We start from the raw sequence: 144,179 nt of genomic DNA on the forward strand, positions 1-144,179 counted from the left end.
CTAGGAGAAGGCTCTAAACTTGGTGGCGAGAGACCACAAAGTCTTCGAGATCGTCTTGGAGATCGGTCAGCCACTTTCAATTTTTTGTTATGATCTAACTAAAGACTCAAAAAATTGAAAGCTAGGCCAACTAGGAGCACAGAGCACACAATATAAAGTCCCTAAAGATACAGCCAGTCAAACAACTTCCAAGTATTTCCGCTCCAGGTGATTAAGACTGGACACCAAAATACGAGAAATTGAAATAAGGGGTCTTCCGAAGATAGTCTGGGATGATGAGGGCCCAGTCCTATCAGCGAAGGTATCAGAGGAAGTTACGCTGACCTCCTAACAACAGCTTGCGCCAGTGCAAGCCCCCAAGCTTTGCAAGGGTGCCCTCCAGTAGTACTGTCGAGAGTGATACAACGTCAACCTCAGGTGCCACGGGATTTCCCTCTGCAGCCACCTGTGTAGTTCCCTAGGAGGAGAAACTATGGATACCAACTCGTCGCAGAAGCTAGGCGGAACAGTCGTGAGGTAAGTTCGGACAAGTAGGAGAGGGGGTATCTCTCTTCCCTGTCTTCACAGACCCTCATGCTTAACTCCCAAATCCGGAGCTTTCCTGGTCTTCCTAACACTATTGGATTTTCTCTCGTTATTCAGACTCCTACGTTTGACGTTTATATGGCCTTGGAGAGTTAACTCTCCACTCGCCTAACCCAAGGCCCTAAAATCCTAATCTTGTTGGTGTAACTGACTAAAACAAAAAGTTCTAGTGAATTTTAGTTAGCGCTTGATTTTATTAGGCTGTTCTTTAAGTCACAAGGTAACGGAAGTGAAACTAGTGGTGTTTTTTGACGCAAAAGAAATTAATAAAAACTTAACCACATGCGCATGCACTTTTTCGTTTTTCGATGAAGAGCAATTTCTATAGGGTTCAGAGGTACTTCTAATAAAACAAATTTTTCTTTTCTTTTCGTTAATGCACACTTCACACTCACAAAAGTTAACAAAGCTATGTATGCCTAAAAGGGGATGCAAATCTATCCTAATGCAACAACTATATGTGGATGCAAGATTCAAAACTACTCTAAAAACAAAAATGAAAGTTGCTTGCTTATCAAACTTTATCTTGCCACTTACAATGCCTAGATGGAATATGAAATGTTACCATTCATTTCGTCTAAACACTAAAAACAAGTTCTAAGACAAACATAAAGCACTTTCACTTCACTAAAAGGAAATCAAATGAAAAGCAAGTTCAAGAAAGCAAAACTAAGATTCTCAAAAGATTTTCTTCAAAGCAACAAACAAAAAGTCTTTTCAAAAAATGCTCTCAACAACACTGAAACTTGTGATTGAAGAATAGGCAATTAAACACTTTTGCGAATCAACACCACTTAATGGATGAAAACCCAACAAAAATAAATGTGTTTGAAATCGCTCTTAACAATCAAAAGCAGCAATGAAAGCCTTGGCAATGAAAACCAAAAAGATCAAAAAGACAAATTCCAAGAAAGTGTCAAACAACAACTTTCATGAAACAAAGAAGCAGATGGTCACAAAAAGCGATTTTGCCAAGCAAACAAAAAGTCACCAAAAGCAAGATTAACACAAAGATTGAATACAATCTTCCTACCCTGATGAAACAGAGCAGCCAAGATTCCTAGCAAGAAATCTTGCGTGCTTTAGCCAAGAACGATGACGCTTGCAATCAACAAAAAACAAGACCAACACTCCTTATACTCAGAGAGAATTCAGAACGAGATGCTTGCTGTAAAACAAATAACTGATACTGGAAAATGACTGTTTCAGACTGACTCAAACCACCAGAAAAACCTTCAGAGGCCAAAAAGATTTACAAATCTTGAAAATTAGAATATATACGTGACTGTATTGTAGTACAGATTGCGTGTATACGCGACTGTGTTTGAGGAAACCTGCGTATACGCGGGTTCACTCAAAGAAACAAGCGTATATACGCCTCTGTATCTAAGAAAAACAGCGTATATGAAAAGCTTCAAGAAAAATAAAAATACAAACTGAAGAAACTGGCAAAGCTTAAAGTTCAAGAACAGACCAGACAGTAACAACAAGCAGACAAGGCAGCTGAGCCCTGATTGGCTTGAAAAACACCCAAACTAGGAACAACAAGAGTGTTGTCCCCAGCGGAGTCGCCAATTCTGGTAGAGGGAATTACTCCCCTAGGGCTTTTTGGGTGAAACCCTAGCAGACTGAAAGTTGTCTATTCAAAGAAACATGCATTCATACAGCCATTATGCTATTATAAGCAAATACTGTGATAAGGGTACGTACCTTCAGTCCTACATTCGAGAAGGCCTTTAGGGTCCAAACCCTTCTTGGAGTTCCCTTCTTCTCTTTTGTCCTGCAAAACCAACAATTTAAAGAACACAGCAGTACATGGACAAAAACTTATAAAGAAACCATCTTCATGTTATAAAGAAAGGGAGTTAGTTATGAAATCCAAACAACCATTTACACATGAATTCAAAACATGAATATCATTAACATAAAGAAGATTCAATTCAGGAACCAAGACATGTGTTTCTTTTTATTATAGACAAATAAAGTACATAAAAAGGAATATGTTCACCTGAGTCACCTTCAGCAGGCTCCAAGCAAAGCTTCCTTCCGGATCCGTTCCAGCCTCAAGCCTCTAACAAAACTCCTTCCATGACTCTCTCCATGATGTCATAAATGGTGGATGAACATCAACACACAAGGAAACAAAGGTTTCCTGTACAAAATGGGGGAAGTGCAGAAGGCACAAGGGACTTCAGACCTGGTCAAGGGGAAAATCTCAGCATAATAACCTTTCTCTCTATTCTCTCCTCCCTTAGGCCTTCCCTTTGAGGTCTTTTTATACCATCTCCAAAGTAGTTTTTTAGTTAGGAGTTGGTTGGGAACAGTTGGGCCACGGGCACTAACAGGTTATCAACAGGTAAAACCCGCGATCTCCGCCCGAAAAGAAGGAATTTTATATTTTTTTAAGTATTTTAATACATACACGCAGGTTGGATATACACAAACCCGCGTATACACGCGTTTAACTCAGGGCAATGTCGCGTATAAGGAATAAAACACTGTTTTTTAAATTTTAGGACCAAGTCTGGAAGGAGGGGTTGCCCTAGGCCATGAGTACAGCATCACAAACCATAAGAGTGAGATTAGGAGCTATAACAATAGTAGCCTTTTGTCGCATGTTTACCCTAGTTGGCTGGTTACTTGGGTAGATATGTGAGAGGGGTGTTACATGTAGCCATTCACCCCTGATGCATACAGATAAGAATATTCATATGATGAGGACTTCAAGGAGGTGTTTTAACAGTTGTAGATTCATGTATATGATGGCAATAGCATCATTGACTACCATCTCCAGGATGAGTTAATCTACAAGCTAGATAAGCTATGTGTTCCTAAAGGTAATTGATTGTAGTTGATTAGAGAAGATCACACCTCCAAGGTAGCAAGGAAATTTGGTGCAGGGAAGACCGTGGCAAACTGGCAGAGGTATGTGTATTGGCCCAAGATGAAAGATCAAGTACCTAGGTTCATAAGGGGATGCATGCTTTTCTGTACCAGGAAGCCTAGAAATAGAAAAAAATGTCTATATCATCCCTTACATGTACCTTCTCATCCTTGGAAAAGCACTTCCATAGGATTTGTGGGATATTTACAAACAACTAGGAAGGGACATGACTACATGTTCATGGTAGTTGAAAGGTTAAGCAAGATGTGTATTATGATGCCCTATAAAAAGACTATCAGTGGAAAAGAAGCAGCAATTTTTTTATTTAGACAGGGTTGGGTGCACTTTTGGATACCAAGGAGGATTGTTTTAGACATGGATACAATATTTCTCAGTACATTTTGGACTAAATTGTGGGAGAATATGGACATGAAGTTGAAGAGATCTACAACATTCCATCAATAGAAATATGGATAGACAAAAGTAGTCAACAGGACTTTGGTGTGGCTTCTGAGGGGATACAACTAGAAGCATCTGAATACCTGGGATGAAAATTTGGTACATGTACAACATTATTACAATGGATCAGTCCACACTTTTATAGGAAAGTTCCCATTTGAAAATTGTTTTGGATATTTGGTGCATTCACCTTTGGACATTGCATATGGGCAACGAGGAGTGAGCAAAAATATTACAAGAGATTCCTTGAGGGCTAAAAAAATTATAGAGAATATCAGGCATATCCATTTATAGCTACAAGAGACACTACCGAAGTCATAGGAGAAGTATAAGGCCAGGCGTGATCAATGTTGAATAGAGAAATCGTTCAAGGTGGGAGACAGAGTATGGTTATAGTTGAACAAGGAGAGTTTGTAGGGGCTTGGTACGAAAATGAAGGATCTAAGGTATGGTCTCATTAAGATACTAGAAAAGGTGGTTGATAATTCCTATCAACTTAGTTTACCACCATATATGTGCATTTACTCAGTTGTGAATGTAGAGAATTTGAAACTCTATGAGACTTCCATGCTAGATTAGGAAGAGGAATAGGTCCTACCTTCTATGCAGGATTTGGAACCAGATACTCAAGAAGAGATGACAGAATATATAGTTTTTCGTAAGAGGTACAAAACTATAATACAGGGGCAACATGACCTTTAGCAGGTTGGGTTGAAAGGACAACTTCTATGCAAAGCTAAATGATATACCACAGAGAAGGTGGAGGAAAAATTTCCTCACCTCATTTAGTAGAAGATTTTTGGGTCCAAAAGCCTCCAAAAATGGTTAGGTATGATCTATATTGGATCATTATGTTGTTTGTCTTCCATAATTAAGCATTCAGAGTGTAAAAATTGGAGGAATTAGCTCATAGGACCATTTTTACCAATGTGACTCAGTTTGGAAAAATAAGGTTAGAAACCTTCCAGGAGCGTTTTGAGGAATCAAATGACATTTTTTGGGGGTAAAACTTGGTTGATTTAGTGTAGCACCTTTTCATCCTATTATACACACATATACATTTCCAAGAACATAATAATTGTGTCAATCAGAGTCTATATGCGAAAGTTATGCCACTCAAATGTTGACCCTCCTATTTTCCCACCCATAATTTGGGAGGATGTCATGTCAGCCCCATTATTCAAGAAAAGGGGCTAGCCACGTGATTATGATGTAAAAGACTCTGGAAGATTATATATTGTAACTTTGTTTAAGAGTTGAGGTATTCATACTTAACCACTAATAGGATATTAGTTTGTGTTATAACTAGGCCACTAGGAAAAAAAGGTATTTAATTCTTTCGAGTGAGTTTGTTCCATAACTGAGAAACAATAGCCAAGAGGGATAGGAGGTAGAGAAAACAAAGAGGATTTGTGCACTGTAACATCCCACAGGCCATAGGCCATACTTCTTTGTACTTGCATCCATATTTCCAGACAGAGAAAGAGAGCGAAGCGGCCTCAACTTCTAGCTGGGTTTTCTCTCGAAAGGGTTTCCGAGAGCATATCATGTGTCTTATGTGTGTGTGATTTTATTTTAATGTTCTCTATTTTCTGCATAAATTTCATTTGCATGCATGCACTATTAATGATTCGTAAACAACTATGGGTATTCCACTAGACAGTTCATCACAACCTATCTGATAATAATATATTAGTTTACTGAAATTTTACACTATTACATTTTTATTTAAAATTATAGATTTGTAGATTTAACTATAATTAGTGCATGCACGTGAATGGAAATTATGCAGAAAAGTAGAGAATGAAAAAATAATCTCACACACACACACAAGACACAATATATGCTCTCTGGGAAACTCTTTTGGGAGAAAATCCCAACTGGAAGGTGAGGTCGCTTCGCTCTCTTTCTTTATCTGGAAAATAAGGCTGCAGGTAGAAAGAAATAATTCTTGTGGCCCATGGGCTACTACAGTGCATAGATCCTCTCTGTGTGCTCTACCTCCTATCTCTCCTAGCAATATTTTCTAAGCTATGGAACAAAATTCTCTTGAAAGAATGGAATGCCTCTTCGTCCTAGTGTCCCGATTATAACACAGCCTAATAGCCTGCTAGCGGTTAATTTTGACTACATCAACTCTTAGCTAGAGTTACAATATAGACTCTTATAGAGTCTCTTACATCATAAAATGTGGCTATCCCCTTTTCCATGAATAATGGGGGTTGACGCGACTTCCTCCCGAACTATAGGTGTGAAAATAGGAAGATCGATTTCTATGTTGCATAAGTTTTGAATATGGACCCCGATTGATGCGCTTCTTGCATTGTTGGAAACATATATGTGTGTAGAACAACATGAAATAGTGATACACTAAATTTGCAAAATTTTACCCCCAAAAAAATTCATTTGATGCCTCAAAACGCTCCCTGAAGGTTTTAGACCTTGTTTTACCAAACTGGTTCCCACCGGTAAAAACGGTCCTGTGAGCTGATTCCTCCACTTTTTTCCACTCCAAATGCATCAAGATGGATGAAAATAAATATACTGATCTAATCCATATCACACCTCCTCATTTTGGGAGTATTTGTGTCCCCGAAATATTTTACTAAATGAGGTGAGGAAATTTTTCCTTCACCTTCTCTTTGGTGTACTACTTATATTTGCTTCGAAGTTTCCCTTCAATCCAATCTACCAAAGTTCATGCTACCCTTGTCTTGTAGTTTTAGATCTCTTATGAAAAAATTTATCTTATGTCAACTCTGCCTGAGCTTATGGTGTCAAATCATCCTCAGAAGGTAGGACTTGTTCCTCTTCCTGACCTAGCATGGAAGGCTCATAGAGTTTCAAATTCTCTACATTGACAACTAAGTAAATGTGCATATATGGTGGTAAATATAGTCAATAGGAATTACCACCCACCTTTTCCAGTATCTCAAAGGGACCATGCCTCAGAGCCTTTATTTTCTTTCCAGGCACCTGCAGCCTCTCCTTGTTCAACTGTAACCATACTCTATCTCCCACCTTGAATGAATTATCCATTCTGTGTTGATCGTTCATGGCCTTATACTTCTCCTACTACTTCTGTAGTGTTTCTTGTACCTATAAATGGATATGCCTGATGTTCTCTATAAAATTTTCAGCCCTCAAAGAATCTCCTGTAATATCTTCCCTCACTCCTCCTTGTTGCCCATATGCAATATCCAAAGGTGAATATGGAAAATATCCAAAACAAGTTTCAAATGGGGACTTTCCTGTAGAAGTGTGGACTGCTCTATTGTAAGAATGTTGTATATATACCAGATTTTCATCTTAGGTCTTCGGATGCTTATGGTTGTATCCCCTCAGAAGTTGCAGCAAAGTATTGTTGACTACCTTTGTCTGTGGATGGAACGTTGTAGATCTATTCAACTTTGTGTCCATCTTCTTCCACAATGTAGTCCAGAATGCACTAATAAATATTGTATCCCTATTTGAAACAATGCTCCTTGGTATCCCAAAGTGTACCTAGACTTGTGCAAAGAACAAGCTTTCTTCTTATTTCCCGCTTATGTTCTTTTTATAGGGCATTACAACACACATCTTGTCTAACCTATCAACTATCATAAACAATAAAGCATGTTCCTTCCTCGTTGTCAGTAAACCTCCCACAAATTCCATGGAAATGATTTCCCAAGGATGAGTAGGTATAGATAAGGAATAATATAGACCTTGTTTCATGTTACTAGGCTTGCTAGTACAACAAATCATGCATCCTCTTATGAACCTAGCTACATTGTCTTGCATCTTGGGCCAATATTCATAGCTCTGCAAGTTAGCAATGGTCTTCCCTAAACCAAAGAGCCCTGTAACCTTGGAGGTGTGAGCCTCTCTAATTAGTTGTAATCGCTCACCTTTAGGAACACATAGCTTATCCAACATGTAGAATAACTCGTCCTGGAGATGGTAGTGAACGATTTTTTCACCATTGTGCACATGACTCTGACTCTACAACTATTGATACACCTCGTTCAAGTCCTCATCCTCTAAATATGCCTCTCTGTATGCATCATTAGAGAATGGCCCCATGTGCATACGAGTCCCCCAAAGTTGTAATCTTTGATGTGGGTGGTGTTAGAGTCAGTATTTTCATACTGCCATTAGTGATCAAAAATCCTCTTTTCATATCATATTAGGGTCCCATTCTGAAATTTTTGTCATTACACTAGGTCGTCATGCAAAAATTTGGTCACTAAAGGTTGAATTAGGGTTTCCTTTACTATTTTAGAAATTTACCCCTTGCTGGCTCATTTCAACCTTGTTGGGTATCCATTAACCATGAAGGCTCATTTCATCATATTTTATATCAGTCAAATCCACCTAAAATTCAGTCATTTGGGGTTCATTAGGTCACCTAGGTTTTATTTTCCCAAGGTCCAAAAAATCATCATCTCACTGCAAAAGGTTAGCAAAATATGAGAGTCAATCAAATAATATCTTTTTTAGCTAAATAAAGCTTTCCAAAGCATGCAACCATGGTTACTGAAAGCCCTAAATTTGATTTCAAGAAGGGAATTTACTCCAGTTTGTAAATTTTAACTTCAAAACAGATGTAATAATTTTCATTTTTGTTTATGTAATTTTATGTCTATTATATGTAATAAGTTACTTTTCAGCTACATACTCAATTCCATTGCCAAAAGCATCCAAGCAAAAGTCAAAAATCAATATTTCCAAAGCATCATCCACCTGTCAAGAGAAAAAAAGGTCAGAAAGTCAAAAAGCATTAATATGAAAATTTGGAAATGATAAGAAACATTAGAAAGTGGGTGTGCAACTCATAAATTAAATTCCATCCAAGTGTAAAGGCTCTCAAGACACCCATAAAACTTCATTTTCACTCTAGCACTCTTAAAACTCCTCAGCAAAAGAAATTTGTCGATTTAAGGCGAGATTAGGCAAAACAAAGCAAGAGGGTGCGTTTAGTAGGGTCACTGTGCATTTGACTGGGTTGTTACGCGTTTTCCAGAGATTCCAGTGTAAATTACAATGGCGATGCGCTCCTATAGCTGAAGGGCGTGTTTTCCTAGGTCGTTGCACCTTTGCCTGCGTTGTTGCGCGTTTTCCTCGAAGGAGAAAAAACATGCTAGAACTTCCTCCATTACCACCAAGTTTCCAAATTGGTCATCATATACTTCAGCAAATGAGGTTGGTTGAAAAATTATTCACTCCTTCCCTCTATTGTTCATCTACATAGGGTTTATAGCTATTCGTTGTCATTCCTAAGATCAAACCCTAGTAATACATTCCCACCATCTCAAATCACATTTCCTAGCTCTCATTACCACTCCCCTCACTTAAAAACTATCCCCTATCACCTCCCTCATTCCACACATCCTCATCCCTTCCTCATCATCTCTCCTCACATCATTTCATATTTCCCACACCCACAATCCATTCTACCATCTCCCTAGGGTTTTGACATAAATAAATCATGGCAGAAGAAGAACACAAAAGTCAGAGTGAGGAAAAAAAACAAAAGAGGAGGAAATATAAGAAAGGAGGGAGTATGATCATATATGATCCAACCAACACCAAAGAGCTCATGGAATCTCCCATCACTGTCACAAGCTTCAAACATATGGGTTTTTTGAGTTTTGTGAGAAGGTGGAAAGGACCCAACATCATTCTGAATTGACTAAACAATTCATCATCAACCTCTATGACAACCAAGCAACCCTTGTTGGTGTCACATTTACTATATCTTCTGCTATCATACCAACTGCTATTGGGATCCCAAATGTTGGGGAAAAATGGTTTGAACAGGGAGAATTGGATTATTGCTACTATGAGCCATATCTTAAACCTAGCCACAAGAATAAAAGAAGGAGGATTTTTCATTTCTCTTACCTCCTAGACAGATATGTTCCTATAATGAAAATCATCATGAAGTACTTCACATGTGAGGGTAGGTTTTCTAGGCTCTATTCCTATCATATTTGGTTACTCATGCATTTTACAAGAGTCAAAATGCCCAATCTTCCCTACTATATTTACCAGGATATCGACAAGATTTCATACATTGCTCGAAGGAAAGATCATGATCATCAAATGCATAACATATTTCACCATTCTCTCATCAAGATGATAGTCCTACACCAACTTAATCAGCTTAACATTGCATGGGACACTTTCAATCCAATGGGATTTTCACAGTCCCACCTATTCAACCTGGCCAAGAGGCACCTTCATCTTCTCATCCATCCACCTCCATTCCTCCACCTCAGCCCATACATCATTCATCTTCATCTAATGATTCAGCCACACTATCACCTTCATCATCACCATTTCATAAGCCTATTCATTCACCTGGCTGAGATGAAGGAAATAGGCAGGAGCATATTGATCATGGTGAGAGAAGCAAGCCCAAAAGGGTTGGTTTAGGTACCTTGGCACGTACCTATCAGAGAGGGAATAGGGAAGTGTGTGCCCCACTGATTGTGGGAGGGGCCTTGCCTTCTTCATCAAAAAATCAGGTACAGAAGGGTAGGGAAAAAGTTGTGGAGGTAGAGATCTAACAGCAGGAGGAAGACCTCCATGAGATAAAGCATGATTTTCAATTAGTTGACTTAGATGAGAATGATGACAGTGAAAGCACGACTATTATTATCAAGGAGAAGAATGCACTCATAGCAGCGCTCCAAGTCAACTTGCAAAGGGCCAAATGGATTATTTCCTACTATAAGTAGGAGAACAAGAAGTTTGAGGTCAAACATGAGCTCATGGAGATTTAGCTTAGAAAGGCAAAGAGAGAGGTTGAAAAGGATAAGGCCTTACTTGATGAGGCATATGGGTAGTATCGTGAGAAACTTGAAGAAGCCAGTCACTTTGATACACAAGATCATATTTAGCATACAGTAGCTTCCTCTTTGCTTGTAGATGAAGGAATTTTGCATCTTGATAGTCAAAAGGAATCACATGAAATGAATCAGCAGTCTGATGAAAATTTATATACTCCTTTGCTTGAAATTAATGAAGATATTCAACATCCTTGTCAAACTTTAGGAGGGAAAGAAGACAATTGTTGTTTTGTCCAAAGAAAACAAAGAGTACTTCCTCCTTTGACTGAAGAAGAAATAAATCATATTCTTAATTTGCAAATCCATATTCCATCCATTAAGAATGATGATGTTATTGTACAGTCTTTCCAATTTCCAAGTGACTATGAAGAGGAGAACAGTGATAAAGAAGAAGTTGTTTTAGAGCCCCTTGCATATACAAATCTTCCTCAAGGTTCATAAAATGAAATTTTTGTTGATGAAAAGGAGTTTGCCCCAGATCCTATAGATATGGACACTTATGCTGTTGAAAATATTATGGAGGATCCCTTTGCTAATTTGTTACAGCCATATGGAAATAATGCTTATTCTTCTCCTTTTATTGATTCACAAAAGGTAATGCTTCATAATTTTCAAGATCCCTTGGACAGTCTTTTGCAAGAATTAGAGAACATGAATGTTGTTTTGTTTATCAGCATAAATCTTGGTTTCAGATTTCATTGTGAGTTTCCTAAATTTACATCATTCTGCCTTCTCAAGGTAAGTGAGAGCAGAATTTCAATAACCAACCATCTACTAGATTGGTTACACTGGAAGGATCATTTCACCCAATCAACAATGGAGGAAGAAGGGAAAAAATATGAGGAACATGCCAATGTGTTGCCTCTGGCTCATGAAGAGGAAACAATTCAACTTGACAGTTGTTCTGATCTTTCTGTTGATCATCAAGATCTGTCCTTTGCACATGCTTTTCAAGATCCTTTTACCAGTTGGCTGCAGTCATCAGATCATGATGGTTATCTTGTTTTGAATCATAGTTTTTAGCTTCAGTTGTATGTTGAGTTTCCAATCTTCAAGATTTTTGTAGATAGTGTAAATAGAGGACAACCAGGTATCCAGTTGCTTGATTGGCTTCATTGGCATTTTTCCTTTACCTGATTTAGCAGTCATTTTCAGCAGTTAGAATAGAATAGGGTGTGGATTTTGTTTCAACAGCAACTTTCTTTCAAGTTCAGTTTTCAGCAAGTGACGACAGAATTCATCAAGGTTTGAAGCCCGAGGAGAAGGCCCTAAGGCTCTGATGATCTGATAGTTTGGATTGAAGTTTTCAGTGTTCAGTTTGGTTCTTAGTTTTTGACCGTATTGGCCCATATGGTTAGGCACTTGGTCTACGGTGTTCTTGACACCTCCTAGGAGCTTCCATCCCCAAATAAGGCCGATGTTAGAGTCAGTATTTTCATACTACCATCAGTGATCAAAAATCCTCTTTTCATATCATATTAGTATCCCATTCTGAAATTTTTGTCATTCCACTAGGTCGTCATGCAAAAATTTGGTCACTAAAGGTTGAATTAGGGTTTCCTTTACTCCATTTAGAAATTTACCCCTTTTTGGCTCATTTCAACCTTGTTGGGTATCCATTGACCATGAAGGATCATTTCATCATATTTTATATCAGTCAAATCCACCTAAAATTCAGTCATTTGAGGTTCCGTTAGGTCACCTAGGTTTTATTTTCCCAAGGTCCAATAAATCACCATCTCACTGCATAAGGTTAGAAACATATGAGAGTCAAGAAAATAATATCTTTTTCAGTTAAATAAAGCTTTCCAAAGCATGCAACCATGGTTACTGAAAGCCCAAAGTTTGATTTCAAGAAGGGAATTTATTCCAATTTGTAAATTTTAACTTCAAAACAGATGTAATAGTTTTCATTTTTGTTTATGTAATTTTATGTCTATTATATGTAATAAGTTACTTTTTAGTTGCATACTCAATTCCATTGCCAAAAGCATCCAAGCAAAAGTCAAAAATCAAGATTGCCAAAGCATCATCCACCTGTCAAGAGAAAAAAGGTCAGAAAGTCAAAAAGCATTAATATGGAAATTTGGAAATGACAAGAAACATTAGAAAGTGGGTGTGCAACTCATAAATTAAATTCCATCCAAGTATAAAGGCTCTCAAGGCACCCATAAAACTTCATTTGCACTCTAGCACTCTCAAAACTCCTCAGCAAAAGAAATTTTTTGATTTTAAGGCGAGATTGGGCAAAACAGAGCAAGAGGGCATGTTTAGCAGGGTCGTTGTGTGTTTGACTGGGTCGTTGTGTGTTTGCCAGAGATTCCAGTGTAAATTACAATGGCATTGCGCTCCTGTAGCTGAAGGGCGCGTTTGCCTGGGTCGTTGTGCGTTCACCTGGAAGGAGCAAAAATATGCTAGAACCTCCTCCATCACCACCAAGATTCCAAATTGGTCATCATATACTTCAGCAAATGAAGTTGGTGGAAAAATTATTCACTCCTTCCCTCTATTGTTCATCTACATAGGGTTTAAAGTTGTTTGTTGTCATTCCTAAGATCAAACCCTAGTAATACATTCCCACCATCTCAAATCACATTTCCTAGCTCTCATTACCACTCCCCTCACTTAAAAACTATCCCCTATCACCTCCCTCATTCCACACATCCTCATCCCTTCCTCATCATCTCCCCTCACATCATTTCATATTTCCCACACCCATAGTCCATTCTACCATCTCCCTAGGGTTTTGACAGAAATAAATCATGGCAAAAGAAGAACACAAAAGTCAGAGTGAGGAAGAAAAACAAGAGAGGAGGAAATATAAGAAAGGAGGGAGAATCATTAGATATGAGCCAACCAACACCAGAGAGCTCATGGCATCTCCCATCACTGTCACAAGCTTCAAACATATGGGTTGTTTTGAGTTTTGTGAGAAGGTGGAAAGGACCCAACATCATTTTGAATTGACCAGACAATTCATCATCAACCTCCATGACAACCAAGCAACCCTTGCTAGTGTCACCTTTACTATATCTTCTGCTATCATATCAGCTGCTACTGGGATCCCAAATGTTGGGGAAAAATGGTTTAAATAGGGAGAATTGGATTATTGCTACTATGAGCCATATCTTAAACCTAGCCACAAGAATGAAAGAAGGAGGATTTTCCCTTTCTCTTACCTCCTAGACAGATATGTTCCTATAATGAAAATCATCATGAAGTACTTCACATGTGAGGGTAGGTTTTCTAGGCTCTATTCCTATCATATTCGGTTACTCATGCATTTTACAAGAGTCAAAATGCTCAATCTGCCCTACTATCTTTACCGAGATATTGACAAGATGTCATACATTGCCCGAAGGAAAGATCATGATCATCAAATGCATAGCATATTTCACCATTCTCTCATCAAGATGATAGTCCTACACCACCTTGATCAACTTAACATTGCATGGGACACTTTCATATCCAATGAGATTTTCACAGTCCCACCTATTCAGCATGGCCAAGAGGCACCTTCATCTTCTCATCCATCCACCTCCATTCCTCCACCTCAGCCCATACATCATTCATCTTCATCTGATGAGTCAGCCACACCATCACCTCCATCATCACCATTTCATGAGCCTATTCATTCACCTGGCAGAGATGAAGGCAGTAGGCAGGAGCATATTGATCATGGTGAGAGCAGCAAGCCCAAAAGGGTTGGTTTAGGTACCTTGGCACATACCTATCAGAGAGGGCATAGGCAAGTGTTTGCCCCACTGATTTTGGGAGGGGCCTTGCCTTCTTCATCGACAAAGCAGGTACAGAAGGGTAAGGAAAAAGTTGTAGAGGCAAAGATCCAGCAGCAGGAGGAAGACCTCCATGAGATAGAGCATGATTTCAGTTAGTTGACTCAGATGAGTGTTAGGCCTCCAAAATGTCCTCAAAATGACATCCACTTTCACCTTTATCACCACCATTTCACTCACATGTCACAACTCCATAACGATATAACCTTTCATTAGCCACCATTTTCATAAATATATGGGTTAGGATCCTTATTTACCAAAGTTATTTATTTTATGTGTTTAAAGTGAATTTATGATTAAAAACTAGGAAATTAACATGGTTTCATGTATCTATATATGTGGCTTGAGTTTCATGACATGTGTAGGTCATTTGGAAGCTTCCAAGGCACCTTTATGTGGCCTCCAATGCTCAAATTCGAATTCCCTTCAAAGGAGATTTGGATAAAGGTCAAAGAAGGATATGTGTCCTATTTGGATTGTAACTCTATGAGGTGTCTCATCATTTCTTATTTGGATTAGAACTCTATGAGACACTTAGGGGATATGTGTCTCATTATGAGCTATTTGGTTGTAACTATATGAGATTTTAGTGGATCTTCATTAAATAGGGTAGCTTCTTATGTTTTTGTATAAATAGGAGAGCCTTCTTCTTTGAAAGACATGTGTAAAGTTGGAGAAATGCTCATGTTTTTAATAGAGAATTTGGAGCTTATACTTGGAGATTTGAAGATTTAGTTTTGCTTGCATATGGAGCTTCTTCACTTGCCATCCTCATACACCATTAGAATGACCATCTAATGATTGTGAGATTTAATTTCTTTTATAGATTAAAGTTTATTTGCTTTCTTAGTATTAGTTTTAGAATGACTATGTAATCTTTGCTTTTCTAAAAACATTTCAATAGGGAAGATTTATGTATTTTCTAATTGGATTAAGTTTGAGGCAAGGGCTCATAGTTATTTAGTTTCCTTTCATGTTCTGTTATTTACTTTCTTAGATTAAACCATCAATTCATTGTATAATTGAATAAAGGATCAGGCCAAGAAGGTGACTTCAAATTGGGTGATTGAATGTTCAACCTATGCAATCATTGAGATTTACTTTTTCGTGCTTTTATATTTGCTTTTAAGATCCTCATTTAATTGCATTAACTGATATTCCTAAAGATCATTCTAAGAAATTGATTTAATCATATTTCAAGATTGAATGGTTGAATATTTGATACATGCAATTAATGAATTATTTTCTGCACACTTTACTTGCTTTTCTAGGACATTAGAAGTTAAAGTATAAATAGTTGCTTACACATCATCTCAAGAAGGTAACACTTCATAATTGAATGTTGGAGTAACTAAGCATACATTAGTTGTTTTTGATTTCACAGGTTAGTTGAACTTCATTTTCATTATTTTATTTCATAGATTAGATGAATTGGTTTTTGTTATTTTGTAGTTAGATTGATCTAAACTGAAAGACAATTTCTAGCACATACAGTGCACGCATGCTTCACAAGTTTACGAAACCCCCGGGTTGAAAAATTAAATGACAAGAAATCACTTTGCCCCAACAATAAGCATGATGACAATGAAATCACAACTATTGTTATCAAGGAGAAGAATGCACTCATAGCAGCGCTCCAGGTCAACTTACAAAGGGCCAAATGGATCATTTCCTACTATAAGCAGGAGAACAGGCAGTTTGAGGTCAAACATGAGCTCATGGAGATTCAGCTCAGAAAGGAAAAGAGAGAGGTTGAAAAGGCTAAGGCCTTACTTGATGAGGCATATGGGTAGTATGGTGAGAAACTTGATGAACAGGTGCCAAGAAGAAGGCCAAGGACTAGAGTCCTAAAGAGAGCTTTGGAGAAAGAAAGGAAAAGGGAGGCAGAACTAGCCAATGAGCTCACCTTGAATGAGCAATTCACCAAGATGGTAAATGAAAACTGAGAACATTGTCTTGAAAGGGTAAATGGTCATCAGGAGAGCCTTTTAGACAAGGCCAAGAAGGATAATTATATTCAAAGAAGGATGGCAAAATACTATGCCATGAGAAACAAAATTGCAAGGGCTAAGCTCAAAAGAGCTCATGAAAAAATTGAGGCCTTGACCAAGCAAGAGGAGAAAAAGAGGTTGGATATCCTTTCTGAGGCATCACTCCATGACTCAAACATATATCTCGCTATAATCCCACCAATTTTGACAATTTTTTAACAAATTTGGCAAGTTATAATTTGTTGTGTTTTTTGAGGAATTTTTGGCACAATCAGCATGTAAAACACGCAGCACCTAGGACGTTGTGCTCTTTTTGGAGCATCCAATGAGAAAATGGTTAGCATTTTTGGATTTAGAATGATGAGGACATGCACCCTATACTTTTTCTAAGAATTTGGAGCAAAACGGGTCAGCGAAAAGGGTCAAAAACTACCAAAAAATCACCTTTCTACCTCTTTTTTGCCCTGGTTGCTGCGTGTTTACCAGTGTTGGGAGATTGGCATTTTGATAAGGAAAATGACCTCCAAATTGAAAAATAAAGGTATATCTAGAAAGTATACTCGAAGGGCTTTCCAACAAGCTATCTTGGAGAAAAATTGGACACCGGGAAGGCCACCAAAAGAGCATGTTTAACCAGGTCGCTGCACGTTTGATAGTGTTCTGCTATTTTCACTGTTTCACTCCAAGTTGACTTTTACCTATGGGAAATTCAATTTTTACTCATGTAATTGATCTAAATGATGTAATTATTATGATTTTACTTTTATCTAGGGTAGATACATCAGTTAAATGGCCTATATGGCATGTAATGAATCAGTTTTCTAGAGTGAGGGATGAGTCACTTTAACCACCCTACACTCCAACTATCAGTTCAGCATTTCTAGCAACTACTCCTCCTCTCATGGATTCCACCCCTGAGCCTAAGATGAGTTGGTTTTAGGCCTATATTATGTATTTTCTTAGTCATTTTATAGGTTGGAATCAGTTGGATGTTTGGCTATTGATCAGAGACACTAGTGTAAACAGTATTTGGCAGAAATGAATGAATGAGTTGCAGCTATTTTGGCGGAATACCTATGGTATGGAATTTTGACATAGTTTCTTCTTATGTTGCATATGTCTTAATGTTTTGTACTCCCATATTTCATTTCACTTCTATGATATGTTGATTTTCAAGTTGATGAGCAAAATACATCTTATATGCTCTGTTTTGGGGAAATCTTCATAGTTTGTCCATTTTCTTCAGTTTAGAAAGAATACATGCTTGCCTTGCTCTTTCTAGCAACTCACCAGTCTTATCCATCTCACTTCATAGTCTTAAAGTGTTTGATGCCTACCTACCTTGCTCCATCAGATGTCTACAATCATACCCTTATTTGCCCTAACCTAGTCTCTTTGACCTAATCCTCTTCCAACAACCCCACCAAATCAAAGAAAACAACCTCTGCACATCATATCTAGCCTAAAACCCTAATCCATCTAGCCCTCTTGGCTATGATCCTTTGGAGAGAGCCCTCTCCGACTTGGTAGGGCTAGCTACCAAGTCAAAAGATTGGTTTGTGGTTACCTCAGCTAGACTCTTCCTCAGCCTTGGAGATCCGGAGGATTGATAACATACTGGCGTTGTTGCCAAGGAAAGAAAGCTCTATCTTCCCTGGGAAATAACGACAACAACTTAGATCCAGTTGTTGATGGTGGATAGTAGTCGGACACAAGAAGGTTGAATCATCTGCCTAGCGACTCCATTGTTCAAGATCCCGAGCTTCAAAGTTCAGAGCAACTTCACTACCAAAGAATCCAGATTTCAGAGCATTGATGGTAATCACCGATGACAGGGTATGTGGCAAATCCTTTATCTAGGGAAATATTACTAACTTTAAGGAATGAGTTAGCAGAATTTCAGATTGATCAGAATTTCTCAACATCAATATTTCGTTGTTTGAAATCCAGTCGACTCACACCTAAAGGTAAAATTGTTTTCTTGGTTTAGTTGCTGAAAGATTAGAAAATGAAATTGAACTATTGGATGTTCAAATTGAATCATATGATTTCCAAGATCCTAAACAGTTCTTGGAAACTCTCCCTCCTCCCAAAGAAGAAAAGGTAAGGCTACCCTTGGATGGTTGGATTGACGGATGTTTTGATTTACAGCAGGGATGTGGCAATCTCCAGCCGAGAGAATATGTTAATGAGTTGGGGCAGCAGATAGAATTTGGTTTTTATGATCCTATAGCAGCATATATGGAATATTTTCTTAAGTTGAATGACAAACCAAATTTCCTTTTACAGAGCCAGAGGTATTATGTGTATATATTGCTGGTAGAATTTCCAATTATGTTTTGGTTCAAGCATCGTCAAACAACCTCATCATTACAATAGCTACTTAATTGGTTGATTTGGCACTTTAGTATCACTTGATTAAGTGATTTTGCAGTATATTTGATGCAAGAGCATGAGGCTTGGAGACAAAAGACTTCGAATTTTATTCCAAAGATACAAAAAAAGTTTACAAGTAAGGAGTGGGATCCTTTAGTTGTCACTTTACAAAGATTTCTAGATAGGATTTGAGATAGAATTCAGGGATTTGAATTATCTTGTAATTAATTCAAGTATTTAGGCTTAGTTGAGATTCTTGAGGAGAATATCATGCAAACTAGATATTATCTAGGATTAGGAAAATTCGATCCATTGATTTAGGATCTGATTGTTGTATGAACAGGTATTTATGTAAGTTTTGAATTAGTAGGATGGGATTTTGGTGGAGGAGGATTGGAATGTAAAATTTGGAATCTCTCTGTATCTCCATGAGTACTGTGCATGAATGGTTGAATCCCAGAGGTTTTAATTTCCTTCAAAATATTTCTGAGTTTTGTTGATTTCCAGTTTGATCCCTTTAGAATTAGATTTTGTATAATCTTGTGGATTCGCATCTAAATATTCACTCACTGTGCATTGAAATAATTTGGATGTATTTCGAAATCACAGAGTTAGTCAGCGATATCTTGAATCTGATAGATGAGAAATAAACTTGGCAGAAGTGCTAAGTATAGTGGAACGAGGAAACCTGACAAATTCGCGAGAAACCCTGAAGAAAATCAGAATCGTCTAATCCAACAAATCCAACAGATCTAATGGTCATTGCATTCCAACAAGCGCAAACGTTAATTCCAAAATCGGTCATGATAATTTATAAAACTGGGTTAATAGCTCAGTTAATCGTGACCATCTGCTTGAAGGGGTCAGATCTAACGGTGATTGCATCGGAAGATGCATGTGAGTTAATTTAAATTTCGAATGCGATAATTTATGAAACTGAGTTAATAGATCAGTTAATCGTGACTGTCTTCTTGAAGGGGTTAGATCTGACGATGATTGCGTCAAAAGACGCATGTGAGTTAATTTAAATTTTGGACACGATAAGGTTATGAACTGGGGTTTTAGTTCCTTTTGGTCGCATGGAAAATTTGAAGTTTTTCAATATACAGGGAAATTAAATAAGTCTGCTATTTTAGCAGAAGAGCTAAATTTGGAGGTTGATGACTGATACTCCAAAGGAAAACCGAAAAGAAGTTCCACCCAAACTTGAAGTAATAGTTTCTCATTTCGAACAATTATCCTTAACGCCTGCAACCAGCCCACCATTAGTGGTATCAGAGTAGCTTATTGACACTGAGCAGGATCTCAAAGATCAGAAAAAGAAATCCAACATGGCTTTCAGAGTTGGAGGAAGACGTGGTGGTGGTCAAAGAAGAGGAAGACTAGTTGCAAATGTTGAAGTGTTGGAAGCTATGCAACATATGCAAGCTAGATTAGAAGCAGTGGAAATGGGAAATCAAAGAGATGCAAGTGTTGGAGATGTTAGTGAGCCTGAAGTTGAAGCTGCAGAAGAAGAGGAACCTGCAGAAGTTACTCCTGAAATGAGATTCTTTAAATCAGTGTTGGGATCCACATCTAAACCCAGACTTGAGGTTTCAGTTTATACAGGAGGTTTAAACCCTAAGGAGTTGATATACTAGATTAATGACATGAGTAAATTCTTTGATTATGAAGAAATGGAAGAAGGAAAGAGAGTGAAATTTGTTGTCACAAAATTGAAAGGACATGCAGCACTTTGGTGGGATGGAGTGTAGGAAGAAAGAAGGAGACTTGGTAAGCAGCCAATTAAAAATTGGAACATGATGGTGGCAAAGTTGAGAGGTAAGTTTTTTCCAGGTGATTATCAACAGTCATTATTTAGACAGATCCAGAATCTTAGATAGAGGTCTCTGACAGTGAAAGAATACACAGAGGAATTTTACAAAGTGAGCATAAGAGCTGGACAAATTCAAGATACAGATGAGAAGGTTTCAAGATATATAAATGGTGTTAGAATGGAGATCCAAGATGAGATAAGTGTGTTGTCTCCTAAAACAGTAGAAGAGGCTTATCAGATGGTATTGAAGGCTGAAGAAAAACTCATGAGGAAGCAATCTGCTAGAAGTAGAGGTACTTTCCGAGGAAGAGGAAGTCAAGGTGGTAGAGGAAGATCTACAACACCTAGAGATGGAGCTAGTAGCAGCTCGAATCAGCATACACCCACAGAAGGTGATGCAACTAGTAGGAGTTTTTCCAGAGGAAGAGGAGGCAGAGGCAGAGGAAGAGAAATCAGATGTTACAGATGTAACAAGTTGGGACACAGAGCCTATGAGTGCCTAGAAAACGTAGGGACAAATCAAAGAAATGTAATTGTTTCTCAGACTAAAGAGGAAGCAGCAAAGGTGCCAGAAGAAGAAAATGTACCAGAGAAAGGGGAATCTTTGGTAGTTAACAAAGTTTTGTTAAAGCCAGCAAAGGAAGTTGTTGAACTAGCGCAGAGAAAGACTTTGTTCAGGACTGTGTGCAAGGTTCAAGGAAAATGTTGTCAAATGGTAATTGATAGTGGCAACACCGATAATTTGGTCTCTACAGAAGTGGTAGAAAAGTTGAAATTAAAGACAAAGAAACATCCAACACCTTACAAGGTGTCATGGCTTCAAAAAGGACATCAGTTGTTAGTGAAAGAACAATGTGAAGTGGAGTTGCAGTTGGGCAGCTACAAAGACAAAATTATGTGTGATGTGATGCCTATGGATGTGTGTCACATATTGCTGGGAAGACCTTGGCAGTATGACAGAGGAGCTATGCATGATGGGAAAAAGAACACATACAAATTTGGTAAAGATGGTGTTAATCATACATTGCTTCCTATGGAAGAAGAGGATGCATTAAGAAAATCTGATCCAAAGACTCTATTGCTGAGTGGAAAAGAATACTTGCAGTAGATTGAAGAGAATGAGGTAAATTTTGCATTGATTTGCAAACCCAAGGTAATAACTACTCCTAAAATTTCTGATTGTCCAATTGAAATTCAAGAGATGCTGGAAAATTATTGTGATATCATTGTATATAATTTTCCTAATGATTTACCACCCATTAGAAAAATTAGTCATCATATAGATTTGATTCCAGGGGCGAATCTGCCAAATAAAATAGCTTACAGGATGACTCCCACAAAAAATGAAGAAATCAGAAAACAGGTTCAGGAATTGTTAGATAAAGGACTGATTAGAGAGAGCTTGAGTCCTTGTGCAATGCCAATAGTGTTGAGTCCAAAGAAAGATGGAGGCTGGAGAATGTGCACTGATTCAAGAGAAATCAACAAAATAACAATCAAGTACAGATTTCCTTTACCTAGAATTGAAGATTTGATGGATTGTTTAAGTGGAGCAAGATATTTTACAAAGCTGGATTTAAAAAGTGGGTATCATCAAATAAGGATTAGAGAAGGAGATGAATGGAAAACTGCTTTTAAAACAAATGAAGGATTGTATGAATGGATGGTAATTCCTTTTGGGTTATCAAATGCTCCTAGTACATTTATGAGGCTTATGAATGAAGTGTTGAAAGAATTTATTGGTAAATTTGTAATAGTATATCTGGATGATATATTAGTTTATAGCAGATCTAAAGAGGAACATATGAGACATCTGAATTATGTCTTACAGAAGCTGTAGCAAGAAAAGTTACTACTAAATTTAAATAAATGTTCATTCATGAAGGAAGAGTTGGGCTGATGGATTAAATATGGATCCAGAGAAGATAAAGGCAATCATAGGGTGGCCTTCACCAAAAAGTGTTTTTGAGGTAAGAAGTTTTCATGATCTTGCTAGTTTTTATAGAAAATTCATAAGGAATTTTAGTAAGATCAATGCTTCTATTATTGACACTATAAAGAAGGATAAGCAACCATTTAAATGGACTATAGACGCAAAAAAGAACTTCCAGCTGTTGAAAAGAAAGATCACCGAAAAACCTATTTTAATTTTTCCTGATTTTAATAAACCTTTTCAAGTGAAGTGTGATTCTAGTGGAGAAGCTATTGGCGTTGTTTTAAGTCAGGAGGACAAACTTGTAACTTATTTCAGTGAAAAACTAAATGAATCGAAGAAGAAATATTCTTCTTATGATAAGGAATTTTATGCATTTGTGCAGTCATTGAAAAAGTGGAGACATTACTTGATGTCTAAAGAGTTTATAATTTATTCAAACAATCATGCATTGCAGTACATTATGCAACAGCCAAAGCTTAGTCATAAACATGAAAAATGGGTAGAATATCTTCAAAGTTTTAATTTTGTATTAAAACATATAAATGGCCAATCAAACAAAGTAGCAGATGCCTTAAGCAGAAAGAGTATCCTAGTTCAGGAAAGTCAAATTCAAGTGTTGGGTTTTGATTTTCTTAAAGAATTATATGAGAAAGATTTATATTTTAAAGAAGCATTTGAAGCTTGTAAAAATCCTATTCTATTAGACAGAAGTAAGTGGCTGGATTTTTTCTTGCAAGAAGGATTGTTATTTAAAAGAAATCAACTGTGCATACCAAATTTCTCTATGAGGGAAAATTTAATTAAGGAGAAACATAGTGGTGGATTTGGAGGACATTTTGGTGCAGACAAGACTTATGAATATTGAATCGGTTTTATTTCTGGCCGAAGATGAGATCTAAAGTGGAAAAGTATGTAAAAAAATTTAAAATTTGTCAGTATGCAAAGGGAAGGAGCCAAAACACAAGTTTGTATATTCCATTACCTATTACAGATAGACCTTGGGATATGGTAAGTATGGACTTTGTTTTGGGTTTACCAAAAACTCAAAACTCAAAGAGGAAATGATTCAATTTATGTTGTGGTTGACAGATTTTCTAAAATGGCACATTTTATTCCATGTTATAAAACCAATGATGCTACTCGCGTTGCTAATCTACTTTTTAAGGATATTGTAAGGTTGCATGGGTTACCTAAGAGCATTGTTTCAGACAGAGACACCAGATTTGTTGGTCATTTCTGGAGGACCTTCTGGAAAAACTTGGTACTAAACTGAGTTTCAGTTCAATTTATCATCCCCAGACTGATGGACAGACTGAAGTTGTAAACAGAAGCTTGGGTAATCTTCTAAGAAGTCTTGTAGGTGAACATCCAAAATAGTGGGATCAAATTTTGGCACAGGCTGAATATGCTTATAATGATTCTCCTAGCAGGAGTACAGGGCAGAGTCAATTCCATATAGTTTATGGAATGCACCCGAGAGGAGTGTCTGAATTAAGAGACTTGGGAAAAGCTTAAATGAGAAGTGCTAAAGGAGAAGATTTTGCTTCAGATATTCAAGCAATACATGAACAGGTAAAACAGCAGTTACAAGATAGTAACATAAAGTACAAGAGAAGAGCAGATTTGAAGAAGAGAGAAGTTAATTTTGAGGTTGGAGATTTGGTTTTAGCACACCTGAGGAAGGAAATATTTCCAAAAAGGGAGTATAACAAGTTAAAATTTAAGAAAATTGGACCATGCAGAGTCTTGAGGAAATTTTTTGCAAATGCTTATGAAATTGAATTACCCCCTGACATTGGAATATCTCCAATTTTCAATGTTGTTGATTTGTACAGGTATGAAAATAGAAATGCAGATGATACAACAGAAGATAAAGAAGAACAAGAGGTTGACAGGGTAAAATAGTTACCTACATCAAAGGCATTGCAGTTAGAAAATATTTTAGATAAGAGATTGTTTAAAAAGATAAGAGGACAAGAGTATTTTCATTATTTGATAAAGTGGAAGGATCAACCAATTGCTGATGCTACCTGGATGACATATGCCATGCTACAGAAGTTGGGCAGTTCTATAGAAAAGATCATGGACAGGAGCAATGAAAAATTTTGTCCTCAGGAGTCTGATGCAGGATCATGAGGCTTGAAGATAGAAGACTTCGAATTTTATTCCAAAAATACAAAAAAAGTTTACAAGCAAAGGAGTGGGACCCTTAAGCTATCACTTTACAAAGCTTTCTAGATAGGATTTGAGCTAGAATTCAGGGATTTGAATTATCTTGTAATTAATTCAAGTATTTAGGCTTAGTTGAGATTCTTGAGGAGAATATCATGCAGACTAGATATTATCTATGATTAGGAAAATTTGATCCATTGATTTAGGATCTGATTGTTGTATGTACAGGTATTTATGTAAGTTTTGAATTAGTAGACTGGGATTTTGGCGGAGGAGGATTGGAATGTAAAATTTGGAATCTCTTTGTATCTCCATGAGTACTGTGCATGAATGGTCGAATCCTGGAGGTTTTAATTTCCTTCGAAATATTTCTGAGTTTTGTTGATTTCCAGTTTGAGCCCTTTAGAATTAGATTTTGTATAATCTTGTGTTGTCGCATCTAAATCGTCACTCACTGTGCATTGAAATAATCTGGATGTATTTCAAAATCACAAAGTTAGTTAGTGATATCTTGAACCTGATAGATGAGAAATAAACTTGGCGGAAGTGTTAAGTATGGCGGAACGAGGAAACCTGACAAATTCGTGAGAAACCCTGAAGAAAATCAAAATCGTCTGATCGAACAGATATAATGGTCATCGTGTGCCAACAAGCGCAAACGTAAATTCCAAAATCAGACGCGATAATTTATAAAACTGAGTTAATAGCTCAGTTAATCATGACCGTATGCTTGAAGGGGTCAGATCTGACGGTGATTGCATCGGAAGATGCACGTGAGTTAATTTAAATTTCAGACGCGATAAGGTTATGAACTGGGGTTTTAATTCCTTTTGGTTCCGTGGAAAATTTGAAGTTTTTACATTTACCGGGTAAATTGAATAAGTATGTTATTTTAGCAGAAGAGCTAAATTTGGAGGTTGATGACTGATGCTCCAAAGGAAAACTGAGAAGAAGTTCCACCCGAACTTGAAGTAATAGTTTCTCATTTTGAATGATTATCCTTAACACCTGCAACCAGCCCACCAATATTAGTGTAGGATAAGTGTGCAATAATCTTGTTGGACAAGCATCCTTCAGCATCTAACTTACAGTTTGCAGTGTGTGTGTTTTCAGTGTTCAGTTTGGTTGTAAGTTTTTGACCATATTGGCCCACATGGTTAGGCACTTGGTCTACGGTGTTCTTGACACCTCCAAGGATCTGCCATCCCCAATAAGGTTGATGTTAGTGTCAGTATTTGCATACTACCATCAGTGATCAAAACTCCTCTTTTCATATTCATATTATGGTCTCGCTCAGAAATTTTTGTCATTCCACCTAGGTCCTCATTCAAAAATTTACTCACTGATGGTAGCCCTAGTCAAAAAATATCACTCACCTACACTCCATATACCTCCCTTGACCTTTTCCCATGCACTCTTGGTTATGTTACCCTCCATTCCCCAACTACCATGTCATCTCCCACATCCACGTCATTCATCTATCTCATGATCAGTTGAAACTATGCTTTTTCCTACATGCGATATTGATTTCAAACATGGTTTCCAAACCAATGAGGATGAATTTTGAGAAACTCGAAGAGTTTTTTCCTGCCAACATACTTTTGTACAAAAACCTCTCTCAGTTTTCTAACAGCTATTATTGTTTGGGATATACAGATGAAGCTTTGTAGACATATTTTACCAAATTTTCCTATTTAGACATACTTTTGCAGAACATATTGTGGCCAATAAGAGATGAATATTGAGAAATTGGAGGAGGTTTGTGTTCCTACGATTCCAAGTTACAATAACCTACTTCAACGTTTACACAGCTATTATAAAATGAGAGATACATGTACATCTTTATAGCCTATTTTTCGGACTGTGTAAAGTCATGTTTCAGTCACCTTTTTGCAGAGAATATTGGGAACAAATGGAGCTGAATTTATTGAAAATGAGAGGTTCAACTCAAGAATATATTTATCTACAATAACCTCTCTCACTTTTTACATATATATCTCGGATTGAGATATACAAATGGATGATTGGATCCTATTTTGTAGGATTTCGAGAGGAAAATGTTCAAAGACAGTTAGCCACCTCATCAAATAAGAGTTGCAATCAAATTCAAATTTCTCTTCCTTGTCAACAAAGATCCATAATGATAGTTCCAAGTATATACATTAGTTTTCAATGTCCTACATTTCATTTCTATTTGTGTAAAACAGTTTTGGATATTTGTAAAAAGATCTTGAGATTTTTATCAAGATATTTTAGTTTAGAATTTGTATAAATACTTCATCATTTGAAGTAAGAAAGATTTGGATTCAGTGGGATGATATACTAGTGATCAGAGACTATTGTATTAGATTTTGGCTAGTTTCAATAGATGAGTTGCAGCTATTTTTCTGGGATACATGTTGTATGAATGTTTAGCATTGTTTCTTCTTTGTGATCATTTGTATGAATGTTTTATCAGTTCATAAACCATTTCATGTCTGTTATATGGTAATTTTCAAGTTGATAGGTAGAATACATGCTTGCTCATGCTTTGTTTTGGGAAATTTATCATACTTTGTTCACTTTTCTTCAGTTTAGGAAGAATACATCTCTTATGCTCTTCCTAACTCCTCATCAGTCTTAAACCATCTCATCAAATCACCTTTTAAGTGTTAAGATTCATACCTACCTTGCCCCTTTGAATGTCTGCAATCATATCTCGTTTGCCCTGACCTAGTCCCTCTGACCTAAATCACTCATCCTTGCGACTACCCAACCAAATCAAATCAAACAACCCTCTGCACTATACATCTAGCCTAAAACCCTAAACTATCCAGCCCTCTTGGTTGTGACCCTTTGGAGAGAGCCCTCTCCGACTTGGTAGGGCTAGCTACCAAGCTAAAAGACTAGTTTGTGGTTACCTCAGCCAGACTCTTCCTTAGCCTTAAAGATACCAAGGGGTTATAACAGGTGGTATTTAAAGCATGTCAGCCCACTTTTTTTTGCTTCCCTTCTTATACTTGATCACCAAATAAAAATGTTGTAAAAACCCCATCCACTTGTAAGGCTTGGTCTGTTGTAGCCTACTCTGGGCCTGCAAGTACTATAACGGCTAGTGATTTGTGTGGATTACTCTCTTCTTTCCCATTAGATAGTTCTTCCACTTATTCATAGATTGCACCATGGCATAGAGCTCCTTCTCGTAGGTAGGGCCATTAATAACTACCCCATGAAATACATTAGAATGGTAGAATATAGGCCTTCCTCCTTGCATCAAGGCAACTCCCATAGAATACCCACTTGCATTTGTCTCCACTTCAAAGGGTAATTGCAGGTTTGGTGATGCAAGAAATGGTGCTTAGTTGATCTTCTTCTTTAGCTCTTCAAAATCCCTTTGCTTACCTTGTCCCTACTAGAAACTCTTGCCACTTGCTATTATGGCATGGAGCGATGCTGCTACCTCTGAAAACAAGGCTATGAATTTCCCTAGGTATTGTACTACCCTAATGAAACTCTTGACCTCAGAAACATTAGTAGGCATTGGCCATTTCATGATGGCCTCCATCTTGGAAGGATCTATCTTCAGCTCTCCTCCACCAATCACATACCCCAGATACACCAAAGACTGTTGCGCAAATTCACACTTCTTAATATTTTCTAGCAGTTGGTGCTTCTTCAATGTTTCTAGCACCTACGTCAAATGTGACATATGCTCCTCCCAGGTAGCATTGTATACTAGTATATCATCAAAATAGAAAATGAATCTATATAAGGGTGTAGTACATCATTTGTTAATCTCATAAACATAGCTGGTGCATTACATATATGAAATGGCATGACTAAACACTCATAAAAACCTTGTCTATTTTTAAAGGCGGTTTTCCAAGTATCTTCTTCGTTGACTCGAACCTAGTGTTATCTAGACTTCAAGTCCAGCTTGGTCAAGTATTTTTCTTTTTGCAACTGATCCAACAAACCATTTATCCTAGGTAGGGGGTATATGTTCTCGAGTGTGATTTTGTTCAATGCCCTATTATTTATACACATCTGCCAATTCCCATCCTTATTCGGCATAATGATGATGGGTGACCCACATGGTGATGTACTCGGTCGAATGACACCCTGTTCCAGCAGCTACTCGAAATATTTCTTCACCTCACTTTGTTCTATAACAAACAGCCTATACAACCCAATATTTGGCAATGGGGAGTCTGGCAATAGTTGGATCGCATGCTCCACTTATCTCTTAGGTTGTAACCCTTTAGGCTCTCTAAACACATCCTTGTATGCAACAACTCCTCCAAAAAAAAATTCTATTTCTTAGTACACCCCTCTAGGGATGCCTTTCCTCTTAATGAATCCTTTGAAAACTAACTTCTTAAAAATAATAAAACATACTTCTTGCTGGAACTGATTAATTTATTGCCTTGGTTGTCACTTACCAATGAATTTTTTTAACTTTCCTTTGTGCGCGTTGCTAATGAATGATTTTCCATCCTTGACGAGCCAATATCGGTTAGCTCTCCTCATGAATATTACATCACACATGTACATTTATAGACTCCCAAACACGACTCTACATACATCAAGGGGAACCACATCTAGATCTACTTCATCAATAAAACCAGCACTGATAGAAAATCTAATTTTACAATGTTTTGTGACCTTCAGCTCTGCATCCTTATTTACCCATCCTAATGGATATGGGTTTGGATGATCACAAACTTCCAACTCCAACTTCTTGACCATATTTGCTGCAATGAGATTCTTCTGCGACCCTGAGTCAAATAGAGCATTAATATTTGTCTTCTTGGCCTATATCTTTAGATGGAAGAGTTTGGTCATTTTTTTCTCTCTTCTTCTGCAAAAATCTACTCAAATTCACCTCCTTCTACACTGACATACAAACAATATTATCATCCACATATGAGTTGCTTTCAACTTGGTTGCTCGAATCTGTGGCCATGAGATTCTTCTTCTTGTTTTCTTTCTTCTTGTTCTTCGGGTTTAGCTTTGGATGCAACTTCTGCTCTCCTCTATATGGCCATTAATGTTGCAATAGTTGCTGAGATCTTTACATTGGTGCATTGTGGTTGCCATATTTTTATCTTTCCACCCTTTTTCTTCTTCTTCCCCTCCTTAGAAGCATCTTGTTTCTCCTTTTGCTTCGATCCACTTGATTACACTCTACTTAGGCCTATGTTTTCCAAGTAGTGCGGCTGTACACAAGCCTCATCCACTTATTTGGGCTTGAACAACATCAATTGCTCACGCAGATGGTGGTGAACACCCCCCAAATACTTGAGGAGTACATATGGATTATTTGGAGATATATCCAACATTATAGTCATCTTTCTGAATTTCGTGGTGTACTCGTGCACGCTTTGGCCCGAATTTTGCCTGAAGTAAAACCATCAGATCCATTGGTCCCCCATGTATGTAATGGGATAAAACTGTGACTTAATGAGGGTTTTGAAATACTCCCACTTATTCATTGGAGGTTCTCCCTCCAACCTTAGGATTTTCGTGTGGCTGTCCCACCAAGTCAATGGATGGCACGGGGGCTTCACTATGGGAGAAATATCATAACACATGGGTTCATATTGGGGGATATTTATGGAGGAAAAAATGACATAATATATTGGGGGATATATTGGTGGTAAAGGGTTTTTATATTGGAAGGTATAAAAAATGGAGCTCAAAGTTAATGAAAAAATATAAAGGGGTATACAAAATGTTAATGGAAAAATGGATACCTACAATATCTAGGGAAAGTAGGGGTTTTTTAATTGGGAACGTGTATTGGGTTTGTATTGGTAGGGGGTTAAATAATGTGATTTTTAGAGTTATTTTCCAATATGTAGTCAAATTAGGGGTATTTCTTAGTATGTCACAAACGCATGTGATATGCCATAAGTTCATTAAGTGAAGCCCCTGTGGTGCATGGCCCTCTAATTTCATTCGTGTGAATGAGATCTTTTGTCCTTCCTCAATTTGATGGACACTGAAATAAACTTCCAGCTACTACAACCAGTGGTTCAGATTTAGAGTGTTGATCTCTCCATGGTACAACTTGATATTGAATTTTGCTTCCATTTTAAACAAGGATTGCGATTGGTTCATGACACTCAAACTGGGTTGATCTTTTTCAAGTCCTTTCTTCGATTGGTTCTTTGTTTCTCCCCAATCTTCTGAACCCTATTCTGATTTGTCCTCTACATTCGAACCACCATCTTCGCCAAGTATTACCAACTTTCTACTCAAGGCCACCATCAGGAGGTTTACATTGTGGTTGATATCTACGACTTGTTGTTCCAACCACGTAAACCTCACCTCTGCAGGATCATGAGGTTTGTTTACAAATCCTTCAGCCATGATTAGGGTTTTACAATTTTCGGCCCCGTTGATCTAGATCTCTACAATCTCCACAAAATACCCAAAGAAACTTGCTCTGATACCAAATTATCTGTAAACATATGTGGATATTCCACTAGATAGTTCGTCACAACAAATCTGATAATAATATATGAAAATACTAAATTTTACATTATTATAGTTTTATTTAAAATTCTAGATTTGTAGATTTAATTGTAATTAGTGCATGCATGTGACTGGAAATTATGAAGAAAAGTAGAGAATGGAAAAATAAGCTCATGTGCCCACATAAGACACAATATATGCTCTATGTGAAACTCTTTTGGGAGAAAAACCCAGCTGGATGGTGAGGCTGATTTGCTCTCTTTCATTGCCTGGAAAATAAGGTTGTAGGTACAAACAAGTAATGGCTATGGCCTGTGGGTTTCTACAGTGCACAAATCCTCTCTATGTGCTCTACCTTCTATCTTTCTTGGATATCTTTTCTCAGCTATGGAACAAAATTCTCTCGAAAGAATGGAATGCCTCTTCCTCCTAGTGGCCCGGTTATAACACAACCCGATAGCCTACTAGTGGTTAATTTTGACTACATTAGCTCTTAAATAGAGTTACAATATAAAATCTTCTAGAGTCTTTTACATCATAAACACGTGGCTAGCCCCTTTTCCATGAATAATTGGGGTTGACGCAACACCCTCCCGCAATATAGATGTGAAAACAGGAAGGTCAACTTCTGAGTGGCATAACTTTTGCATACGGACTATGATTGACATCCTTCTTGCATTGTTGGAAATATCTTTGTGTGTAAAACAACATGAAATGATGTTGCACTAAAGAGATAAATTTTTACCCCCAAAAATGGTGTTTGATGCCTCAAAATACTCCTAGAAGGTTTCACACCCCATTTTGCCAAACTAGGTCTCGTCGGTAAAATGGTCTCATGAGCTTATTCCTCCACTTTTTTCCACTCCAAATGCATCGAGATGGATGAAAAATAGTATAATGACCAAACCTGGATCAATTAACAATAAATCTATGGATCCAGAAATCTAATAAAATTGTAATAAGGTAGAATTTCATATTTTTAATATAATATTATCATATATGTTGTGACAAACTATCTAGTGGAATATCCACGGTACTTTATGAATCAGATTGGTGTCAGAGCAGGTTCCTTTGGTATGTTGTGGATATTTGCAGGGGATCTAGATCAGCGGGGCAAAAAATCGTAAAACCCCAATCATGGCTGACGAATCTCTGAATGACCCTTGTGATCCTACAGAGGTGAGTTTTTCATGGCTAAAACAAGAAGTCACAGATATAAATTGTATTGAAACCTCCTCATGGTGGCCCTAAGCAATAAGCTTGGGATATTTGCAGAATGTGTGGGTTCAAATGTAGAGTATAAATCAGAAGGGGAATCAAGAGATCGGGAAGAAATAGAGAACCAGCTAAAGAAAGAACCCAGAAAAGATCAACCTAGTTCAAGTACTATGAAACAATCACAGTCCCTATTTAAAATGTAAGAAAATTTTGATATCAAGTCGCAACATGGTGATATTGATGCTCTGAAGTTGAATTACTTGTTTCAGTAAGTAGAAGTTTATTTCAGTGTCCATCAAATTGAGGAAGGACAGAAGATTCCATTTGTGTAGATGAAATTAGAGGGCTATGCACTAACTTGGTGGGAGTGCCACATGGAGACCCTGAGGTTGGAGGGTGAGACTCCAGTGACTAAGTGGGAGGACTTCAAAACCCTCATTAAGTCATAGTTTTACCGTATTGGGTACATAGAGGACCAGTGGATCCGGTGGCACTAGTTTAGGCAAAAGTTGGTCCAAAGCATGTAGAAGTACACCACAGAGTTCAGAAATATGGCCATAATTTTGGGTATTTCCCCAAATAACCCATATGTACTCCTCAATTATTTGAGGGGTCAACACCACCATATATGGGAGAAAGTGATGTTGTTCAAGCCCAAATCAGTGATCAAGGCTTATGTGTAGGCATGGTACCTAGAGAACATAGGCCTGAAGAGAGCACAATCTAGTCGATTGAAGCAAAAGGAGCAATGAGACACCTATAGGGAAGGGAAGAAGAAGCAAAAAGGAGGAAAAGATAAAAATATGACAACCACATCACACCAATCGAGAAGAAGTTTTGGAAGTTGCATACAGATTTGAACCTGAAGAACAAAAAGAAAGATAATAAGAAGAAGAATCACATGGCCACATATTCAAGGAACCAAGTTGAAAGCAACTCAGATGTGGATGAGAAGATCGTTTGTACATCAGTGAAAAAATCAAGTGAATATGAGTAGCCTTCAGCAACAGGAAGAGAAATAAATGACCAAACTCTTCCATATAAACATATAGGTCAAGAATACAAATATTAATGCTCTATTTGGCTTAGGATCGCAAGAAAATCTCATTACAACAGAGCTGGTCAAGAATTTGGGGCTGGAATTTTGTGATCATCCAAACCCATATCCACTAGGATGGGTAAATAAGGATGTAGAGTTGAAGGTAACAAGATAGTGCAAAATTATATTTCTTATTATTGTTGATTTTATTTATGAATTCAATCTAGATGTGGTTCCCCTTGATGTATATGGAGTGGTGTTTGGTAGTCCCTACATGTACATGTGAGATGTAATATTCATGTGAAAAGTCAACTGAGTACCATCTCATCAAGGATGGAAAATAATTCACCATTAATACGCACAAAGGAAAGTCAAAAATTTCACTAATAAGTGTCATCCAAGCCAAGAAATTAATCATTTCCAGCATGAAAATTTATTTTTTAAGAGAAATTCAGTCTGTGGAGGATTTAGTAATAGGAAAGGCATCCCTGGATGGGAGTACTAAGTAAAATAAATAGCAACTAGAGGATTTTTTGCAAGCATACAAGGATGTTTCCAAGATCCTAAAGGGTTACCACCTAAGATGGAAGTAGAGCATGAGATCCAGCTATTGTTAGACTCCCCATTGCCAAACATTAGGTTGTATAGTCAGTTTGTTATAGAAGCAAGTGAGGTGAAGAAATAGTTGTAGGAACTACTAGAACAGGGTGTCATTCAACCAAGTACATCACCATGTGGGACACCCATCTTCATTATGCCAAATAAGGATAAGACTTGGCGGATGTGTATAGATTATAGTGCATTGAATAAAACCACGCTCAAGAATATATACCCCCTACCTAGGATAGATGATATGTTGGATCAATTGCAACTGTAAGAAAAGTACTTCACTAAGATGGACTTAAAGTCTGGATATCACCAAGTTCGATTCAAAGAAGAAGATACATGGAAGACCTCCTTTAAAACAAGGAAAGGTTTGTATGAGTGGCTAGTCATGTCATTTTGCCAATTCAATGCACCAACTATGCTTATGAGACTAATGAATGATGTACTATGCCATTTTATAGATATATTTGTTATTGTCTATTTGGATGATATATTGGTATACAGTGCTACCTAGGAGGAGCACGTCTCGCATTTGACACGGGTGATGTAAACATTAAAGAAGCACTAGTTGCTAGCAAATCTCAAGAAGTGTGAGTTTGCAGAGTAGTGTTTGGTGTATCTAGGGTATGTGATAGGTATAGGAGTGTTGATGATATATCCTTCCAAGATGGAGGCCATCATGAAATGGTCGGTGCCTACTAATTTTTATGAGATTGGAATTTCCATTGGGGTAGAATAGTACCTCAGTAAATTCATAGCCTCATTTTTAGTGTTAGCAGCACTGCTCCACACCCTAACAACAAGTGGTGAGGTTCAAGTAGAGAAAGACTCAACAGAGGGCTTTCAAGGAGGTAAATAACAAGATCATTCAAGCACCAATTCTTGAATTACCAAACTTGCAGCGACCCTTTGAAGTGGAGATAGATGCGAGTGGGTATGTTATGGGAGTTTTCTTGATGCGGGAGGAAGGCTTGTATGCTACCATCCTAAAGTATTTCATGGGGCGGTTCTTAACTACCCCGCCTATGATAAGGATCTCTATGCCATGGTGCAAGATGTGAACGAATGGAAGCACTATCTAATAGGTAAGGAAGCAATAATTCACACAGATCACTAGCTATTACAGTACTTGCAACCCCAGAGTAACATACAACAGACCAGGCATTACAAGTGGATGTGGTTTTTATAGCACTTTCATTTAATGATCAAGTATAAGAAGGGCAGCACAAACAATTTGGCTGACATGTTTTCAAGGCCACCCACATTAAAGATCACAGGTTTTGGGACTCTTATGCACATGGATCCATTCACCCATGATGGATATAGAGAAGCATATTTAGAGGATGGGTACTTCAAGGAGGTGTTTTATTAGTTGCAGAGTCAGATTCATGTGCACGTTGGTGATAGCACCATTGACTACCATCTCCAAGATGGGTTACTCTATAGACTGGATAAGTTATGTGTTCCTAAAGGTGTGCAATTGTAGCTAATTAGAGAGGCCTGAACTTCCAAGATTGTAGGGAACTTTGGTGTATGGAATATCGTGTCCAAATTGCAGAGGTATGTGTATTGGCCCAAGATGCAAGAGCAGGTAGCCAGGTTCATAAGGGGATGCATGCTTTCTTGTACCAGTAAGCCTAGAAATGGGAAATAGGTTCTATATCATCACTTACTTTGACCCACTCATCCTTGGAAAATATTTTCCATGGACTTTGCGGGAGGATTACCAACAACTAGGAAGCGACGTGATTACCTATTCGTGGTAATAGATAGGTTCAGCAAGGTGTTTTTTCTGATGCCCTGTAAAAACGCTATCAGTGGGAAATAAGTAGCAATTTTTTTCTCTAGACAAGTCAGGGTGCACTTTGGCATACTTAGGAGCATCGTTTCAGACAAGGATACAATATTTCTTAGTGCATTTTGGACTACACTATGGGAGAAGATGGACACAAAATTAAAGAGATCTATAGCATAAGATGGACAGACAGAAGTAGTCAACAAGGTTTTGGTGTGGCTTCTAAGGGGATACAACCAGAAGCATCTGAAGACCAAGGATGAAAATTTGGTATTATATAACATTCTTCCAATAGATCACTCGACAATTCTAAAAGAAAGTCCCCATTTGGAACATGTTTTGGATATTTTTTTCCTTCACCTTTGGACATTTCATATGGGAAGCAAGGAGGAATGAGGGAAAATATTATAAGAGATGCCTTGAGGGCTAAAAAAATTATACAGAAGATCAGGTAGATCCATCTACAAGTACAAGAGACACTGGAGAATTCATAGGAGAAGTATAAGGCCAAGCATGATCAACATAGAATAAAGAAACAATTCTTGGTGGGAGACAGGGTATGGCTACTATTAAACAAGGACAAGTTACAGGGGCCTAGTAAGGAAATCAAGGCTCTGAGGTACAGTCTCTTTAATATACTAGAAAAGGTGGGTGATAATGCCTATCGACTTAGTTTACCACCATATATGCGCATTTACTTAGATGTGAATGTAGAGACTTTGAAATTGTATGAGTCTTCCATGCTAGATCATGAAGAGGAATAGATCTACCTTCTATGGAGGATTTGGCACCAGATGCTTAGGAAGAGTTGACAAAATATACAGTTTTGTAGAAGAGGTATAGAAATACAAGACATGGGTAGCATGACCTTTGGTAGACCGGGTTGAAAGGACAACTTCTAGGCAAAGCTAAACGGTACACCAGAGAGATGGCAGAGGAAAAATTTCCTCACCTCATTTTGTAGAATATTTTTGGGACCAAAAGCCTCCCAAAATGGGGAGGTGTGCTCTAGATTTGATCATTATATTTTTTTTCATCCATCTCGATTCATTCGAAGTGGAAAACATTTTGAAGTGGAAAACATGGAGGATTTGTGCATTGTAGCAGTCCACGAGCCACAGGTTATACTTCTTAGTATTTGCAGCCATATTTTCATACAAATAAAGAGTGTGGAGCGGCCTCACCTTCCAACTAGGTTTTCTCTCGAAAGGGTTTCCCAATGCATATCTTGTGTCTTATGTGTATGTGATATTTTATTTTGTTGTTTTCTAGTTTCTACATAATTTTTATTCGCATGCATGCACTATTAACAGTAAATTTATAAATCCAAAAATCTGATAAAATTGTAATAGTGTATAATTTCACATTTTTAGTATAATATTATCATATCTGTTGTGACATATTGTCAAGTGGAATATCCAAGAAATTTTATGAATTAGATGAAGAACAGTTGAGAGATTACAAACAACTAGATAATAACAAGAATTTGAATGGTGAAGTAAAGGAGTCTTCAGAATTAGAGTGAGGAGGAGGATGAGGAGAAAAAATACGTGGTCGATGACCAATTGGATGGGATGGGCCAAGGGCCTCTTTCTCTTTTGGGAAATCTTCATCGCTTGCTAAAGAACCTAGAAAAATTTCTTACGAAGTATGATCTAGATAAGAAAGAAAAGGTCGAAGATCATATTGATGACTTCTACTTGCATCTAAGGATGTTAGAGGTACGTTTTGATGATGTTGCTTTTATATTATTTGTGTACACTCTATAAGGTAGAGCACCAGTTTGGTATCTTAGGCTTCCACCTAATTCAATCCATAATTGGAGGGAGTTTAAACAATTCTTCTTAGAAAAGTTTGTTGATAATAAAACTCCAACCATGTTACTTAAATAAATTAGAAACATTAATATGGGGAATAAATAAAAGGTTAAATATTGTAATCAAGTATTTACATGTATTTTGAATAAGTTCCCCATTGATGTGCAACCTCACAATTCACAATTCAATCACTAAGGATTATTATATTGTTGTCGTGCCTACTAACATTTCCATTTTTGTTAAGCGTGTTGTGAAGGATACTTTGGCTCTTAATTTTGCATAATCGATCATTGTTGAAAAGGACTTAAGGTCTATTAGTATCATTACTGATTAGGAGGATTCAATGGACTCCAAGGGCACTAGTAAAAAGTCACAAGCCTCTTCCGCTAAAATTAAAGAGAGATTTTTTGACATGGTGTTGACAGTGATAGAAATCTGTCAACCAAGGGGGTCTCCCCGATGTGAATTGCAAATTAGACCTCACACCATTTGAAATAGGAGCCCCATCTGGTTTATCAGCCCAGTTGCCATATATTCTTATCTATTTCCCTTAGCTACAAAGTTCAGCACAAGAGAGTAATGCACAGGTACTTTTGGATCAACAAGTATGTATGCCTTGTGAAATATTTAGCTGTGGAAAGTATCAAGGTCCTTTTACCAAAAGGGGAGAGAAAAGTGGGCCCTTTAAAGACAAGTAATAGTACTAATCTGGAAAAGGCACATGAGCATATACATCTGAATGAATCGTTGACCAACCAGCAAAATAATTCACAAGGAAGCAACGATTGTTAAAGAAAATACAATATGCCTTCAACAAAATAAGTACCAAAGCCACCGAAATAGTTCAATTCCCTTAGTACCGATGAAAACAACATACATAAAAAACATTTAAATAATATTATTACAATATTCACAACATTTCCATGAAAGCGTGTTGGCTCAACGAGCTTCTGAATTAAGTAAAATTTCCAAGTTACATCAAAACAGTGAACACCACTAGAATCAATAGTGGGGAATAGCAATCACTTTCTCCTCCAAAACAACCATCTTCCTCTCTAATGCTTGGTAAGAGGAGCCAAGGTGAAAATTCCTTTAATTGGGAAATGAAGGTTTATATATAAAAAATGGGGTGACCATCCACCTCCCTTGTGACTCTTGGACTATCCTCATGATTGTTTGACATCTTAATGACCTTTCAACTTCTTATGTGACTTTTTGTATTACATGGATGACGCTTGGATTTCCACTTTACATTACATTTCTCAAATATTGAATTTACATAATCCACAAATGATGTGGAAAATAATGACTCATTGTCTGACATGACATGAGACTGATGACATGGATTGCATGATGACATGGAAATTTCAAGTCACTTTTTGTTGTTGTTGTCTTTAGTCTTCTTGAGAGATACCGCATGTTCTTCTTCTTCCTCCTCCTCATAAATTGAAGATAAGTAGTATTCAATGTGATCCTGATATTTTGTCTTCTATTGTAATCTTTTGTTCCTCCATCCTCTCGCATGATGATCATATGATATTTTCATCTCCATAGGTGTCTTCTAGCATGTTCCCCCTCTACTTTTCATCCATCATCATCATGTCATGATGAGATAGAGTACTTGAAACTGAAATTCATTCATGACAAGATGACATCTGTCCCATAACATGTTTCATGGAATCACTTGTTAAGGCTAGAACTGGTGACTGGATGAGTGACTAACTTAGGGATTGCACAGTTCCAAAGGTCAAGGTCTAGAATGAGGCTTAAAACTTGAGGTTTCCCAATGCACAATTCTAGAAGGAGAACAAGCTGGAAGATTGGACAGTTGAGGGGTTCAAGGGCTTAGGCTTGAGGATTTAATTTGACCAATGTGCAATTTTGGATGGAGAACAGTATAATGGATTACGCAATTGTGTAGGTCAAAGTGTCAGACTAGAAGCTTGAGGCTTGACACTGTGTAGTGCGTAGTTAAGGATGACTGGGAGGTAGAAATTGCGCAGTTCTAGAGCTCAAGGGTCAAGGCTAGGAACTGTGACTGTGTAATGCACAGTTCCAAGAGTCAAGGGCAGGGCTTGAGGGTTAATACTATGCAATGTGTAGTTCAGGAAGGTTGGGTGAGGTCAATTTGCCTGGGAGTCAAATTTTTTGGATGAGGCTAAGTCTAGAATCAATGAGACCAAAATGAAGGAAAAAACCTGAACATGATCACACACTTAGAAAAGTGGAAGACGTAACTTTGATCAGACCAAATAGATGAAAATCATACTTTCCCCAATGCGATGACATTGTGATGGATTTCCCCAAGTGTGAAACTAAAGGTACACTTTGTGACGAGAGTGATGACACTTGTGCGACATGGCATAAAAATTTGGGAATGAGTGTAAAACATATCTACGTGACTAGAGGGACTCATCAACACAAAATTTACCCTTTGAAACAAGCCAAAACTCCACTTTACATGATAAGCAACACTTCCCATGCCAAAAGACAATATTTTCTATATGAAGAGAAAAGGGTGAACGCCACTTGCGATATGCGAATGACGATGAAAGCGACACATGCCAGAGTGAAGATGACATGAAAATGACACTAATTAAAGTGAAAGAAAGAAAAACAGACTATCAAAAACATGAAAATGACATTTGTGAAAGAAAAGGTGCGCAAAAGTGATAGTTTGAAAAACTCACCAAAATAGAACTACAAATGCAGTGAGAGGTGAGAAATTGTCAATGGTAATCCACACTGACTATTGACATGAATTGAACATTGCAAAAGCACTTGTCTTGGCGGATTGTTCTAGGCATGTTCAATCTTGCATGAAGGAATGCACTCATGAAGTCATTATAGTTTGAACATGTATGAACAGGTAACTTTGACACTTACAATCTAAGCAGGGAGCTCAAAGACTTAATATAGTATCAACCAACCAAGAAGTGACTACGGAATGACCGATCGCAAGATCCACAGTAGGCTCCAAAATTCAAGTATATGAAAAATTTTAGAGCGTGTTTGTCTCAACGACAACACATGGATAGATTAACTAAATCCTTGTATTTTTTTAACTAATGAAGTATCTGAACTTAAAAGGAAGTTGAGGCTTCTACTAATAACATGTCTTTTAAGTTGTTTCTTAAGAATAACTTCAATCGACCAGTTAAGTCTGCACAAATTTCTAATGTTGTATTCTATGTTCATAACCTGGGCATGAATAACCACTGTACTTTTCATCAAGAAACACATTCAAAGAAAACATTACCTCAACGAAAAACCAATGTGAATGTTGTGGTTGCTAATGTTAAGAGACTGATGAAATAGCCTTGACAAAAGAAAACGCAAGTGTTGTTGATTCAATTTTCACTTTTGGTATTATATTGAATTTTGATCGACAAGGTGATAGTGTTCCCCTAGTAGGTGATGCTCCTCCTCAACAACCTGCTAAGAAATATAATTTTAGGAGAAAATAATTAGTGCTTAAGTAAGATGTGAGAAAGAAACTATTGAGAAAAACTTTTCCTCCTAGTAATCATGCTCAGAGCACCCATAACAAGTCTAGAAGTGCACAGCCTCAGAAGAATGATTTTAGAAATAATAAGAATAGGTCCATCACTCCTAAGGTATCGAAAAAAGTCACACCACCTACCACTTTATCACACCCTTCCCAAGATGAAGATATAAACTACAATTTTCTTGAAGACATGAAGAAAGCCCATGCTAATATTCCATATTTGAGCTAGAAAGTTGGTAGGGAAATGAGAGTTTACCATTCAAGCATTTTCATCTCAGCCTCCATCAGGTAGAATGTGTTGGCATTATGACATAGGTTTGGCGCTATGACACAGGGGTTGTCCTTCATGGAAACTCACTCAAATGACAGATCATAGTTCAGGCTCTCAGAATGAAGGAAAAAGAGATATACGCAGGTTCCTCTTGATCAAGCCGCGTATACACGCGGGATCTCCGATCAAAAGGCGTGTATATGTATGCACACACTTTCATGCAAGGAAAAGTGTGTACATGTGGGGAAACTTATTTTTTGGTCCATGGTATTTAGTCCTTGGTATTTGGACCTATGTTTTTGTACCATGGTATCTCGTCCGAAGTGTTGAACCCAGGTATTGAGTCCATGGTATTGATTCTCTATGGTTTTGGACCATGGTATTGAGTAAGGCCTAGAATATAAAAGGGGAAGGAGATCATTAGGCAAAATCATTCACTGAAGTATTGAATATCTGATGAAGAGCAAGATCTAGAATACTGGTCTTTGGGTTATGGTGCATAGCTAGATCTGAATCAAGGAGGAACTTGAGCGCAAGGAGAAGGATAAGTTCTATTGATGGGCCAAGATCTTAAGGCTTGAAGAGAAGTATCTTTGTGTGATTTTGATCTGTTATATTTGGCGCATGACTTGATCTATAAATATAATGATCTGGGTATTACTAATGTCTGAATAACTGAAAAGGATAAGATTATCTTTTATAGATTTGTACGCAGGTTCAGCGAAGCAAAAGCACGTATACACGCTAGTTAGGTAATTCAAAATAGCGTATACGCAGGTTGGCTTTAATACAATGGTGTATGCACATAGGTTCTACATATTGAAGTAGCGTACATCTCATGAAATATGTTTTAGCTACTTCTGTTTATTGCTGCAGTGTTCTGGGTTCAGGATTGGTTTCTGGTTACTGTTATTGTATTCTAATTACAGCCTACAGAGAAGTAATTATTTTATTTAGTTTTGATTGGAGCAAAGGAGAATAGTTTATGCATATGTATTTGATGTTTGATTATTATTATTGATGGATCCAGTCTGAAAATTTATGAAACGTGGTCCCTGGAAGAAAAGAGAAGGTTGTGGCCTTCTGTAGGTCAGCACCTATGTACTAGTACATCAGCTAGTACAAGAGCTAAGGGGGTTGTAGCTCCCTTCCAGAAGAAGCTGGAGAACGAGAGAAGGTTGTAGCCTTCTGCAGGTAGAAGCATGCGTACTGGTATAAGACTGCACTAGTACAGAAACATTGTAAAAAGAAGTTTCTAATTGAAAGAAGATAGAGACAAATTGCAGCAGGTGGTTTTCACCCACATTGGGTTTCCACCTTATATCTTGTGTTCTTGTGTGTGACTGTCTGTTCTATTTTACTGTTCCTGGTTACTATTTATATGGTTCTGACACACAGATTAATGATCAACATCTGAAGAATAATTTAAATTATAAGTCTGCAAGTTATACGCAAGTTTCCTTGACTGCAGTTGCGTATATACGTTGTTTTCACTAACTGAAGTAGCGTATACAAATTTGATTATGAAATAAAAATAATTGACTTGATAATACTGATTCACCCCCCCCCCTAGTATTATTTCCAACAATTGGTATCAGAGCAGGTCCTTCAGAAGAAGCTTGATCGCTTGAAGGAAGATCTATCATCATGAGCAACTACGAAAAAGAGGCATCTATCAGGCCACCAATAATTGATGGGAGAAACTTCGTCTATTGAAAGGTAAGAATCACAACCTATCTTCAATCTCTTGGTACAGAAGTTTGGGACATCGTGGAAGGAGGATACACATTTCCTTCAGCAACTCCTACAGATACGGCTGGTAAGAAGCAGTATGAAACAAATGCAAAGGTTGTCAATACTCTATTATGGAGTTTATCTCAATCAAAATTCGTCAAGGTTATGTAGCTCAAAACTGCAAAAGAAATATGGCACAAGATTGTTCTGAGCTATGAAGGAGACGATCAGGTAAAACATGCAAAACTACAATCTCTCAGAATTCAATATGAAACTCTCAGAATGCATAATGATGAAAGTGTAGCTAATTATTTCTTACGTATAGATGAGATTGTTAATCATATGAAAAACTTGGGTGAAGAGATAAAAGAAGTTACTTTGGTTGAAAAGGTCCTAAGATCCTTGTCTTATAAGTTTGAATCAAAAGTTTCTTCGATAGAAGAAAAGCAGAATCTGCAAAGTATTACCATGTCACAGCTGCATAGAATCCTAACTACTTTTGAAATGAGAAAAGGGGGACCATCATACAGGAGAGACGCCGCATTCAAAGCTTTAGGAAAAGGAGAATACAATGAGTCATGGCATACATTAGAAGGAGAGGAAGAATCAAACTTTGTCAAGAATCTTCAACGGGGTTCTGGAAGATTCAGAGGTAAGCTACCTTTAAAATGCTTTTCTTGTGGAAGAGTCGGTCACTATGCAGCCAAATGTCCTCATAAAGATAAGCTTGATAAAGGTAAGGAACCAGTTAAATGGAACAGAAAACAGAACGTAAGTAAGAAGAGCTATTATACACTTGAAGATAGCGATGGACTTTCAAATAGTGATGAAGATGAACATGATAATGATTATAGACTTTTGATGGCTTTTGAAAATGATGATTTCTTAGATGCTATAGATGAAGATATGAAGAAATTTCTAAACTTAAAATCTGTTTAGAAGAAAAGAGTATGATCATAGATACTTTAACATTCCAACTTGCTGAAAGGGAAAACATAATGAAAAGTTAGAATGTGAAATCGTGGGACTTAGAAAAGATATTGAGAAAACAAAAGCTCTTAATCTTAGATTTGCTAAAGGATCTGAAACTTTAGATGAGATTATCAAAGTGCAGCATTCTCCTGTAATCAAGACAGGTCTTGGATATACTGAAGAAGCACCTCAAGCACAGAAGCCATCCACCTCCAAAAGTTATCTTGATGCAGCAAGGAGAAGTGAACAGGTAGACAATCGTCAGCAAAGTCATAAACCAGATAACCAGGTAAATCAGGGTCAATCTACTTCTAGGATGAACAGAAGCTACAACCAACTGCAGGTAAATCATTCTCAATTTGCCTCAAGAATGGATGTCAATGGAAACTACAATCATTTGGTCGGTAGGTTTGATAATTGCATGAATTTCTTCAATGGCCAATGTTTCTCTTGTCATAACTTTGGACACAAAGCTGCTCAACGTGTTGCCTACAAGACCATCATGACTAGAGAAGCACAAAAACAAACGAGTATGACTGGGATCATGAAAAGGACCTACAATAACTTTTCTGCTCTTGAAAATGAAATAGAATGTTCTATTTGTAAGAACTTTGGTCATGAAAATTCTGAATGCAGGAGTAGGTTTCGGCAAACAATTCAGAAGGATCAAGCCTCCTTAAGTCCCAAAACATGGAGAAAGAAAGAACCGCAACCAGAAAGATGTGGCATAGCCTTATATGTGGAAGGATAGGAAAATCAGTGCTACATCGACAGTGGATGCTCGAAACATATGACAGGTGATAAAGAAAAACTTCAGTCATATAGTGCCTTAGAAAAGGAAAGGAAGGTCTCATTTGGAAATGACACTCCTGCACTCATAAAAGGTAAAGGTTCTATTATTTTGAAAGAAAAAGTCAAAGCTGTAAATGTTATGTATGTTGATGGCTTAAAGCATAATCTATTGAGTGTTAGCCAAATGTGTGATCAAGGAAATGAGGTAATATTTCGATCAAATGGATGTATTGTTCATGAGCTTGATACAGGAGAAACAGTCATCAAAGGCATAAGAACTCCAAATAATTTATACATACTCAAGGGAGGACAACAACAATGCTATCTAAGCAAGAATGATGAACACTAGCTATGGCACAGAAGATTGGGGCATCTAAGCTTCTCTCATATTAGGAAAGCATGCAAATATCAGGCGGTTCATGATCTCCCTGACATCAGAATTCCAAACAATACAATATGTAAATCATGTCAGTTTGGTAAGCAAACCAGAACTAATTTCCCTGAGAAGGAAGGATCAGCTAGTAAGCCACTTGAACTTGTCCATACTGATTTATGTGGTCCATCAAGGAAAAAGTCACCTCGAGGAGAAAAATACTTCATATTGTTCATTGACAACTTTTCCAGGATGTGTTGGATAGGACTTCTGAAGCATAAAGACGAAGCTTTCGAAAATTTCAAAGCTTTCAAAGCCTTGGTTGAAAATGAATCAGATCGCAGAATCAAATGCCTCAGGTCTGATCGAGGAGGGGAATTTACCTCAGATGAATTTTTTGATTTTTGTGAAGAACATGGAATAAGAAGGGAATTCTCTACTACAAGGACTCCTCAGCAAAATGTAGTAGAAAGGATGAACAGAATGGTTCAAAAAATGGCTCGTGCTATGCTTGATTAGTCTGGAACTCCTGCAACCTTCTAGGGTGAAGCTGCATTTGCTGTCGTTACTATTATAAACAAAACAAACGTCCGAGTAAACAACACTCAAACTCCTCATGAACTTTGGTATGGTAAGACTCCTACGGTAAAATACTTCAAAATTTTTGGAAGCAAATGTTACATCAAAAGGACTGATGAAAACCTTGGCAAGTTTGAACCTAGAGTGACAAGTTTGAACCTAGAGCAGATGAAGGCATTCTCCTTGGTTACTCTTCCCGAAGCAAAGGATATAAGTGTTACAATAAAAGACTTGGAAAAATTGTTGAAAGTATTCATGTAGTGGTTGATGAAGTTGGAAACAATCCAAGGCAGGTAAAATCAGAAGATTTTGAAGATGATGAGGACTATCCTTCAACATCAAATCAGACTAATGATGAAGAAGAAACCTATGAGGCACCAGAAGAACAGATAAGGGTAGAAGAAAAGACTCCATCCAAGTATGTCCAGAAGAATCATCCAGAAACTCAATTTTTTGGGCAGAAAGAAGCAGGTGTACAAACAAGAAGAACTATTTATGAAGCTTCAAGCTATCTAGCATTGCTCTCCTCCATTGAACCACAAAATGTAAGTGAAGCATGCAAAGATGAATGTTGGGTCAAGGCCATGAATGAAGAACTTGAGCAGATTGAAAAGAATAACACTTGGGAGTTGGTTCCTAGAAAAAATGATAAGAATTTCATAGGGACAAAATGGATATTCAAAAACAAGTTGAATGAAAATGGAGATGTTATTAGAAACAAGGCCAGACTTTTTTGTAAAGGGTATGCTCAACAAGAAGGCATAGACTTTGAAGAAACTTTTGCACCAGTTGCTAGACTTGATGCCATAAGAATGTTCCTTACTCTTTCTAGCTTTCAAGAGTTCAAAGTATATCAAATGGATGTGAAATCTACTTTTCTAAATGGAGACTTAGAAGAAGAAGTGTACATTGAGCAACCAGATGGATTCATCCTTGGGAATGATCCAAAACTTGTATGTAGACTCAAAAAGGCTCTCTATGGCCTTAAACAAGCTCCAAGGGCTTGGTATTATCATTTGGATAAGTACCTTCATCGACAAGGTTTTTCAAAAGGATCTACAGATAGAAATCTATATATATATAAATTGACAATGATAAGTTGTTAATACTTGTTGTGTATGTTGATGATATCATCTTTGGTAGCAATGAAGAAGCCATGAGTCAAAACTTTGCCTTGGTGATGCAAAGAGAATTTGAAATGTCCCTAGTTGGTGAGCTCACATACTTTCTTGGTTTACAAATCCAGCAAAACAAAGACAGTATCTTTCTATTACAAACCAAGTACCTCAAGCAGATCTTGAAGAAATATGACATGGAAGAGTCGAAACCAGCATGTACCCTTATGGTAACAGGATGCAGCCTCAGCGCAAATGATGAGTTAGCAACAGTACATCAACCAACCTATAGTTCCATGATTGGTAGTCTGCTCTATCTAACAGGTACCCGACCAGACATCATGCATGCAGTGGGAATAGTCGGAATATTTCAGGCAAATCCAAAGGAAACTCATCTTCAGGAAATTAAAAGAATTTTCAAGTATCTTCAAGGAACTCAAAACTATGGCTTATGGTATCCTAGAGATACTGATCTCACACTTCATGCATATACAGATGCAGATTGGGCAGGAAGCGTGGATGACAGAAAAAGCACTAGTGATGGTGCATTCTTTATGGGATCCAGATTAGTGTCTTGGTTCTGCAAGAAATAAAGTTCAATTGCTTTATCTACAGCTGAAGCAGAATATGTGGTTGCTGCATCTTGCTGCACACAAATCCTTTGGATGATACAAACATTGCAAGACATTCAAATCACTTGTACTCCATCTATCTCTATTTTTTGTGATAATACAAGTGCAATCAGTATTTCAAAGAATCCAGTCATGCATTCGAAGACCAAGCACATACCTATCAAATATCATTTTCTCCGAGAACAAGTGCTTGAACAAAAGGTCAACTTGGAGTATGTCCCCTCCAAGGAACAAGTTGCTGATATATTCACCAAAACACTGCCCAAGGAAACATTCGAATACCTTAGACAGAAGTTGGGAGTAGTTGATGCATCATCTTGCTGTTGAAATTATCTGTTTCAGAGAACAGTGGTTGTACGCGAGTTTCATGAAGTGTATCCGCATACATACGCAGGTGTCTATGGACACAGTCGTGTATATTATGGTTTGAAGACAAACAGTGGGGCCAGACTCAGGATGAAAAGAGTCTAATATGGGTCTGACAGAGACCATCTGGCACAGGCTCAGGGGGAGCATATAATTCTAATAATGCATTGTTGGCATTATCTTAGAATATCTTGGTTCAATTTCACAGTTGTTTTTGTTTCAGGTGGAACAGGTGCAGAGGGAGATTATGGTTGCCGGTCTGAATGATGATTGACAAATGCTGCTGATGTTAGTTGTTGATGACTATCATAGTCTTGTCTTAGATATTTAGTTTCTATGTCATGTATTTCTTTTATTATCAAGGTCATGTAACGGCCTATGTTGGTTTCCCCACTATGCCTAGGATGGATGATGTAATTCATGTGTAAACTTTTGGTGTATCCCCACTTTGTTGGGCGGATGAGTGAATCCCCACTTGGTTGGGAGATGGATGTATGTATGAGTCTTTGGTGATAGGAAGGTCATTTATGATGTATAGAGTCATGTTCTTTCTTATAGAACATCTTTTTGCAGACCTTGCCTACAGTCAGGGGGAGCATGGATAGCACAACAGAGCAGAGATTTCAGCATGTACTCAGGGGGAGCATAACCCTTTGCACTTGATGACAAAGGGGGAGAATGACTTTGAGTGACTTGGGGTTGCCATCAAGTCCAAAGGGGGAGATTGTTGGCATTATGACACAGGTTTGGTGCTATGACACAGGTGTTGTCCTTGATGGCAACTCACTCAAATGACAGATCACAGTTCAGGCTCTCAGAATGAAGGAAAAAGAGATATACGCAGGTTCCTCTTAATCAAGCCGCGTATACACGTGAGATCTCCAATCAAAAGGCACGTATACGTATGCATGCACTTTGATGAAAGGAAAAGCGCGTACATGTGGGAAAAATTATTTTTTGGTCCATGGTATTTAGTCCTTAGTATTTGGACCTATGGTTTTGGACCATGGTATCTCGTCCGAAGTGTTGAACCCAGGTATTGAGTCCATGGTATTGATTCTCTATGGTTTTGGACCATGGTATTGAGTAAGGCCTAGACTATAAAAGGGGAAGGAGATCATTAGGCAAAAGCATTCACTAAAGTATTTAATATCTGATGAATAGCAAGATCTAGAATACTGGTCTTTGGGTTATGGTGCATAGCTGGATCTGAATCAAGGAGGAACTTGAGCGCAAGGAGAAGGATAAGTTCTATTGATGGGTCAAGATCTTAAGGCTTGAAGAGAAGTATCTTTGTGTGATTTTGATTTGTTATATTTGGCGCATGACTTGATCTATAAATCTAATGATCTGGGTATTACTAATGTCTGAATAACTGAAAAGGGTAAGATTATCTTTTATAGATCTGTACGCAAGTTCAGCGAAGCAAAGGCGCATATACACACCAGTTAGGTAATTCAAAATAGCGTATACGCAGGTTGGCTTTAATACAGCAGCGTATGCACGTAGTATCTACATATTGAAGTAGTGTACGTCTCATGAAATATTTTTTAGCTACTTCTGTTTACTGTTGCAGTGTTCTGGGTTCAGGATTGGTTTCTAGTTACTGTTACTGTATTCTGATTATAGCCTACAGAGAAGTAATTGTTTGATTCAGTTTTTATTGGAGCAAAGGAGAATGGTTGATGCAAATGTATTTGATGTTTGATTATTGTTATTGATGGATCCAGTTTGAAAATTTATGAAACGTGGTCCCTAGAAGAAAAGAGAAGGTTGTAGCCTTCTGTAGGTCAGCACCTACGTACTAGTACATCAGCTAGTACAAGAGCTAATGGGATTGTAGCTCCCTTACAGAAGAAGCTCGAGAACGAGAGAAGGTTGTAGCCTTCTGCAGGTAGAAGCCTGTGTACTGGTATAAGACTGCACCAGTACAGAAACATTGTAAAAAGAAGTTTCTAATTGAAAGAAGATAGAGACGAATTGCAGCAGGTGTTTTTCACCCACATTGGGTTTCCACCTTATATCTTGTGTTCTTGTGTGTGACTGTCTATTCTATTTTACTGTTCATGGTTACCATTTATATGGTTCTGACACACATATTAATGATCAACATCTGAAGAATAATTTAAATTATAAGTCTGCAAGTTATACGCAAGATTCCCTGACTGCAGTTGCGTATATACGTCGTTTTCACTAACTGAAGTAGCATATACAAATCTGATTATGAAATAAAAATAATTGACTTGATAATACTAATTCACCCCCCCCCCCCTCTCAGTATTATTTCCAACATAATGGTTTCTTCTTCTCAAGCCTCATTCGATAAGTCTCCTACTATTCTTGAATCGATCATTAATGTAGCTAACATAAATTCTAGATCCACTTGTCCCACTTTTCTTTTAACCTTTGGTATTTCTAATTATAATTTCCATAATTGCGAAGTTGATTCTGGTGCATCTACAAATATCATGATTTTATTTGTTGCAAAGAAAATCAATGTTAAATGGGAAAATACTAACACAAGAATCATACAGTTAGATAGATATTTATTACAGGAAATTGGTGAGCTTAACAATGTTATAATTCATTTATCATATTATCATAGAGTTTGCCAATGTATTGATATTGTCATTGTGGACATTCCGGCCGCTTATGGCTTTCCTTTAGGCAGAGAATGATATAGAAAGTTGCAAGGATACTTTGCTACCAAATAGTCACATTTTTGGCTTCCTTATAAGGGCAAGAATAATAAGATCTGAGTAGAGAATGAACCTTTCATGAAGCATACAGTCAGGGTGCTTGAAGCCCCTAATGAGACTATTGGTTATGTGTAAGTAATTTTCATAAATTGTATTTTAGAATTTGATCATGGATGTTATCTTGTGCAGCCATCCCCTGTACCAACAGATACACAGTTGGAACTCCTTCCTTGCAATCCAACTAGTGCTAATAATTCTGTAATATAGATGTAAATAGTATTAGTGTTGGAGATAACCCTATTGATACTAACATTTGGAGTTTATATTTTGATGGTTCGAAAACACAGGAGGGTTCTGAAGCTAGGTGTATTTTGATCGACCTGCGAAAGAACAAGTATCTGATCTCGTGATGGTTGGAATTTGACTGCACATATAACATTATTGAATATGAAGCACTCATTATGTGTTTAAAGAAATCCATAAAACAAAGTGGAAGCACGTAAGGTAATAGGTGACTCATATACTTTCACATGTCAGGTACTCAATACTATTCATTGTGTGTCACCTAATATTAGAAACTACCAGCAGGAGGTATAGTGCGTTATTTCTTTCTTCCTATCTTTTAATATCAATTTTGTTCCTAAAATTCATAATGCATCCGCAAACACATTAGCTAACATTGTTGTTAGGTTATAACCACTTAGAGATGGTTTTTCTATTGAGATTGTTTATAAGCCATTTGTGCCCAATAATGTCACCATTTTTCATGTTTTCAATGATGACCCGCATATACTGGATTTTATGGCCAATGCTAATGTGATTAAATATGTGGTGATATATGAAGATGAGAACGAGAAGGCTTTGTAGGAATCATCTTAGGTACATAAAAGGAATCCCATGTCCAATAGTGTGGTAACTTTAGAGAGGCTTTATAACCTGCAGAATCGCTTTAAGGGTCCAAACAATGCTAAGAGTCGTAGTTCTACACTATCACATGAACAACTAATATTGGGTACCAAAGAAGATCCAAAATATGTGAATCTCTTTATGTGTTGTTCTCCCCAAGAGAAATAAGCCTTTTTTTGTCTTTTTAAACAATACCGAGATGTTTTCGCATGTAAATATGATTATTTGAAGACCTATGATACGTGAATTATACAGCATGTAATACCCATTAAAGAAAGGGCAAATCCATTTCACCAAAATTTAATAAAATTTCATCCTATGCTTGAACCCCTCATTCAGAAAGAACTAAGGAAATTGTTGGATGCTCAAATCATATTCAAAGTCTTTCATTCTACCTAGGTCTCTAACTTGGTTCATGTTAGAAAGAAGTCTAGAGAGATACACTTATGTGTTGATTTCTGCAACCTGAACTGGGCTTCAGATAAATATAATTATCCTATGCCATCTATGGAGTAGATACTTCAGACAGTATTTGGGCCAGAGATTCTCTCACTACTAGATAGATTTTCTAGATATAACCAAGTTCTAGTACTAGAACCTAACAGTTTTAAAACTACTTTCAGGACTAAATGGGGTACATTCATATTTCAGTGAATGCCTTTTGGACTCATCAATGTTAGTGTCACGTTTTAGCAAGCCATGGACATCACATTATGTGGTTTTATTGGACAAAATGTGGTTGTGTACTTGGATGTTGTTAAAGTATTTTCTAAGAAAAGATCTGATCACTTTCATCATCTATGGAAAATATTTGAGCGGTATTGAAGATATTGTATATCTTTAAATCCAAAGAAGAGAATATTTAGAGTTTCTTAGGGAAACCTCTTTGGATACATCATAGCTAAGAGCAGATTTAAAGTAGACCCAGAGTGGGTCAAGACTATTGCTCAGATTTCCTTTCTTGTGAATAAGAAATCCATGCAATCCTTCTTGGGGAAAATTAATTTTCTCTTAAAGTTCATCTCAGATTATGCATAGTTTCTTAAGCCATTACAAGGGATGATCAAGAAGGATGAAATGTACAAGTGGGACCAAAGGGAGAAAGATGCCTTCGCTCAGATTAAACAAGCAATTATCGATGCCCCAACATTATGTAGTTTTGATTTTAACAACGATTTATTGTTTATACTTTTGCTTCTGACACATCTATTGTAGTCATTCTTGCTCAGAAGGTTAATCATGTGATCCAGGTGGCTCCAGACATGCTCAGAATTTAGCATTGGCCATGGAAAAACTCAAAAATCAAAGTCATTGGATTGATGTGAAACCAAGATGATATATTAGTGCTCTTCGTCCTGATTCCAACATTGTGAACGACACTCACATCCGAGTTTGTATGCTCAAGTTATAGCTGGTCAAAGTTCTGGTCAAACTAAGCCAAGTGGCGGCCACTAATGAGGCAACAATTTGGCAAAGTCCCAGCACCTAGAAAACGAAAGTCAAAAAGGGTGAATTTATCGCCTACTTAATTTTCCCAATAATGCTTAATTTCCAGCGGAATGTTTTTGAATAGTTGGCCTTTATATTATCTATATATATATATATATATATATATATATATATATATATATATATATACATATACATATAAGGTCGGTTGGCTGACATTCAAACCCAACAAACCAAACCCAACAAAAATGTTATATTGAATATTAAAACGAAACATGTTGGGTTGGCGTTGCGGGTGACACGAACCCTACCCACGACCATATGCCAACCATCAAAATGGAACCATGTGGAAGGGAGTCGGTGGGAGTTGAACCCACCCAACCCATGTAGGTTGGCCCCCAATGAGCGGCCCCAAATTATAACGTTGACCGCCATACTCAATATGTGCCAACATAGCCACGCATTAAATGCCAAACCATATTTTATGTACAGCGGTTATGCCACCAGCACCCATACCACAAAACGCCACCTCCAATAGTCAACAATCCAAACGCCTCCAAAACTTATGCCACAGTTAACAAAATTTAGATGCAGCCAGATTTGGATCGTCGACCCCACTCAAACCAAACACCAAACTTAACCACTGGGCCAATGGCTCATTCGTTGGTTATTCCGCCCAAGTAATTATATTTAAACCGACATTTTTTATTCATCCGTTGAAGAACAGAGGAGCGTCGAACCTTGACACGGAGGGCGAGTGTGTTAGTGGGAAAATTCTTGGAAGGTGTACCAAAAATACTTCACTTAAGTCGCTAGGTAACAAGTAACCCTAACAACAAGTTGATGGTTGTTGTCGTCTTAGATCTGAAACACAAATAGAAAACCTGCAGTAAAAGAAGATATAACCCAAAAAAAAAACAACAATATAAAGTATCAAGTATAATAACCCAATTGGAAAGACATTTTTAAATGAATTAATATTTTATTGATAACACCTGGTGAAGGAGATCTACATATTGGTCTATAAGTCCCCCTCCATGGGATGGGTCCTTTGATATCCTTGACACTTCAGAAAATTTATCTTCTCTCTCAATGTGAAAAACCCAAACAAAAGTGAAGAACTCAAAATGGGAGCTCAAGAAAAATGACAATAATGTTGACAATGATTATTATCATGGTGAAGAATGAATGAAAAACTCTCCTTTATATAGAAAAGTATGGATTTAATCTCGAAAATGGAGAATAATAAAATATTATTAACCAAATTCAAATATAACTACTTGGAATACTTTATTATATTTATTTCAGAGCGAAAAGGAATTTAAATTGGTTAAATACCTTTATTTAGAAATAATTAACAAATAAAATGATTTATTATTTATTTCGTGAGAAACAAGAAAGGTGTAAAATCAAAATAATTATTAAATAGTGATTTAACAATTATTCTAATAAATGAAATAAGGAAATTTAAATAAATAATGATTTATTTAAATATTACTAAGAGATTTTGTCAAATGTGACAAGGAATATTTATTAAATAATGATTTAATAATCATTCCTAGAGAATATTAAATAAATAATGATTTATCTAATTATCCTCATGGGGTTTTTTTATTTAAATCATAAAATAATTTAATAAAAGTGGTTTACTAAACTATTTTCCACGGTGAAAGTGATTTTACTATGGTAAAATTAAACCTACATGGTGTGTTTCGATCCACCTAGTTAGAAATGGCTAGGTGATCATTTTTTGGTAATAACAGATTGCCCCCACACGTATGAGTGTTAGGAGCAAATCATATGACCGAAATAAGTTGTAAATTACACTTCCACGAGACACCAAAAGGGGAGTCAGAGAGAGAGAGAAAGAGAGATCTGAAGCAAGTCAAGAATCGACAAACAATGGAGGGGGTGAGACCTACAATACTGAGAGAAGTCTCCTTTTTATGTGGGAGTACATGATCTCAAATGAGGCGGGAGAGGCATACACATACCCGTCGATATAACTGAGTACAAAGAATAATAGTGAGCCCAACAATGTGGGACTGAGTTGTAAAGTACATGATACATGATACACTGGCATCAATGGGCCAGAAAATAATACAATGGATCTCATATACATAATGCACCTGGAAAAACATAGGCCAGGACTGAATACAATAACATCTAAGTACATGAGATATAATGCCCCTCAAGCTGACATGGGGAGGGGGGATCACAACCAAGGAAGCCCTGCTGAACAGGAAAGGGCTCTGAAGATCTAAATGAATCATCTGAAGGAGATGTGCATGTTATAGGCACTACAAGCAATGCAAACTGAACCCATCAAATATATGAAACTGTATCGGAGGTTGGATCAACATCTGTGGTCATCCGGGCATGTGGGGGGCTACCTGAAGGGCCACCCCCTCATGAGGTTTGAAACATCTCACACACACCTGGGAATCACTAGGACAATCGTCTGGATCACGAAACCGTCAAGTATACGAATCTCTATCATGCGATAAGGGGTTAATGTCGAGCACGTGAGAATCAACAAGATCAAAGGGAAATAATGAGTCCCTTTTCCTAATCCGAGGCACCGAACAAGGATGGAAGATGGAACTAAGGTACACTGCCCTCTAGACTACTCTTCTGGAATAAATGTGTTGAGGTCGACAAAAGAGAGCCCACCAGAGTTAAGGCAATGAGGAATCCTCAACAAAGGCATGAGGGAATATAATAGAGTGACCCGTAGACTGACAATAGGGATAATGATGGATGGAAGACTAATGACTTCCCTTGTCATAGAATAATAAAATTGGTTGACCTGGCAATGACTGACTCGCTTCCAGAGGGGATGGTCGATGACTCAAATAGGGGTTTGACAAAGACAGAGTAGAAGGACTGGAGCATGGAAAATTTTAAGAACCACCATAAATATATATATGTATAATAAATGGGTGAATCCCCATGATACATAGGAAAAATGGGAGGTGATTTTATCACTAATATAATATGTATATATATATATATATATATATATATATATATATATTTATATATTTTTTTATTTTTTTTTGGCGAATCTCTCACCAGATTATATTATCTTGTAAAGTCATGGCGAATCCTTCACTGAATTATAAAATCTTGTAAGATCTTGAAAAATATTTCACTGAATAATAAAACATTGTGAAGTCTTGGCAAATGTTTTGTTAAAGTATGAAACCATATATGATAATAATAAAACATATTCATTAAACTGTAATATACTAACATACATGTTTGGAAAAAAGAAACATAATTTTCACTTCCTACAAACAATGTTGCAAGTTTTAGTGGCCATGTTTGTCATGGTAGGAGAGATTAATGTTTTCTCTACCACTTTTCTCAAGCTACCACTTTTGCCAAGCTATCAAATTTCTTTCTTATTCCATAGAGTCCAACTGCGAGATAAAAAATAAAATAAAAACACATCAAGTTTGTTTACCCCAACACGCCAACAAGTAGCAAGCCCCAACTATATAATATAATGAAGTAGTAGGTGTACCAAAGGCCTAAAGGGGATCTAATGGAAAGAAGTGACCATTGTCAGAAGCCTTCCAATCAATATATAAATATATAAATGTATATTTATTATTATTTTAATTGGAAATCTTCAATTAAATAATAAAATTTAATTATGTCTCTCCCAATCTAAATTTCTTATTAGCATAATTCACTACCTTCATACCATTTTTAACAGCGTTGTAACATGTGGATTAATTTCCTTTTTGGTGCACAATCTCCACCTTTTAGGAAAATATGGTGTAGTGACCCAACCCCTACAGATCATTACGACAAACTAAGAATAGCAGAGAAGATGAAAGGTTGTACAAACCAACATATTTTTCAAACAACTAATCCAAGATCAGTACCTTAACTTTTTCATGAAGATATCATATTGAGAATGTTTGAAAAATGGTGGGAAATCTGGGCAACGACTATCTCTCTTCTGCGAGGGTGATGCGGAAAGAGTTAAGATTTCATTGTTTTGAATTTTTTTTTGTTAAATTAGAAAAACCAATATTAATGGAGATATCGGTATTTTTTACTAAATTTTGTGAAGTGACTAAATGTAGCTTTAACCATTCACCTTAAGATTTTTTTTACAATATAATTTCTTAAGTCTATTTAATATATTCATTATCATAAAAACCAACCTATATCCATCTTAACTCCACATCTACCACTCTTAGAGGATGAAATCTATTTATCCCTCCCAACACTTGGTAGACCCGGAATTAAGATGGATCTAAGTTGATAGAATTTCCCCTTTAAATAGTCTATGCTCACATAAATACCATGGTATTACCATGGGTCGATACCGTGGGTTATCATAAACCTCGAGCTTAAAAACTACTATTAGTAATTTATAAAAATTAATAAAATTAATAATTGATTTTTATTTTATTTTTTTATTTTAACCAAGTTAAAATGTTTAAGTGACATTAAATTACAAGATCCATTTTTACTCTTGATCTACCAAGCCCTGAGAGGGATCAAATATTTATTCACTCTATGTTAGTTTGCATGTCACGATATTTGATCCAAAGTAAAGATGGATCTATGCTAGTTTAATTCCCCCCTTTAAATAGGTTGCATTCCATGTGAATACCATGGGTCAATACCATGTGCCATCTTTATTTTTATTAATACTAATATTAGGGTTAATAATTTTTTTTTGCATGGTATTAATAATAATTTGGCCCATGGTATTTGGCCCATAGGCTTCACCTAAATATAACACATTTTTGGAGTGTTCGTAAATATAAATATAAGGTGGATTATGGAGTAAATATAAAAAATGTTTTATTTATTTACCATACCTCTAGTTTATTTATATTTTTATTAATTTACCATACCTCTTTTATAAATACGGTATTTGGCCCATAGGATTCAATTAAATAAAACCTCTTTTTTTAGCCTTCTTAAATAGAAAGAGGGTTATGGGCTAAATATAGAAAGAGGTTTTATTTATTCACCATACCTATAGTTTATTTATATTTTTATTTATTTACCATACCTTTGAAGTATAAAAAGAACTTTATTTATTTACCATACCTCCACTGTATTTATATTTTTATTTATAACTATCATAAATACATTTTCTTGAAAATGAGGGCGAATGGAAGATTGTAACTCCTAATTTCAAGGGCTAAATTTACTTTTTTTACCCTCTCCCTTAAAATAAGGTGGGCTAACCTCCATACCTAATTTTTTCATAAAATAAATTTGAGGTGATTTGTAACAATGTACTATGATACAAAATATTCACCCAATAAAAATATAAAACCCCTTAATTTAGCTCAAGGGCGAAAATTCGCCCCTAAAATTTTCCATGGATTAGAGGAAAAATATGAATAAAATGGAAGAAATGTGGCATGATGATGAATGAAACACTGTAACGAGATGCAATGGGGACTCACAACATACTCCATAAGTACAAGGGTGACACATCTCGGATGCTTTGAACAAGGTTGACTCGATGATGCTACCATGTGGGAGAGGCCCAGGGGGACCATGAAAACATGAGTAACTGATGGTTACTCATGATGAAAATCGACACATGAGTCAACCAATGAAAAGGTAAAGTGGTACCAGAGTATGGATGGCTTAGATGAAGAGATTCGGTTTTAAGAGGCAGCAAAGTGAGACCTCATGGAAAAAATGGCTTCCGGGTGAAGTTTCAAATTACCAAAAACAAAGGGAGACCCATTATAAAACTCGATGAGACCTTTCCAACGGTGTTGATGGTTCATCAAACAGAGCTACTATTTGGTCATAATGGGTGACGAAAAACACTTGGGTTTTACCTATAAAAGGGATTTTTTGCCTCCAAATCCAATTCATTTTCATAGGGAGCTGTGGAGAATTTGGAGAGGAGGATAAGGCCCTAAATCTTGTGGAGATCGTAGTAGAGAAACTGACCATCAGAATCAAGATCTGCAAGTTAGAGATAGGTGGCCTAACCATACTCATCAATTTCAGTGGTTTAGATTTTCAAATTAGGGCCTCATCTTTTTCTGGGAGGCCCTGGACCATCCTCGCAGTTGCAACGCACTTTTTGGGGCCTAATCTACACTCTAGAGCGCAAAAATGGGGCTCAAAATTGCATTCAACGCAGTTTTGAAGCAAAAAATATGCTCTGGACTGAGAAGGTGGGCAATACTAGTGGTCTGCTGGAAGCTAAGGCTAAGTTCATCCCATGACTATCTTTTGTACTCTTGACTGAAAAAAGATAATGGTGTCTGACAGGTATGGCAGAGTTAAAGATATTATGGCGAGAACGAGATTTTGAGGCCCTTTATGCTGAGATTCAAGGGGATCAAGCAATGAGATGGATACTGGCACGATGTGGCATGCTAAAGTTCTTAGAGAACCCTTTGATGAGGGTTGGTGAGCCCTTGTTGTCGAGGATAGTGAGTTACTGGGACCCAGACCAGGAGGCCTTTGTAGTACAAGGTCACAGGATTGAGCTCATGATCCAAGACATATACTTTCTGACAGGATTTCCCCCCTTGGGGGTGGTAGGGGAGATACATCCAGTGTTGCCTCGTGGGAGGCATATCGATGAGTTTGTTGAGCATCATTGTGTACGGGGTAGTCGTGCAAAGGGCACGACCATCCAGGTTCATGACTTGGAGAGGCTTGAGACACGAGCTATAGCCGCAGATCTGTGGTAGCCATGCCTTCCACCATATCATTGGAGGGCAGATGATGCTGGTGGAGGGTGTTTTGGGAGGGACCTACTATGGGTGGGCTAAGATGTTGTTGTCGTCGGTTAAATGAAATTTGACATTATGCAGGCGGGGGACCAATGATATGTTCATTTGGGGTAGTCTTATGCTCACTCTTCTTTGAGAAGATCCCCACTATACTACCTCATGTTCAGATCTGTGATGGGGGGCCACAGGAGCCCAGGATGCGTCGTTGGGGGAAACTACTGAGAGGAGGAGGTGGAGGGGGATTGAGGCAAGTGTTCTGACCTGATTTTTTTTCTCATTAGGACCAGATGATGTTATACATAGATGACTATCCATACACTGGCATGAACTATCAGGGGGATCCTGACTTACCACTTCCACCAGGATGAGCATGGGACCCATATGGTAAGTGAAAGTTACTATGTAATTGGTGCATTTATAGTTTAAGAAATATGTGTATGTGGTACTGATTTATAAACTTTGTTGTATGCAGATATAGCATCAGTGAGGCCGGCAAGATACGTCGTATGAGCCGCAACTCCTGGGGCTACAAATCAAGTGGGAACCTCATCATGAAAAAGACCAGATGATGGTGCTCTACTAGAGGATCTCTGATGTAGATGTGACATATTACTGACCGGGGTGACAAAGAGTGGATGGCATAAGCTAGAAGATCTATATATAGATGAGTGTATGTGTCTTCCCCTGGAGTGGCAAGGAACCATGCGACACATGGCAATGGTCGGTCAGGGCATACGAGATCTACGGGTTGGGGGGATGGTGTCATTGGATCAGGAATCTCCATACGATAGTCATTAGGCATAGGGACATGTGGGTCCCCATTTTTGTTTTATGACAACATACTAGTGGGCATGTCAGATGTATTTAGAGTAGTGGACTCAAAACATAGTATGATGATACATACATACATACATACATATATACATACATACATACATACATACATACATATATATATATATAGATAGATATATATATATAGATAGATAGATAGATAGATAGATATATATATATATATATATATATATATATATATATATATATATATATATATATATATATATATATATATATATATATATATATATATATATATGCGGTCGAGTTCCTTTGGAAGCGTAATTGATGCAGAGCTTGGGATTTCAAGTAAAAAACTTGAAATAAAGAAATGGTAGGCGATAGCGGGCTATTGACTTTAGTCAGGTTCATATATATATATATATATATATATATATATATATATATATGTATATATATAATTATGCATCTTTTTGTTTGCGATGATTGTAGTTCACCATTTGTTTTATGGATGTCTTCTTACATATGATAAACGCCAATTTAGAATGTTATTAGAAATGGTATCTACATAGTGATTTTGGGTTGTGTGCACATGATTGAATGCAATGGATTCAAATTCACGAATCAAAAAGCTTCACTCTTAGATATTTTCTAAATAGGACAGGATTATGCACATGATAAATGCCATTCAATTGCATGACAAGTAGCAAGGAATCTAGACAAACATGAAGGTGAAGGATGTGACAGTCAAGGGCATCAGCTAACAAACCTATCACAGCATCATATTCGACCTAATTATTGGTGGCAGATCCAATGCAAACGTCATTGGAGTGGACTAATGAATGCAAGGGGGTGAAAATGGCCCAAGCTATCGAGGCAAGATTCCTAGTGAAGCGACTTGCACCATTGACAAAACTGATATATGGTGTGGATGATGGATCCATCTAAAAGACGCAAGAAGAAAATGTGTAAGAATGTGGGGGATGCAAACTACATAAATGCAAGAAGAAATAAATATATACACGCATTTCAATGGGAAATGTTATGGGTAAAATTTCTTGAGGTAGAGTGCATTTCGAGGATTAGGAAGGATTTCTCCTTCCGGATCCTCTAATAGGTATGCCCCCTTACCCAAACACTATGAATGATATAAGGCCCTAACCATAATGATTAAAAAAAAATTCACCCTAGGACATCATGAGCTTGGTCATATACGAGAACAAGGTCACCTTCATGGAAGGTACGAGGATGGACTCTGTGGTCACACTGAGCCTTGATGTGTTTCTTAGCCGCTTTGGTGGTTTTCCACGCAACATGGCGGTCTTCAGAAGCATGCAAAAGCATGATGAGTCGTTGTTCTAAGGGTTGGGTGTCCAGGAGGAGTTCGATGGCAAGGTGAAGTGAATGGATTTCACACTCAATTGATAAAAGTACCTCCTCTCCAAAAACAAGGTGGAAATGAGTGAACCCGGTGGCGGTCTTGAAAGAAGTTCTATAGGCCCATAACACGGGGAAGAACATTAAATTCCAGTTGGTCTTATGTTTATTCACTGTGCGTTGAAGCATAGTCTTAAGGATCTTGTTGACAACTTCAACTTGGCCATTGCCTTGGGAATAATAAGAGGACGAATATTTATGTTCAAAACCCAACAGAGAGGATAGTTCACGCCATATCTCATATTCAAAGTGTCAGCCATGGTCTGAGACCAGTTGTTTTGGAACCCCAAATCGAGCGATGACATGGTTAAAAAAAAGAGGGTTGCAGTAGTCACAGTATTAGTGAACATTGGCATGGCTTCAACCCATTTGGTAAAATAGTCGACATCCATGATAATATACTTGTGGTTATTAGCAGATGGGGATCGACACTCCATAAAGTCAATAGCCCATTTACAAAAAGGACCAGCTGCAATGAGTAGATGGAGGGGAGAAGGTGGATCTCGCACCTCAGGGGCATATAACTAGCAATTGGGATAGTGTTTGACTGACGCAATACAATTACTGAAGAGAGAAGGCCATAAGTACCCAGAACGCATGATTTTCTGGGCAGTGGCCATACCGGAGAGGTGGCCACCAAAGTGCTACCTTGGCAAGCATTGAGCACTTTCTCAGCTTCAACATGGGTGAGACAATGACGAAGGACAATATCGGCACCGTGACAATAGAGATCATCACCGATGAGGATTTAGCGAGGGGATTGATGTTGAATCCGTCGTCGATCATCACGAGTGAGATGGGGGGTGAATTTTTGGGTTCGCAGATATGTGAGGATGTCACCATACCATGGATCATCAGAGGTGAAGGCGAACAAGTGTTTGTCCATGAGATCGTCATTAACTGGCAGATCATGCACACCAGTGGGTAGTTCGCAAATAAGTTTGGCAAGCGCCAAAACTTTCTCACTTTTGGGGGTGAAAAAATCGAGATCGTATTCTTACAACATATGGGGACTTTCCAGGTAATGATTACATGAATGACGACAGGTGGAGAATAGGAGCAGAACTATCTGTCATCTCGACATCAGGGGGAGGGATTACAATCGGTGTTGTAGAGACCTCATGTTCTGGTGTAGAAATGGGACCAAAATATGTAGGTAAAGGAGAGAGAACTCATTATGATCTGCCTCTAATTCACAAAGCACTTGAAGTGTATCACAAAAATATTCGAGATGGGGACAGTGATGGGAATAGTGGCCATAGTTATCACACAAAGCGCAAGGGTGGTTTATGCGTAACGATTGGATCTTCTTAGTTGACTTAGGTAAGGTGACATGGACCTCGGGAATGTTACAATCGAGGAAGGTATCAATTACCACATCCTTAACATGAGGGAGTTCAAGATATTTATTGGTGGCATGGCCGACAACATCACACAAATCATAAGGAGGAATAGGCTTCGCTAGCTTAGAAGGAGCTGGAGTTGCAGGGGGAGCCTTGTCTTGGTTTCCCTTCTTTCGGGCTTTCCCCCCTCACCATATGCTTTCACAACGAGAGTAGGCTTGTTAGTGTTGGTATCTTCATCCCTCCATCAGTGATCAAATTCTCTTGTTGCATTGCATGTTAGGTGTCTCACTCGATCAGCTGCATTCCATTAGGGTCATGGATCATCTGATGGTAGCGGTATATTATACATTTTCCCTCATGTCCTTTACCTGCTAGCCCATTTTCATACATCTAGATCATCTGCAGTCAATTTTTGTCTTTAAAATTATAAAAGTAATTGTTAGGGTTTTAGGTCTCATTAGGTCTAGGGTTTCGTCAATAAGGTCTTCAAAACGCTCAATAACGGTTAGCAAGCGCATGAGGAGGTCAAATAAATTTTCAGCAACAATAATTTCCATAATCACATGCTCAGTGATTGATTTTTCCTCAAAACCCTGTTTTGAGGAAAAACAGAGTTTTTTATCTTTTCATGTACAAATTTGATGTAATTTCATTTGTTCCATATGTAATAACTTCAAAGGCAGCCCTGGTCACCTTGCCAAGCCTCTGCAACTTCACCACCTGCAAAACAAAACAAAAAGTCAAAGCATTCAGTCCATCAAAGGCAAAAATAAAGCAAACTGCCCAAAACAAAGTTTTAAAGCAAGTTAAAAGCAAACATTAGAAGAGTGGGTTTTTGTAAATGAAAAATAAAGAATATATGTATATAAACTATTTTTCATGTTTAAAAAGTTCATTTGTGTCCTCAAGAGAAAGAGAGCAAGTGTATTGGTCTTCCAAGAGCCAAGAGAGTGAGTTTTGTGCCAAAACAACAGAAAACCCAGGCGCGGCGCACTAGGGCTTGGGCGCAGCGCACTCAACCAGCGTGACGCATTGGGCAACAGTTGGCAGTGCAAATTTATAACGGGCACAACACACTCAAAGGGTGCGGTACACCTATGAGGTGGCGGAGCGCATAGGGGTACAAGGCCCAAAATCACTCCCAATCTCTTCCAAACTCACAAATTTGCTAAATTCCTCACTATCCAAGTAAGTTGTCACTCCTTCATGGCCAATGAATGAGTTTATCTTGGTGCTTATGGTGATTTAATGGGAAAAAATTGAAACCCTACCTCTTTGCATTTTTTGTCAAAAACAATTGCATAAGGTTTATAAATTGGATTTCTTGCCGCTAATTCCACTCCTAAGCATTTCTCACTCCCTCACTGCTTCATTCCCTCATTCATTTTCTCCCTCTCTTTACATTCTCATCTACCCATTCCCTCAACCCCATATCCCTAAATCACTAACCCTAAATCCCTAATCCCATTATCCCAACCCTAATTGTTATTCCCAAACTCTAAAAATCATCCCCTAAACCCTTCTATTCCTAAAAAAAAAAACATGTCAGCAACATTCCAAAATCCCTCATACACACTCCCTCCACAGTCCCTCATACATTCATATCCTTGGCAGCAAAAACCTAAAGACACCATAAAATCTCTTCATACTCATCTAAGAAAACTCAAACATTGGCAAACATGGAGTCAAATTCTTCCTATGACAGAGATGAGGAGACAGTCAGTGATTCTTCTAGAGAAATGCATGCACCAAGGAGGCCTCACAAGGGTGGAAAACATAACTAGGAGGAGCCTACTTCACTTGCCGAGCTGTTGGCCTGTCCTCTTGCTGTCACATGCTTTCAACACCAATCTTGTTATCAGTTCTGTGAGATGGTGGAGAGAGTCAAGTATCACCTTGAGCTGGCCAGATTGTTTGTGCTCCATCTTCATAATGGCCAAGTCACTTTGGCAGGTGTGACATTCACCTTGACACCTGAGACTATTGCTCAAGCAACCGGCATTCCAAATGTAGGTGAGCAATGGTATAAGAGGCAACTAATAGACAGAGATCATTATGAGCCTTACATCAAGGCTAGTTTTTAGAGACATATCAGTAGAGTTTTTCCTTTCAAGTATCTTCAGGACACATATGATCCCTTGATGAAACTCATAATTAAATATTTCAGTTGTGAGGGCAGATTTTCTCATCTGTATGCCTATCATATCAGATTGTTGATGCACTTTACTAGGGTGAGGATGATGAACCTCCCTTATTTCATTTGTCGGAACATTGAGAAGATGACCACCTTAGTGCAAAAGAAGCCTCCTCAGCAGCAGTATAACAACATATATCATCTTGCACTAATCAAAATTGTGGTCTTGCATCAGCTTGGTTTACTGAACATCTCATGGGAAGATTTCATTGCACATGAGGTCTTTATAGGTCCTCAAGTACCCCCAGCAGTTTTTCATGAGGCAGGAGAGCCTTCACATCAGCAGGAGATTCATGAGACACAAACCACTAGTGTGCCAGTGTTTATCACATATCAAAAGGGCACTAGAAGGTTGTTTGCAGCAGCAAAATGAGTGATATCTCCACCCGGGGTGGAAGGGGTCTCGTTTCCTTCATCAGAAGAGTAGGTATAGGACAAGGGTAAGCAGCCCTTGCATGATGAGGTACCTTCAGGAGTTCATAAGATAGATTTCATCCTCATTCAGGATGAGGACACCGATTTGGGCTCACAAAGCTAAAAACTTAAAGAGATCATTCAGGAGCAGCAAGATGACATTCAGCATTTGTCTCTCAACCTGGAAAGAGCCAAGTGGATCATTAATTATTTGGAGTAGAGGAAAAAACAGCTAGAAGATCAGAAAACCATCATGGAGCTCCAAAACATAAGGGCAAACCGGCAAGCTGCCAAGAGGAAGAAAATCAAATTGACCACGCTTGAGCAAGAAATTCAAGCTGATCATGAATCTTGGCTTGAGAGGACAAACATGCACCTAGAAAGGATGCTAGAGAATTCCAACAATGAGAAAAACATGTTGAGGAACATGGCATACCACTACTTGTTAAGAAATATGGTGTGCAAAGCAAGAATCAGGGATTTGAAAGCCAAATTGAAGAAAGCCATGAGGAAGAGAAAAGAGAAAATAGACTTCAGATATTGGCTGAGGCTTCCTTAGCCCAACACAGCACCTAATGAGGAACACTTGGCCCAAATTTCAAAAAATTTGGGAAACTTTTTGCAATTTTGAAATTTTTGGCCTAAAAAACAGGGTTTTCTGCCCAATGCGCGCACCACTTGGCGCACGCTTTTGCTAGAGACCTCCTTTTGAGGAAAACTCAAAATTTTTGGATTTTTCATGAAAAAATATGAATACCCTCACATGGCCAAGAAATTTTGACAGGTTTTGAGCTTCCAAAAAGCTCAAAAACACCTCAAAAATGACCTTTTTGCCCCTTTTTGGACACACAGGAAGCAGTGTTGGGAGAGCTCAGTTTTGGATGGGAAAATGGAAGCCAAATTCAGAAATTCCACTTGTTTTGGAAAGTATACAGGTAGACCTTTCCAACAAGCCTACTTGGAGAAAATTTGGTGCACGAGAAGGCCTCCAAAATCAGATGCAAAAAGGCGTTATGCATACGGAAATCAGCGCAGCGCATAGGGTGAAATTTGCTCATTTTAGCCAAAAAAACTTTGTTTTTCGGCTAGTTTCTTCACAGTTTGACTTTTCTCTTTATAATAGTAAAATTCTTGATGTAATTTAATGTGAATTTATGGATTTTGATGTGATTATGCTAAATTTTCACTCATAGAGGTAGATTCATCATGAAAAAGTAGTTTGCAACTGAATGAATCAGTTTCCTAGGTTTTAGAGGCACGTTGTTCCACTGCCTACTTTTCAATTCTTAGTTTAGATCTTGTTGAAACAGCTCCTAAACTCATGAATTCGAATCCTAAAGCCTAGCATGATTTGTTTGATGCCTATATCTAGTAGTTTTTCAGTCATTGAGAAGGGTTGGACTCTTGTGAATGCTTTGAGCATTGTTATACACTCTTTTCAGCAGTTTGGCTAAGGAATTGACCAGGGTTTGCAGCACTTTATGGGATTCTTGTGGCATCTTGATTTGGTATTTTGTTTCCTTCTGTAATTTCAAGTTTACATGTGTTTTATATATGCCATTATCTCTCTTTACTTCATCTTAACTAAATCAAACAAGGATAAAGGTAGAATCCATTGAAATTGCAGTGCTCTACTTAGGGTTTGTTTAGTTATTCATGTTTTTAGTTGTTTGAAGAGGATCCCTAAGACTTTCATGCCCTCTCCAACTCCTCACCAGTCTAAAAGCTCTCCATCTCACTCAATTTGAAGTGCTAAACCATTTGCCTACCTCACCCCATAGAGATCTCTGCAAGACTGTGTCCATTCCCCGGACCCAAATCTGCCTTTCACAATTGAGCCAGCAAACCCATCTTAAATTCAATAAAACACCTCTGTACACATACCTAGCCTAAAATCAGTCATTACATCAGTCATCTCAAGCTTCATTGGCCATCTTTTCTGAGATTGACAAGGAGAGAGCCCTCTCCCGACCTGGTAGGGCTAGCTACCAGGTTAAGTGTGGTTTGATGTTACCCTAGATCCTGCCTTTCTCAACCTGAGGTAGATTTAGGCCCTAACAAGGCTCATGTTGAGGTTGTTGAGGAACTGAAGCAAAGGCAAGGGTAGGAACAACTGATTGGACCAAGGTCAAAGCAGTGTAAGGTTTCAATTGATGAGGTGGAGGATTTGTCGGGGGATCAATGTACCAGACTGGGATCCCTAAGGTAATATTGGATAGACTCAACGTAGCCATGACAGGTGTAGAATAAACTCCGGGAGGTGGGAATAATAAGGGTATCTGACCAAAAGGATAGTGGCCTGGATGAACTGCTCCATAATTTTTAAGGCCTAGGGGAATGGTTTTTTGGGGAAATGGATTAGGAGGGATAATAGGAGAAGGAAGTGATCCTTGAGGATTTGTACCGGCAGACGGAGTTAAGTTAGGCATAGTAGGTTTTGAAGGTGCGGACTGTTGTGAAGGCATAGTGGCCCATGTGTGGGCGGCCCGTGATGCTTGGAACCTACAAACACTCGATGAGCTAGGCTCGGAAGGAGTAGAAGAGGAGCCATAGTAAGCACCAAGTAAAGAGGAATATTTATAGACTCCTGGAGAGACAGACGAGACAGTCTTATTGTCAACCATGGAAGAAATGTTGGATTGAGGTGAAGTCTGGGCTTTTGGATCATAATATGTCAACTGATCGATTGTGATGATCTTTCCATTGTGGGGAAAGCACATCTTATAGTGAATCGCAGATGCGACAGCTAACATGGCATAAGTATAACTACAACCCAAAAGGATGTTATAGTCAAGGGGCGCATCAATAAATTTGATATCAATATAGACGGTCTTTCCAATAACCATGACTGGGAAGTTGCGGTATAAGCCAAGGGGTTGTGAAGGATGATCGTCCCATGCACACAGAGTGATGGTGGACAGGGATAGGTTAGGGGAGCCAAGTTGTTTCCAAACACTAGCGATCATCACACAAGTGGATGCACCTTCGTCAATGATACATCATTGGACAGTGGCGTTTCGAATGGAGACTGGAATTTGGAAAGAAACAGATGAAGGTAAGGGAGGGTTATCTGACTTGTCAACATGAAAGACAATCATCTGATCATCTTGAGGATCCACTGCACCTAGAGCATATAGTAGAGCTTTTTCGTTGTGATGGGCATGTCTGGAGAACTTCCAGCATTGACATTGCATCAGGAGTCTGCGCCAATTCATCTACTATGTTATATGTATGGGCAGCTTTGGCAGAAGCAGCAGTTCTACGTAACAGAATTTTGGGGATCTTGGGTATGACCTCAACCTTAGGTTGAGGGATCTTTAAGGTACCATTGGGTGATGATAGAGGCTCAGTAGATCCTTTAGGTTGGGACTCAGTCGCAGACTTAGCATGTGGCGTGTCATATTGGCGTGATCGAGTATGGAGGTTGACTTGTTCGATATTTAACTCATCATAATTCATCATAATAATATGATAATCACGTTGACCAAGCTGGTGGAGCTGCTTGAGCTACTTGACCTTGTGTAGATTGAGCAGCTATGTGTCCTTGTTGAGGAAAATGGTTGGTAGGAACGGCTAGTTGGGATGAAGTAGGAGGAGGAAGAGGAGCAGTGGGTTGCGATCCTCAAGAATCTTCTTGGGCTTCCCATGCTTGTTGCATATGAGGTAAAAGAGGACACTCATGGGTATAATGACCATAAAATCCACAACAAGCACAAGCTTTGTTCGTACGAAGATCCTTATTCTTCTTGGGTTAATCGCTCTGTTGTTGGGATGCGGGATTAGGTTGAGTACCCTAAGGGGCTTTGGGAGGAGGACCCTAGTTACCTTGATTACCTTGCAGTTTTTGGTTCCTATTACCCTTCCCATTTTTCCTTTTCTTGGGGTTAGGGGATTGGATCCACTCTGTTGAGCATACACTTGTCCTTATGGAGGAGGTGGTTGTTGCGGCAGAGGGGGAGCAGGCATGGGGGGTTGAGGCGCTGGTGCCGAAGGAGCTAGAGTGCTAGGTTGTGCATATGGATAATAGGGAGATGGGGAAAAATTGGTATAAGCAAGAGGATAAATAGCTAGCCTTGGCATATGTTGATGCGAAGGAGGATATGCATATGGTGTGCTAGGACTTGGATAAGGATTTCCCTGAGGAGGATTGGGGGAGGGATAATTGTACATGGAACTGGTCCCTCCCTGGGGGTGACCATAACTCATCTGAGGTGGATCATATGGTTGAGGGTGTGATATGGTTCCAACTATGCCATCAGTGGCATGAGATTCCCCCGGTGCATTAGTAGCACCAGGCCGAGGTAGATCGGGGATGACAGTGTAAACATAACCTAACTGAGCATAAATCAAATCAAATTTGAGATCTATTTGGAGTGATTCTTCCTCAGACTGAGGAAAGTGTGATGCGACATATTTTGTAATGGGGGCCAACAACGATATAAGAAACCAATCCATATAGAATCAGTCTTCGAAGTCAGGATATCTATAGATACTCCTCCTTCTACGTGTTTCCTGAACATGATCGGAAAGGCGAGTGGTAGAAGTTTGACGGAATGAAGTCAAAAGTTCGGTAACGGTATCATAACAAAGAGGTAACTGGAAATATGAAAGAAATGTCTTGGAAAGAGTCGCTAAAGTGGAATGGGTTGCCTTGGCCTGGTTAACATACCACTTCACAGTAGCTCCAGTGAGTGTGCGTTAGAACAACCGAAGACGAATGGAGTCTTTAGTAATAGAATTGGATGAACACCACATATGGAAGGAGCGAACATGATTAGTCGGATATTCTCCAGGATTACCTTCAAACTTTGGGATGTCTAAAGGGAGTTTAGTGGCCATTGCTAGCCTTGAGAGATCATGGAGAAGAGGATCATTGATAAGCTAGTTGAAATCTGGGATACTTAAACCAACGACAAAAGGAGTAAGGGAGTAGGAGTGACCACACCAGTTGGGGTTCTGCTAGTGGGGGCACCCTAGTTAGCACCTGGGTTACCGCCCTGGGTTCCTGCACCCACATTGGTGCCTGACATGATGGTGATATGGGGTTGAGAAGATGCGGAATCAGAGGATGAACAAGATGAATCAACAGAATCAGAATCAGAATCAGAATGATGACTCGATGGAGGATTGGGAGGATGAACTCGAACTCGACGAGGAGGAGTAATATGGCCTAACGGGAACTGAGGGTGAAGCCCTCGAATTCGACACAACAAATGTCATGGAGGCACTATAGTTTCTAGACTAAAGAGAAATGATAGGAATAAAAGAGCAACAAACAACAAGCAAACACATAGTGTAGTCGTGCCAAGTGTAAACTAATGGAGGACTGGGGGGATGAACTCAAACTCGACGGGAAGGAGTAATATGGCCTAACGGGAACGGAGGGTGAAGCCCTTGAATTTGACACAACAAATGTCATGGAGGCACTATAGTGTCTAGACTAAAGAGAAATGATAGGAATAAAAGAGCAACAAACAACAACGAAACACCTAGTGCTGTGGTTCCAAGTGTAAACTAATTATTTAATGATGTGACTCTAATACAATAAATCACGTCCTATCAAAGAAAAAGACCAGTAGCCTATGGGTGATCAAAATACTCAAACAATCCTAGATCTAATGTTTCAAATGGCCTTCCAAAGAACTTCTTACTTGATGGAATCTTATCCCCGCAAGCACAACTGTCCAGAGAAAGGTGGGGTAGAAGACCAACTGCTTCCCATAGCCAGTCCTATAAGTTGTTTTCCTAAGATTGGTCACTACGGTTACCTTCATCCCACGGCGGTGATCGAGTCTTGTGTTTCATGGTAATCAGCCACCGCATGGAATTCCTTGTCATGGGTTGGGTAGCCCCAAGGAGAACTGATCGCACGTTGACATAGCCTAACCCCCTCTAAATCGAGTTTCTGATACACTCTGTCTTTAACCGTGGGATGGTGAACGCTTTTAAGCTCCCTAATATGTCAACTTATATGTCTCAATGAAAAGTGATCAATGGGTGTTATTGGAAGCCTATCCCACCAACCCTACACTTACACCACAAAGATTGGTTGGCCTAATGCCCAAGTGGGCTTAATCTATGTGTGTTGATTTATTCAGGTGTAGTGTTTCAAGTCTTGGCTTAGCGGTGTTAATCAAGCTCACATTCGCTTAAGGTGTGAGTGTGTGAAAATTATGTGTCTAGTGGATGAGTTAATTAAGCATGTTTCATGATGCCATATGCTGCTAAAAGTAAAATGTTGAAATACTGTAAATAAATCTGAAAATGACAAAAAAATAAACAGTCAATCAAGCACACCAAACCCAACCCACAAGGGCTACTAAGCAGCTAAGCAAGAGAAGGCAAAATAGGCAAATCAAAGACACAAAGAAGAGTCCAAAAAGATCTAATGTCAAGAGACTAGGATCTAAAGGCTTTAATCTATTGTAAATGATGCAGACAAACAACAAAAATCAGAAGTGAAAAATGTTGCAAAGGATAGGTGTGAAGCTCAAAGACTAGGATGCTCAAGGGGATCCTAAGGGGAAAAAGGCAAACCCAAACTCTAAATGGAGAAAAGGTAAAATAAACCTATCCAAGAGATCTAAAAAGTAATGGATCAGATCTAAAAAACAGTGGTTGAAAATGCTGAAAACCCTAGACTCCTCACTTAGCAAGTCTCATCCTATCAATGCAAACCCTAGGGGCCTTTTTCCTACCTCAAAGAGACAAATCAAGTGGATCCATGCCTAAGGGATATTGAACAACAAAGTTGAAGTTCCCAAACTAGCCTGCAGACAACACTTTCAACAAATCTGTAAAAAATATTTGAAAATTTTTCAGAAATTTTCCAAAATGCAGGTACTGACTTGGAATTGAGGAAAATGCAGTTTTCCGGCCAAAAAGTGCACTCTGCAACTCACTTATGGGGCTAATTTTTATTTTTATTTTTTTTATTTTTTTTTTCTTCCGTGGAGTCTCAGTCGGCAAATCTCGCACAGATTTTGCCATCTCATGCTCGACTGGTACCTGTGACTTGCAAAAAAGACCAAAAACCCAACAAAATCCAAAAAATTGACAAAATAGGGTTTAATACTATAAATAGAAATTGAGAGAAAAAATAGTTGAATAAAACCCTGAAATTTTCTGAAACTTCAGTCACCCTAGAACGTTTTTATTACACCAGTGGAGTCATCATTTGTTGCAATACAAATGTGTAACTAAAGGCCCAGTGGAGTCGTCATTTGTTAGTGTGAAAATTCTTGGAAGGTGTACCAAAAATACTTCACTTAAGTCACTAGGTGACAAGTAATCCTAACAACAAATTGATGGCTACTGTCTTCTTATATTTGAAACACAAATATAAAACCTGCAGTAAAAGAATATATAACCCTAAACACAAAGCATCAATATAAAGTATCCAATATAATAACCCAATTGGAAAGACAGTTTTAAATGAATCAATTTATTTTTATAACACCTGGTGAAGGAAATCCACAGATTGGTCTGTAAGTCCCCCTCCGTGGGATGGGTCCTTTGATATCCTTAACGCTTCAGAAAATTGATCTTCTCTCTCAATGTGAAAAACCCAAACAAAAGTGAAGAACTCAAAATGGGAGCTCAAGAAAAATGACGATAATGTTGACGATGATTATGATCATGGTGAAGAATGAATGAAAAACCCTCCTTTATATAGCAAAGTATGGAGTTAATCTCGAAAATGGAGAATAATAAAATATTATTAACCAAATTCAAATCTAACTACTTGGAATACTTTATTATATTTATTGGAGAGGGAAAAGGAATTTAAAATGGTTAAATACCTTTATTTAGAAATAATTAACAAATAAAATGATTTATTAATTATTTCGCGAGAAACAAGAAAGGTGTGAAATCAAAATAATTATTAAATAGTGATTTAATAATTATTCTAATAACATAAATAAGGAAATTTAAATAAATAATGATTTATTTAAATATTCCTAAGGGATTTAGTCAAATGTGACAAGGAATAATTATTAAATAACAATTTAATAATCACTCCTAAAGAAAATTAAATAAATAATGATTTATCTAATTATTCTCATGGGGTTTTTTTATTTAAATCAAAAAATAATTTAATAAAAATGGTTTAGGAAATTATTTTCCACAGTGAAAGTGATTTTACTATGGTAAAATTAAATCTACATGGTGTATTTTGATCCACCTAGTTAGAAACAGCTAGGTGATCATTTTCTGGAGATAACATAGTGGAACCAAGAGCCGACACAAATTTTGAGAAGGTATATTCTAGGGGAGTATTCCATAGGAATATTCTCTAATGCAGTGAGGAATCTAAAAGATTCCTTGGGGGATGATTTTTCAAAGTGACGGAAACATGTCAAATTTATACTCAAAAAAACCAAAATTTCGCAGGGAACGCGATGGTGTGGTCTGTTTCCTCATCTATGTAGAATAACTTCAAGCATCTAACAGTAAGGAATCTTTGTAGAATCTTGTAGGCTGAGTTTTGACAGAGGCAGAATGATGCGAACTTTATAGTCATTTTTCACAGAATTTCGCAAGGACCACAGTGGTGTGCTCAAAATTTTGATCTTAGTAGCAGATTTTTTTCCATCTTCAAGAAGGAATCTTTGGGGGAATCTTCAAGATTCCCAAGGGTCCAAAATTTGGCGATGTCAAAAAGGGCCAAAGTTTATAGTTGTTTGACATGATTTTGTGTCACGACTTCAATGGTGCAATCCATTTTTGTTAGCTAAGCTTTGAATTTTTAGGCCAGCCCAAAAAGTGGAGGTAAATGATACAGTTATGCCATGTCTTTCTTTTGATTTGCTGAGATGATTTTTTTGATGTTGAGATCCCTGATTACCATTATGTTGAGGGATACTTGTATGCCACGTCATGTGGGAATTTATTAGCTTGTCGTGCTAAAGGAGGGCCCATTTGAGTGAGAGTTCCTATAGAGAGAATGTATTGTGGAAAGACATGTCACTCTGGTTGAGGGAATTTATCCTTGTAATGACAAAGAATGTACTATGTACTCACCATCATCTAGGGGCATTTAATGAAGTGGCCTCCCCACTCTTGACACCGAGGCCCAGAGATGTAACCCACACTGGGTGAACTATGTTATTAATTTGTTTTTTGTTCTTGATTTGATGATCATCTTTATGTTTCGTATTATTTACAGTATGCACATGTGGCTTTTCATACTCTTTCATATGCAATTCTGCTAACATCACAGAAGTAAAAGATCTTGGTTAATTTCGGTAGCTGAAGAGATCTGGATCATCATGGAAACGAGCGGCCCATATCATTTATGAGTGTTGGCTTATAGAGATATGAATTTATTATCCCACCATCGATAAGAAATTCTTTGTAGTATACAAGGTGGCGAATCACTTTAGGCCTTACCCTTGAAAAGCCACATTATTATCCTTGTGCCTCACCCAGCGGTTAGATTGCACTTCATACAACAAGAGTTGGGTGAGAAGAGGGTGAACAAGATGACAAACCTTCAAGAATATTATCTATAATTAAATCCAGTTCATACAATAAAAGGCCATGGTCTTTGTCGGCTTGTAGGAGAATCAAGAAATTCATAAGAAGTGAATTCTTTTGGGTGGGAACAAGAAATTGAAATGTACAATATTGAGCAAGCTACCACTACAAATGTAGCCACGTCTTGGTACACTAATGTGTTATAGTATCTAGTTCATGACACCTTTCCTCACACTTATCAGTGAAACAAAAGAGGGCAATTTGACTTAAATCTTTATCTTATCAGCTTGTACATGGTGTGCCTTTTAAGAAGCACCAAAATAGTGTCCTACTTAGATGCTTGGAAGTGCAAGACTCAAAAAGGGTATTGAAAGACCGTCATGATGAACCAACTGGTTGTCACTACGTAGGAGACACTACTGCTCATAAATTCATGTGGACTGGTTATTATTGGCCCACACCATTTAAGGATGCACAGGCCGACACTCGTAAGTTCTTTTTATGTCAAATATGTATTGGTCGAAATAAGAAGTCAATCCTCCCATTTCATCCCATTGTTGTTGAAGGGCCTTTTCAAAATTGGGGATTGGATGTTATTGGCGAAAGTTTTCCTCATTCAATAAAGCGGCACCGTTATATCTTAATTGTTATAGATTACTTTACTCATTGGACTGAAGCAATTTTGTTGAAACAAATGAACGAGTAGGAATTCATCCACTTCCGTAAGCAGAATATCATCACTAGGTTTGGCATTCCCACATCACTTGTTTTCGACAATGCAACTTACTCTTTGTTGTTAAACATTTATGATTTTGCATTGGAGAATGGTATTGTTTTAAAGCACTCATATAATTACTATCATCAGGGAAATTATTTAGTTGAGTCTACGAATAAGAATCTAATTTTCATCATCAAGAAAACCATTTACTCTGAGCAAAGGAACTAACATAATGCAGCGATGAATGCTTTGTGGTCTAACCATGTCACACCAAAACACTCTCTGGCGACTTCCCCTTATTTCCTCGTGTATGAAAATTAAGTTATCCTTCCTCCGAACATATACCTCTCGACCTGTCAACTTTCTCAAGAATCCCGAGGTAAACCGTGTCTTGTTGTTTAGAGTATGATAGACACCCTACCTAAGTTAGAGGAAGAAAGGTGGAAAAAAAAAATGTTATGCATCATAATTGTATCAAGCGTTGGTTTAACAAGAAATCTATGGGGAACAAGGAATTCAATGTGGGAGACCTAGTATTGAAATGGGACAAATCCCATGAAGAGAAAGGTAAACACACCAAATTTTAATCCCTGTGGATCAAACCCTTTGTTTTGCATGATAATATTGGCCACCATACCTCTCATCTCCAATCCTTAGATGGGAATATGGACTCTCTTCCTATCAATGACCATTATCTAAAGCGTTATTTTCAATAGAAGCCTAGTGTTATGTTTCTACCTATGTACATATTTATTTCCTTATTGATTTTGTTTGCTTTGTCTCGTTTATGTCATGTTTTGTCCTTTTTTTCATATGTTTGTTTTTGCTAGTATTGTGAACAATACCTTGTGTGAAAGTGTTTTGTCTAGTTCTAACAGTTGTGGAAAAAGTTTTAAAGGGCCTTATGACATGCAACAAAACTTGGTTAACTTTTTGTCCCTCTTCTTTACTTGGGTTTGATATCTTTAAAGACAATGATGTTTGAATGGAAAATATGATCCATTCGAATGGAAAGCCTTGAGCAAAACCATGATATCTGGATCTATTTTAGGATCTTCATTCCTTGACTCTGTATTATAATTGAACAGTGTTTTCATGTCAATCCAATCAAGTAGAGAAGGGAAAGGGGAAAATTAAAAGTGAGCATACTAATTTCAGAGATATATAACATTCTCTAATTCAATAACATCTCTTTCTCTCAATAAGTTGGGATCTCTCTTCTACCCTGACATAAAAATTTCGATAAAATGCCCATGTGCATATTGAAAATAAAATAAGGGGTGAAAGAAGATAAAGGCTTCATGCGTAGGGAGGTGAAGCAAGAAACTTCGCCAGAGCACTGAGCAAGCTCGCTAGCAACAAATAAATACTTTTGTTCCTGTAGTGACTCTATTGGGGTACTAAACAGGATTGTTGGCACTGAAGCAACACTAGATATGGAACTAAAAATATAATCATTTCAAACTCATGACTACATATTACCCTTCCCCCATATCGAAAAATTGTGATAAAGTAAACTCTGTAAATGTGTTAAGCCAATAAAGGGAATGAGAGAGACTACATCCATAATTGGAATAAATGGGGAAGCTAAGGTAATCCAAAGGATGACTCAATACTCCTTGAAAGACTAGATCATGCGCATAAATTTAGACCCATCGGAGCGGAAGTAATGGCGTGTTCCATCCGATCACAATAAAACCGGAAGTTAGATTGAATTCCATTTTAAATGGAGGCAGTTCCAAATTTATGGCATCGGCGATGCAACTGCTACAAGGATACGTGACATGGCACTACAAAGAAAAAAGAGGAGCGCGGATTGCTCAGCCTTAGGTGTTAGGGACTTTTTCCCCGATGGGCCTGGATGTATAGAAAAAGAAATGCGTGTTAGCGCAGAGAAATAAAGAGGGGAACTGAATTGTTGTTCGTAAATTGTTGTATATGATCACCGTATGTATGCGCACCTGTTTTTCTCATTAAACGATGGTTTGTCACTGTGTATGATTTTAAAAGAACTATAAGGCTGCGCCTATGTGCATAAACCGAGTTTGGTTCCGTTCCTGTGGTTTTTTTTTTAGTTTGACACCAGATTGCTCTTCCGGTATTTTGATATTTTAGAAGAAGCACGATTTAATTGTAGACTATATTGTCAGCTACTTGTTGCCGAAACAGAGAAGAGTGTGATCGGAGTTCAGGGACATCAATTTTTGGTATCAGAGCCAGTTACAGGTGTTGCAGCAAAGATGCCGCCAAGGCGAGGAATTGGAAGAGGAAGACCAGAACCAAATGCAGTCCTGATAGAAGAAGTGCAGAGACTGCGTGAACGAATGGAGACAATGGAAACAGCTCAGAGAAGAGCACCTGATGAGAGAAATGAGAGTTCTTTAGAAGAATCTGATGAAGAGGTGGAAGCAGGAGAAGAAAACGAAACTGCCAAAGTCCTCAAGATGCTGGCAAAAGTTGGAAGCAAACCCAAGATAGAAATTCCTATGTATGAAGGGAGTTTGAATGTAGAGGGGCTCATGGATTGGATCAGATCCATAGATCAGTATTTCGATTATGAAGAGGTTGAGGAGAATAAGAGGGTGAAGTTTGCAGTCACTAGACTGAAGGGCCATGCAGCCATCTGGTGGGACGAGTTACAGACATCAAGAACGAGAAAGGGGAAATCTAAGATCAAGCAGTGGGATAAAATGGTAAGCAAACTGAAAGCCAAGTTTTTGCCTACTATCATTTGAATATTTTTAAGCAGATGCAAAATCTGAAGCAGAAAGGAATGTCTGTTAAAGAATATACTGAAGAATTTTACAGGTTAAGCATCAGAACAGGGCATGTAGAAGATGATTTGGAGAAAGTAGCCAGATATGTTAATGGGCTAAGGTATGAGATCCAAGATGAGATTAGCCTGTTAAGTTTGAAAACTGTTGAGGATGCCTATCAAGCAAGTTTGAAAGCAGAGGAGAAAATATTGTGGAAACAGAGTCAAAGAAACAGAGGAAAGAGCCCAGCAAGAGGTAGAGGATCAGCCAGATCCAGAGGAACACAGCATCAGTTTGAAGCAGGAAGTCCAAGCAGCAGATCACCACAGATGGGTGAATCTAGTAGAGGGAGATTCACGCCTAGAGGAAGAGGGCGAGGAAGAGATGTTAGGTGTTATACCTGTGGAGAATGGGGACATATGTCGCAGGACTGTCCTCATAACAAATCAGCAAGCCAGAGGGGTGCAAATGTGGCTGAGGCAAAGCCGGAACCACCTCGACTTGTAGAGAAGGAAGAACCACCGGAGGAAGGTGAATCATTGCTGCTTAGAAGAACTTTGCTGAGATCAGAAAAGGAGATTGGAGAACCTGCGCAAAGAAAGAATTTGTTCAGGACTACATGCAAATCAAAGGGTAAGTGTTGTAAGGTGATAATTGATAGCGAGAGTACTGACAATCTTGTGTCTACAGAGATGGTGGAAAAACTTGGATTAACAAGGAAAGCGCATCCTGCACCTTACAAAGTATCTTGGCTTCAGAAGGGTCATCAAGTCATCGTGACAGAACAATGTAATGTGGAAATGCAGATTGGCACATACAGAGATGTGATTTTATGTGACATAATGCCCATGGATGTATGTCACCTGTTATTGGGGAGACCATGGCAATTTGACCGAAAGGCGATTCATGATGGAAGAAGAAATACATATACCATAGAAAAGGATGGAGTTAAGCATACGTTACTGCCAGTGAAGAATGATGCTCATAAAGAGCTGCCTGAAAATAATATTATGCTGATCAGTGGCAAAGAATTTATATAAGAGGTGGATAAAAGCGAAGAGATGCAGTTCGCTATCGTGGGAAGGCCAAAGGTAATTTTAACCTCCACAAATTTAAATGATTTGCCTGAAGAAATTCAATCTGTGTTAAATAGTTACATGGATATCATTTTGGATGAACTGCCGAATGAATTACCACCGGTTAGAGGTATAAGTCACCATATCGAATTAATACCAGGAGCAAGTCTACCTAATAAAGCTGCATATAGATTAACTCCTCAGGAAAATGCAGAAGTTGCAAGACAGGTTCAAGAGCTGATGGACAAGGGGCTGATTCGAGGAAGTCTGAGTCCGTGTGCTGTTCCAACGGTGCTTAGTCCGAAAAAGGGAGGAGAATGGCGCATGTGCACCGATTCCAGAGCTATCAACAAGATAACAGTCAGGTATAGATTTCCTTTGCCCAGGATGGATGATTTAATGGATTGTTTAAGTGGATCTAGGTACTTTACTAAGATAGATCTGAAAAGCGGGTATCATCAGATCAGAATTCGGGAAGGCGATGAGTGGAAAACAACTTTCAAAACCAACAGTGGACTGTATGAGTGGTTAGTGATGCCTTTTGGGCTCACTAATGCGCCCAGCACATTCATGAGACTAATGAATGAGGTTCTGAAATAATATACAGGTAAATTTGTTGTTGTTTACCTTGATGACATTCTAGTTTTCAGCAAAAGTAAAGAGGAACATTTGGAACACTTGAAGTTAGTTTTGAAAACCCTACAAAAAGAGAAACTACTAATCAATCTGAAGAAATGTAGTTTCATGAAAGAGGAGCTGGTATATTTGGGATTTGTGATTTCCAGAGACGATTTGAAAATGGATCTGGAGAAGGTACAAGCAATCAGAAACTGGCCTACTGCCAGGAGTGTATTCGAGGTAAGAAGTTTCCATGGACTTGCTAGTTTCTATCGAAAATTTATAAAGGGATTTAGTCAAGTTTGTGCACCAATCCTTGAGACAATCAAGGAGGCCAATCAGCCATTTCGATGGACAGAAGCAACTGATAGAAATTTTAATTTGCTGAAAAAGAAGATAACGGAAAAGCCTATTCTAGCATTACCAAATTTTGAGAAAGTCTTTCAAGTGGAAACCGATGCAAGTGGAGAAGCAAATGGTGCGGTGTTAAGCCAAGAGCAAAGGCCGATAGCATATTTTAGCGAGAAGTTAAATCATGCAAAGAAAAAATACTCTTCCTATGACAAAGAATTTTATGCTATTGTGCAGGCATTGAAAAAGTGGAGGTATTATTTGTTGCCAAAGGAGTTCATCTTATATTCAGACAACCACGCTTTGCAGTTTATTAATATTGAGTCAAAGCTAAATCAGAAGCACGCTAAGTGGGTGGAATTTCTGCAAAGTTTCACTTTTGTAATAAAGCATAAAAGTGGTAAGTCTAATAAAGTGGCGGATGCATTAAGCAAGGTAAGTTTTCTTTTGCAAGAATTTAAAGTGGGTCTTGTAGGTTTTGATGAAATGATAGAAATGTACAAGGATGATGAGGATTTTAAAGACGTCTACACAACAGTGCAGAATCCAGTGAACCATAACAGAAGTCAATGGATGGACTACCTTATCCAAGGAGGCCTGTTATTTAAAAGCAACAAATTATGTGTTCCTAAATGTTCAATGAGAGAAAACATCATTAAAGAGAAGCACAGTGGAGGATTGTCTGGCCATTTTGGACAAGACAAAACTTTCGCTCAGGTGAATGCTTTTTATTATTGGCCTAAAATGCAAACTGATATTAAAAAGTTTGTTGAGAAATGCAGGGTATGTCAGTATGCCAAAGGAAGGAGTCAGAATACAGGTCTGTATCAGCCATTACCCATACCAGATCGACCATGGGATGCGGTGAGTATGGATTTTGTTCTGGGTTTACCAAGAACTCAGAGAGGAAACGATTCCATTTATGTTGTTGTAGACAGATTTTCTAAAATGGCCCATTTTATTGCTTGTAAGAAGACTAATGATGCCACACACATAGCCAATTTATTCTTTTCTGAGATTGTAAGATTACATGGTCTACCTGTGAGCATTGTATCAGATCGAGATACTAAATTTGTAGGGCATTTCTGGAGGAAACTTTAGAAGAAACTGGGAACTAAACTCAGTTTTAGTTCAGCCTACCATCCTCAAACGGATGGACAAACTGAAGTTGTGAACATAAGCTTGGGAAATATACTAAGAAGTCTGGTACATCAGAATCCCAAACAGTGGGATTTGGCATTAGCTCAAGCTGAATTTGCTTACAATGACACACCAAATCGAAGCACAGGAATGAGTCCATTCCAAATCATCTTTGGAATGCACCCGAGAGGAGTATATGAGCTAAGGGACTTGGGGAAACAAGAAACCAGAAGTGCAAGTGCTGAAGATTTTGTTGAACAAATGCAGAAGCTACAGGAAGAGGTTAAAGGTAAACTACAGGAAAGCAGCAAGAGATACAAGCAGAGAGCAGATTTGAGAAGGAGAGAAAAAGAGTTTCAGATAGGAGATTTGGTCATGGCATATTTGAGGAAAGAGAGATTTCCTACAAAAACTTATAATAAGCTAAAACTGAAAAAGATAGGACCCTGTAAAGTTAAAAGGAAATTTTCAGCCAATGCATACGAAATTGAGTTGCCGGAAGGGATGGGAATATCCCCCATTTTTAATATTGCAGACTTGTATCCATTCAAGGAGACAGAAACAAAGTTGCAGACTGAAGCTACAGGTGATGAAGTTCAAACTGTGGATTGGGAAGAACAGGTACCAAAAACATCCAAGAAATAAGTTGAAGCTATTTTAGATCAAAGGATATCCAAGAAAACTCGAGGACAGACATATTTTCAGTATCTTGTCAAGTGGAAAGAGCAGCCAATGGAAGATTCCAGTTGGTTGACAGCAATAGAATTGCAGAAATACGGCATAAATCCTGAAAGTTTAAAGAACCAATCTTTTCTTCTCTGGGAGTCTGATGCAGGAGCATCGGAACTGGCCAGCAATGTGGAAAATTGTCCACATGTTGTGGCCTGATGGGATGAAATTCATTGTTGTGTGTTAAAATCCAGTTTATTAAGGAGGTCGATTTTACAGATAATTAGTTAATTATTGTAATGAGTGTGTCTATGATTTGTTATAACAGGTGTGGGTGAGCGCTAATGGATAGGAGTTTTATTTGCTATAATTTTTAAAATCAGAAGAATTGTGTATCGATTAGTTAGTAGATTAAAAATGAGACTGTTGTAATAAAGAGGAGAAGAGATCTTCTTCAAAAAGGGGGGGTCTTTCTTTCTCCGTGCGATCTGGAATTTCTGTTGAGCCAATTCCATGCGAGATCCTCGCATCTCGTTGTATGCGTAATTGTACTCGGTGTAGCAACTTCTTGCGAAAATTGCTAACTTTATATGAAGACACGTTCATAGTTTGGTCGTTGAAAGGCAGTGATATGGCTGCGTGATCTTCTTCCCTCAGCGTTGTACCGAGAATAGATTACGAAAATCTTACGAGGATTAGTCGTATCATTCCAAAGCACGGCGTTGGCTACAATCTCTCCAGAATTTAGGCACATCCAGGTTCCTGCACCAAATTTGGTTTCAACTCTACCATGGGGAATCCAGTCTTGAATTGAATCGGCGAGGAAGTTTGGATTTGCGTTGTGTCAACCGGCAACAATCAAGGGGAAGATAAATCGTGGTAATTGTAACGGTTCGATGTAATCGACATCGGAGCGGAAGTAATGGCGTGTTCCATCTGATCGCAATAAAACCGGAAGTTAGATTGAATTCCGTTTTAAATGGAGGCAGTTCCAAATTTATGGCATCGGCGATGCAACTGCTACAAGGATACGTGACATGGCACTGCAAAGAAAAAGAGGAGCGCGGATTGCTCAGCCTTAGGTGTTAGGGACTTTTTCCCCGGTGGGCGTGGATGTATAGAAAAAGAAAGGCGTGTTAGCGCAGAGAAATAAAGAGAGGAACTGAATTGTTGTTCGTAAATTGATGTATATGATCACCGTATGTATGCGCACCTGTTTTTCTCATTAAACGATGGTTTGTCACTGTGTATGATTTTAAAAGAACTGTAAGGCTGCGCCTATGTGCATAAACCGAGTTTGGTTCCGTTCCTGTGGTTTTTTTTAGTCTGACACCAGATTGCTCTTCTGGTATTTTGATATTTTAGAAGAAGCACGATTTAATTGTAGACTATATTGTCAGCTACTTGTTGCCGAAACAGAGAAGAGTGCGATCGGAGTTCAGGGACATCATATTAGGTCATATATTCATTGTTCATTCATTTACAAATCAAAACATGATGAGATCCATACATCATCATTGTCATAAAACATACTCATAACCAATATATAAACAACAGAAATAACAAGGATATGAAAACCATACAATCCACATATAAACGAGTATATTTACACATGAAATACCAAGGAAAAGAGATATCATTAATTAATGCATAATCCAACCAATTTTGGGACTTCCACGTACCACCCAAACATAGATTGGCTTAACCAATTCTTTCTTTCAACCAATCACCCCTGTGACATATTCCAAGCATGAGTGTGGGACTCATAACCCAAATCAACTAGGGCTTCTCAAGGCTAAACCACCTCACCCCCATCAATAGAATCGAGCTTTACCGCAATCCCCACCTACCCTGTGAGAAATTTTCCAGTCTCCTAGTCTCTAATATTTACCGCAGTCCCCAATGGACCACTAGGCCCTAATAAAGACTCCACCCACTAGGATTTACCATATATCCTGCCATTCATTGGACAAGTATTTCTAGGCCTGATTGAGGGCACCCACCTCTAGGCTTTATCCTATATTCTTCCATTCACCGATCGAGGATTCCTAGGCCCACCGAGGTAACACAAAATGTGGCTTTACCGCAACCCACAGTCTGGTTCAAGGGTTATTAGGCCAAGGATATATCACAATCCATAGTTTTATTCAGGGATCACTAAGCCATGTGTTCTTTCTTTCAGAGACCACCTCACTCAGTTCTGAATCCATTCAACAATCTAGCTCAACCAAAATATGAGAACCCCATCACACCATGGTTGTCCTTAAATGGAAAGGCAAGGCTAAAGAACAGTGTCACACTTGAAAAAACCCATTCCAATGACAGCAATAGAACCAAGAACACACATGCATAACCATGAAAGCCAAAACTAGCAAGGAAATCATACATGCAACTCGATACCTACAAATAATCTCGTTGTGGCCACTTGATCCTGCTCTTCCTTGCTTGATCTTTGCTTCCTCTTGCCTTTGTTGCTTTTCTTGATCCAATGTTGAAGTGCTTCAAGAAAACTCTAAGTTTCCAAGAGTGAGAGAGAGAGAGAGAATAGAGAGAGAGCTCCAAAACTGAACTAACTAAAGGTAAAACTGATTAAAAAAAAGTACCAAATGATCCTCAAAAGCCTTTTTATTAATGAGGCCTCTATTTCTTCAATTTTCTATTATTTTCCTTCATTTTCCTCCTCACGTGAAAATTGTGACCTTTCACTTTCCTTTTCTCCTAATTTCCATTATTTTCAAAAATAAAAGGCCAATTAATGCCTCGTGCCTTTCAAAATCCTTTTCCATTTCCTTTGCCAATTTCCTTAGCCATAATAAACCAAATGAACACCCACACTAGGATGTTTTTCCCAACATTCAGCTTGGAATTAGTGTCCCATGACAGTGGTTATTTTTTTTCCTTTATTAACTTTTATTTACATAGAATTTTCACCAAGGTTGTTACAAAACCTTCCCCTTAGGGGAACATCATCCTTAGTGTTCAATGACACCTACAACAAACAAGACTGTTGAAAGCAAAACATACTGCACATGGAGCTTTATAACTTAGCTCGTTGCAATATTTACAATGATCAACCTACTGAGAAACAACCAAAATTACAACATAACAACATGACAACCATAATGACATGACACACATACCACTTATTGGAGCTTTATAACACAACTCATGGCAGTATTTACATCCATATACATATGTACATATACCAAAAACATCACACCAAAACTTATACCGAAAACATTTGCTCAACCAATTAATAGAGAAGGATACATAGCATGTATCTCATCCACCATCTCCTATGTAGCCTCATCAGGCCCAAAGTGCTTCCACTACACTTTAACCTGCTTGATTTCTCAGTTCCGGAGCATGAGCATCTTTCTCTGCAATATACACTGAGGTTCCGACTGGAATTATCCATCTAGCTCCACCTGCAATATAGACCAGTCAATCACATGATCAACATATTTAACATACTTCTTAAGCAATGAAACATGGAAAACATCATGGAATTTCACTATTGGAGGTAGTGCAAGTCAATAGGCTATTTGTCCAATCCTTTCAAGAATCTTGAAAGGTCGACAAAACCAAGGTGCTAGCTTGGTACTTGATCCAATCCACAAGGAGCTCCTCTTCGTCTTGATGTGCAAATACACCTGTTCCCCAACCTTAAACTCCTTAAACAACTTGTTCCGATATGCATAGATTTTCTTCCTTTCCTGTGCCACCTTTAGATTCTTATTTACTACCTGCATTTCCTATTCCATTTCTGCCAAAATATTTGGTCCAATTAACACCATGTTCATTGGATCACTCCGACTAATCGTAGTATTACAACTCTGCCCATATAGTGGCTCAAATAGACTCATCCTTAGTGACTCCTGGTAACCATTATTGTAAGTGAACTCAACCAACAGAAGGTGCTCTTCCCATCTCCTCTATTGATGCATCACATACATCCTCAACATGTCATCCAGATCCTGTTGACCATCTCTGTCTATCCATCTATCTGTGGATGATAAGTTGTGCTGAAGGCCAACTTTGTCCCCAAACCTACAAACAGTGCCTTCCAAAACTTGGAAGTGAACTTAGCATCCATGTCTGACACAATCTTCCATAGAACTCCATGCAACCTCACTACATCTTTTATGAAGACTTGTGCTACATCATTAGCTGAATAAGTAGACCTAACTGGAATGAAGCACGCTAACTTTGTCAACCACAACCATGATAGAAGTCCATGTAAATGACCTCCCACTTCCCCTCTAGAATTTGAATCAGCAGTAGTAATCCACCTGGATGCTTACACTCTGCTTTTACCTACTGAAAGTCCAAACACCTAGCCACAAACTCTGCCACGTCCTTCTTCAGATTCGGCCAATAATAAAATTTCTTCAATGTTATCAATGTATTATGGTATCCTGGGTGACCTGAATGTGGTTTTACATGAAACTCTCTCAATATATTCTTCTTGAGCTCACTACTATTTGGCACATATATCATGTCCCTAAATGTGATCAAACAATCTATTGTGAGATGATAGTCCACAACCTGATCACTTGTACCACGTTGTAATTTATGCTTAAGCTTTGTGTACCTGTCATCCTGTTGATTTTTCTGTAAGATCTGATCATGTAAGTTTGTCCCATAAGAATTCACAGATGCTATATGATTCACTTGCACTCTCCTACTAAGAGAATTTGTAACCTTGTTCTCTTTACCATTGATGTACTTGATCTCAAAATTGAACTCGTTGATCATGGCCAACCATCTAGCTTTCCTGGCATTCAGATTTGGTTGGTCAAATAGGTACCTCAACCCATTGTAGTCACTCATCAATACAAACCTCCTACCAAGAAGATAGTGCCTCCACATCTTCGATGCATGGATGATCATTGCCAACTCAAGATCATGTGTCAGGTAATTCTTCTCGTGCTCATTCAGTTTCTGTGACTCATAGCATACTGTCTTTCCTTCCTGCACAAGGACTCCACCCAGTCCTCTCTTGCAAGCATTTGTACATAACACAAGCTCTTTCTCCAGATCTACAATCTTTAACACTGGAGAATTTTTCAACAACTGCTTTAACTACTCAAAACTTGTTGCACATTACTTTGGCCATTCAAATTTCCTGCCTTTCCTTTGCAGTGATGCAATAGGTTATGCAATGAGAGGGAAATTCTTGATGAACCTCTTATAATAACCTGCTGACCCCATAAATGATCTTACCTCATCCACCTTTCTAGGAGCTTTCCACTCCATGATAGCTCTTATCTTTTCTAGATCTATTACTATGTCTTCCTTGGAAATAACATGTCCAAGTAATGTGCCTTTGTCTGAAAGAAACTGCATTTTCTAAGCTTAGCAAGCAACTGATGCTCTCTTATAAATATCAACATTGTTGTTAAATGCTCAGCATATTCTTCCTCATTCTTAGAATATATCAAGATGTCATCAATTAATACAATAACAAACTTGTTCAGATAAGGAAACACACTATTCATCAAACACATAAAGGTAGTTGGAGCATTAGCCAAACCAAATAGAACTACAACAAACTCATAATTCCCATACCTAGTCCAGAAAGTTGTCTTGTGTATGTCCTCTTCGTTGATGTCTACCTGATGATATCCAGGTCTCAAATCAATCTTTGAGAACATTTTTTCTCCGTTCAACTGATCAAACAAGTCATCAATCCTCAGCAACGGATATCTCTTCTTGATGTTCACCTTGTTCAACTACCTGTAATCGATGCATAACCTAAGAGTACCATCCTTCTTCTTCATAAACAACACCGGTGAACCCCAAGACAAGACACTTGGCCTAATGTATCCCTTGTCAATCATTTCCTTCAACTGTAACTTCTTTTGTACTAACTCTAGAGTGCTCATCCTGTACGGTGACTTCGATGTCGATGTTTCCTCTGGTACAAACTCAATAGAAAAGTCTCTGTGAGGCGATAAATCTGAAATCTTTGTTGGAAACACATCCTGAAACTACTGCAAGATCGGGTACCTGCTCAATACCTCTCCATCCTCATCCCCCTTACCTTTATCAGTGGAAATGTGCACTACAAATAACACACACCCTTTTCTGCAACTATGCTTTACCTACATAGTTGTAACCATTCTCACTGATGTTGCCTTCTTCTTACCCTGTAAGATTATTTGTCTACCATTGTCATCCAAGCACTCAATTGCTTTATCATAACAATCCACTTTGGTCCAATGAAGATATAGCCAGTCCATACCTAATAACATACTATATGATCCCAATGGAAATACATTCAAATGTGTTGATGTAGGCATACCATTCAACTCAAAAGCACAAGCTCTTACCCAATGATGAACTCTCTTCTTTGTACATGTAGCCAACTGCACTAACCAAGATTCTGCATGCACTTCTTTATTCAAACCACACTTATCCACCAATTCAGGGTTAACATAACTATAATTAGATCCAGGTTCAATCAAAATAGAAAAAACTTGATCACAAAGCTTATTGTCCATCTCAAGGATAGATGTCTAGTGATCTTCCTGCTTGTTATCAAGTGCTACATAGATATGAGGAATGCTTTGCCTAACATCCCCAATAGTCTATGCCTCATGTGCACTATAGATATGAGGCCTACCACCCTGATTTTGCCGACAATCCCTCTTAATATGTTCCTTACAATATGTCCAACACTCCAACCGTCATGTACCATCACCTTTATTCTGCTGCTACGACCCCTGTCCCTATCTAGCTACATTGAACTTCTTATATGGTGCAACATTATATTTCTCTTATGCATTCTGAGGCATTGTTCTTTTCAGTTTCCATTTACCTTTACCTTTATCTTTCCCTTTCCATCCTTGCTGAGATTTTATCTTATGCTTTGATTTTTCATAGCAATGCTTCAATTTCCCAATAACTTCATCAAGTGAAAGAGGCTCATCATACTCAATCTGATCTCTAAATGCTAATGGAAATCCACTAACAAATCTATAAACTTTAGCTTTCTCATCTTTAAGATATGGTACATACCTCAATAGCTCCAAGAACTTGGTCATATACTCCTCATCTGTCATTGATCCCATCTTTAGCTTGTAAAATCCCTTAGCCTTACTATCGTGGTACCTTTCTAATAAGTAATCCTTCCTGAAAATTCTTTTGAATTCATGCCAACTCAACTCTTTCATCCTGATGTCTCTGACCTGTTTCACATATTCCCATCAGATGTATGCTTTCCCTTTGAGGTTGAAGATAGTTGGTATGGCCTTCATATTCTTTGTGTATTCATGCAACTCAAATAATTTCTTCATCCCAAGTAACCAAACCTCTGCATCCTTCGGCGTCTTAAAATCTCCATCAAAGGTAGGTGTCTTAGCTTTCTTGAACTCATCTGGAAAGTATCCTTTTTCACTCATCCTATAAGGGTGATAATAATGACAATCATAGTTCCTATCAAAACCAGAACTAGAATAGTACCTATGCCCATCACCTCTCCTATCAGGAGTATCCAAGAGTCTTCCATCTCTAACTGTGTCATCCCTATCCAACCTGTGACCACCATGAGACTTACTACCATATGCCCCATTAGTCATATCCTCATGTACATGGCTAATCCGAAGTGGTACCTATCTCTGCAATTCTGAAAAACTCTGAAGGATCACTGCATTAACCTTTGCTTCTTTCCCATGTGCCTACATGATTATATCATTGTCTACTTTACAACTTCTGATTTATGCCATCAAAATTCTCAATGTATCTACTAAGTCAGAAGAGTGCCCAACACCACGCTACTCATCTGACCCATAGGGAGAGTCTCATGAATTGTAGTCTACCATCTTTCTAGTCATCTTTGATCTCTTTCCTGCAAATACACCATGTCAACTAAAACCAAAAGATAACATAATCAACATACCTCAGTATAGTTCAGGGAGGATATCTCATCTATGTTTAGAAATCTAGGGCATGAATAGTTAAAATATTTCTCTGCTTGATAATTTCTTGTGATACACTTTTACTTCTTAGATTATTGTCTTTTCTTTGTTATGTTATTATTGTTTTCTTTTCATCAAGGAAATTACCAATATGCATAATAAAAGACAAGTGACACAGTATTTAGGCTTGTCAGCCAAGGTCAAAACCTCTCACCTCTTGAGAGGAAAACCTGGTCAAAATTATTCTTCTAGATATTCAATTAATGAGTACCAAGACTATGACAAAGACTCTTGACTCTAGTATCCTTCCAAGAACCTTGTCACTAACCTTGATGCTCTACCTCTTCCCTTTCTCAACTTTCTTCTTGATCTCGAATTGTTCTCCTCAACTCCTTCTAGAGAAACTTGGTCTCTATCCTTCACACTGCTTCTTCTCGACTTCCTTTAGATGAACTCAGTCTCTATGATCTCACTGGCTTCCTCTAGAGAATCTAAGAGTCTAGATATCTATCTTTGTCACCCATGACAAGTACCCCAGAAGAATCCTTCCTTTCTTGACCCCAAAAGAATCCTTTCTTCGCTATCCTAGAAGAAATTCTTCCTTTGTTATACTAGAAGAAACTTCTCCTTCACTTGTCTAGAAGAAACTCTCCTTTGTTGGCCCTAGAACAAACCTTCTTCGTTATGCCCAGAAGAATTCTCCTTTACTATGCCTAGAAGAATCTTATCTTCGCACTTTCCTTTTAGCCTCTTCTTCTCACTACTTCTTCACCACTTCTTCGCACTTCTGCTTGATCTCTTCTTCGCACTTATTCTTATCGATTCGCTTACCTCTAAGTGAGGACGAGTGTGGCTATATATACACTTCATCACATGTCCTTTAGTTCGACATGATCACAAGTAGTTAGGTCGACTTCTTATAGCATGTTCTTCCATCGTTGTAGGTAAACTTGAAGAGGATAAGTGACAAGGTCTTGGAGGATACTTTACATAGAAAAGATTGACCTTTTACAAAGTGTAACATGACGTCATTACACGACAATGACTCTATAATTTTATGACTAGATGACAAATAATTCCTAAAGATTTGTTGGGTTCTGTTATATTCTTTCCACGACTAGCCCACGTAGTTAACCCGGGGGTTAGAAGGGGGGAAAAGCCCCCCCTTCATTGCGCCAATTGCGTAGCGAGGGGAGTCACAGGAGGTTTGAGGGGTGCAGGTAACCCCACTCTATGGGTTCCGAGCGAGCACCCCGGAATATTTTGGTTTTGGACCCTATATTAGGTTGGGAGGACCTACCTATGGTTTTGTGCATGTTTTTTGCACATGGTTTTGGACGTGATGGTTTTCAGTCCATGGTATTAGATGATTCGGCATGTATAAATATGTATTGTAACATTGAAAGTAACATAATGAAAAATCAAGCTGGTAGTCCCGGTTTTGGGATCCAGGGGAAAATCTCTGTGTATATGTGTTTTATGTGTTATGCTTTCGCATTTTTTATTTTATGTGTTTTAGAATTCGTATGCAAGTAATTTATGTACAGGGTTAAAACCTACATTTTGTATCAGAGTTGTTTTGGCTTCAAGGGGACGCCTTTTTTGCTGAGGGGTTTCGCTCAGGCCTGTGGTAGACCCTGTTCAGTGGGAGATCTGCTGGATCGATTCTGGTAGTGAAATAAGATGGCGAGCAGTGGAAAGATAGAGATCAAGAAATTTAATGGTCAGAGTTTTGAGTTGTGGAAACACAAGATGGAGGATCTATTGGTGGATAAAGATCAGTGGATCGTGGTAGATCCGGGTACTAAACCAACAGGAGTGTCTGATGAAGAATGGAATAAGTTGTATCAGAAGGCAAAGAGCACAATACGATTATGTGTCTCAGATTCATTATTGTTGAATGTATCAGGGGAAGCTACGGCGAAGGCTTTGTGGGACAAGTTAGGGACTTTGTACCAATCTAAGTCTCTGGTGAACAAATTGTTCCTGTGGAAAAAGTTGTATAACATGAGGATGAAAGATGGAGACTCGATGACAGAGCATCTAAACACATTTAATATTGTGATAAGTCAGTTATTATCTGTTGATATTAAAATTTCATATGAAGATAAGTGCATCAGTTTGTCGTGTTCTCTACCAGATTCGTGGGATAGTCTGGTTATTGCAATAGGTAGAAATACAACTGCCTTGCAATTTGATGAAATAGTCTCATCCTTGCTAACGGAGGAGATGAGACGAAAAAAAATGGAGAGCCAGAATGGTGATGCCTTGTCTATACAAGAACGGTCCCAGAACAGAAACAAAAATAAGTCATCAAGTGGAAGATCTAAATCTCCAGGAAAACCTGTAAAGGTGGTGTGCTGGAAATGCGGAAAGGAAGGGCACTACAAAAGGGACTGTAAATCTAAAGCTCCTAATAAAGGAAATGGATCTGATGATGCTCCTTCTGCAGAGGCGAAAACCACCTCAGATGAAGGAGGGGATGTGTACTTGGCTTCTTCAAGTACACATGTAGATCATGAGGCATTGTTGATTGACTCAGGTGCATCCTTTCACTTCACTCCCCATAGATAGTGGTTCTGCGAGTATGAGAAATACGATGGTGGTGATGTCTTCTTAGGGGATGATAGGAAGGCTAGAATCGTTGGTCGCAGAAAACTAAAGTTTAACTTGCAAGGTGGAAGGGTTAGAACACTTTCGGGTGTTCCGTGTATTCCTGCATTGGCTAGAAATCTGATTTCTGTAAGCAGGCTGGATGCTGCAGGTGTAAAAACAGTGTTCGAGAAGGATACCTGTAAGATGGTTCTGGGGGCACTAGTATTGATGCGGGGAGTTTGGATTGGAACTCTGTACAAGCTGCAAGGTAGCATTTTTGTTTATGGGTGCAACAACTCTGTGGTTCCTGAAAGTGGAGCAGAAAATCTAGTGGTCTCTGGAGAGAAGACCATATTGTGGCATCAAAGGCTTGGACATATTGGAGAGAAGGGCCTTCAAATACTTCATGATAAAGGTATGGTAGAAGGTATGATTAATAGCTCTCTAGATTTTTATTTCTGTGAAAATTGTGTATATGGGAAGCAGAATCAGGTGAGTTTCCCCTCTGGTGGTAAGAGGGCGAAACAGATATTAGAGCTTGTGCACAGTGATGTGTTTGGACCTGTGAAGGTTCCATCACTGGGTAAGTCTGTGTACTATGTATCATTTATAGATGACTTCTCAAGGAATTCATGGATATATTTCCTTAAGAAGAAATCTGAATTCTTTGACAGGTTTAAAGAATTTAAGGCTCTGGTGGAAAACCAGACGGAGAAGAATATAAAGGTGTTGAGGACAGATAATGGTGGAGATTTTTGCAGTAAGGAATTTGAATAATTCTATAAGAAGTGTGGTATAGCACGGCAAAAGACTACTCCATATACACCTCAACAAAATGGAGTTGCAGAAAGAATGAACAAGACATTGATGGAAAGGGCAAGAAGCATGCTCAGTGGTGTCGGGTAAGGACAGGAATTCTAGGCAGAGGCAGTGGAGACAGTGTGTTACTTGGTCAATAGATCACCTTCATCAATGTTGGACGATAAGACTCCACAAGAGGTATGGACTGGTAAGAAACCATGTCTTTCACAACTAAGGGTATTTGGATGCGATGCATATGTACATGTTCGAAAGGAGAAACGAACCAAGTTGGATAGTAAATCTGAAAAGTGCATCTTTATTGGGTATAAGGATGGTTTAAAGGGTTATAAGCTTTGGAACCCAGTAACAAGGAAGGTTGTGTATAGCCGAGATGTGATGTTCAAAGAGGTGAAAGATGTTATTAAACATGAAGTCCAACCAAAGGAACTTGAGAAGATAGAGTTTGAGCTAAAGGAGGAAGAGTTAGACTCTACAGCAGAGGAGGAATCAGAAGATGAAGAGCCACAAACTCTGGTTGTGAGAAGATCAATTCGAGAAAAAAGGTAGCCAGAAAGGTATATTCCATCTGCTTTCTATTCAAATTTTGCTTTATCTATTACTGATGATTATCCCAGAACTATGAAGGAAGCAGTAGATTCAGAGGATGGAAAACTCTGGAAAGAGGCCATGGTTGATGAAATGGCATCTTTGTACAAAAATGAGGCTTGGGATCTGATGGAGTTGCCGGTTGGAAGGAAACTCATTAGCAGCAAATGGGTGTTCAAGAAGAAGACAAATGCAGAAGGAAAGGTGGAGAAATACAAAGCTCAGTTGGTAGCAAAAGGTTATTCCCAGGTGCTGGGAATTGATTTTGCTGATATTTTTTCTCCTGTTGCCAAGGTAACTTCTATTAGATTACTTTTATCTATTGTTGTTACTTTTGATTTTGAGGTAAAAGAGATGGATGTGAAGACAACATTTCTTCACGGGGATCTGGAAGAGGAGACCTACATGAAGCAACTTGAAGGCTTTGCGGTGAAGGGTAAGAAAGAACTGGTATGCAAGTTAAAGAAGTCTATGTATGTGTTAAAACAGTCACCAAGGATGTGGTATCAGAAATTTGATACGTTTATACGGGGACTTGGCTTCACCAGAAGCAAATAAGATCACTGTGTGTATTTTAAATTAATTGATGACCATGTTATTTATTTGATATTGTATGTGGATGATATGTTGCTGGTTGGAAATGACAAAGAAATTACCCAGGATTTGAAGACCCATTTGTCCTCCAAATTCGACATGAAAGATCTTGGTGCTGCAAACTATATTTTGGGCATGGAAATTAAAAGAGATCGGACAAAGAAGAAGCTCTGGTTAAACCAGAGGAAGTATGTCGAGACAATATTGTAGAGGTTTAATATGCAGGATAGTAAACTGGTGAAGGTTCATATTCCTGTAGGTGTAAAGTTATCTGTTGAACAGTGTCCCAAGACACAAGAAGAGGAAGAGGACATGTCCCGTGTTCCATATGAAAGTGCAGTCGGTAACCTAATGTATGCAATGGTCTGTACTAGACCAGACATTGCACATGCAGTGGGAGTATTGAGCAGGTTTATGTCAAAACTAGGGAAGGAGCATTGGACAGTAGTGAAGCGGGTTTCAGGTATTTGTGTGGCACTAGTGATTATGGTTTGTGCTACCAAGGAAGACCAAGATTGGATAGAGTGTTGGATATTCGTGGCTTTGTTGATGCAGACTGGGTTGGAGATCTAGATCAGAGAAGATCTACAAGTGGGTATGTGTTTAACCTATTGGGAGGTGAAGTCAATTGGATGAGTAAGAAACAATCTGTAGTGGCACTATCAACTACAGAGGCAGAATACATGGCAGCCACTCATGCAAGCAAGGAAGTAGTTTGGTTGCATAGATTGTGTTCAAGTATGGGGTTAGTACAGGGAGCTATAAGGATAGACTGTGAGATCCAAAGTGCAATCTTCTTAGCAAAGAACCCTACATATCATTCAAAGACAAAGCACATTGATGTTCAGTATCACTTTGTGAGGGATATGATAGAAGACAAAAAGGTGTTGCTGGTAAAGGTGGACACTTTGAAGAATACTGCAGATGCATTGACAAAATCTGTGAGCTCTGAGATGTTCTCTTGGTGTAGAGAAACAATGGGCATTGCAGGGCTGGATAAATGACTAATCTCTCTTGTGGCCCTATGTGGAAAGAAAACAACAAATGGGAGAATGTTGGTTTGTGTTATATTCTTTCCACGACTAGCCCACGTAGTTAACCTAGGGGTTAGAAGGGGGTGGAGCCCCCCCTTCATTACGCTGATTGCGTAGCGAGGGGAGTCACAAGGGGTTTGAGGGGTGCAGGTAACCCCACTCTGTGGGGTCCAGGCAGACCTACCTATGGTTTTGTGCATGTTTTTCACACATGGTTTTAGACGCGATGGTTTTCGGTCCATAGTATTGGATGCTTCGACATGTATAAATATGTATTGTAACATTGAAAGGAACATAATGAAAAATCAAGCTAGGAGTCCCGATTTTGCGATCCAGGGGAAAATCCCTGTGTATATGTGTTTTATGTGTTATGCTTTCACATTGTTTATTTTCTATGTTTTAGAATTCGTATGTAGGTAATTTCTATACAGGGTTAAAACCTACAAGATTCTCAATGGGAGTCTTGACTCAAAAATAAAATCTCTTGCTCATGAAACCCATGAAGCAAGCAATAGAATAAATTTATTTTTCTTCTTTACATCACATTACATATTTACATGTTCTTATGAAGACCGAACGTACTTACACTTTTCAACAATCTACAAGATCAACCAGATTAGTGCAATACATGTATAAACATAATCATAACAATACATAAACAGCATTTCAACCATTATCAATGCATAACCATACTAACCACATACCATGACCTCATGCATGACAGCTATCACCACGTCAATGTATGCATAATCAACATATATGCACATACATGCATAACCAATGTGTGGCCGACATACACTCACGAGAAACACATCCAACAAAAACACCACCAACTTTCACATGGAGACACAACTGCGACATGGCCAACACCATACATATCCAACAAGCACATAGACCACGAGTATAAGGAACACATATGTAACTAACATGAATGCATGACCAACACACCGCCCATCCGATCTAAGGCATGAACCATGCTCTAATACCACTCTGTAACACCCTCCTCCCACATTTACCCAAGTTAACAGGTCCGTTGGGGTAAACGTGTGATGAGAGGATACTATGATTTGATTCAACTCCCCATGTATAGTTAAGGAAGTGGAACCAACAAACCACAACCAATTTGATCTTCTACACATGTTACAGAACCTTCATGAGCCAACCAAACCTTCCAAGTGACCAACCCCTGAGGTAACTTGACATTTTACCGACCTAGTTCCTCAGTCACTCCCATGACATGGGAATGCATTTGACTGGGACCCTCCAATCGCTCCACAGCAAGGGCATGTCAGCAACTGGGGACTATTTCAGCTAGTTTTGAGCCTGCGACCCCAATTTTGTGCCTCTTTCAGGGCTAAGACTCAAGCCACTACCCAGAACTTCATGAAACTTCCAAAAATAAAAAAATTAACATTGAAGCAATGATACTAATGCAAATAATTGAACAAATACTTGACTGTACCCCTAATAGCCATGATAAGCATTTTGTCAAACATGTCACAAATATGCATTCTACAAGTCATAACAACATATATGAGCATATGGGTCTCATAATTATCTAAGAATCGCTAAGAAGCATTGATGCCCTATCACATTAGCTGCATTATCATCTATTAGGTCATATATTCATTGTTCATTCATTTACAAATCAAAACTTGATGAGAGCCATACATCATCGTTTTCATAAAACATACTCATAACCAGTGTATAAACAAAAAAAATAACAAGGATACGGCAGCCATAAAATACACCTATAAACCAATACATTTACACACGAAATACCAAGGAAAATAGATCTTATTAATCAATGCATAAGCCAACCAGGTTTGGGACTTCCAGATACCACCTGACCATAGATTAGCTGAACCAAATCTTTCTTTCAGCCAATCACCCCCATGCCATATTCCAAGCATGAATGTGGGACTCATAACCAAAATCAACCAGGGCTTCCCGAGGCTAAACAACCTCACCCTCATCAATAGAACTAGGATTTACCACAATCCCCACCAGATCACTAGGCCCTAAAAAAGCATGGATGCGACTAGATTTCTCCACCTACACCAGGAGGAATTTGCCTGACTCCTAGTCTCTAGGATTTACCGCAATCCCCATCAGATCACTAGGCCCTAATTGAGACTCCACCCTCTAAGATTTATCATATATCCTAACATTCACCAGCCAAGGATTCCTAGGCCTAATTGAGGGCACCCACCTCTAGACTTTACGTATATCCTTCCATTCATCGGTCGAGGATTCCTAGGCCTGCCAAGGTAACACAAAATTTAGCTTTACCGCAACCCACAGTCTGATTTAGGGGTTATCAAGCCAAGGATTTACCGCAATCCACAGTATAATTCAAGGATCACTAGGCCAAGTGTTCTTTATTTCATAGACCACCTCACTCAATTTCAATTCCATACGGAAATCTAGCTCAACAAAAATATGAGAACCCCGTCACACCATGGTTATCCGGAAATGGCAAGGCAAGGCTTAAGAACAATGTCACACTCGGAAAAACCCATGCCAATGATAGCAAGATAACTAAGAACACACATGCATAACCATTCATGCCAAAACTAGCAAGCAAATCAAACATGTAACTTGATACCTGCAAATATTCTTATTGTAGTCTCTTGATCTTGCTCTTCCTTGCTTGATCTTTGTTTCCTCTTGCTTCTTTTTCTTTTCCTGATCCAATGCTAAAGTGCTCCAAGAAAACTCTAAGTTTCCAAGAGTGTGAGAGAGAGAGAGAATAGAGAGAGAGCTCCAAAACTGAACTGACTAAAGGTAAAACTGACAAAAATGTACCAACTGATCCTCAGAAGCCTTTTTATTAGTGAGGCCTCTATTTTCTTCAATTCTCCATTATTTTCCTTCATTTTCCTCCTCACATGAAACATGTGACCTTTCACCTTCCATTTCTCCTAATTTCCTTTATTTTCATAAATAAAATGTCAATTAATGCCTCATGCCTTTCCAACACTTTTTCTAATTTCCTTACCCATAATAAACCAAATGAACACCCACACTAGGATGCTTTTCCCAACATTCATCTTGGAATAAGTGTCCCATGACCATGGTTATTATTTTGTCTTTATTAACTTCTATTTACATGGAATTTTCACCAGGGTTGTTACATTGTACCTAGTCACTGTCGACTGCACTTGCTCATTGTGCAATCCCTTCCCAATCTTGCCTCCATTGAAAATTGTAAACTTTTAGTTAGCAATTGTGCCATGCCTCAATCCCTAGCTCCCTCAACTATACAATGCATGGGCCCTCTCCTTAAATAACTATGCACTACGTAATCATAGTGAACAAGCATGCCTTCCTTGCCTCCTTAGCTCCCTCAACTGTGAAATCAAGCCTCCCTTCCCTTAAACCACTACACATTGTACAATCAAAGAGCCTAGATCCTCATCCTTGCCTCTTGCTCCTACGCACTGAGCAATCCTAAGGCCTCCTCCTTAATTCTACACATTGTCCCATTTCAATCAGTATCTTGCGTGAGAAATAGGATAAACTAGGAGATTTTGGGACAAATGTCATCTTGTCATGAGTGAATTCCATTTGAAATTTCTATTATCTTGACATGACAAGATGATACTCAAGGAGGATTTCAAGCAGATGATGCAAGAACACACATGTTAAGTTGAAAACACAAAGAGATCATTAAGCAAAGAGATGGAGGGATACTAGATCATGACAAAAGAATGAAGATCAAGGTCACATGGAAGACTCTATATCATCCTAGCCTCTTGGAGGATGAAGATAAAGCATATGCAAGATCTATCATGAAGAGATGAAGATAGCAACAAGAAGAAAAGCTTAGCATGGTACTCTACAATGAAGTTTAATGTCACCATCGCCAAGTCATGGATTCTCAAAGTGTCACCATAAGACATATGTGTCATTGTATTTTTCCACATCATTTGTGGGATCTAATTATGTAATTTCCAAAAAATGAGAAAATGTAAAATGTGTGGAAGCCCAAGGGTCACACATAGAATGTGAAAAGTCATGTAGAAGCTCAAAGGTCTCATAGGAATTCGAAAAGTCACATGGAAGCTCAAGAGTCATGAGGGAAGCTCAAGAGTCACAAGGGAGGTGGAAAGTCACCTCATTTGTTATATATACACCCTCATAGCTCAAGAAAAGGAATTTTCACCTTGGTTTCTCAAGCTAGGCATAAGAGAGAAGATTAGTCTTTTTAGAAGCAAGTAGTTGCTTAATGTTCCACTATTGGAACTAGTGTTGTATCATTGTAATGGTGTATCTTGGGACTTTCACTTTATAATTCAAAGCTCTTGGAGCCGGCACACTTTCATGCATATGTCGTGAATGATTTTAAGACTATTCTTTCATTGTTTGCAATGTATGTTTATGTTTGTACATACTAATGAAAATGAACTATTTCATTGGATTTAGTATGCATCTTTGAACTGTGTCTCTTGTTTTACATGGTCATTATTTCTTTGTGAACTATTTCGTAAGATCACTAAATATTTTTTCATATATGTGTGTGTATTTATTAGGATGGTACTATTACTTTTCTCTTAAAGACTCACTTTCTCTTCCTTTCCATGAAAGAACCATTATACACTTTTCAATTGAATACATCACAAGGATAACTTACCTATTTTTCTCAAAAATATGTGTTTCTCTTATGTCATTTAATGCAGCGAAAGAAAATATTTAAGATTATGACAACCGGACCTATTTACTAGATGGGGCTCCTACTCCAAATGGTGTGAGGTCTTATTGTGACTTCATATCGGGGAGACCCCTTGATTATTGGTGGCATCCAGCACCATCAACACCACGATAATTTTATAGTTTAATTTAACTTTATAATTTTATAGTTATTTGTGAACCATAGCAATTCGTATTCCATCAAAAAGAGATTACATAAAGATTACATCCATAGCAAGAGTTTCTTGATACCAGAGATTAAATACATAGAAATAGATATTTCCTTTAAACAACAAGAGAACTAGACTCCTCACAACAATCATAGGATATATACCATACTCTGAGGAGCCAAGACAAGAAATAACAAGATAAATGAAACCAAATGTCCCGCATCTTCGAACCAAAGTCAACAACTGAACAAAATTACATGATAATTTTGACCAAATGCATTGCATATGATAGCTAAAGACAACAACAAAGCCATCAGTGATACACCTCAGATATAAGACACAGGTAATAAGTCTAAATTTTCACCAACCATGAGCATCATTTTCAGCATATCCAAAGACCAACCACCATTGGTGATTGACCAAGCTTTGATTGAAGGTCCATCCACCTCACGTAGAAAATAACAAGTTGCTATGAAAAATGGGTTTTAACCAAATATGAGTAGTAAGAACCAAGCGTGAAATGAACATCAATTCCTTACTCACACCAAAACAGTGACAAAAATAAGAAGAACACCAACTATGATCAGTAAGAATAGAATGTGTAATGAACTTCAATTCCCTACTCAAACCAAAATAGTTATGGTACTAGGGAGAGCACAAAAGTTGTAACAACCCGGGTGAAAATTCCATGTAATAAAATTTAATAAAGGCAAAATAATAACCACAGTTATTGGACGCTTATTCCAAGATCAATGTTGGGAAAAAACATCCTAGTGTGGGTGTTCATTTGGTTTATTATGGCTAAGGAAAATGGAAAAGGCAATGGCAAAGGATTTGTAAAGGCATGAGGCATTAATTGGCATTTTATTTATGAAAATAAAGGAAATTAGGAGAAAAGGAAGTTGAAAGGTCATAGGTTGCATGTGAGGATGAAAATGAAGGAAAATAATGGAAAATTGAAGAAAATATAGGACTCATTAATAAAAAGGCTTCTGAGGATCAGTTGGTACCTTTTTGTCAGTCCAATTTTGGAGCTTTCTCTCTATTCTCTATTATCTATTCTCTCTCCCACACACTCTTGGACACTTAGAGTTTTCTTGGAGCACTTCAGCATTGGATCAAGGAAAGCAAAGAGAACAAGAGGAAGCAAAGATCAAGCAAGGAAGAGCAGGATCAAGTAGCTACAACAAGATTATTTGCAAGTATCGATTTGCATGTGTGATTTCCTTACTAGTTTTGGCATGCATGGTTATGCATGTGTGTTCTTGGTTCTCTTGTTGTCATGGTCATGGGTTTTTCCAGGTGTGACAGTGTTCTTCAGCCTTGCCTTGCCATTTTCGGATAGTCATGATGTGATGGGTTCTCATGTTTTTGGTTGACTTGGATTTTTGGATGGATTCGAAACTGAGTGAAGAAAGAACACATGGCCTAGTACCCCTGAACTAGACTGTGGGTTGCAGTAAATCTAGATTTTGTGTCACCTCGGTGGGCCTAGGAATCCTCGACCAGTGAATGGAGGGATATACGGTAAATCCTAGAGGTGGGTGCTCTCCATTATGCCTAGGAATCCCAGGATAGGATATACGTTAATCCTGGAGGGTGGAGTCTCAATTAGGCCTAGGAATCCTAGGATGGGATATACGGTAAGCCTAGAAACTGGAGTTTCGGCTAGGGCCTAGTGATCCGGTGTGGATTGCGGTAAAGCATATAAATTAGGAGACAGGAAATTTCCTCACGGTGTAGGTGGAGAAACTTCGGTGGCATCCATACTTGTTTTGGCCTAGTGATCCAATGAGTATTGGGGTAAATCCTGGTTCCATCAATGAGGGTGAGGTGGTGTAGCATCCGGAATCCTTGGTTGAGTTTTGGTTATGAGTCCCACATTCATGCTTTGAATATGGCATGGGGGTGATTAGATGAAAGAAATATTTGGTTTAGCCAATCAACAATCGGGTGGTTCGTGGAAGTCCCATACCCAGTTGGATTTTGCATCCATTAATAAGAGTTCCTTTCCTTGGTATTTTATGAGAAAATGTATTGGTTCATATGTGGAATTTATGGTTAATGTATCCCTATTATTTATGTTGTTTATATGTTGGTTATGAGTATGTTTTATGACAGTAATGATGTATGGCTTTCATCATGTTTTGATTTGTAAATGAATGAACAATGAATATATGACCTAATAGATGATAATGCAACTAATGTGATAAGGCATCAAAGCTTCTTAGTGATTCTCGGATAATTATGAGACTCTTATGCTCATATTTGTTGTTATGACCTGTAGATTGCATATGTGTGACATGTTTGATGAAATGCCTGTCATGGCTAAGGATCCAGTCAAGTGTTTTTTCAAATATTTTCATTTGTATCATTGTCTTGATATTACTTTTCATTCCTGAAGGTTTCATGGAGTTCTGGGCAGTGGCCTAAGTCCTAGCCTAAAAAGGTGGCAAAGAATCTGGGGTCGCAAGCTCAAAACTAGCTAAAAAAGACCCTAGTCAATTGCATGCCCATGTTGTGAGAGCGACTAGAGGGCCCCATTCGCATGCATGCCAATGACATGTGAGTGACTAAGGTTATAGGGCATTGAAGTGTTAAGTTGTCTGAGGGGTTGATCACCTGTAAGGGTTGGTTGGCTCCTACAGGTTCTGTGACATGTGTAGAAGGTCATATTGGTTGTGTTGTGTTGGTTCCACTTCCCTAACTGTACATGGGGAGTTGAATCAGATTGTAGTAGCCTCTCGTCACATGTTTACCCCAGTGGACTGGTTAAGTTGGGTAAATGTGGGAGGAGGGTGTTACAGAGTAGCATCAAAGAATAGTTCACCCCTTGGACTGGATGAGCCGTGTGTTGTTCATGAATTCATGTCAGTTGCATATGTGTTCCTTATACTTGTGGTCAATGTACTTAGTGTGTATGAATGTTGTTGGTCATGGTTGTGTTTGTGTCTTCATGTGGAAGTTTATGGTGTGTTGTTGGATGTGTTTATCATGAGTATAGGTCGGTTATGCACTGGTTGTGCATGACAGTGTTTGTATGTATTGTGTGTGCATGCATGTTGTACGTATGTTGATTATGCATACATTGACATGGTTGTAGTTTTCATGCATGAGGTCATGATGTGTGGTTGATAGGGTCATGCATTGATGATTGGACTATGGTTAGGGTGATATCTATATGTTGTTATGATTATGTTTATACATGTATTTTTCTAATTTGGTTGATCTTGCAAATGAGATATCCTCCCTGAGCTACACTGAGGTATGTTGATTATGTTTATATTTTGGTTTAGTTGACATGGTATGTTTGGAAGGAAAGAGATCAAGATGACTAGAAATATGGTAGACTACAGTTCATGAGACTCTCCCTATGGATCAGATGAGCAGCATGGTGTTGGGCACTCTTTTGACTTAGTAGACACATTGAGAAGATTGAAGGAAGAATTAAGAAGTTGCAAGGAAGATAATGACAAAATCATGCAGGCACAAGAGAAACAAGCAGAAGTCAATGCAATAATCCTTCAGATTTTTTTAGAATTGTAGAGATAGAGACCACCTCCGATCAGTCATGGATAGGTGGACAGAACTAATGGGGCATATGGCAGTAGATCTCATAGTGGGCACAAGTCAGATAAGGATGAAATGGTTAGAGATGGAAGATTCTTGGAATCTCTGGATAGGAGAGGTGATGGACACGTACTATTCTAGTTCTGGTTCTAACAGGCATTATTATCGTCATCGTTATCATCCTTACAAGAGAAGTGGCCAGGGATATTTTCTGAATGATTTTAAGAAATCAAAGCCACCTACTTTTTTTGGAGACTTGAAGAAGTGGGAGGATGCAGAAGCTTGGTTACTTGGGATGAAGAAGTTCTTTGAACTGCATGATTACTCATAAAACATGAAGGCTAGAATAGCGACATTAAGTATTAAAGGTAAAGCAGATATCTGGTGGGAAAATGTAAGGCGGGTTAGAGACATCAAGCAGGAGGAGTTGAGTTGGCATGAATTCAAAAGACTTTTCAGGAAGAAGTATTTATCAGAAAGGTACCACGACAGTGAGGCCAAAGAATTTTACGAGCTAAATATGGGATCAATGATAGATGAGGAGTATACGACTAAATTCCTAGAGCCATAGAGGTATGTACCGTACCTTAAGGATGAGAAGGCTAAAGTTTAGAGATTTTTTATCAAATTTCCATTAGCTTTTAGAAATTGGATTGAGTATGATGAGCCTCGATCACTTGAGGAATTTTTTTGGAAATTGAAGCATTGCTATGAGTAGTCAAAGAATAATAATGCATCTCAGCAAGGATGGAATGGGAAAGATAAAGGTAAAGGTAAATGGCAGCCAAAAAGAACAATGCCTAAGAATGCAGAAGAGAAAGAAAATGTTGCACCACACAAGAATTTCAACGTAGCTAGACAGGGACTTGTGTCACAGCAGCAGAAGAGAGGTGATAGTACAGGATGGTTGGAGTGTTGGATATGTGGTAAGGAACATCTTAAGAGATATTATCCATAGAATCAGGGTGGTAGGCCTCATATCTATAGTGCGCAAGAGGTGCATACTGTTGGCGATGTTGGGCAGAGCATTCCTCGTATCTATGCAGCGTTGGATAACAAGTAGGCATAGCACCAGGAAACTGTTATCGATATGGATGGTAAGCTTTGTGATCAAGTCATTTCCATTTTAATTGACCTTGCATCTAATTATAGTTATGTTAGTCCTAACCTGGTGGATAAGAGTGGTTTGAATAAAGAAGTGCATGTAGAATCCTAGTTAGTGTAGTTGGATACAAGTACAAAGAAGAGAGTATATCACTAGGTAAGATCTTGTGCATTCAAATTGAATTGTATGCCTACATCAAAACATTTGAATGTATTGTCATTGGGGTCATATAGTATGCTTTTGGTATGGACTAGTTCTATCTTCATAGGACCAAAGTGGATTGTTATGACAAGGCCATTGAGTGTTTGGATGCCAATGGAGAACATAGAATCGTACACGGTAAGGAAAAGGAAACATCACTTAGAATGGTGATATCTATGCAGGAAAATCGTAGTCACAGAAAAGGGTGTGTGTTATTTGTAGTGCATATTTCTAGTGACAAAGGTAAGGATGTTGAGGATACATATATATTGAGCAAGTACCCGATATTGCATTTGTTTCAAGATATGTTTCCAGCAGATATTTCAGAGTTTCACCTCACAAGGAAGTAGACTTTTCTATTGAGTTGGTACCAGGGGCAGCACCAACATCAAAGGCACCGTATAGGATGAGCACTCCAGAGTTGGTAGAGTTGAAGTTAAAGTGGAAGGAGATGCTTGACAAGGGATACATTAGGCCAAGTGTATCACCTTGGGGTACACTGGTATTGTTTATGAAGAAGAAGGATAATACTCTCAAGTTATGCATTGATTACAGGAAGTTGAACAAGGTGACCATCAAGAACAGGTATATGTTGCCAAGGATTGATGACTTGTTCGATCAGTTGAAGGGAGCAGCAATGTTCTGAAGGATTGATCTAAGATCGGGATATCATTAGGTATGCATTAAGGAAGAGGACATATACAAGACAACTTTCTAGACTAGGTACGAGAATTATGAGTTTTTTGTAGTTCCATTTGGTTTGACTAATGCTCCATCTACCTTTATGTGCTTGATGAATAGTGTGTTGCATCCTTATCTGGACAAGTTTGTTATTATGTTCATTGATGACATCTTGATATATTCTAAAAATGAGGAAGATCATATTGAGCATTTAGCAGTAGTGTTGAGATTTCTGATAGAGCATTAGTTGATGCCAAGCTTAGCAAATGCAATTTCTTTTTGACAAAGGTACATTCCTTGGGGCATGTGGTCTCCAAGGAAGGTATTGTCATGGATCCAGAGAATATAAGAGCTATCATGGAGTGTGAAGCTCCTAGAAATGTGGAAGAGGTAAGATCATTTATTGGGTTTGTAGGTTACTATAGGAGGTTCATCAGGAAATTCTCTTGGATTGCATATCCTATTACATCATTGTAGAGGAAAAGTAGTAAATTTGAATGGACAGAGGAATGTGCAACAAGTTTTGAGCAGTTAAAGAAGTTGTTGAAAAATGCTCCAATGTTAAAGATTGCAGATCCATACAAGGAGTTTGTGGTATGTACAGATGCCTACAAAAGAGGACTTGGTGGAGTTCTTATACAGAAAGAACAGGTGGTATGCTATGTGTTAGCGCTTGAAATTTCACCTCAGGCTGAGAAAGGTAAACCTCAAGGCTACATCAAACCATTCAGCCTCGTAGCTAGCCCTACGGGGCAGGAGAAGGCTCTCTCCGGTCAATCTCGGTAGATCTTCAATGGGATGAGATGACCAACAAAGGTAACACTGATATTAGGCTAGTAAACTGATTATAAAGGTTGATTTGGGGTTTTTGGTGGCAAATTGAGGGAGTGCAATTCAGGGTGCGGGGATTGAGCTCAGGTTTTGCAGGTGGGTCTTTGGGGCAAGGTAGGAGTTTGTGCTGATGCCTTTAGCTGAGATGGATGATCAAGGAAGAAAAAAGAGAAGCTAAAGAGGGCAAACAATGACTTTGAATCCTCTCTAGACAGTGGAAAACATAAACATTAAACAAATTTGAAAGCTGAGCATGGCAAGCATGAATTCAAACTTTATCACTTCATTTGTTTAATAAGATGCAGTAAAGAAAGAGATGGAACACATAAACACACTTACAATTACAATAAGAGAACACACCATCAACACAAGAGTCCACAAGAATCCCAATGATGTCTGCAAAACCCTGGTCTTCCTTTTCCTCAAATTGCAGAGATACAAGTAAAATATACAATAGAAGCTTCTCCCTCAAGAGTCCAACCATGAAAATGAGCAAGAGAAGGCATAATATAGATGATCTAACTCCTTTACCCACCTCTAGGGGTCGAGCTCAGCTTCCTAGGAGCTGTTTCAACTAATTCTAAACTGAGCACTAGATAATAGGCAGTCAAAACAACTTGCCTCTAAAACTTAGGAAAAACCTATCCATGCATTAAATATTTACCATTTACATCAAAGAATCTTCTAGAAGTGATGAAGGAGAGTAAAAGTATCTAAGTGCCATGAAAATTACACAAAAATCCATCATTTACATGCCTCAAAAGTCAACCAAGATGAAAACAGTGTTTTGCTGGCCGAACTGGTCAAAACAGGCAAATTTCCCTGACAGGTCGCGCACATCACTCTGACAGGTCGCGCACATTCACAGCTCTGTTTGAGGGCCTTCCCGGTTTCCAAATTAGGTACAAGATAGCTCGTTGGAAAGGTCTGCGAGTCTACTTTCCAACCCCACTGGAATTTTTGAATTTGGAGTTGATTTGACCCCTCAAAAGTCATTTCTCCCAAGACAGATTTCTGCAACTCAAAATAGGGGCAGAAAGTCAAAATTTGCATGTATTTTGAGCTTTTGGAAGCCCAAATCTCCATAAAATCTGAAACCCATCCATAGGCAAGTGTATTTTTGCATGAAAATTCCAAAAATGCAAAGTTTTCCCCGTTCTGAGTTGCCCCCATGTAGGGTCGCGCGCGGGGTGAGACCCATCAAATGGCCAAAACCTGTAAAATTCCCAAAAATGCCAAAAATGCTTCAAAACTCTCAAAATTTCTTGGGTTTGCTGCTAGGAGGATGCTAATGAGTATCATGGTGAGTGAGAGAGGCCTCAGCCAAGATACGGAGCGGGTTGGTCTTCTTCTTCCTCTTGCGGGTCTCGGACAACCTCCTCTGGAATATCTTCATCTTTGCTTTGCAAACATGCATCCTCGCCCAGTAATGATTCTTCATGTTCCATAGCAGTCTCTTGTCCTGTTTGTCCTTCTCCAACAGCCTCTCCAAGTGTGCATTCACACGGATAAGCATGGATTCCCTCTCCTTGGGCAGCAAGTCACCAGGCCTCCTACGGTTGATGACTCGGTCACTTCGAATCCTCCACAACTCATCCAACTCTTTCTCATCCTCAAGTTGCTTGTTGCGCTGCTCAAGATAGTTTATTGTCCATTGGGCCATGTCGAGCTTCTGCTGTAACAAGCGGTTTTCCGCCTCTCTCTGTCGGATGATCTCATGCAAATCTGAAGTGGGGGAGCGAGCATCAAGATCAATGATGTCAACCTGTGTGTCACCGGCTCTCTCCTCCTCTGTCATGGGCTGTTTGCCCTCCCGTACTGCTGATGGAGAACGCGAGGCCCCTTCCACCTGGTGTGGAGATAACACTCGCTGACCTGTAGATGATGATGGCGAGACCCCTTCCACCTGCTATGGAGATAGTACTCGTCGAGCTGCTGCAAACAAGGCCCTTGGGCCTTTCTGATAAGTGAGCTGAGGTGAGGAAGCAACATGTCTCGGAACAGTGATCTCAGGCTAGTGTGACGGACCTCCCTCCTCATAAATGGCCTCTGGCTCTGGCTCTGGCTGTGGTGGCACTATAAAGAACTCATGAGAAATGAAGTCTGCCCATGGAATGCCCTGCTGACTCAACTGATGGGAAACAATGAGCTGGATGAGACCATGACGGCACAAACTCCTATACTGCTGAGCTGGGGACCGCCTCTGAAACACGGACACCATCCTCTGAATGTCCTGGAAGAAGAAAATCGGGATGTTCATCATCCTCACTCGGGTAAAGTGCATCAACAGGCGAATGTGATAAGAGAAGACCTGTGAAAATCTCCCCTCACATGTGAAGTAATGCATGATAAGCCGCATGATCGGAGCATACTCCCCCCGGAGGAATCTGAAAGGAAAGACCCCCGACAAGTGGCTCATGAATGCTGGCCTGACATATGGCTCAAAATAAACATAATCCAGCATTTTGTGCTTGGGCCACACCTCACCCACATTTGGTATCCCGGTAGCCTCTGAAATCACCTCTGGAGATAGCACAAAATTCACCCCTGCAAGAGTGACCTGCCCATCCTGAAGGTGCAAAACAAATAAGCGGGCCAACTCCCTGTGGTGCTGAATCTGGGCAAGCCTCTCACAGAACTGAAAACATGACATATAACGGAAACAATTCACTGCCATAGGACAGGCCTGCAATTCTGCCAATGAGGTGGGCTCCTCTCTCTTATGATGACCACCTTTGCCCCCCCTACGAGGCCTCCGTTGTACCTCAACCTCTGTGGAAGAAGACCGGTCATCACCTTGCTCATAGGTTTCAGTGGTTGACATGGTGCTTTTGAGCAAAGTGACGAAAATAGATAAAGTAGACTGCTGCCCTTGCCTACAAAAATGCTGAGTTGTATGCTTGATTGATTTGGCAATCACGAGGGCGATTGAGCAAATTTTGAAGCGGTTTTGTGAGTGACAGGTTGACGGGTCGCGCACAGGCTTTGACAGGTCACGCACGGGCTGACAGGTCGCGCCCGTTATGTTTTTGCACTGCGGAGAGGCGCCTGACAGGTCGCGCACCGCCCAACAGGTTGCGCACAGTCCCTGACAGGTCGCGCACCTGAAAAACGACCAATTTCTCTGCATTTCGCCTTCGTTCGCCTCTTCGCCCTATCTCTTTGCCTTGCAAGCTCTTAGATGCACAATGAGGGTGTTTTAGAGGGAATTTGACTCTTTATAGGCCCAATTTGAAAAAAAAATTACTTACCAAACCCACTTTCTAATGTTTTGTTTTGGCATTCACTTTTAACACTGATTTGAGTTTTCTTTGTCCTGAATTTGGCTCTTTGAGTGCTTTAACTCCATTCTTTTTGCAGGTTGACCATCTGATGGACTCTGGCGAGAAGACCAGGGCTATTGCCGACATTTTGAAGAATTTTTGAAATTTCCTTATTTTTTTGCAAAATTGACATGACCTTGGCTTTAAAAACAGGGTTTTTAAATCCAAGGTATAAATGAGCTGTACCTGATGAAAATATCAATGAGACATATTTACATAGCTCCTTCTGGCTTGCTGGGGACTCATGGACTTTTGACTCATGACATTGCAAAGACTTTTGACCGAAACCCTAGACCTAAGACTTTGGACTTCAAGACAAAGCAAAACAAATGTGACACAAGCTCATTAACTGATATGACCTGATCCAGCAAAGCCAAGAAGGGAACAAGGACCAGCTCCTCCATCAGTTTTATGGCATGCCTAACGAAATGCAAAACTGACATTGATGAGACACCTACCTATGCATAATGCAAAGAGCTTTTGATCACCGATGGAGGGCATCATGACCGACACTAACATTGGCTCCAATGGGGATGGTAGCTCCTTGGAGGTACCAAGAACCTTAGACCTCTGGGAGAGCAGACCAGTGCCTTATCCATTGGGCAATGGAGTCATCATCAACACAACTCTTGACTTATTTTCAAACTGAAACTGAACTCAAACGGACTCGATGGCAAACTGAAATAACTTGAAAAACCTCACTCAATAGACCAAACACAAATGACTCATGATTGACTTAACTAAAACAAGAGAAGGGCAGCATTCCATCAAGATGTGAAATCATGATGACAACCACCGGTGTTTCTTACAAGACTATATACATCAAACTATATCAAAATGCCAATGCAACCAATCAAGCAGATGCCTTCTTGATTGATTTTCCTGATTAGATCTCCTGGTCAACAATACAAACCTATCACTGGGCATCCAAAAACATAGCTGACCATGATCTCCTTCATCACTGAACACTGCAATAAACACTATCACTGCTGGTTGCAACAAACTTGCTAGAGGATCTTGAAAAACATGAAGATTTGCCACTGCCACCTCCTGCTGAAAGAACAAGGTATCCTTTGTTTCAATTTCTGATTTGCCTTCCTCATGTGCTTCGGTAAAAGTATGCTCACGGGCTTCAAAAAATTCTGAACAAGTAGATGAGCAGATCTCTTCTTGGAAAAACATTTCAGCACATGAAACATATGAAGAATCTGAAAGGTAATCATGTATGTTTTGTTCTTCTGTGGTGTGAATGTGCTGTAGGTCATTTGTATATGATATGACAGCCGGATTATCATCTTTGTGAAGGAAAACATTATCTGTTTGCTGATCTACAAGACAATCATCTTCTTCAACAGAGGAAGAAGTTTCCCCAACACTTTCCTGACTATGCGTGCATTGCAAATCTGCTGTAGCTTGGGCTGTAACAAGACCTTTCAAGAGCTGATCTATCTCCTCTTCAGACAAAGGAGATAATGCCTTTTGTTTTCTTCTGCTTAAACAGTAATTATCTTCATATGACAGGGCATTCAAACTATCCAAATTATGATTGAAAGAAGAGTTTTCACTTACTTGAACAAAGATCTCATCTTGTTGTTCATGAGCTGGCTGAATTACCTCCTCATGCAGGCTCTGTTCTGATGGCATAAGGACATTTGGATCAAGAACTTTGTCTATGATCTCAACAACAAAACTCTCCTTTTCAGGATTCGGCACAAGGTATTCTTGGTCACCATGATCTGAAATGGCTGACTTGACTGCATCACATTCTAAGATTGAAACCTGATTTCCCTGCATGCTGTCCTCTTCCGTGGGCAGATCTGAAACAAGCTCTTCTCTTTCATCAATTACAGCCATATGGCCATCTTCAACCTGCTGATCTTGACAAGTATCCTCTAAGATTTCTATGTGCTGTTGAAACGGCTTTTCATACAGGGCTTCCATGATCTCTTCATCCATGAAATTATCATCTTCATAAAACTTCTCAAGGCTTTCAATAAAACTATAGGCATGCTTACAACAGTCTTGAACTAAATTTAATGATGGATAAGATGCTTGATATCTTTCAATGAACATAGCATGAAAATCCTTTAAACAGAAAATACAAGCAGGCGGCAAACTTTCATACCATGATTGGGCTTCACCTTCCAGAGTGGCCAAGAATATCTTCATCAAGCAACCTTCAGGAAAATCCACCTTCAACTTGCGAATATGCATATGAAATCTAACTAGATGAAGAGCAGCATCCTTCTTACCATCATCATTAAATATAGGAAGATTCCTTGACCAATCTACCTTCGGAATTTTATTCGGAAAACCTGGAATGTGATCTCGGCTCAGGGGAGCGTATCTTCTTGCAATCTGATCCATCTTGAAAATCTCAAAGATACTGATCTCTCTGCAGTGAAGTCACCATGAAGCATTGATCTCTGGATTTTTCAGTGAAGGAGTCGCGAGTGAATGATTTCAGCCTTTCAAGTGTCTGATCTTTGTTCACCATCAACAATCAGATCTGAACTTGATACATGTACTGGGGTAAAGTGTCAATGAAGCGCTACGTTCACAAGCTCACGGAGATTGACTGAAGCAGCGTTTATCTACTAACGCTGATGTAAAACAAGAGCGTTTTCGAAGGCTACCTGGCGTAACTTCAGGCTCCGTCTAAGACTTATGAAATAACACGTCAATGAGCAAACGATTAATTTGTTCTCCCCAATATGGTCGCCAGTATGTTAGCGCTTGAAATTTCACCTCAGGCTGAGAAAGGTAAACCTCAAGGCTACATCAAACCATTCAGCCTCGTAGCTAGCCCTACGGGGCAGGAGAAGGCTCTCTCCGGTCAATCTCGGTAGATCTTCAATGGGATGAGATGACCAACAAAGGTAACACTGATATTAGGCTAGTAAACTAATTATAAAGGTTGATTTGGGGTTTTTGGGGTTTTTGGTGGCAAATTGAGGGAGTGCAATTCAGGGTGCGGGGATTGAGCTCAGGTTTTGCAGGTGGGTCTTTGGGGCAAGGTAGGAGTTTTTGTTGATGCCTTTAGCTGAGATGGATGATCAAGGAAGAAAAAAGAGAAGCTAAAGAGGGCAAACAATGACTTTGAATCCTCTCTAGACAGTGGAAAACATAAACATTAAACAAATTTGAAAGCTGAGCATGGCAAGCATGAATTCAAACTTTATCACTTCATTTGTTTAATAAGCTGCAGTAAAGAAATAGATGGAACACATAAACACACTTACAATTACAATAAGAGAACACACCATCAACACAAGAGTCCACAAGAATCCCAATGATGTCTGCAAAACCCTAGTCTTCCTTTTCCTCAAATTGCAGAGATATAAGTAAAATATACAATAGAAGCTTCTCCCTCAAGAGTCCAACCATGAAAATGAGCAAGAGAAGGCATAATATAGATGATCTAACTCCTTTCCCCAACTCTAGGGGTCGAGCTCAGCTTCCTAGGAGCTGTTTCAACTAATTCTAAACTGAGCACTAGATAATAGGCAGTCAAAACAACTTGCCTCTAAAACTTAGGAAACCTATCCATGCATTAAATATTTACCATTTACATCAAAGAATCTTCTAGAAGTGATGAAGGAGAGTAAAAGTATCTAAGTGCCATGAAAATTACACAAAAATCCATCATTTACATGCCTCAAAAGTCAACCAAGATGAAAACAGTGTTTTGCTGGCCGAACTGGTCAAAACAGGCAAATTTCCCTGACAGGTCGCGCACATTCACAGCTCTGTTTGAGGGCCTTCCCGGTGTCCAAATCAGGTGAAAGATAGCTTGTTGGAAAGTTCTGCGAGTCTACTTTCCAACCCCACCAGAATTTTTGAATTTGGAGTTGATTTGACCCCTCAAAAGTCATTTATCCCAAGACAGCTTTCTGCAACTCAAAATAGGGGCAGAAAGTCAAAATTTGCATGTATTTTGAGCTTTTGGAAGCCCAAATCTCCATAAAATCTGAAACCCATCCATAGGCAAGTGTATTTTTGCATGAAAATTCCAAAAATGCAAAGTTTTCCCCGTTCTGAGTTGCCCCCATGTAGGGTCGCGCGCGGGGTGAGACCCGTCAAATGGCCAAAACCTGTAAAATTCCCAAAAATGCCAAAAATGCTTCAAAACTCTCAAAATTTCTTGGGTTTGCTGCTAGGAGGATGCTAATGAGTATCATGGTGAGTGAGAGAGGCCTCAGCCAAGATACGGAGCGGGTTGGTCTTCTTCTTCCTCTTGCGGGCCTCGGACAACCTCCTCTGGAATATCTTCATCTTTGCTTTGCAAACATGCAACCTCGCCCAGTAATGATTCTTCATGTTCCGTAGCAGTCTCTTGTCCTGGTTGGCCTTCTCCAACAGCCTCTCCAAGTGTGCATTCACACGGATAAGCATGGATTCCCTCTCCTTGGGCAGCAAGTCACCGGGCCTCCTACGGTTGATGACTCGGTCACTTCGAATCCTCCACAGCTCATCCAACTCTTTCTCATCCTCAAGTTGCTTGTTGCGCTGCTCAAGATAGTTTATTGTCCATTGGGCCATGTCGAGCTTCTGCTGTAACAAGCGGTTTTCCGCCTCTCTCTGTCGGATGATCTCATGCAAATCTGAAGTGGGGGAGCGAGCATCAAGATCAATGATGTCAACCTGTGTGTCACCGGCTCTCTCCTCCTCTGTCATGGGCTGTTTGCCCTCCCGTACTGCTGATGGAGAACGCGAGGCCCCTTCCACCTGGTGTGGAGATAACACTCGCTGACCTATAGATGATGATGGCGAGACCCCTTCCACCTGCTGTGGAGATAGTACTCGCCGAGCTGCTGCAAACAAGGCCCTCGGGCCTTTCTGATAAGTGAGCTGAGGTGAGGAAGCAACATGTCTCGGAACAGTGATCTCAGGCTGGTGTGACGGACCTCCCTCCTCATAAATGGCCTCTGGCTCTAGCTCTGGCTGTGGTGGCACTGTAAAGAACTCATGAGAAATGAAGTCTGCCCATGGAATGCCCTGCGGACTCAACTGATGGGAAACAATGAGCTGGATGAGACCATGATGGCACAAACTCCTATACTGCTGAGCTGGGGACCGCCTCTGAAACACGGACACCATCCTCTGAATGTCCTGGAAGAAGAAAACCGAGATGTTCATCATCCTCACTCGGGTAAAGTGCATCAACAGGCGAATGTGATAAGAGAAGACCTGTGAAAATCTCCCCTCACATGTGAAGTAATGCATGATAAGTCGCATGATCGGAGCATACTCCCCCCGGAGGAATTTGAAAGGAAAGACCCCCGACAAGTGGCTCATGAATGTTGGCCTGACATATGGCTCAAAATAAACATAATCCAACATTTTGCGCTTGGGCCACACCTCACCCACATTTGGTATCCCGGTAGCCTCTGAAATCACCTCCGGAGATAGCACAAAATTCACCCCTGCAAGAGTGACCTGCCCATCATGAAGGTGCAAAACAAATAAGCGGGCCAACTCCCTGTGGTGCTGAATCTGGGCAAGCCTCTCACAGAACTGAAAACATGACATATAACGGAAACAATTCACTGCCATAGGACAGGCCTGCAATTCTGCCAATGAGGTGGGCTCCTCTCTTTTATGATGACCACCTTTGCCACCCCTACGAGGCCTCCGCTGTACCTCAACCTCTGTGGAAGAAGACCGGTCATCACCTTGCTCATAGGTTTCAGTGGTTGACATGGTGCTTTTGAGCAACGTGGAGAAAATAGATAAAGTAGACTGCTGCCCTTGCCTGCAAAAATGCTGAGTTGTATGCTCGATTGATTTGGCAAGCACGAGGGCGATTGAGCAAATTTTGAAGCGGTTTTGTGAGTGACAGGTTGACGGGTCGCGCACAGGCTTTGACAGGTCGCGCATGGGCTGACAGGTCGCGCCCGTTATGTTTTTTCACTGCGGAGAGGCGCCTGACAGGTCGCGCACCGCCCAACAGGTCGCGCACAGTCCCTGACAGGTCGCGCACCTGAAAAACGACCAATTTCTCTGCACTTCGCCTTCGTTCGCCTCTTCGCCCTATCTCTTTGCCTTGCAAGCTCTTAGATGCACAATGAGGGTGTTTTAGAGGGAATTTGACTCTTTATAGGCCCAATTTGAAAAAATTTCCTTACCAAACCCACTTTCTAATGTTTTGTTTTGGCATTCACTTTTAACACTGATTTGAGTTTTCTTTGTCCTGAATTTGGCTCTTTGAGTGCTTTAACTCCGTTCTTTTTGCAGGTAGACCATCTGATGGACTCTGGCGAGAAGACCAGGGCTATTGCCGACATTTTGAAGAATTTTTGAAATTTCCTTATTTTTTGCAAAATTGACATGACCTTGGCTTTAAAAACAGGGTTTTTAAATCCAAGGTATAAATGAGTTGTACCTGATGAAAATATCAATGAAACATATTTACATACCTCCTTCTGGCTTGTTGGGGACTCATGGACTTTTGACTCATGACATTGCAAAGACTTTTGACCGAAACCCTAGACCTAAGACTTTGGACTTCAAGACAAAGCAAAACAAATGTGACACAAGCTCATTAACTGATATGACCTGATCCAGCAAAGCCAAGAAGGGAACAAGGACCAGCTCCTCCATCAGTTTTATGGCATGCCTAACGAAATGCAAAACTGACATTGATGAGACACCTACCTATGCATAATGCAAAGAGCTTTTGATCACCGATGGAGGGCATCATGACCGACACTAACATAATCAATGATATGTTCGTAAGTATGAACACACCAAAGTATAAAAGAAAAAATGGGTCACGACTCACAACGATCACTTTAAAACTTATCGTGCATGCCAAAGTATGAAAGAAAAAAGCGGTCACAACGATCACTAATTTAAAACTGATCACATGCGCCAAAGTATAAAATAAAAAAAAGGGGTCACAACGATCACTAATTTAAAACTGATCACATGCGCCAAAGTATAAAATAAAAAAAGGGGTCATAATGAACAAAAATAAGAGGAAAATCTTCTTGCAAAGCCAAAGTGTATGCCGTCTTGGATCATCGTCCATATTCAAAGTTGTCCAAAGCATTTTCCAGACCATTGAATAAGTTTGGAGCCCTAACGAAGGTGGATCATTCGGGCCACAACAAAGTCAGTGTATACCAATTGGTTCGGGCCCTAAATAGGCCAAACCCATGAAATGGGCAGACTCTAAATTTTTCCATGTATATTCTGATCTTGGACCGTATACACTGGATTTCTTGAGTGGAGTGCAGAGAAAGCAGGGATGATGATTGAGGAGGTTGTTAGCGGCTTGACATATGCATCACAAAAATGGTATTTCTCATTCCTATTTTCTTTCTCTCTGTATTTGTTGGTATACTGAGGGTTTGATATTGCAGAACAAGTGGTTCCATGCATATTTTACATAGGGTTTGAGCTGTTATGACATGAATTAGGTCTTGCATCCATCATTTTAAATATTACAAGTAAATACATGAAATAACCATGACATGAACTAGTCAATTAACCATGCTTATAACCAACATAAAACCATGAAAATAACAGTGAGATAACAACCATTAAATCCACATATAACTAAGTACAAAAGAAAGATAACTTAACTTTTATTAGACATAGGCCAATCCAACCATGTTCAGGACTTCCACGTACCACCCAATCGTAGATATGGCCGAACCAAATATTTATTTCAGCCAATCACCCCCATGCCATATTCCAAGCATGAATGTGGGATCTCATACACATTAATCCAAAACCATTCAAGGATTACAGAGGAAAACCACCTCAACCCATCAGACGATGATTCCACCTCACAGTCAGAGATCACAAAACCATCATCAGATTGGTCTCTACCCAAGCCTTCTAGGGCTCCAAAGAATTTGTTCCAACCAAGGCTTCCAGGACTAGTAACTCAACCCACATCTTCTGCCGAGCTTCTAGAGAATTTGTCCAACTAAGGCTTCCAGGACTAGTAACTCAACCCACCAAGGGCTTCCAGAGCATCTATCCAACCAAGGCTTCTAGGACTAGTAACTCAACCCATGTTTTTACATTGCTTCCAGAGTGTTTGTCCAACCAAGGCTTCTAGAAACTAATAACTCAATCCAAGCTAAAGGAAACATCAAAACCAACCAAAAAAACAAAGAAATGAACTCACAACACCCTGGTTATCCAGGAAATGGAAAGGCTAGGAAAATCCACTGTCAATACAAGCAATCCTCCATGCCAATGACATATCACAACCAATAAACTACATGCATGTGCCATGCATGCCAAAAATAGTGAGGAAAACATACATGCAACTCGGTACCTGCAAGAAAAACTTGTTGTAGATATTGATCCTGATGGCCTCTTGCGCTTTCCTACTCTTCCTTTGCCTTCTTGCTCCAAAGCTCCAACTATGCCACACTCTCCAAGAGTCCTCCAAGAAAACTCTAAGTGTCCAAGAGTATGAGAGATAATAGAAGAGATCTCCCCAAAACTGAACTGACCAAGCTTACCAACTGATCCTCAAAAGCCTTTTTATCAATGAGGCCTCTATTTTCTTCATTTTCCATTATTTTCCTTCATTTTACTCCTCACATGCAACCTGTGACTTTTCACCTCCCTTTTCTCCTAATTTCCATTATTTTCATAAATAAAATGCCAGTTAATGCCTCATGCCGTTCCAAAGCCTTTTACATTGCATTTGCCAATTTCCTTAGCCATAATAAATCGAAGTGACACCCCACTAGGATTTTTTCCCACCATTCATCTTGGAATACATGTCCCACGAATGTGGTCTTATATTTTATATTTACATGAATTTTTAACCAAGATTTTTATAGAACCCTCCCCTTGGGGGAACACCATCCTCGGTGTTCAATGGAACCTATACCCAAAAAGACCACTGAAAACAAAACATACTTCCCATGGAGCTTTATAACACAACTTGTTGCAGTATTTATAATGACCATCTGCTAAAACATGACAAACATATTGTTTGTTGGAGCTTTATAACACAACTCATTATGGTATTTACAATAACCACATATACACACATACACATTTTCTTCACCCAGCAAATAATCATACTGCCTATGGAGCTTTATAAATCTAGCTCGATACAGTATTTACAATGATACACAAATATGCACATTTGCTCAACCAACAAATAAAATGATATGATGCCTACAACCACAACAAGAGAATCCAAAGGCTCACATCTCCACCCTCAAAGTAATACCAAGATTCACTTCCTTCCTAGGAATTCCAAAATCCACTACCATAGTCAAAGCTACATCCAATGTCCAGCGCTACAATTCACTGCCACTTGTCCTCGTAGTGAATATTTATCGGCTCATTGTTCCAGGGCACACATTCAATGTGCATTTGATTCCATCTGGCAACACTAATGAACAAAACAAATACATCCCCAATCTTCCCTTCTGCTACACAGTCCCTCGAGAAATCTGGTCACCCCCTTCCGTGCAGTCACATACCTTCCAAGTTCCGATGGTACCCCCATCCCAAGTAGTCCATCCCTTGGCAAGGCTTCCTCGCATCGAAAGATACAAAAACCAAGGAATATCCCTGCCTTAAAACCATCATATTGGTCATAGCATTCTCATGGAAATCAATGGACACTATTGGGTACCAGTGTCTCACAATGGCCCTACTCCTGAATACTTTACCAGCATACTACTGCATTTTTCAATTCCTTTTGTTGTTGCAAATTCTTGCAGTCAATTTCAACCACCCAACCCCGCATTTCGTGCTTTCCTGTACCAAGCAATAAGTACCATTAGATTCATAATAAATTGAAATAACTTCAAATCATACCTCATTGGTAGCTCGTCAATAAGGTACACTTGCAATCTTCTTTACTTCCTATCACAATAAGTCAAACTAGCATCTTTTACAAAATCATCATGTATAAACATATGACATCTGGTTAGCTTGAAACGCAACCATCATAGATCATAATCATAAGTCACATGTAACCATCATAAACTAGAATCATAGATCGCATGTAATCATGATAGACCATAATCATCAATCACATGCATAATAAAACTGAAATAAAATACGGATGCTCATCCTTTAATTAATCTCTAGCTTCTACATTTGTCCTTATTCTGTACATACTCTGGATCGGTTGCCACACCCGACAAGAACCCATTTCTTTCTCCTCAACCATATGCACATACACATAGTGTGCATCACACACATACAACCACACACTGCATACAACACCAAACAATACATACACCTACACCTGACCTACAACTCATACACCTACACCCAGGGTATAGTACAACACATACATACACCTACAACCAGGGTACAACACAACACATACATACACCTACACTTGATGTACAACACAACACATACGTACACCTACACCATATGTACAACACAATACATCCATATATACCCAATGTACAACGCCACACAATACATGTACCTACACATGGTGTACAACACAACACAAAACATCTATACCCGATGTACAACACCACACAATAAATTTACCTACACATGGCATACAACACAACAAAATACATGTACTACATAGAGTACAACACAACAAGTACACATGTCACGATACCCCAAATACACAATGCACATACATAGTACCGCATGTACACAACACAACATGTATGACATGCACATAATACCACATGTACACCAGTACCACATGTACAACATGTACACAGTACCACCTATACACAACACCACCTGCACAACGTGTACACAACATCGCATGTACATGGAACCACCTACACAACATGTACACAACGCTACATGTACATCATACCACCTATACAATGTGTACACAACGCCAAACGTACACATCACCACATGCATGACATGTACACGACACCACATGTACATTGCACCATATGCATGACATGTACACAGCACCAAATGTACAACATGTACATGGTACCACTTGTACAATCATGCACACAAAACCATATGTGAAACATGCACACAACACCATATGTACATAGCACTGCATATACAACATGTACATACCACCCTATGTACACAGCATTGCTTATTCAACATGTGCACATCACCATATGCACACAACACCATATATCCATCATGCGCACATTACGATATGTACAAAACACTGCATATACAACATGTACATAGCACCATCTATACCCAACACTACATATGAAATATTCACACAACACTATTTGTACTACCATGTACATAAAATTGCATAAACAACATGTACACACACTATATATGCACAACACCGCATGCACACAACTTCACAGATGCAACATGTACAACATATACAACACATACACAATAGTAGCACCACCACACTATCTCTACCAAGCAACCTTGTTTTCAATGTCTCTCTGCCATCCATGTTTATCCCAGCATCCTGTAGACCGCACTGCTTTCATTTCATTGATGTCCCTCGGTATAGCTTGTCCATAACATAGACATAATATAATCACATACTATCAACTCATAACCACATGATATTGACCTCATATATTTTTCATGACTACTCTTCCACTTGATTCCTCATAAACTAGGAACCTCTTCATGGCATTCACCTGCGTAAGCAATCATTTGTCCACAATAATGATCCCTGACAACCCTGTCAGACATTGACATAGATACATAGATACATATACATAAACATTAGCATAAAATAATCATGATCCTGTCAGACAACAACATACATACACACATATATACATATGAACATTAGCATTAAACAACTACGATCCATGACAACCCTTTCAGACATGACATACATATATACATATATAAACATCAACATAATCGTGATCACTACATAATTACTAGATATCATAAGGTCAAGGTTAAGAGAACTCCCTTTATTCGTGCAACACATGTGCAACATCGAGAACAACAGTTCCCAACATAGCCAAGGCATATGATGCCTCAAATCCATTCACCTTACCTTTCTTGATTACCTTTCCCATGATTGTCCTGTCATCATCCATTTACACCAATGGACCCAACCAGTCCAACTGGTTGTCATACTCTTGCCTTCAACTACCCTTATACATGCATCGAGCTTCATCCAGGTCTTACCTTACCTGTCAAGTACCACATAAATCTCCCCAAGCTCCATTAACTTTCCTCTTTCCCAACCAATTCCAAAGACTCAAAACATAAAAGGCAAGACAATAAACAAACAAGAAGAAAACCATGAAAATAAATAACAATATGACATGGCAAACAAAGTGGCAAGGCCTTGCACCAGACATAACAAAGATGCAATCAAGTGCAAACAAGTCACAAAATACCAAAAGCACAAGACTCATGATAGATTCCATGACTCAATCCCATGGTTCCCAATGATTGCCAAGGAAATCTCAAAATTTCATGGCAATCTCTTTTCCATGCAATCCCCTGCACCATATTTCCATAAACACATAATTGTCAATGCATAAATAAACATAACAACATACTAGTTACCTTACCTTGTTGTGCCAAGCACATTGCCTTCTAACTGAACACATCCATGCCATCTCTCAAGGGACTCCATTCCATTCATGAATCTAGCCATAGCTTAAAACTAGCTTAATATATTTTTCAAATACATGTTTAGGAATATAACGTATATCCACATAATCTCAGACAAAATCTGGGTTAAGAATACTTCCAGTATGCAAAGCACTCATTCATTTGGAATTAGGGTTTCCAAACAGAGCCAAAGGAATTCTTTCCCATTTCATTTCTTTTACCTTTTTATCTTTTTACAATCAAGGCTTACTATGTACTATCACATCACCCAACTATTAGTTATATAAACACATCAATTGTTACCTTGTCACGCTAATACCAAGCATGTTTCCTGCAAATTTTTACACATGTCAACCACATGTTCCAAATATCAAGACAATCATATCTATCAATTTGAAATCAACCTTTACCAAGACTAGCAATCATGTCATAGTCCATAGTCAACTCATAGTCATAATGCTACAACTGTAACCTACTACACTCAAGTACATATCAACTATCTCAACACATATGTGTTCGTACAATCATCTTAAAACAATATCATTTGAACACATACTCATATTATGAAATTCATCAAACATTCAACCAAATTGCAAACATACCATGTTAAATAAATCAACTAGATGACATAATAGACACCAAACACTCAAACACCAAATAGACAACAAGGTCAACTCATATCTTAATGTATCTCAGGGGAGGCTATCTTGTCTACACAATCAATCTATATTAGCATGATATAACTTCACAACATATCAACTCAAACATAAATAAGGTCATGATATCCATAATAGTCACTAGATAACATGTTCACATCATAAACTCATATACAATTGTCATTCATACATAACAATCACATTTGCACAATCAGTCTAGATTAGTACAACACAATGTCACAAATAAGTCGACTCATACATGAATGTCATAACCCTAACCATCTGCATAGGCCAATTGAATTTAGCATGATACCTATAACATCAAAATCTTAATGCAATAACCCTAATCATCAAGTTACCAGCATAAAACAACATAAAGTTATATCCCATGCTCATCAACAACATATAACCTAATCATCAAGCTAATTATCATATAACAACAACAAGTTAATCTATAACATACTCATCAACAACATCTAACAAAATCATCAAGTTATCTAACATAAAACGACAACAACAATGCAGATAACGACAAGTTACTATCATTCATGACTGTCTAACATAGGTATATGACTACACTAATCAACTAGCATCTATCATACATGTAACCATAACAAGAATAAAATGAAAGGCATACACATAACCATAATGCATATAACAACACTTAACCTACATACATGCGTGCCAAACATACAATACTTGTATGACGATCTTCTCTTACCCCAAAGAATAGTGTCGCAACCTCACTCTAATGATCTACATCTCCTGCTCTATCTCAACCAAGACATTAACATCATCACATACCAATATCATCATGATGACCTAAATGCATATAACGACCACATAATGCATGTATGACCTAACATACATGCATAACCATAACCATGACAATGCATGTATAATAGCATATAGACATCTATTATGAAACCAGCTCACAAAAAGATAGAAAAGATAGATCAATGACTTAGAAATCAGCCTTTTCGAGGGGGAAACCTCCTTTACATTACACAAATGAACAATTCTTGGCTTATACAAATGACAAAACCTCCTTTCTATATATAGTAGTCTAAGGGGTCACAAGATAATCAAAGTCGACATAACAATAATAATATAAGAGCACAAAAATAACAATATTGGGCTTCTATGGGGCATAATAATAACAATATGGGGACAATAGGGGCACAACAATAAAAATAAGGGCTACAATGACAATAGTAATGGGCGAATCACTAGTATTATAGGGACCTAACATGTCCCTCTCATTCAAAAAAGTGTTGTCCTCAATGCTTGAGTAGTTCTGGATGCTTCTGTATAAAATTATCATCCTCCTGTGTAGAATCTTCAGCAGGTAAGTTCCTCCACTTGATGTGATACTCTAAAATTGATCGATTTCGTAGATGTCTAGTTCTTGTTTCTATGACTGCTTCAGGTTCCAATATGATTTTTCCTTCCTCATCAAGTTCTGGAAATATTGTTTGAACTGGGAGCTTCTCACCTATAACCTTCTTTAAGTATGAAACATGGAAAATTGGGTGCACTCGGGAAGCTGAAGGAAGCTCCAATTTGTATGCCATAGTACCTATCTTTTGCAACACCTTGTATGGACCATAATACTTTGGTGATAATTTATTATCCTTCTTATCTTGCTTAAGGGACATTTTTTTATATGGTTGTAGTCATAGGAATACCCAATCACCTACATCAAAAGTTCTTTTGCTGCGATGTTGATCTGCCTGTTGTTTCATTCTATTCTACGCCAAAGTGAGGTTATCCTTTAAGAGTTGGAGAACTTTTTGTTGATGATCGATGTGATCTTCCACTGCTTGAACCTTAGAATTTTCTCTTAAATATGATGTGATGGATGGTGGATGATATCCATAAAGTGCCATAAATGGGGTCATTTTTGCTACAGTATGGAAGGAAGTGTTATACCACCATTTAGCCAAAGGCAACCATTTGACCCATTGTGTTTGTTTATCAAATACAAAACAACGAAGATATCCTTCCAAACATTTTTTACTATCTCAGTTTTCCCATCAGATTGAGGATGATAAGATGAGCTATGAGCTAACAAAGTACCAAGACAAGAAAATAATTTTGTCCAAAAATTTCTAATCAAAATGGGATCTCTGTCACTTACAATAATCTTTGGGTTTCGATGTAGCTTTTGAATTGTTTCCATAAATGTAGTAGAAATTGTACTCGCTTTAAATGGATGAGATAATGCACAAAAGTGTGCATACTTGGTAAGTTTTTCAACTACCACCATGATAAAAAAATTTCCCTCAGACTTGGGTAAACCTGTGATAAAATCCATTGAAACCTCCTCCCAACGTTGGCTTGGAATGGATAATAGTTGTAATAGACCTAGGGTTTTAATTGTTTCAACTTTATTTTTTTGGAAAACCAAACATTCCGCCACAAACTTTTGAATATCCGATTTGAGTGCCCTCCTAAGGGAGAGGTGTGCAATTCCATAAGAATCTTTTGTTTGAGTTGCGAATTATTACATAGGTATAAGCAATCTTTGTACCATAACGAATCATTTTTCCAGCTAAATGTACTAGATGTACTGGGATCTTGTTGTAGCTTTTTAATCAATTCCCACACTTATTTTTCATTCTTCCATTCATCCCTTGCTTCATTTATACACTCGGGTTGGATAATAGAAATGGCGCAAGAAATGCTTCCACATCCTCATCCTTTCTTGAGAGTGCATCTGCCACAACATTTTTCTTCCCTTTTTGTATATGATTTCAAAGTCATAACCCAACATCTTTGTGACCCATTTTCATTTCTCTTTTGAATATAATCTTTGTTCTAAAAAGTACTTAAGACTATTATGATCCTTTTTTACCTTGAAGTGTCTTCCCATTAGGTAGGGTCGCCATTTCTTAAGTGCATGTAGCATTGCCAACATTTCCTTCTCATAAATAGCTTTGTGTAAATACTTTCCTTTGATTGGACGACTTTTGAAAACAATGGGTCTTTCTTCTTGCATTAAAACAACACCAATTCCATTTCTTGAGGCATCACATTTCATAATAAAGGTTTTTGTGAGGTCTAGCGTAGCTAAGACCAATGCTTGGCACATTGCCTCTTTAAGATGTTAAAAGGCCTTCGTTGCTTTTGGAGTCCATGAAAATGCATCTTTCTTCAATAATGTTGTTAGAGGTGTTGCTATTCTCCCATAATTCTTAACAAACTTACAATAATACCATGTCAACCCGAGAAATCCTCGCAAATGCTTTATGGATGTGGGGATTTTCCATTCCTTAATGGTTTTAATTTTTCTAGAGTCTACCTTAAAACCTTCATGAGATACAATATGACCCAAATATTCCACCTCTTGTACTCCAAAGAAACATTTGGAGATTTTTGCATATAATTGTTTCTCCTTCAATAGTTTGAGCACCCCGTCAACATGTTGAACATGTTCCTTCCAAGACTTGCTGTATATTAGTATATCATCAAAAAATACTAACACAAATTTTCTAAGGAAGGGTTTGAAAATGGAATTCATCAAACCTTGAAATGTAGAAGGTGCATTGGTAAGGCCAAAAGGCATGACTAAAAAGTTCATAATGACCCTCATGAGTTCTAAATGTTGTTTTTGGAATGTCTTCAGTCTTCATTATGATTTGATGATGTCCTTAACAAGGATCCAACTTGGTGAAGTAAATTGATCCATGCAATTCATCCAATAACTCATCAATGACGGGAATGGGAAATTTATCTTTAATAGTGAGCTTGTTGAGCTCCCTATAATCCGAACACATGCACCATGATCCATCCTTCTTGTGAACCAATACTACTGGAGCAGAGAAATAACTTTGACTAGGTTGAATTATACCAGCCTCTAGCATTTCTGCAACCATATGTTCAATTTCACTCTTTTGGGCATAGGGATATCTGTAAGGCCTGATGTTTGGAGGAACACTTACTGGAATCAAATGAATAGCATGATCATGATCACGAGTAGGTGGGAGGCCTTTGGAAGTCTAAAATACCTTGGAATGATTGTCCAAGACTTTTTGGAGATCTGGAGAAATAAATGATTTCGATGTGGGAACCTCTAGCGAACATAATTGTGTAATTATGCCTCATTGTTATTTCTTTAGAAGCTTTGTCATTCCATTAGAGCTCATTATCTTTCCTGGTTTCCCTATGATACCCCTTAATTCAACTTCCTTTCCTTCTAAAGAAAATTTCAAGAAAAGTTCTTGAAAATTAAAAGCTATTGTACCCAAGGATTGTAGCCATTGGACTCCTAGTACAACATCAGCGCCACCCATTGGAATGGAAAGCATTGGGCTATTCAATACATATTCTCCCATGGACAAATTGATATTATGGCACTTTCCAGAGAAATTTATGGTTCCTCCACTTGCAACCATCACTTGACACTCTAGTGCTGGATATAGAAAGCAATTCAATTCCTTGCCTATCTTACAATGAATAAAATTATGGGTACTACCCGAATCAATCAACACTATTACCTTTTTCTTCTTGATATGTCCTTCTATCTTGCCAAGTTTTAGGAGTAGTAATTCCAACCAATGCATTACAAGATATGGTTGGATTCATTTCTTCTTTCTCTAGGGTTTGTTCCTGGTGTATATCCTCTTCTTTTGAAGTTTCTTGTTCCTTTTCTTCCTCCTCTTCACAATATATGTAAAGTAATTTCTTCTCAACACAGTTATGACCTTTAGTGTATTTGCTATCACAACTGTAACAAAGCCCTTTTGCTCTTTTTTCTTCCAATTGTTGTGGTGTCAACCTTATAGGTTGTGGAAGGCTAGGGATAACAATACTTCCATCTTTATAATTGTGAGTGGTAGGCTTCCTTGTTGCCATAATTTTGTTTTCCATTTTTCTTGCCAACCTAAATGCCTTCTCTAATGAATCAGGTTCCCAAAGGCGAACCTCATGTTGGATGTTATCCTTTAAAGTCCCTATGAACACATAAATCCTATGCTCCTATGGAATATCTTTTACCCTTTTATTCAATTTTTGGAAGTCCTCAATGTGCTCCATCATTGAACCCTTTTGTTTGAGATTTATCAATTGGCTAAAAAAAGTGTTGCTTTTTGCATCCCCATAATGTGTTATCATTTCATCTGTAAAAATTGCCCAAGTGACCATTTTTTTATAAGAGAAAAGCCATCGATACCATAAAAAATGATTTGGTTCCAAATATAAAGTTGCAATGCGTACCTTTTGTGTGTTTTGCACATTATGGAGATCGAAATATTGCTCCATCTATAGTATCCATGTTATGGGATCCTTGCCATCAAACTTCCTCATATCGATATTTGGAACATGGGGGATCTTCGATCCAACGTTAGAGTCTATGAAATTATGATTAACTTTTATTTTGTTCTCATCATGAGTTTACTTTACTACCCTTTCGCCATTAGTAAGCATTTCTTGTAGAAACTTTGTCAAATCTGTCTTCAATTCTTCCATGTTGCCTTTAAGTTTTTCTTCTAAACCATCCATATTAGCTTCTACGCCTTTCTTTAAACCATCCATCTTAGCTTCCACACTTTTATTTAAACCATCCATATTTGCTTCCACGCCATCCTTCTTAGCTTCCAAGTCATTCATCTTAGCTTATACACCTTTCTTTAAGCCATCCGTCTTAGCTTTTGTTACTTTTTGTGAGAGCGAATTTTGTTGCACTTGGTCTTGTAATTTCGATATATCATTTTTCATTTCTTCCTCTTCTTCATGATTCATGCTAGAGCTTTCAAGTTTCTTACTAGGTGTTTCCATCGAGGCATCAATTAGTAATAATTATGCTTCACTATGGCCTTTGAATTCCTTGAAACTAATTTTTCAAACCAAGCTTATGAAAAATTTTAAAAAAACTACACACCTTTTTTTTCACTTTGTAGGATCTCGATATTGTATTTGATGTATCTCTGAAATTTCGGATCTCCAAGGTCTGAAATTGTGAACTGTGGTAGCCCTCTGAGTCCTCTTTCCAACAACACTAGTCTGATCGAAATTGGATTCTCCAAGAAAGAGTTATTCCCAATCTCCCAAGATGACCGAATTATACACTTTTTTAATAGAGCGAACTTGTACGAAGTGACACGTGTCACTGTTTCAACCTTCAGACCTGAAAATGATGCACAAAAAACTAGAGTCCGTCCTATTTCTGTAACTTCTTATGAGATTTCAATCTGATACTCAGAGATAAATTTATGACGATATTCCCAAGGTCACCTATTTGGGATGTAATTCGGGAGCCTACAAAAACCCTAACTTCCTTGGATCATATCTCTAAAAATATAGTGCGACAAGATCTAAAATTCGAACCCCGAGGATCATCGAGATTTCGGCTCAAATGGTTTTTTTTAGTGTCTGAAACGTCGCATAAAAAAATTTATAGAGAAAATTCCATGATGACCTATTTTTGGAGTATCGAAACCCTAGAATCCAAAGTCTGATACCAAATGTTATGAAACCGGCTCACAAAAATATAGAAAAGATAGATCAACGACTTAGAAATTAGCCTCTTCGAGGGGGAAACCTCCTTTAAATTACACAAATGAACAATTCTTGGCTAATACAAATGACAAAACCTCCTTTATATATATAGGAGTCTAAGGAGTCATAACATAATCAAAGTCAACATAACAATAATAATATAAGGGCACAAAAATAACAATAGTGGGTGTTAGACCATAATCAAAGTTAAACCACGCTCAGCCTCGTAGCTAGCCCTACGAGGACAGGAGAGGGCTCTCTCCGGGTCAATCTTAGTAAAAATATGCGATAGGGACCGAGATGACTTAAAATGGGAACTGATTTTAGGCTAGTAAATAAATATGAAACAGGTAATTTAATGAATGACTGGATTTTCTGGGTTGTATGGGACACAGGACAGCATGAGCTGGGAAATTAAATCAAAAACACAGAGTATTTCGTGAGGCAAGATAGGCAGGAGGTTTAGCAATCAAACTGAAATAATATGGACTGGAAAGACTGTTGAGAAGTTGAAAAGGGCATAATAAATTAATCCTTTTCAAACAGAAGAAGGGACACAAAGCATGAATGCCTTCCCAAGGCAGAGCAGCAAACTGGATTCTACCTTCCCTACTTAAAAGCATTCAACTGGAAATGGTTATGAATGAACTGTAAAACATAACAAGATACATGCAACAGAAAGAAGAAACATATGCTAAACTCATACCACATGAATCTCACGAATCAGAGCTGCATCCTTTTATTAATTTCCTGGCCAAACTGTATAGTAAAGCGCTAAGTTTTTCTTCCACACCTTTCCCAGAACTCCGACTTTTACAAAATGATTTTCAATACAATAAATAATTTAGAGGTGGGGAACAGATCGACACAAATAGGGAACTGTTTAACATCATTAACAAACAGGAGCCAATCATCTTTTCTGAAGATAAGAAGCATTACATTTTATACTCGAATTTGTGTATGACCGATGAAGAGGCGGAAACTGTAGCTGTAGATCCTTTGAATCATAACTGAAGTCAAAAATAGGTAATCGAATCCTATTTCTATGCCACGGTAGATGTCTTCGTTCTAAATTTAGGCATTTAATCTTTGACCATTTGCTTTCTTTTTGCCATTTGAATAAAAACCAATTCTTAATCAAAATGGTTTTGAACTAAGCTTTTGCCTTTAATAAAGGGGAAAACGTGTCAATGAACGATCCCAGCTGGCAAATCCGTGCGACTTATTGGCAATTTGGAGGAAATTTGAGTAGTTTCGGGCCTTTAAGTGTATGCACCACGCGGCAAGCCCAATGCGCCACGCCTCCTGGATGCGCTGTGCCCGTTGGAAAATACACTGTGTAGAGGTGCCCAATGTGCCGCGCTTGCTCAGTGCACCGCACCAGTCTCCCTATGCGCCGCGTGCACTCTAAACACAGTCCTGGCTTGAAAATTTACAAGTTTTTCCCTTTCTCCACTGAACTTCGACTTCAATCGACCTCTTGAGTGCAAATGGCATAAATAAACATAGAAATATTTATATCAAGTCATAGCTTTGACCTTTGCTTTGTAAAGACCCACTTTTGTAATGGTTTAAATTTGGCATTTCTTCACTTTTAATATAACTCTGTTCTTCAAGTTTCCTTTTTTATTTTTGGCTAAAATGATGGCTTTTTGGTTGATTTTTGTAGGATATGGTGGCGTTGAACTTCGGCCAAGGATTACCAAAGCTGCTCCTGAAGATTTTCACAATTGAAAAACTTTGACAATTACATGACAGAAATGACAATTTTCTTCAAAACGGAGTTTTGAAGAAAAGTCATGATCAAGCGATATAACGATGAAATTTTGCGATGAAAACTTATTTGGAAACCTCCCTCATATGCCTGCTGATGTTATTAGTCATTCTGAAGACTAAACCCTAGACCTAGTGACTGAAATGACTTGCTGATCAAGAGACTAAAACAGGACTGTAAGTGACTTTAAAACTTGATTTTAATGAACAGACCTGAGCCAGCAGGTCAAGGCATGAGGGGTAATGAATGACAAGACCCTTCCGTTAGATTATGGCATGCCCCTAGTGGAATGCAGATGATCGAGCTGAATGAGACACCTAAACATGAAATGCAATAAGAGAAGTGATCTCTGACGGAGGGATGACCAGACCGACTCTAACATTGGCTCCAATGGGGATGGTGGCTCCTTGGAGGTGTCAAGAACTGCAGATCTCTAGAAGAGCTAGACAGTGCCTTTTCCATTGGGCTATGGAGTCAAAACCCAAGCTAAAATGCATGACTAAAAACCGACACAAACTATCTCAATAACAAGACTGAAAACTGACTCACAAATGACTCATGACTGACTTAACTATAACAAGAACTACAAATCTTATTGGAGGGCAGCAGTTCATCAAGATTTCAAATCATGATGACAACCAACTGCCTGTTGATGGAATATGTACAATCATGTGTAGTGAGCCTTCCAATGTAACCAATCAAGTAGATGCCTTGATTGATTCTCCTGATCAAATCTTCTGGTCAACAATAGATATTGGTAACTGGGCATCCAAAAACATAATTGACCATGATCTCCTTCATCATTGAATACTGCGATAATCACCTTCACTGCTGACTGCAACAGTTTTTCCATTGGATCCTGAAAAACATGAAGATTTACCTCCTGCTGAAGAAACAAGGTGTCTTTCTCTTTTGATTCTGATCTTCCTTCATAATGTACTTCAGTGAAAGTATGTTCCTGTTCCTCAAAAAATTATGAACAAGTAGATGAGCATATTTCCTCTTCAAAGAACATTTCAAAACATGAAACATGGCAAGAAGAATCTGAAGTGGAATCCTAAATGGTCTGATTTTCTGTAGTCTGAATATATTGTAGGTCATCTTCATATGATATGACAACCAGACTCTCATTACATTCATCAATCATGAGAAAAGAAACTTCAGATGTTTCATGAAACCCAATACTATCATTGCTATCATCTACCATAAATTCATCCAAAGAAACTTTTTCACTTACTTGAACAAAGATCTCATCTTGTTGTTCATGAAATGACTGGATTACCTCTTTATGAAGGCTTTGTTCTGATGACGTGAGAACATTTGGATCCATAACTTTGTCTTCTTCATTCCATATGATTTCAACAACAGAGTTCTCCTTCATGGGATTCAGTACAAGGTATTCTTGGTCATCACAATCTGAATCTAGATCTGAAATGGCTGACTTAACTTTATCACATTCTGAAATTGAAACTTGATTTCCCTGCATGTTGTCTTCTTCTATGGACAGATCTGAAATAAAACCTTCTCTTTCATCATCTTCCACCGTACTAAGATCTTGATCCTGCTGAAAATTTTCCTGATCATCTTGATGGGAATCCTCTAGGTTCTCTTCATGTTGCTGAAATGGATTCTCGTACAAGGCTTCCATGATCTCATCATCCTTGAAGTCATCATCTTCATAATATTTCTCAAGGCTTTCAATAAAACTATAAGCATGTTTGCAACAGTTCTGAACTAAATTTAATGATGGATAAGATTCTTTATATCTTTCAAAGAACATGGTATGAAAATCTTTCAAACAGTAAATACAAGCAGGCGGTAAACTTTCATACCAAGATCGGGCTTCACCTTCCAGAGTGGCAAAGAATATCTTCATCAAGCAATCTTCAGGAAAATAAACCTTCAACTTGAGAATATGCATGTGAAATCTAACCAGATGTAAAGCAGCATCCTTCCTACCATCATCTTTAAACGTAGGCAAATTCCTTGACCAATCTACCTTCGGAATTTTATTTGGAAAGCCTGGAATGTGATCTCGGCTCATGGGAGCGTATCTTCTTGCAACCCGTTCCATCTTGAAAATCTTAAAGCTACTAATCTTCCTGCAGCGGAATCACCATGAAGGATTGATTTCTAGATTTTTCAGTGAATGAAGTCTCCAGGTGAATGATTTCAGCCTTCTTATGTCTGATCTCCACCATCAACAATCAGCTCTGAACCTGATACATGTACTGGGGGAATTAACAAGTTAGATGTCACGTTTACAAGCTAGATCGGAGATTGACTGAAGCAGCGTTTATCTACTTCCACTAATGCAAAGCAAAAGCGTTTCGAAGGCTACCTGGCATAACTTCAGGCTCCGTCTATAGCTTATAAAACAAATGACATCAACAAGCAAACAAAGCATTTCATCCCCAACGAAGTCGCCACTATGTTAGAGCCTATATTTGCCTCAGGCGGAAAAGGTAAGGTTCTAGGTCCACATCAAACCACGCTCAGCCTCGTAGCTAGCCCTACGAGGACAGGAGAGGGCTCTCTCCGGGTCAATCTCAGTAAAAATATGCGATAGGGATCGAGATGACTTAAAATGGGAACTAATTTTATGCTAGTAAATAAATATGAAAGAGGTAATTTAATGAATGACTGGATTTTCTGGGCTATATGGGACACAGGACAGCATGAGCTGGGAAATTAAATCAAAAACACAGAGTATTTCGTGAGGCAAGATAGGCAGGAGGTTTAGCAATCAAACTGAAATAATATGGACTGGAAAGACTGTTGAGAAGTTGAAAAGGGCATAATAAATGAATCCTTTTCAAACAGAAGAAGGGACACAAAGCATGAATGCCTTCCTAAGGAAGAGCAGCAAAATGGATTCTACCTTCCCTACTTAAAAGCATTCAACTGGAAATGGTTATGAATGAACTGTAAAACATAACAAGATACATGAAACAGAAAGAAGAAACATATGCTAAACTCATACCACATGAATCTCATGAATCAGACCTGCATCCTTTTATTAATTTCCTGGCCAAACTGTACAGTAAAGCGCTAAGTTTTTCTTCCACACCTTTCCCAGAACTCCAACTTTTACAAAATGATTTTCAATACAATAAATAATTTAGAGGTGGGGAAACAGATCCACACAAATAGGGAGTTGTTTAACATCATTAACAAACAGGAGCCAATCATCTTTTCTAAAGATAAGCAGCGTTACATTTTATACTCGAATTTGTTGATGACTGATGAAGAGGTGGAAACTGTAGTTGTAGATCCTTTGAATCATAACTGAAGTCAAAAATAGGTAATCGAATCCTATTTCTATACCACGGTAGATGTCTTCATTCTAAATTTAGGCATTCAATCTTTGACTGTTTGCTTTCTTTTCGCCGTTTGAATAAAAACCAATTCTTAATCAAAATGGTTTTGAACTAAGCTTTTGCCTTTAATAAAGGGGAAAATGTGTCAATGAACGATCCCAGCTGACAAATCCGTGCGACTTATTGGCAATTTGGAGGAAATTTGAGTAGTTTCGGCCCTTTAAGTGTATGCACCACGCGGCAGGCCCAATGTGCCACGCCTCCTGGATGCGTCGCGCCCGTTGGAAAATACACTGTGTAGAGGCACCCAATGTGCCACGCTTGCTCAGTGCGCCGCGCCAGTCACCCTATGCGCCGCATGCACTCTAAACGCAGTCTTGGCTTGAAAATTTACAATTTTTTCCCTTTCTCCACTAAACTTCGACTTCAATCGACCTCTTGAGTGCAAATGGCATGGATAAACATAGAAATATTTATATCAAGTCATAGCTTTGACCTTTGCTTTGTAAAGACCCACTTTTGTAATGGTTTAAATTTGGCATTTCTTCACTTTTAATATAACTCTGTTCTTCAAGTTTCCTTTTTTATTTTTGGCTAAAACTATGGCTTTTTTGGTTGATTTTTATAGGAGATGGTGGCGTTGAACTTCAGCCAAGGATTACCAGAGCTGCTCCTGAAGATTTTCACAATTGAAAAACTTTGACAATTACATGACAGAAATGACAATTTTCTTCAAAACAGAGTTTTGAAGAAAAGTCATGATCAAGCGATATAATGATGAAATTTTGCGATGAAAACTTATTTGGAAACCTCCCTCATATGCCTGCTGATGTTATTAGTCATTCTGAAGACTGAACCCTAGACCTAGTGACTGAAATGACTTGTTGATCAAGAGACTAAAATAGGACTGTAAGTGACTTTAAAACTTGATTTTAATGAACAGACCTGAGCCAGCAGGTCAAGGCATGAGGGGTAATGAATGACAAGACCCTTCCGTCAGATTATGGCATGCCCCTAGTGGAATGTAGATGATCGAGCTGAATGAGACACCTAAACATGAAATGCAATAAGAGAAGTGATCTCTGACGGAGGGATGACCAGACCGACTCTAACAGTGGGCTTCTATGGGGCACAATAATAACAATATGGAGACAATAGGGGCACAACAATAACAATAAGGGCTACAATGACAATAGTAATGGGGGAATCACTAGTATTATAGGGACCTAACAACACCAACATGCATAACAAATTCCTATACAACCATACACTCATGATGACACATTCCACAACAACACCATCCTCTTTCACATTGCAACATCACTACAAACATAACTGACACCATGCATATGCAACAAGCACATAGTCCAAAAACATAAATAACACATGAAACTGGCTTGCATGCATGACCAACACATCGCCTATCCAGTCTGAGGGGTGAACCATGCTCTGATACCACTCTGATGCACCCTCCTCCCACATCCACCCAACTAACTACCCAACTGGGGTAAACATGTGACGAGAGGCTATTATGATATGATTCAACCTCCTAGGTGACCTTAAGGAAGTGGAACCAATGAAAACACATAAAATATACCTTCCACGTCAGCAACAACACTCTCAGGAGCCATCCCAACCACTTAGGTATCATTCCCCTAGGTCCCACTGAGTTTTTAAGCTATTAAACCTTTGGAAGCTCCCATGTTATGGGCATGCCAACGTCCAAAAGGCTCTGAACACTCCCAGAATCCTACATGCCTATCTAGGGACTATTTCCAGCAGACTTGTGCAAGAGTTCACGGAATTTAAGGCACTTTTCAAGCCCAGAATTCCGGCCACTACCCAGAACTTGTTGTAACTTCCGGAATCCATTAAACACATGATGACAAGACTAATAAACAAAAAAATAACTCCAGGAATAGACCTGAACATCCCCAATCGGGACTGACATTCTTTCAAACACTTGGCATCAATGCAATGTACAGGTCTAGGATACAAGACAGAGCATGAATGACTGAAAAATCTTAAAATACATGACAAGAAAGATCACCACCTTCTCCCTTGAATTGTTATGATATCAATTAGGTCTTGCATCCATAATTTTAACGATTACAAGTAAATACATGAAATAACCATGACATGAACTAGTCAATTAGCCATGCTTATAACCAACATAAAACCATGAAATTAATAGTGAGTTAACAACCATTAAATTCGCATATAAATAAGTTAAAATTCAAGAGAACTTAGCTTTTATTAGACATAGGCAAATTCGACCAGGTTCGGGACTTCCACGTACCATCTGACCTTAGACATGTTTGAACCAAATCTTTCTTTCAGCCAATCACCCCCATGCCATATTCCAAGCATGAATGTGGGATCTCATAAAACACATCAATCCAAAACCATACAGGGCCTCCAGAGGCCAACCACCTCAACCCATAAAATAGTGATTCCACCTCATGTTCAGACATCACAAAACCATCATCAAATTGGTCTCTACCCAATCCTTCCAGGGCTCTCGGGTGTTTGTTCCAACCAAGGCTTCGAGGACTAGTAACTCAACCCACAGCTTCCATCGGGCTTCCAGAGAATTTGTCCAACTAGGGCTTCCAAGACTAGTAACTCAACCCACCAAGGGTTTCTAGAGCATTTTTCCAACCAAGGCTTCCAGGACTAGTAACTCAACCCAAGTTGTTACAGGGCTTCTAGGAACTAATAACTCAACCCAAGCTAAAGGAAATAGGAGAACCAACTAGAAAAACAAAGAAATGAATGCACAACGCCATGGTTATCCAGAAAATGGAGAGGCTAAGAAAATCCAATGTCAATCCAGGCAATCCTCCATGCCAATGACATATCATAACCAAGAAACCACATGCATGTGCCATGTATGCCAAAACTAGTGAGGAAAACATACATGCAACTCAGTACCTGCAAGCAAAACCTATTGTAGTTGTTAATCCTGATGTCCTCTTACGCTTACCTGCTCTTCCTTTGCCTTCTTGCTCCAAAACTCCAAGTATGCCACACTCTCCAAGAGTTTTCCAAGAAAAATCTAAGTGTCCAAGATTATGAGATAGAATAGAAGAGAGCTCCACCAAAACTGAACTAACCAAACTTTCCAACTAGTCCTCAAAAGCCTTTTTATCAATGAGGCCTCTATTTTCTTCATTTTCCATTGTTTTCCTTCATTTTACTTGTCACATACAACCTGTGACCTTTCATCACCCTTTTCTCATAATTTCCATTATTTTCATAAATAAAATGTCAATTAATGCCTCATGCTTTTCCAAATCCCTTGCCATTGCTTTTGCCAATTTCCTTAGCCATAATAAACTGAAGTGACACCCCACTAAGATGTTTTTCCCACCATTCATTTTCGAATACGTGTCCCATGACCGTAGTCTTATATTTTGTATTTACATGATTTTTTAACCAGGGATGTTACAACATCAAGGGTAAGGAGAACAGGGTTGTAGATGCTCTTAGCAGACAGATACAAGTGAATCATATAGTAGTTATGAGTTCCTATGGGATGAACTTACAAGATCAGATCGTATAGGCAGGTCAACAGGATGGAAAGTACACGAAGCTTATGCACAGGTTACAACAAAGTATAGGTGCATGTATAGGTGATCGGGATGTGAACTATCATCTTACAGCAGATGGCTTGGTAAGATTTAGTGACAGGATATATGTGCCAGACAATAGTGAACTCAAGAAGCTCATCTTGAGGGAATTTCGTGCTAAGTCATATTTAGGTCACCCGGGATATCAAAAGACATTGACAGTAGTGAAGAAGTTTTATTATTGCCCAAATCTGAAGAAGGACATGGTAGAGTTTGTGGCTAGATCCTTAGACTGTCAGCAATTAAAGGAAGAATGTAAGCATCCAGGTGGACTACTATAGCTGATTGTGATTGCAGAGTGGAAATGGGAGGCCATTTCAATGTATTTTATCACAGTTTTGTCGAGGACATCTAAACAACATGATTCCATCATGGTTGTGGTAGACAGGTTGAAAATGGTAGCGCACTTAATTCTAGTGAAGTCTACTTTCAGCTAGTGATGTAGCATAGGTCTTCATCAGAGATGTGGTCAAATTGCGTGGTGTTCTGAAGACGATTGTGTCAAACAAGGATGCTAATTTCACTTCCAAGTTTTGGAAAAAGTTGTTTGTAGGTTTAGAGATAGAGTTGGCATTCAGTACATCTTATCATCCACAGACATATGGACAGATAGAGAGGGTCAATAGGATAATGGAATATATGTTGAGGATATATGTGATGCATCAGTAGCGGAAGTGGGAAGAGTATCTTCCACTAGTTGAGTTCACTTACAACAATGGGTATCAGGAATCTTTGAGGATGAGTCTGTTTGAGGCATTGTATGAGTGGAGTTGTAATACTCCCATTAGTTGGAGTGATCTAGTTAACATGGTGTTGATTTTACCAGACATGTTGGCAGAAATGGAATAGGAAATGTCGGTAATAAAGAAGAATCTGACGATAGCACGGGATAGACAAAAAAGTTATGCAAGACAGAACAGGTTGTTTAAGGAGTTTCGGGTTGGGGAACAGGTGTACTTGCGCATCAAGTCGAAGAAGAGCTCCCTGTAGATTGGATCATGTGCCAAGTTGGAACCTAGGTTTTGTGGACCTTTCAAGATTCTTGAAAGGATTGGACTAGTATCCTATCGATTTACATTGCCTTCAACAGTGAAATTCCATGATGTTTTCCATGCGTAATTGCTTAAGAAGTATGTTAAAGATGTTGATCATGTGATTGACTGGTTTGTATTGTAGGTGGAGCTAGATGGAGAATTATGGTTGAAACCTTAGTGTATATTGCAGAGAAAAATGCTCATTCTCTGGAACCGAGAAATCGAGCAGGTTAAAGTGCAGTAGAAGCACTTTGGGCCTGATGAAGCTACATAAGAGATGGCAGATCATATGCAGGCTATGTATCCTTCTATATTTTCTGGTTGAGCGAATGTTTATGGTATACTTTTTGGTGTGATGTTTTTGGTATATGCTTTAGTGTGATGTTTTTGTATATGGATGTAAATACCTCCATGAGTTGTGTTATAAAGCTCCAATAAGTGGTATGGGTGCCATGTCATTATGGCTTTCATGTTGTTATTTTGTGATGTTGATTTTATTTTCAACAGGTTGATCTTTGTAAATACCGCATCGAGCTAAGTTATAAAGCTCCATAGGCAGTATGTTTTTCTTGCAGCGGTTTTGTTGGTTATAGGTGTCGTTAAACACCGAGGATGGTGTTCCCCCAAGGGGGGGGGGGGTTCTGTAAGAACGCTGGTGAAAATTCCATGTAATAAAAGTTAATAAAGGCAAAATAATAACCATCGTTATGGGACACTTATTCCAAGCTAAATGTTGGGCAAAAGCATCCTAGTGTGGGTGTTCATTTGGTTTATTATGGCTAAGGAAAATGGCAATGGAAATGGCAAAGGATTTGGTAAGGCATGAGGCATTAATTTATTTATGAAAATAAACAAAATTAGGAGAAAAGGAAGGTGACAGGTTTCAGGTTGCATGTAAGGAGGAAAATGAAGGAAAATAATGGAAATTTGAAGAAAATAGAGACCTCGGTAATAAAAAGGCTTCTAAGGATCAGTTGGTACCTTTTTGTCAATTCAATTTTGGATCTCTCTCTCTATTCTCTATTCTCTCTCTCACTCACTCACTCTTGGACACATATTTTTCTTGGAGCACTTCAGCATTGGATCAAGGAAAGCACAGAGGGCAGGAGGAAGCAAAGATCAAGCAAGGAAAAGTAGGATCAAGCAGTTACATCGGTATTATATGCAAGTATCGATTTGCATGTGTGATTTCCTTGCTAGTTTTAGCATGCATGGTTATGCATGTGTGTTCTTGGTTCTCTTGTTGTCATGGGCATGGGTTTCACCAGGTGTGACAGTTTTCTTCAGCCTTTCCTTGCAACTTCCAAATAGCCATGGTGTGATGGGTTCTCATGTTTTTGGTTGAGTTGGATTTCCAAATGGATTTGAAACTGAGTGAGGTGGATCTCTGAAAGAAAAAACACATGGCCTAGTTGACCTCTGAACCAGACTGTGGGTTGCGGTAAAGCCAGATTTTAAGTTACTTCAGTGGGCCTAGGAATCCTCGACCATTGAATGGTGGGATATACGGTAAATCCTAGAGGTGGGTGCTCTCCATCAGGCCTAAGAATCCTGGGATGGGATATACGGTAAAGGCTGGAGGGTGGAGTCTTGATTGGGCCTAGGAATCCCGGGATGGGATATATGATAAATCCCAAAGACTCGAGTCTCGGTTAGGTCCTAGTGATCCGGTGTGGATTGTAGTAAATCCTAGAGACTAAGATATAGGAAAATAGCTCACGGTGTAGGTGGATAAACTCTAGTGGCATCCATGCTTGTTTTTGCCTAGTGATCCGGTGAGGATCGCAGTAAAGCCTGGTTCTACTAATGAGGGTGAGGTGGTGTAGCCTCGAGACGCCCTAATTTAGTTTTGGTTATGAGTCCCACATTCATGCTTGGAATATGGCACGGGTGTGATTAATTGAAAGAAATATTTGGTTCAACCAATATACAGTCGGGTGGTTCATGGAAGTCCCATACCTAGTTGGATTTTTCATCCATTAATAAGAGTTCCTTTCCTTGGTATTTTATGAGCAAATGTATTGGTCCATATGTGGCATTTATGGTTGATGTATCCCTGTTATTTTTGTTGTTTATATGTTGGTCATGAGTATGTTTTATGATAGGTAATGATGTATGGCTTTCATCATGTTTTTATTTGTAAATGAACTAACAATGAATATATGGTCCAATAAATGATAATGCAGCTAATGTGATAAGGCATCAATGCTTCTTAGCCATTCTCATATATGTATGAGTCTCTTATGCTCAGATTTGTTGTTATGACCTGTAGATTGCATATTCATGACATGTTTGATGAAATGCCTATCATGGCTAATAGGGGTCCATTCAAGATTTTTTTCAAATATTTGCATTTGTTTCATTATCTCGATGTTACTTTTCATTCCTGAAGGTTTCATGGAGTTATGGGAAGTGGCCTGATTCTTGGCCCTTAAAAGGTGGCACAAAATCTAGGGTTGTGGGATCAAAACTAGCTGAAAAAGACTCCGGTCGCTTGCATGCCCATGCTATGAGAGTGACTAGAGGACCTTAATTGCATCATGCCCATGTCATGTGAGCAACTGAGGCTCTAGGGTAGTGAAGTGTCAAGTTGTCTCAGAGTTTGATCACCTGGAAGGGTTGGCTGGCTCCTCTAGGTTATGTGACATGTGCAGAAGGTCAGATTGGTTGTGTTGTATTGGTTCCACTTCCCTAACTATAAATGGGGAGTTGAAGCAGATTGTAGTAGCCTCTTGTCATGTGTTTACCCCAGTGGACTGGTTAACTTGGGTAAATTTGGGAGGAGGGTGTTACAAAAACCACCATATTTCTCCACAAGTCCTTTTTCTGAAAAGCAGGAAAACCATCAGTGTCCTTGGAACAAGCTTGACAAGAAGAAGACAAAAAAATTGATACCAATTGCTAGTCTTGATCTGAAGAGATGATAGTGAGATCTTAAGTACTATCAACTAGTGGATCAGTAAGATCACCAAGGGATCCGTACGATCACCGGAAGCTGAATCTAACACCAAAAAACTTTCCACTTGGCTCAAACGAGATTCAATGTTATCAAGATAGAATATGTGGTTCCTTAACATAAATTTAATGCCCTCCGACCCAGAAAAAACATTATAATTTTCAACTTGATTGTATTTAAAAGTTAAACATAATAGTGTGTCCATTTGTTGATACAAGGGACAAAGAGTGTAGGAAATGGAGTCACCACTTCCAGAATCTACCCAGATCGAGAACCCATTTCATACCATCACCAGTAATCTTTGAATCAGAATGGTAAGGGTGATCCCCTGATTCTTTTGACTCCAACAACATAATTTAATTTCACTTCAAGAGGAACAACATCAAAGAAATTTGCCACTGAGTTGTAGGCAAAAGGACGAATTCTTTTGAATCTGACACTACCTACACCACATCTTTTGCTCACCATTATCTGGTGAGGAGGAATGATGGTAGAAGAAAGGGAACAATGAAAACAACCACTTAGAGAATCATGGCGAAAGAAACATTCAAACGAATAGACCATCGCCCCTTCAATCCCATGACGTTGAAAGACTACCAAATCAACCCCTAAGTGCTACACCAAAGGTCCAAATTCAAATAAATTTTGAAATTCACCACACTTTAATGACATAATACACCAAACATTCTAGAGCCATTCCAAATCTTGAAGACTTGAGATACCTATACTGATAACAAGAACATTCCCATCGCTTGAAGCAAATA

Source organism: Pinus tabuliformis, chromosome J (assembly GCF_031772625.1).
Source record: "Pinus tabuliformis cultivar Carrire ecotype Pingquan chromosome J, CPIR1, whole genome shotgun sequence".
Taxonomy (NCBI): domain Eukaryota; kingdom Viridiplantae; phylum Streptophyta; class Pinopsida; order Pinales; family Pinaceae; genus Pinus; species Pinus tabuliformis.